The sequence below is a fragment of the Ochotona princeps genome, chromosome 1 (genome assembly GCF_030435755.1).
Source record: "Ochotona princeps isolate mOchPri1 chromosome 1, mOchPri1.hap1, whole genome shotgun sequence".
Classification (NCBI taxonomy): Eukaryota; Metazoa; Chordata; class Mammalia; order Lagomorpha; family Ochotonidae; genus Ochotona; species Ochotona princeps.
The window spans coordinates 117832392-117942191 of NC_080832.1; the positions used below are offsets into that span (position 1 = coordinate 117832392).

Below are 109800 nucleotides of genomic sequence, written 5' to 3' on the forward strand. Positions count from 1 at the left end.
TCCTCAGATCGTCTTCTGTCATTTTTTTTTACTCAGAAATATTCTTTTAAGTACATGTTAAGTGCAGGTTAACTGGTTTTTCTTTTTCTGACACACTCTGCCCATGTTACTAAACTAGGGGCATTTAAAGGACTTCTGAGTTTCAGGCATTGTATCCAAGTTCATGACTGACACACAGCTACATGTAACCATCTCCCTCTTCTGTACTTCAAAATATGGCATAACTTCTCTTTCATTTGAATATGATTTCAAACATCAAAATTTTAATCTATTTATTATCTGTCATAGTGCCTTTTGGTTTTGCACTTAGAAGTCAGTCTTGGTAATATTTTGTTTTTCACTTCTAAGTTAGTCCATCCCAACTGGAATACTGTCACCAGGATAACCAACGATGAAAACAGTATCTTGTAGCATACTGGATTTCACTGTTAACTCCTTGTTTACATTGTTTATTATAAAAGCATATAGAAACAACTCAGGGTGATGAACGATACATTTCTCAGCAAGTTCACACACTGCCTTTCCACTAACATCTCTCAGGTGACTTCTCCGATACCATATAATGCGTTATGTGTAATACTGCTGAATTACAGCCTAGATTGCATTAACCGAAACTATTTCTAATGTATATTAATTTTGATTGATTTGGTTATTGCAATGCATTTTCCAGCCTGCTTAGCCTGTTATTAAATCTCAGGATAGAGAGTTGCATCTTTATTTGGGTTGTATCTATGATGATTAACAGTGTAAGCTCACAGTTAAACTGCTGTAGTAAGAAGCATTGCTCCATTCATTAACAGCTTAATTTGTCACCAGTGAAATCAATTTGTATTTCAATCAGTTGAACAACTGCTAGTTAGATGTTGGATGAATTCTACAGAATTTGGCCAAGTTTCACTTACCAGAGTTGATTCAAGTTAGTAGAAACAAAACTCAGTTGATTCCGAGATGAAGGATCTTTGCTCTAGAACCAGCTGGAAGCTCAGTCTAAAATTTTCACTTAAGGAACGGACAGAGGTTTTTCACATAAGATTGAGCAAGAGCATTGAGCCAGAAACGTTTTAATTTCCCCAAAAGCCCATGATAGCTAACGTTAAGCTAGTGCTGTCCAAGCTCTAGGGAACAAAGTTGTTCCGTAAGGTGTGTAACTGAAGTAAACACGAAGTGTGAACAATTGGACTTTATGGAACTCTCCCTCAAGGAATTGTCTCTGTGGAAAATAATTAATTATCACGTTGCTTGCACTGACTTACTATCTGTGCACTAAGATAGGGAAAAATGAATATTGGTCAAACTTGTTTCCTGCAGTGTAAGCTCACAGTTACGTTTCTATAGTAAGAAATAGTTTTCTAGAAATAATTTCAATTTTTCTTGAATAAAATAAATTATAATTGCATAGTTCTCATGATTTCTTCTCTGTTTCTCCTCCTCTCTGTATATCTGCCTTTTCAGTAAAAAAAACAGTCGAAAAAATATCGTGGGACTGGCATGAAAATTGGCATATACATTAAACATAATAGAAAGCCCAAAAATTAACTCATTAACATCAAATCAATGTCAACTTACTCTTTTTCTTTTAAATATCTATTTATTTTTATTGGAAAGTAAACACAGACAGAAGGGGAGGGGAGAGAGAAAAGGAAGGTCTTTTGTCCAATGATTCACTTCCCAGTGGCAGCAAAGGCCAGAGCTGATCCTATCTGAAGCCAGGAGCCAGGAACTTCTTCTGGGTCTCCCACACGGGGGCAGGGTCCCAAAGCCTCGGGCTGCCCTTAACTGCTTTCCCAGGCCACAAGCAGAGAGTTAGATGGGAAGCTGGGTGGCCAGGATTAGAATCGGTGCCCAGATGGGATCCCTGTACGTATAAGGTGAGGACTTTAGCCACTAGGCGACTGTGCCAGGCCCTCAACTTATTCCTGATGACTCAAGTGCTAAGAACACACTCTAGAGGATGGATAGTCTTTTTTATGAGTGCTGCTGACAAAACTGGATGTGGGAGAATGAAATGAGATCCATCACCAAATACCACTAACCACATACGAAATCAACTGAAGATGAATCAAAGACTTGGATACAGCACTGCAAACTACGAAGATGTTAGAATAAAACATAGGGGAAACAGAGTCATTGCTGTAGGTATAACTTTTTGAATACGATCTCAAAAGCAAAGCTAGGCAATTGGGATTGTCTAAAACTCAGAGGGTTCAATACAGCACAAAAACAATCAAACACCTATTTGAAAGGGAGAAAATATCATCAAGTTGCATATCTAACAAAAGATGGTTAATATCCGGAATATATCAACAATCAAACATATTAACAAAAACACCACTCCCGTTATGAAATTGGCAAAGGAGTTGAATAGACAACTCTCACGAAAGAAAAGCAAAATGCTCAATATCACTAGCCATCAAAGAAGTGCAAATTAAAACCACCAAGAGATAATAACTCACTCCTGTCTGAATGGCTGTTATCATAACACAGAAAGTAACAAACTGGCAAAGTTGTGGAGGTGAGTGAGTTCTTACACATTCTTGGTAGCGATATGAATTACTATGGTGATTATGGAAGACAACATGATTTAAAACCTGGAAACAGACTTGCCCTATAATCCACACAAACCCATTGTTGGGTATATACTCCAGTGTTGTAAACTCATTGTATTAAAGATCATGATTATAGCAACAGTTTCTGACAGCGGAAATATGGAGACAACCAAAGTGTCAATTATCAAATCAATAGATAAAGAGAAAGTGTTTTGGAATAGCTTTCTCTTTTATTGCCTATGGAATAATAATGAGCTATCAAGTGCAACATTTTGTCATTTGTAGCAAAATGAATGAAACTGTAGGGCATCACCTTGAGTGAGATAAACCACCAACAGAAAAATAAATACCATATATGTGGGAGCTAATACGAAATAAACAAAGCTCAAACTGGGGCCTGTGTTGTAAAGTTGCTGTGTGGAATGTCAACATCCAACACAGGAGCCAGTTTGTGTCCCAGCTGCTCTGCTTCCTTTTGGCGCCCCCTAATGTCCTCCGACAAGCAGTTGAAGATGGCCCAGGTGTTTGAGCTCCTGACACCCAAGCAGGAGACTTGAAGAAGCTCCTGCCTTCTTCTTTTTAAACTTTTAGTAGTAAAATATTTTTATTAGCAAACAAAAAGGTAAACCCATCTAAACATTCACCCAAAGAGTTCAGAAAAAGAACAAAACAAAGCCAAAGCAAACAGAAGGAAGGAAACAATAAGAAACAGAAATAAATGAATTTCAAAACAGAATACCAGACCCGGCACAGTGGGCTAGCGGCTAAAGTCCCCACCTTGAATGCCCCGGGATCCCATATGGGCGCCGGTTCTAATCCCGGCAGCTTCACTTCCCATCCAGCTCTCTGCCTGTGGCCTGGGAAAGCAGTCGAGGATGGCCCAAAGCTTTGGGACCCTGCACCCGTGTGGGAGACCCGGAAGAGGTTCCTGGTTCCTGCTTCGAATCAGCACAGCACCAGCCATTGCAGCTCACTTGGGGAGTGAATCATTGGACGGAAGATCTTCCTCTCTGTCTCTCCTCCTCTCTGTATATCTGACTTTGTAATAAAAAAAAAAATAAATCTTTTTAAAAAAAGACAGAATACCAATAAAGAAAATCAATGATGCAGAGCTGATTCTTTAAGCAGTTTGATAAAAGTGACAAAAAGATAAAAAAACAAACTACCGTATTTGAAATTCAAACATCACTACTAATGTCCCTGAATACATCCAAAGAAATACTGAATATAGACTTACACAAGTAAATTTAACAATTCATACAAACTACTTTCCTTAAAAGCTTCGCTAAGTATTTTCATTAAAAATGAGAGTACAATCTATAATACTGATCCAATATAATTTGAATGGTCTTTTAATTTAAGAAAATTCTATTCAGAACTTTAAAACTCTCATAAATGAAATTGCCCTGCCCAGATGATTTTACTGGAGAATTCTATCAAGTCATTAAAGAGAGTGGGCACGGCACAGTAGCCTAGTGGCTACAGTCCTCCCCTTGCACGTGCTAGGACCGCATATGAGCGCTGGTTCCAATCTCAGTGGCCCTGTTTCCCACCAAGCTCTCTGCTAGTGGTATGGGAAAGCAGTCGAAGATGGCCCAAAGCCTTGGGACCCTGCACCTGTGCGGGAAACCCGTAAGAGGCTCTTGACTCCTGGCTTCGGATTGGCTCAGCTCTGGTCATTGCAGAGGCTCCTGCCTTCTAGCGTAGAGTTACATTCTCTTTATCTCTCTCTCACTTTGTAATTAAAAATAATCAATGTTTTATGTTCAGGTTGGACTACTGTTTTAAAGGTATGTTTACTTATTTTTAAATCAAAGTTACAGATAAATTTAATAAAAAAAAATAAAAAATGCATTCAAGTTCACTACACAACAGATCTGTTAGACTCAATATAAACAGTAATTTTGTTTTTCAGTTATTTTGAATTTTATCTGAACTGCTAGGTGAAACTGCAAGCTCAGAATATAGTCTTAGTTGAATGATCTCAAATACCCCATAAGACACAACCTCTAAGAAATACATGAATAATATGCTGAATAAATTAGCATATTTCACATTTAGAATATATTTTATTTTATAAACAAGAAATGAATTGTGAGAAACACTGTAAGAAAAAATTGGGGGCTGGCAAGTAAAACCCCTTAACTGAGATGCCAGTATCCTTAGGGGTGCTTGTTGGAGTCCTGGCTACTCCACTTTCGATCCAGCTCCCTGCTGAGCCATCCGGGAAAGCAGCAGAGGATGACTCAGGAGCTTGGGCTCCTGCACCCATGTGGGAGGCTCAGATGAAGCCCAGCCTGTGGTGGGTACTGAGACAGTGAGTCAGAAGATGGAAGTTGTCTTCCTGTCTTCCCTTTCCCTCCCCATAAATTCTTTCTTTCAAATAAACAAATCTTTCAAAAAGTTTTGTAATATGTTGTATCTTTTTCTATATGAAAACTGAGGAAATTGAGTCTTCTCTTATATAACCAAGAACCTTCAAAAATGTATGCAAAAACCTCTTCCTAGCACTTGCTTCATCTGCCTCACCCTTGGGAGTGCAGGAAGTAGATGCATTCACTGTATTTACAACATGAAATTGAGATTTGCTCTTTTTAGGAGAATGAAGGTCCATAGCAGTCCATGTAAATCAGAGGCAGTTCTGGACTCAGGTGTGTTGAGAATGTTTCCTGATCACTTAACATGTCCAAAGCCTAGCGTTGAGAATATGGATGATGCAAACCATAACACTATGTGGGCTTGAGACACATTTACGTTGAGAGGCAATATTTCCTGGAGTATTCAAATGGACACAGTAAAGGAAAGGGCACAGCATGTGCTTGGAGATAACCAGTGATACAGAAAGAAGCAATAAGATGCAGATGAATAAGTTAACTGGTAAAAGACGGAGTCATGCTGATATGTGTAGAAGACGGGAAGTTCATTTGAAGTGCCCCACAGCATGGAATAATCTAAATTTCTGATGGTGTTCTCTCTTCGTGAGATAATTTTACATATGCTTTGTCTGAAATCCAATTTCTAATAATTATAACCACAAGGTCTTATTTTTTTTAGCGAAGTGTTGGACTCATCATTGACATTTCCTATTAACACAGCAATTTAATTAAATTTAATTTACATCTCATAAGTCACACCATCTGTACATTTATTCCACCAAATTAATGAATAAAATACACAGAAGGATTTTCATAAGATTGCTCATGTTTATCAGTGATCTTCTTTTTGTTTTTTGCAAGTAGACAATTGAAATAAATAAAAATAGTTAAGTGTACTAATGGATAGATTTTACTTCAGAAAGAATAGTGTTAGAAAGCCTGGGAACATGTTTCAGAGAGGAGAGAATGTGAATATGTTACTGGCAAGGTGCAGCAGCAGATTAAGTCCCTATTTCTGATGGTGGCATCTCAGAGTACCAGTCAGGTCCTAACTACCTGCCAACGCACTTGGGAAAGCATCAAGTGATGACTCAGTATTTGAGTCCCTGCCTTCACCTTGGAAGACATTGAGTGAGTGATCCAGTGGGTGGAAGATTGATTCCTTCCTTCCTTCCTTCCTTCCTTCCTTCCTTCCTTCCTTCCTTCCTTCCTTCTTTTCTTCTTTCTTTTTTTTCATATATGGTGAGCCTCATGACACATTAATTCTTGAAGATTCAATTTTGTTAACTTAGAATATTTCCATGTTATGTTTCTCAATCACTGTTTAGTATCCAAAGAGTAACACTATTTCTTCTCCTGCGGTATATTCTATTTGTATTGACCTTGACTCATTGATTTGTACAATGTGTTGCATATGTGAGCAGAAGATTGACTAATATGTTTTGCAAAATGATTAATAAATGAATTCATCACTTTTCAGTATTAATTTCTCTTCTCACATTCCTATGATATGCTGTTGAGTTAGTTGTATCTTGATATCACTTGCCTCCCAGGCCATAAGAAAGTCTTTGAGAATAATGAGACATTGAATGTTGAGAAATGGCTAATGGATGTCAATATCTACTGACATGTTTTCTGAAAAGAAGCATTTCCAATATCACTTGAATTCAGTTATTAAAAAAATTATGGTAAGTTTCATAAAATTTCTGATTTTTTTTACATGTGCTTTTTTTTCTCCTGAAAGTAGATTGATTGTTTGGGTTAAAGAGAAGATACACTGACTGATTAGATTCCATTTTTAAAAGCGGTTATAGGGGTCTTCTGTCAAACAGATTAATGGCCATACTAAAGTGAGAGCATGAAATATTGAATGTAATCTTGTTGTGCCTATAATTGTAAACTAATGACAAAGAAATGTGAATTACATATAGATTGCTTATGTTATATACCTATATCAGAATGTCATACTGTATTTTATAAATTCATGATATTATTATTATGTTAAACATTTTAATGTTTTCCAAAACCATGGTTATAAATTTTGGAAAAATATTACAGGGAGAATGTCACAAAACACAAAAGATAAGTTTAAGATTACTTGCCGTATAAAATTTCATTACATCATGAAATCTTTTACAGATCTGCTCTGTCATTTTGCAGTAATCATTCATCCCTCTGTCCAATCTCCATACTATAGAGAGAAGCTTTCCTGCTAGTCAGTTAGGAGCTGCATTGACTACTGGATTAGTTGTCGTAGTATCATAGTACTTATGTCCAAATGACCCTTAGTTTACCTAGTAATGGCTCCAAAATGATAGGGCAGGCATGCTGGCACTTTGGATATCTCAAAGAGAAGCCATAAAGAACTTCCTTTAAATGAAAGGCTAAAGATGTTCAACTTTAAAACAAAAAGAACAACGATTTGATAGAGTTGCTAAGGTCTATGGTAAGAATTAATTTTCTGTCTGTGTAAGTGTGAAGAACAAAAGAGAAATTCATAGTAGTTTTCGTGGTTAAACCTCATACTGTAAAAAGCATGCCCACAGTTTTGCTAAAATGGTAAAGATATTAAATGATAAGATTTTAGTATTACTTGAAATTTTACGCATGTATATAAGTCTTGGAACGTACCACCTACAGATAAAAGTAGTTTTTCCTGTATGTGATAAGTGTGAGGTGAATTTTCACTAAGCCTTGATTGTTTCATTTGTGAACATTTTCATTTTCAGTTGCTCTACTATTTGATCATTAATTGCATGTTCAAAACACATCCTTCATGACTGCTTGGGTCTTAGTTTCAGAGATCATCTTGCCTTGATCCAAAACTCCTTAGTCAGGGCCCTTCTGAGAGCAGCTTTCACATCCTTATTTCTCAGGGTGTAGATAAATGGGTTGAGTGTTGGTGTGACGATGCCATAGAAGACAGCCATGATCTTCCCCCTGTCTCGAGAATAGCTAGAGGGTGGCTGAACATACATGCTGATGGCTGTGAAATAGAAGAGGCTGACCACCAGCAAATGTGAGGCACAGGTGTTAAAAGCTTTCCAGCGACTCTCAGCAGATCGGATTTTCATTACTGCCCGTCCAATGAACATGTAGGTGCCCATGATCAAGCTAAGAGGCACCAAGAGTAACAAGGCCCCCAACACATTGAGCTCAGCTTCATTCAGACGTGTATCAGTGCAGGCCAGTTTCAAAAGAGCAGGAACTTCACAGAAGAAGTGATCTATCACCCTGTGTCCACATCTTGGAGCCATCACAGTGAGGGTGGACTGGACAAGGGAGTTAGCAAAACCGCTAATCCAGGTGCCAACAGCCATGTGGATGCAACGTCTCTGATTCATGATGATTGGGTAGTGAAGAGGCTTGCAAATGGCAGCATAACGGTCGAAGGCCATGATGGCCAGAAGTATGCATTCAGTGGAGCCCAAGGCTAAAAATATGTAGAGCTGAGCAACACAACCTCCATAGCTAATTGTCTTTTGGGGTCCTCTGAGGTTGACTAACATCTGTGGGACGGTGCTGGTGGTATAGCAGAGATCCAGAAGGGACAGGTTTGAGACAAAAAAGTACATGGGACTGTCAAGCTGAGGATCCAGGCGGGAAACGAGGATGATGGAGATATTTCCAAAGAGGGCAAAGATATAGGCCACCAGGAAGATGACAAAGAGTGGCGTCTCTAACCATGGACGGTCAGAAAAGCCCAATAAGATAAAATCATCTGATGAGCTCGGAGTGTTGTTCCACATGTTAGCATTGGCAGGTGAAATTCCCTGGAAAGCCTCAGAATGCCCCCTGTTGGGGAAGGCATCAATAGCATGAGGAAGCCATTGAGAGTTAAGGTCTGAGATGCTGGAATGCATTTGTCATTTTTGTTCTACTCTGCTTCTCTATTCCAATGAATGTAACATGATGCCATTTGCCTCTGTCTTGATTCTGATAAACTGTTTAGTCAGCCTCATCAATACAATCTTGAAAGAGTGCTGAAAAAATAAAAAAGGCCACTCATAAGGTCGCTGCAATTTTGCCTATTGAATGGATCCTCAAGTAAGCCATTCACCCCCTTTGGAATTTGATGTTGTTTCTTTCTTTTCTTTCTTTCTTTGTTTCCTTTTTAAAGATTCAGCAGTAATCTCGTCACCTCTATACAACTTGGGTATTTAGGGGTGACAGCAGAGAATAAATTAAAACAATGGGAAACAATAATTTCCCCCAAATAGGTCAAACCAGGTTTAGCAGGAAGAAAGCAGTTGGATCTGCAGCTAAGGCAGAGCCAAGGCACCTTATGTACACATCATCTTCACGCTCAGCCTGATGACAGACAGCACAGAAACTGGGGCGCTTTCACACACCTGCACATCCCAAGGATGAAATATCAGGTCCTTTTCATCCCTTCCAAACTTTAATGCTGGGTCTGCTGAAAATAATGTAAAAATAGGAACATAACGACAAATGTAAGCAAGAGAACACAATATAATCAGACCTCAGAAATATGCTTGCTGTGAAGATGTTACTTTAAAAATAACTTGCTAAATGTGATGATTTTTAGTGTCTTTGAGAAATCATCAAAAGAGGCCCAGATGTTTGTGTCCCAAAATTTGAGGCTGAATTTATAAACTCTCAAGATTTTCTACAGTGCATATAAACATAATCATCTTCCTTCTCTCTCTTTATTCTCATGTCTCCTACCCAAGTTGCCTCTTTCTACTCTTCCTCCTCCTGAATAACATAAACATTTTATGATATAGTTTCTGAAAAATGATTTCAGCAATGAATATTTCCTTTCTCTTCCTGACTGTTGTATTTTAATAAATTTGAATTATGATTTTCTGTTTTGTAAAAGACGTTTTCCTTTTTCCTTCAAATTCCAGTTATTGGACCAACATTGTAGTGCCATGGGTTGCAGTACTGCTTGGAACATAAACATCCTATATGGGTCCTGTTTTGAATTCTGGCTGCTCCACTTCTGATGCAGATCCCCTCAAACATGCCTAGGCAATCAGTGGAAGACGGCTCAATTACTTGTTCTGCCACTCAAGTGGAATACCTGGATGGAATTCCAGGATCCTAGCTTTGGCCTGACCCAATTCTGGCTGCTGCATCCATTTGCTATGTGAACCAGTAGATATGTAATATCTCTCCCTTTCTGTTTCTCCCTCTCTCTGTAACTCTGCCTTTGAGATAAATCAATTTGAAAAACATCTCATAGTTTTCACTTGCTATCTGTATCACACTACCTGTTAATAGTATTTATTTATCTAATTTCTAATTCTTAAACATATTGTACTTATCTTGTGTGTGTTAATATATATTGTAGCTGATGGTATTTATAATAAATAATTTATAAAAAATACTAGGCACAGTAAACATTATTATATCACTGCTAGGAAATTAGCTCAAAATTCCCTGAGTATTTGTTTCTCTAATATTCTTAGCTGATCCTATGTCATCTTTGAGATCTAGCAAAGCAGAGTTCGTGGATTCAGCTGTAATATGTTTTTTTTTTACAGTTATCAACACCTGATTTATGGAAACAGATAAAACAAGATGAGCAACAATGACAAAGTATAGGGAGAAATACATGCCTCACAGCTAACCCCAGAATCACTAAATCCAAACTTTAATTAATTTAAACTATAGAATCACAGTTCTTTTGATACCTAGAAAACAGTAATTCTACTTGAGTTGCAACTGCACAACCTCATTGTCAACTGTTGCAATCCTTCTTTAACATTTCTCATACTATCCCCAAACCTAGAAGCGGAAACATGGAAAATAGTTCAATGGCTCATAATCTCCGGCTTTCAAACAGATGTCTCTTAAAACGATTCTCTCATCTTTATAGTATTCTAGTTTGTTAGAGAAGTCTTTCATTCATTTTCATTTGATCATTTATTTCTCAGCTCAGAATTCTTCATTATTCTCCATAATCTGCCACAACTGGACTCGCATAACAATGGCTTGCACTACACAGCAGCATACACGGATCTAGCCAAACTTCTTTACCTCCCTCTTGTGTTTAGGCTGCAGTGAAATTTCATTCAGGGTATTCATCCTGTAAGGAGCATCTCAAGTAAAAAAATACTCTTAAACTTCTTTAACATTACACTTCATTTCACAGTGGTCTTACCCAATTCCCTTCTTTGATTTTTCAACTTGTGATACTGAATCGTTAATATGAGAACTGCAAAAATATGTTTATATTTTACGTTGTGCTTCCCCCAAATGGGACAGATACCATTGTAGCATAACAATAAATGTATTTTGATTTAATGCTAAGCAAAAATTTTATCTTCAATATACTGTGGGCCAAATTTCATCTTACATGCTGTGGCCAATGACAGGTACCTATGTTGTAGGATTACTTATAGAAGGATATCGCTGAACCTGGCATGATGGCTCAGTGGTTAAATCTCACCTTGCATGTGCTGACATCTCATAGAGGCACAAGTTCATGCCCCAGCTGCTCCACTTCCATCCGGTCCCTGCTTGTTGCCTGGAAAAGCGGTAGAAGGTACCAAAACCTTGGGACCCTGCACTCATATGTGAGACCAGGAAGACGCTCCTAACTCAGCTCAATTCTGACCATTGTGGCCAGTTTAAAAGTGACTGATTGGATGGAAGATCTTTGTCTTAGTATGTCCTTTTCTCTGTAAATATGCCTTTCCAATGAAAATAATTTTAATAATCTTTGTATTTTTTCTGTTCTCTCTTTCCAAAAAGGAAAGCTATCTTTCTGTTAGTGTCATTTAGCTTTATTGGAAAAGGTTGGATTATTATGATTAAAACTACATCATACACTTTACCTCAGGGGAAGAATAAAATAATGAAGAATATATACAGGGTTTGTTTTCTGAACACATTTTGCATGCCTAAATACATAGGATTTAAAGGAACATAGAGGTGAAATTAATAATAAGATATGGGAAATTTACAGTAGCATGGAGCTGAATTTAATAACAAAAGAATAACAAAGATAAGCTCTTCTAGTCGAGAGTGGTGAAGAATGGAGAAAAAGAAGAATGAGAAAGGAAAATCTAGCACATAGTCATGTTTTAATAAATAGCTAATGCTTTATTGTATGGAAAGCTGTTGTACACATGAATATAGGAAGAAGTTTAAGGAAAATGGGAAATAAAGTTTAAAGGTGCTAGAGTCACTTAAGTAACACTTTATTTCAATGGAACGAAATGTTAGGAATTTGTGTCTGTGTGAGAAATTATGGGTATTAATAAAACTTAACTTACTTAAATAGCAGTATAAAACATGTCAGTGTTTCCCCATGATGTTGATAAATTGGAGTTGAGCAATAGAAGGATATACATGGATCTCAAGCAAATGTCGTGTATAAGGGGCTGGCTGAGGGGTGACTATGGCTTAAGAAAACATGCAGCCCATTTGTTGTTAATGTGTGCATCTTAATATGTTTTTCACTCATTTTCTAAGCATATTTCCAAGGAAAATATCAGTAAGACAAACTAGGAAGAGCATCTGTAGATTTATTTTGCCTGATTCACATTACCTATTTTGTCTTTAAGGCATTATTTGATATGGTTTTAATGTCATGTTCTTGGCATATCAGAGTTCATTATTCTAAGTTGTGATAGATTTAAACAACCTAGGAATTAGCTGAATTGTAAGCCTTTCAAAGATAACTTAGGATTTATACAAAATTAACATTAATGTCTACAAACTTTGTAAAACCAGTTTCAATCTAAAAATGAGCTTTAAAGGCTTGTCTAAAAATAATTAAATGAAAAATGAAAGTTTCAATATAAGTAGTTACTCTTCTATTTTCCCATAGTTCTTTTCATAGTCAAACAGTATATAATAAGGTATACCGGGTTTTGCAAAAAATCAAATTTCCTATGAATAATTGTTTTCATATATGTCTATGCAGTACACTCATATATGTATATTTGTTTATTTTGTTCCCATAATAAACCTTGGAAGTAAGAATGATCTATTTAATAACAGTATAGAGGACACGCAGACACCTAGCAGTTCTAAAACTTGCCCAGGTTTATAGATTTAGTAAACTCAGCGATAGAAATTTGAATAATGTAACACTTGGAATCCGGTGTATTTTCTGCAATCCTATTGTTTATTTCTCAAACAAAAATATTCATGGCTTGAGGAATTAGTTATTTAAAATGTTTTTAAATTTTACTCTATAGTTCTTGCCCTGTGTACTCTCCTAGAGCAATTACGAAGCCCGATGAAGGATTTTTGACTAGTGCTCCCACCCTAAAATCCCCCCTTCATTTACCTGATCCTGGGTTGCAATCCATCCGTTTGCAACACGACACAGAGACGGGGAGCTGAATGTGATAATCAGGTGGCTTACTGATTGACTATCTTCTCAGTCTTCTGCCGTGGAAAGCACTCTCTGGCCTATGGAAGGGTCGACTCTCAGCAGCCAATTCCAATTTATGACCATTCATAGATGCCACAAATCCAGAGGGAACTTTCCCATGAGTTTCCATGCCATTACTATCAGAGTCTCTTTTTCTATTTAAACCTCTGAGATTCAGTATAATTGCAACTGTTGCCAACTTGTCCAGGAGAAAAAAAAAAAAACAACAGAGTGACTGAAAAATTAGAGAAGTTTCAAACAATCAAGAAAAATTTTAATAAGAGGCTGAAATTTTTTTTTTTTTTGTGGCACCGCATGCTAAGCCCCCAAATGCAACCAGTCTCCCATGTGAGCGCAGGTTCTAGTCCCAGCTGCCTCTGCCCATCCTGGTCCCTGCTGGTGTACCTGCAGGTACAGCTGGGGATAGCTGGAGGACTTGAGCCTGTGCCACCCAAGCGGGAGACCAAGATAGAGTTCCAGGCTCTTGTCTTTGGCCTGGCTGAGCCCCAGGTGTTGTGACCGCTTGAGGAGTGAACCAGAGTTAGGTCTCTTTTGTTCTCTCTCTCTCTGTCTTTACATCTCTCCTCTTCTTTCTCTCCGCTTTCTCCCTATTTCTCTCTCTTCCTCTCTCCCCATATCTCTGTAACTTGTTTCTAATATCAAGCAAACAAATAGATGTGGAAAAAATGTATAACAACACGCCAACTTTAGGGATGTAAATTTGGAAAGTCACTTGAGGAGAAACCAGACCAATTCCAGTGACTTGATCTCATGTCTGGTCAAGACGATTTTTACCATAGATTTTGAAACAGGTAAAATTATCTTTACAAATGCTTACTGTTGTGAGAAAATAGGACGAACTCACGTAGTTGAGAAAATCTTTGTAGAATGTGATTGTTTCTTGTTTCTTTCCACAATAGTTCATTCCTCAATGTCATTCTCCGCTTGTGTTTATATTTTATAAGACATGTAACAATTCATCTAGCAGATAAAACTGGATAAGAAAAACATTCTTATTATTCATATTTAGCGGAGGACAATTCTGGAACTCAAGAAAATCAGATTTGTTGCCAACAGTACAGACAGGAAAGAACACAGTTTCTCCTCTTTCATGTTTTTGAGCATTAATGAATGTGGACTTCTCCGCTTGGAGTAAAAATTAAAATTCAAAATATTTTGTCCAATATAGCCACTATATTAGTCTTTCTTTTTTCTTTCACAAATCTCGATAGTAGTAGAAAATGAATAGAAAATAGTTAATATTATTTATAAATATCAACTCTGCTTTTGGATATATATGTAACCCTAAATATCAGATTTTGTATTTATCATGAAAAATTCTGAATTAATTTATTAGAGTATCATATGAATGGAGCTTTTGAAAAAAGTTTAAATCATCTTTTAGAAATAAATCTACAGGGCCCGGCGGGGTGGCCTAACGGCTAAAGTCCTCACCTTGAACGCCCCGGGATCCCATATGGGCGCCGGTTCTAATCCCAGCAGCTCCACTTCCCATCCAGCTCCCTGCTTGTGGCCTGGGGAAGCGGTCGAGGACGGCCCAAAGCTTTGGGACCCTGCACCCGCATGGGAGACCCGGAAGAGGTTCTTGGTTCCTGGCATTGGATCGGCGCGCACCGGCCTGTTGCGGCTCACTTGGGGAGTGAATCATCGGACGGAAGATCTTCCTCTCTGTCTCTCCTCCTCTCTGTATATCCGGCTTTCCAATAATAATAATAATAAAAAAAGAAATAAATCTACATATTCCTGCAGGTTTGCTTTATCATGCAAGTGGGATTTCATGTTGCTCGATAAGAGGATGACTTTTCAATGGGAGATGGTTGGGTCAACTGACTCGATTCTGTAAAAATCTACACAGATTGAATTCCTACCTTCAATTTAATTTTGAAACAGTGAAATTCAGTGTAGAAATAAGATGCTATAAGATAGAAAAATCTATAATGCCTCAAAACATCTAAGAGTACTAAAGACTGGATGCTTGAAATTATTGATGCCTTTAATATATAAATACAACATTTCTGAAGAACAAATATTATAAGCAAAGTGAAAATAGAAAGCAAATGACAATATCCAAAAGAATATCTGTGAAGTGTATGAAAGCCCAAAGTTTCAGCTCCTCAATATAAACCTGCATGTTCATTGTAAAATATCAGACATCCTTTGTGAAATGTCTGCCCATTTCCCGTGCCCATTTCTTGAGTGGCTTGTTTGTTTTGACATTTTGGTTGTTTTGTAGCTCTTTGTATATTCTGGAGATTAGCCCTCTATCACCTACGTAGTGTGGGAAGAGCTTCTCCCATTCTGTGGGTTGCTTTTTTACTTTGTTGATTATTTCCCTTGCTGTACAGAAGCTTCTAAGTTTGATGAGGTCCCATTTGTTTATTCTGGTCTTGATTGCTATTGCCTTTGGTGTCTTTTTTAGGAAGTTGGGACCTACCCCTAGATCTTGCAGAGTATTTCCAACATTTTCTTCCAAAAGTTAGAAGGTTTCTGGATATAGGTTTAGATCTGTTATCCATTTAGACCTGATCTTAGTGTATGGTGAGAGATGTGGGTATATCTTTTGGTTTCTACAGGCTATTAACCAGTTGTCCCAACAGCATTTATTGAACAGACCTTCCCATTTGCCTGGATTGTCGTTTGTCTTTTTGTCAAATATTATTTGGGTGTATCTGTGTGGGTTCCCTTCTGGTGTTTCTATTCTCCATTGATCTTCCTCTCTATCTTTGTGCCAGTGCCAGGCTGTTTTGATAACCACTGCCCTATAGTATGTCCAGAGGTCCGGAACTGTGATTCCCCCTGCTAACTTCCTGTTCTTCAGGATGGTTCTAGCTATTCGTGGTTTTTTGTGTTTCCAGATGAACCTTTGAATCATTGTTTCCAGTTCCATGAAGAATGTTTTGGGCAATTTGATTGGGATTGCGTTGAATGTATATATTGCTTTTGGCAGTATAGACATTTTAATGATATTGATTTTACCTATCCAGGAGCATGAGATGTTACTCCATCTTTTGAGGTCTTGTTCAATTTCTTTTTTAAGTAGTTTGTAGTTTTCTTCAAATAGGTCTCCTACATTTTCAGTTAGATTTATTCCCAGATACTTCATACTTTTCTCTGTTATTTTGAATGGTATCTTGCTGGTTAAATCTTTTTCCATCTTGGGGCTGTTTGCATACACTATGGCTGTTGATTTTTGTTCATTAATTTTGTACCCTGCCACTCTACCAAACTCTCGTATAAGTTCTAGCAGTCTCTATTGAGTCTCTTGGCTGTTCTACATAAACAATCATGTCATCTGCGTATAGTGAAAGCTTGACTTCTTTGTTTCCCATCTGAATTCCTCTGATTTCTTTTTCTTGTCTTATGGCCTCAGCGAGTACCTCTAGGACAATGTTGAATAGTAGTGGAGAAAGTGGACATCCCTGTCTTGTTCCAGATCTCAGTGGGAAGGGTTCCAGTTTGGCAAATAAACATATGAAAAAATGCTCAAGTTCCCTGGCAATAAGGGAAATCCAAATTAAAACATCAATGAGGTACCACCTAACGCCAATAAGACTGGCCCACATGAATAAAAGCACCAACCACACTTGCTGGCGAGGTTTCGGGGAAAAGGGAACCCTACTCCACTGCTGGTGGGGCTGCAGGCTGGTACAGCCTCTATGGAAATCAGTATGGAGAACATTCAAACAACTCAAAATCAACATCCCGTATGATCCAGCAATAGCACTCCTAGGAATATATCCAGAACACTTGTTTTATGAGAAACTAACATGTACTCCTATGTTCATAGCAGCACAATCAGTAACTGCAAAAACATGGAAGCAGCCAAAATGCCCATCAGCAGAGGATTGGACAAGAAAGCTATGGTTCATCTACTCCATGGAATACTACTCAGCTATTAAAAAAAACAAAATGCAGTTATTTGTGGCCAAATGGGCCAAACTGGAAACCATAATGCTAAGGGAAATGAGCCAATCCCAAAAGGTTAAATACCACATGTTTGCCTTAATTTAAGAGGATGTGATGTTATGTATAACATGTTATGTTATGTATGTTATATGTTGTGTAGAAACTAAAATTGTAATGTAAGTGAGGTGGTCACAGAAGGTGGCTAAGAACTCTCATTTATTTTTAACATATTGGTTACTCATTACTATGTCAATTAATTCCATAATGATGTAAATTTTTGCTGATGGTATGTTGGAGCTTTCAATTGACTGGGATGATACTCTGCTGGCTCTGTCTTCAGACCAGAGAGGGTATACCTAAGAAGCCGTTGAACTTGACTGGACAATAAGATGCTGGACTCTATGTTTGGTATATGCTTGCAGTGAGGGAATCTCAACTGAACTTGAACTGTGGTTATGCAACAAGGTGGAGGAATCCACCATGGTGGGAGGGTTTGGGGAGGGGTGGGGAGAATCCCAGTACCTATGTAACTGTGTCACATAATACAATGTAATTAATGAATGAAAATAATATCAGACATCCAACTGAAATAACAGCATGGGACCAGATAGAGGTTATTAAATGACTTTCAAATTTATAATGAAAAAGTAATCCTTTTGTATTCAAGACATACAGATTAAAGTCAAAATAACATGGTTTTTCTGAAGAATCTGACAAATCATAAAAAGTTTCATTTTATGTCATGCTCAACATCCCCTTTAATTTAGCTTTATTGCAAAGCAGTTTAAATTATGTATCACATGCTAAAATGAACATATCTGTTGGCACAGCAATTGAAACTTTAGTCATTCACCTGGCAGAGATTCTTACACAAGTTTTCATGGATGAGCAAAAAGCTTCCTTACATTGTCGCTTGCTCTGGCAAGGAATTAAATTTATCAGTAATGAGTACTAATACTGAAGATGTTAGCTACAGCTTTATAATGTGACTTCATAATTCATAAAAATTTTGAGGCAAATCCACAGTTACAGAATTAGAATTATCTCAAATATGAATAAGCAGAAAAGGTTGTTTCAAAGGTATATTTATCTTGTTGTAAAGTATGTATAAGGAGGAGTAGACAGAAAGGGAGATATTCCGTCCTATGGTTCACTCCCCAATGACCATAACGGCCAGAGCTGCACCGATCTCAAACCAGGAACCAGGAATCTCTTCCGGGTCTCCCACATGAGTGCAGGATCCCAAGCTTTTGGGCCATCCTTGACTGCTTTCCCAGGCCAGAAGCAGGGAGCTGGTTAGGAAGTGGGGCTGCCGGGATACAAACTGGTGTTCATATGGGATTCTGGGGTGTTCAAGGTGAGGACCAGAGAAAAATCTTTTTTAAGATTTATTCATTTCTATTTATTGGAAGAGAGATTTCCTTCTACTGGGTTCACTCCCTAGATGGGCACATTGGCAGGAGCTGAGGTGATACAAAGCCAGGAGCCAGGAGCTTCTTCCAGGTCTTTCACATGGATGCAGGTGTGCAAGGACTTGGGCCACCTTTTGCCGCTTTCCCATGTTACCTGTTGGGAATTGGATTGCAGGTGAAGCAGCTGGGGCTCAAAATAAAACCCACATGGGATGCCAGCACTAGCAGTTAGAGGATTAGACTGCTATGCTACTGCACTGGCCCCACAATTAGGTTTTACACATATAAATCTTGAGAGGATATGAACATTAATTCTCTAACAGTGAGGTAGGATGAGTGAGAGGGTCTTGGCAAGAAAAATGATAAAATTCTGGATGCATTTTGAGGGTAGAATTTCCTGAGGGATTAGATGTTGGCCTCTATTTCTTCATTTCTTTTCCCCATTCTGGGTTTATCTATTAGTTTCTGGATGTGAGAGATACAAATATTTTGTCTTTTACCATATTGCACTTTGCCAATATGCGCACATATCGCAACACACAAACACAGACAGACACACATATCTCTGATCCTCAAGTCCCAGTATAATTTATACTTACATTCTCATTTTCAGTAATTTTGTGTTTATATTACGCTGCTGCTAATGTTTTTTTTTTCATAGCTAAACTATGTGGGGGCAACGTGATAAAATTTCTTTCCTGTTTTTGGATTTTAAAAATGATGTGTGTATATATAAAACTGTGTTTGTGTTTTTTCTCTGTCCTCATTAATAAGCCTCACGTTGTAAGGCTCATTTGAGGATGATCCAGCATATCAAGCAGTCTAGCCTTTGTGAGAGCTTGATTCCAAACTGAATAAATCCTGCACATGTCTTCTTTTCTAATCATTCAGAATCCTTCCTCTTTTTTGCTTTCCACCCCCACATTTTGGCTTCCTAGTGTTCTTCTAGTTTGGTGGAGCACAGATTCCAATGCCTTCCTGAGCACAATTACACACAAAGAAAAATGAGTCTCTGTATGTCAGAAATTGGTGTGTTCTCTCATAATAGCTACCTGATTTTTTTGGTTTTAGAATAGAATTAAAAGTAGGAAATAGATTTTACTTGAATTTTTGAAATTGCTCTTTTACTATGAACTAGTTTCCAATACTTTTGTTGAGAATTTCAGACACTTCAGAATTTAGCGAAGGTATGACTTTTCAACTCTCAAACCCTCACACCTGTTAGCATTCAGTTTAAATGTATTTAAATAAATGAATAATTCCTCTTAAAAAAATGTGTTGACTTTAATGTCAGCTGTTGCGGTCCAGAATGAAAAAATGACTCAGCTGTCATGTAGCTTATGGCTACCCCATACACATCTTCCACGTGTTACGTGGATTGTACACTTTCTTATGTAGCTGGTGCAGTAGGATGGGGGATCAGTGCTGGTAACTGGCATTAGTTACAGGAGCCATAGTAGCCCTACAGTCCCCAGATAGTTTGTGCTTGCACAGCTTGGTAGCCATAGGGCTGTTTCTGTCCAGCAAGACCTTGGCTTCTGCCAGGCTGTTTACCCGGAAGGTGCTGTGAGCTCTTTGTTTCTAATGTATTGCTAAAGTGATGAAATGCATATTACCACAAGAACTGAGATTGCAGTTGATATCTAAAGCTACTTACACAATCCTATTAGAAAGTTAATCCTTACTGCGTTTCTCTTAGAAGTTGAGCATGTAGCTTTCAGTTCCCTAAGTCAACTTCCTTGCAGAATGTTAGGCATGAAGATAAGCAATGGGTTTTCCTAAAGGAGGCTCGGAGAAAGATGGCAGAGTGAGATCAGCCTTTATATTGTCTCTGCTTAGAAGCATCAATTTATATGTCTATCATTATGCAATAGCACCCCACATCCAGCTGCAAGTGGAATAGATTAGATAGAGTAGAGTAGATTAGATAGAATAGAGTAGATTCTACTTACGTGGAGTAAAGGGAGGGAACTGAAGGGAAGCACAATTTATACTTAGAACCCAGGTCCAGGCCTACCATGGTGAACCCCAGTATTGGGAAGAGCCGTAGAGTTCCTGTCCCCAGGCCAGTGTCTGCAAATAGAGCTTCTAGACCCGTTTAAGAGCCAGGAGGAAAAACACATCCTCTGCAGGAAGGATCCATGTGCCAGACTACACCCCTGTTGGCTGCAACATTGGAGTACCAAGGCTTTGACAAAAACATGTAACTCAGCTTAACGCTAGTTTTGGTAGCCTAACTGCTACCTCCACCTCAGTAGCCTACCCTGGCTAACGTCCCCTTCCCTTGAAAGAAAAAGATGCTCCCAGATAGGACAGTGAGTGCATGAGAAGACAGTTCTGACCAGCCATCATGTGAAAATACTGGGAAAACCCAATGCCCTTTGTCTCTTAGTTAGTACTCATGGGCATAGCAAGGAGACCTGTATTGATGCCAAGCAGCAAACAATGGCTGAACAGACCTGTGTTCTAACCAGAAGCCTTTCTAGTTGGCTGCAGCAATTTCAAGCCCCAAATAAAGCACAGCAGTTCATCAGTCACAGTGTTGTGGGTTTTGATCCTTCTGTATACGAGACTGATCTTGTTATGCTGTAGACTCTGTGTCCATTCCAGCATCATAATCCCTGTGACTGCTCACTCATTTCTTGTTTCATCTTCAGACAGTGGGAAAGGAAGGCAGATACAAGAGGTAGCTTTGGAGACCAGGCTTTCTGTATCTGCTGCACAGTGAGACACAGCAGTGGGAAGGATCTAATCAGTGCTGGTAACTGGTATTAGTATGGCATTTTTAATTCAGTGTGAAATTTGTGACTTTTATAAAAGGATGGTAATAAATATTTTTGTACATTTAATAAATATTTTTGTACATTTAATAAATATTTTTGTACATTATTTTTTTTAAAAAATAATTACTTTTATTGGAAAGTCAGATTTACACAGAGAAGGAGATATTGAGAAAAAGTTCCTCCGTCTGCTGGTGTACTCTCCCAGTGGTTGCAATGCTGGAGCTGAGCTGATCCAAAGGCAGGAATCGGGAACTTCTTCCAGGTCTTCTGAATGGGTGCAGGGTCCCAAGGCTTTGGTCATTCTCTACTACTTTCCCAGGCCACAAGCAGGGAGCTGGAACAGAAGTGGAGCAGCTAGGATTCAAACTGGTGTCCGTATGTGAATCTGTTGTGTGTAAGGCCAAGATAGTCATCATGCTAGTCCCCCGACTATTTTTATACAAATATTTACGTTGATGATTTTAAGGATTAAAAAACAGAAAAATTTCATAAAGTTCCTGATACGTGTCCTTGGAAGACAATAACTGACTTCTATCTTTTGGAGATGCTGTACGTTCAGCTCATTGTGCCCTGAAATGTAATTTTTAGCTTATGTATATTGATAGATTCATTTTTTCCTTCATGATAATACACATTATTCAGAAAAGGGCCTGTCTTTTACTAAAATTTCTCAGACATGTAGACATTGAATATACTTGCAGCTAGCATAACCTTAAATTGCCTTTTAATTGCTTTAAACAGCATCAATATGTTGTAGGTGTATTATGTATTATTTGTGAACAGAGGTAGAAACTTATCTTCCCTCATAGTGATAAGCACAGAAGGATGCATCGTTACTACTGATTGTATGAGTAACCAAAATTTTGCTATTATGTTGATGTATGACCTCACCCATCAGCTATTAGAAGCATTTTGATCTAAAATGTATTTGTAAATGGAAGAGATAGCAGTTTTATTTTCTTTGATACAATCTTATTGTTGATTACAAATTTTGAGAAATAACATTGGGTCCCAGAAATACATAGTATTTCATGGTAATAAAAGTTTTCCTTAAAATGTTTAAGAAGGTGGAAAAAAGTCTATTTATAAAATGATACTGATGATGGTGGTGCTTTCATTGGGAGAATCTTGGCTGGAGAATTTGCTCTTTCTAAGAATACTGAGAATGAAACACACATGAGAGCCTGACAACCAAAAGGTAGTGCAGACCTTTGTGAAGTGAATGCGTATTTCCCAAAGATCTGAGAAGCTTCATTTTGCTCATGAGGTATTTTCACCTGGCATCTGGGGTTGCTTTTTGAAAGCTGCCTTAAGCATGCATATTCATACTAGTTCATAAGAAATCATCAGCAGGCTCTTTAGAAATATGCACCCCTCCACCTTGTATAAGGAGAAGTTTGCCTCCCTCTGCTTTGAGTTAATTTCACCTCAGACTCTTACCCTATGAGTTTTGGGCTTCTGCATTCTGTTTTTATCTCGTATCATGACTGGCAGAAGCTTATCCGTATAGAAAGTGCAAATTTCACCTCAATAAAACTGTTAAATATAAACATTATTAATTGAATTTTGGAAGAAAAAATATATCATGAAAATAAAAAGAACAATTCTGAGTATAATAGCTGGAATGAAATGACTTTTAACATAAGCACTAAATACAAGAAAAAACTAAATGCAGATAACAGATCATAACAATCTAGCTTTTCAGAACTGTCAGTTAGGACTATATCTCATGTAGCTACAGGAGTTGAATTCAACTTGTAGATAAGAAGATAAATTCAATCAACTAAATATGAGATGTGCTGTATTTTTGGATATGCACATCTTTGTCTAGATTCACATTTTTGGGTTATAGGAGGAATGCATTTTCCACATACTTTGGGATTTAGAAGCTATAAAAATCAAATATCTCAGCTGACTGATGATCATTATTTCACAATTGAGTCAAAAATGTTACATCAGAACAAATGAAGCACTTCTGACTTGTCTATCAAAATGTGCATGTTGACAGAAAACAACTGACATGTTGGTCACACATCAAAGTCGTACCCACTTGCTTATTGAAAATAAACTTCTAAATTGTTGTTAGTTGCCAGACACTATACAACCTATGCTGGAGAATATATGTATATTTGCAATTAGATCTATCCAATGTGTCATAATGACTATTATTCAGAAAATCAACAGTTTATTAACACTAAATAACATGTTGCAGATCCTTACTATATATCTTCCAACCCAACTATCTACTGAAAAACAATAACCTCTGTGTTGGCCTTATGTTAAATATAAAATAAAGCAAATAATTCACTTAGGATTATACAGCTGGAAAACAAATAGTGTAGAGATGATGCACGCTACGGTATCTGTCCTTTTATAGGTAAGATTTTCAACTTTGCCATAGTCATTAAAAATATTTTTTTAACAATAGTAAAGAAAATAATTTCTTCCATGTAACAATAACATAAGTTAAGCTGTTTTCTCATATTTTCATGTTAATCTTTTCCTATTGACAAAATCATAAATTATTAAAAAGACAAAATTTTATTAGGTGTACTTGAAAATAATAATATAAGGGGAACACTATGACCAGAAAAGTGGAAGAAATAATATCTGTTTATTAGTATTTCTTGATAATTGATTACAGAATATTTTATATGTATAACCTTTCAATCAGCATAATTGGGACACTCATACTTTTTTATATGTAGACTAGAATACAAAGATTTCAATAAATTTTGCACATGTTTAAGAAACTTACAAAGGTAAAATCCAAATAGCCTAGTCTAATCTCTAGTTTTCCCACCAAAAAAAAAAAAAAAAAAACCCAGAGGCTTTTTGTAGTGACAAAGAGTTATGTAGATTTGAAATTTCCAGTAATTGTTGGAATAATCATGGGAAGAAATACAGTGTAGAATCATCAGAAAATGGTTAAAAGTACATTATAAAAATAAAAAAAGAAAACAAAAATAATTTGTAAAAGGAAAGATGAAAGAAAGAAAGAAAGAAAGGAGAAAGAAAGAAAGAAACAAAGAAAGAAAGGAAATATGAAGGAAGAAGGGAAGGAAGGAAGGCAGAATTCACCACTGCTTGCCTTGGCTTCGCTTCATTGCTTATGTGTTTGGGTCTCTGTGAAATAGTCTCCCCAAGGCTCCCTTCACATCTTTATTCCTCAGCGTGTAGATGAGGGGATTGAGCGTTGGGGTCATGATTGTGTAGAAGAGAGAGATGAATCTGCCATGAGTACGGGAGTAAGAGCTGTTGGGCTGGATGTAGACAGCAGTGATGCTCCCGTAGAAGAGGGACACAACCATCAGGTGGGAACCACATGTCCCCAGGGCCTTGCGCCAGGCCTGCGCGGACTGAATCCTACTAACGGCCCTGGCTATAAGCCCATAGGATGTCAGGATCAGGGACAAAGGCAAGAGGAGCAAGACCAAGGAAGCAAAAAAGAGCTGGACCTCATTGGCATGGATGTCCACACAGGCAAGTTTAATCATGGAGGGCACCTCACAGAAGAAGTGATGGATCAAACGGTGTCCACAGCGAGGCAGCCGGAGGGTGATGGTGCCCTGGATGAGAGCATTTCCTGTTCCACTCAGCCATGCGACTGCTGCGAGAGTCTGGCACAGCTGTGGGTTCATCACAGTCGAATAGTGGAGAGGTTTGCAGACGGCAGCATAGCGATCAAAAGCCATGACAGCCAGGAGAACACACTCAGTGGATCCTGTTGCCAGGGAGACGTAGAGCTGAATGGCGCATCCCAGGGCTGTGATGGTTTTGGCTGGTCCTTTTAGGTTCCAGAGGAGCTGGGAGCCAATACTGGTGGTAACACACATATCAACTAGGGAGAGTTGCGTAAGAAAAAAGTACATGGGTGTTTTAAGTTTAGGGTCTACAGAGGAGATCAGAATAATGGTTGTATTTCCCACAAGGTTAAGAAGAAAACAGAATAATACAATTGCAAAGAGAGTCTTTTCCAGCTGGGGCTGATCAGAGAAGCCCACCAGTATGAAATCTCTCTCGATACTGTTATTGGTCATGCCAATAACCATGTTCCTTAAAGGACAAAAACATAAGAAGAAAGCAGTGAGTAAATAATGTGTTGACTACAAATCATGCTATCAATCTTTGAAACACCGAGAGAAAATTCAGGATCTATTGAGCAAATCATGATGCAATATCCTCCAGACGCCAAATCAGGTGTCATTAAAGATGACACTCTGAAGGTGGCACATTCAGGCTATTGGGAAAGCAAAGCATTTAGCTCTGAAGACAATTATAAATGAAAAGGAATGTTCATGGAAGAATGTATATTATTTAATTTATAATTTATGGTAAACATTAAAATTAAATGAAAAAATTCACTAATATGGCTTTTTAATTAAGCAAATGATGAGCAGTTATTTTATGAGGTTTTTGGGAAAATGACCAGAAGACTAAAATATCAAGATGTCTAATGGAGACTAAAAATTCTAAATGGTTATAAATGCAAAAGTTAGCATATGACTGTGCAAAGTATGTACAGAGAGCTTGTACTCATGCTTCCAATTTAACCCAAGCGCTGTCTACATGAGAACAGCACAAAACACTTAGATCTTAAAATTCTCCGTGAATAATAATTGTACATGCCAATTTTGTCTTACTACTTGGAGTGAAAATTATTCACAGAAATAAGTATATAAAGCAGTTATTATATATATTATGAAACTTCACTAGGTTAAAAATAATATTCAGTAGAGCTCAGTGGAAATGAAGTCAAAATCAGGTAGGTGAGAGATGTGGTAACTGCAGGAAGTCTCCAAGTGATCAGCAATGGAGAATAGAAAAATACAAAAAATAGTAACATGAAGGAATTTGCCAGGAGTGAACCAAGGAGATAGTTAGCTTGTGTGTGTGTGTGTGTGTGTGAAATACATAAAATAAATAACATATACAATTACATAAATGTATTATTATTTCTAGTTTCTTGATAGTGGTTAATTCTCATCCACTTACTCACGCTACCAAGTACTCATTTTATGTTTTAAAAAGAAAAAATAAAATCAGACAAATCACTCTTATTCCAATCTGTTCAATACAGCTTGCTTGGTACCACCATACTTCCTCTGTCAAAATGTGCACATATTTTATGTAATAAATGCATATCTACATACAAGTGTCAGAGAAGGTAGTGAGATCATGATTGAGTTTTACTTTAAAAACAAATTCATTTTAGGTTTGTACAAAATGTTGTTTCACTGTTTGTTAAGGTTATGAGCACATATGTACCACATTGTTTTATTTGATGCAAATGAACATCACTTTAATCTAGAATCTCAATTTGTATCTATACATTAACAATCATGGAACAAAAAAGGCATGAATCAAAGTGAATGAACTAATACAAGGGCATTTTCTACATTTTTTCACATCAATAATCACATTTCAATATAGAAAGGAAATTGTGACATAGGATTCAAAGTGTTGTTACCTTGAAGTGACGGATCAGTACCTAACACCGAGGTATTGGAGCAGAGATGTTATGTGAGTTTGAAAATCCCCGAAGACCAGCAAATTGGGAATGCTTGAGAGAGAATCTAGGCCACTGGATCAAAAACTGGGTCCCAGGACACAGTTGTCCCCACGTGGTAATTAATGCCAGACTCTGTATTAACCAGATATACTTCCCAGGTGATTGTACTAAAATACATTTCGCTCCCTGATCTTTCAGTAAGTTCTGGGAGAAAAACACAATAATGTTTAACTTCTGTCCCAAAGTTTCTCAGTGCTGAGTTTTCCACTATATTCATGTTAGATTTTCACCAATGATGTTATATGTGCTCTAACCTTGATTTCCATTCATTTCTGCCAGATAGCACTTCTACACAGGGGTGTAAAACATCTGACTGGCTGAGAACTTTCAATTTTTTATTATAACTTTACATTTCTATGACATTACTCTACAACTAACACCTGTGAGTTAGATACTGATTTGTCCGAATTCTTGGGTCCCTGAATGTGCATGGGAGACCCAGAAGAAGCTCCTGGTTCCTGATTTTGGATTGCCTCTGCTACGACTACAATGGCCACTTGCAGCATAACCAGAAGACAGAAGACCTCTCTTTCTGTCTCCCCTCCCCTCTGCAACGCTAACTTTTGAATAAAAATAAAGAAATTTGAAGAGGTTGATTATATTAAGATTATTGGGAAGTCTTACAAAACTTTGTAGCTTGATTTCCCAAAATTCCTCTTTTCCCTCACAGTATTCTCTTCTTAAGAAGTTGTCCAACCATAAAAACATGTCCTCCAATTCTAATTTGCACATAGTTTCTTTCTTCTAACTTCCTCTCCTAATTTGTTCTATGCCTGATATTTCACACTCTCTTGAGTTTGCACCAACTCTAGCTGAACCCACCTTTCCCAGGCTAAATGCTTTGCTGCCCTCAAGTCTGTCTCATTGTTCTTAAATTCCCATTGTTGTTTCAAGTGTGCAGTTACGCATAATAACTTCTTATTACCTTCTTATGCTCTTTGAGATTTATAGTTGTATTTCATTTTTATTATTCATAGTAATTTTTAAAGATTTATTTAATTTCATTGGAAAGGCGGATATTTGGAGAAGAGGAGAGCCAGAGAGGAAGATCTTCCATCTGATGATTCACTCCCCAAGTAACCTCAACGGTGGAACTGAGCTAATCAGAAGCCAAGAGGCCGAATCCTCTTCCAAGTCTCCCATGTGGGTGCAGGGTCCCAAGGCTTTGGGCTGTCCTTGACTGCTTTCCCAGGCCACAAGCGGGGAGCTGGATGGGAAGCAGGGCTGCCGGAATTAGAACCAGTGCCCTTATGGGACCCAGACCTGTGCAAGGCAAGGACTTCAGCTGTTAGGCTACCACGCTGGGCCTGTGATTTTTCTTAATCCAATTTGTCAACAGTTCAACAGTGTTGCTTCTTACCAAAGTTATTAATCCTTTCAATTGTATGCTGTTTTCCATTTACATTCCATTTTCATATGTATTATAAATTTATCATTTATATTGTAATATTCATTGATTTTTCTGCCTTTCTTTTATTTGTATATTTAAAGTTACATGTTTCTCTCTGCATATTATGATAACTAATGAGCATTTTATCATTCTAATTTTTTGATAATTTTTATAAAGATTCATTCATTTTTATTGGAAAGGTACAACAGAATTACAGAGAAAAGGAGAGAGAGAGATAAACATCATCTGTCTAGGGCCCAGTGTGGTATCCTGGTGGCTAAAGTCCTCCCATTTCATGGGAGGGGCACAGGTTCCTGTCCTTGCATTCCTGCTTCCCGTTCAGCTCCCTGGTTGTGTTCTGGGAAAGCAGTCAAGGACGGCCCAGAGGCTTGGGACTTTGCACCCATGTGGGAAACCTGGAAGAAGCTCTTGGTTCCTGACTTTGGATCCAGTAAGCTCTGGCCATTTTGGCCATTTGGAGAGCAAATCAGAGGACAGAAGATCTTCCTCTGTCTTTCCTCCTTTCTGTATATCTAACTTTCTAATAAAAATAAAAGAATAAATAAAAATGATACTATTTTTGCTGGTTCACTCCCCAATGGCTGCTATGACCTGAACTGAGCCAATGTGAAACCAGGAGCCAGGAGCCAGGAGCCTCTTTTGGGTCTCCCATGTGGGTGCAGGGTCCCATGGTTTTGAACTGTCTTCTATTGCTTTCTAAGGCCATAATAAAGGAGCTAGGTGGGAAGTGGAAATCTTGACCCAAACTGGCGCCTGTATGTGATGCTGTTGCTTACAAGGTGAGGACTTAGCCACTGAGCCATCATGCCAGGCCTGATTTTTATTATAATTTTAATGCATAATTTTATTCATGGAAACACATGTATTACTTTCCAAATACTTTCCATTTCAAATTATACAAGTTTGATGTATTTAAAATTATTTACAGAGCACTTAAATTTTGCAGTTGAAAATGTGTTTCATATAAAATAATATTCTTTTAGGGAAAAATTCTTATTCAGGAATGCCCTGTAATCCAGTGAAAGGGAACAGTGGATGTGACACAGTGATTGGCAGGATGAATAGCAAAGAGGAAGTAACATCAGAATGAAAATGAACTGAAGGGGAAGAGTATAATGAGGGGTGATGGTCAGTTTTGCCTTATGAAACAAGGAACATGACTTAGAATTTGAATGTAGCTTTTAGCAAATATTTATTTTTGTTTGAAAGGCAGATTTACAAAGAGAAGGAGACAGAGCTCAACATTTTCTTGTTTTTATTATTTTATTCTGACAATCTTTACATAGTTTATTAAGGCATAAAGAATCAAGGGCATCAAGAAAGTGGGTAAGACCATTGTTTCCACATTATTATTATTATTTTTCTAGATTTGGGATAAGGGGAGAATAAAGGGAGAAATCCTACCCAGCCTCCTATCTATCCCAGGTTCCCAACATGGGGTATGCTTTGAGGGTTCTGCTTAGTGTAGCTTGACAGAATTAGCCCCCAGTGCCAGCATCTCCCAGCTGATGCTGTGGCAAAGTCCAACCAACCCTCACCCACTCTGAACTATGATTGCACCAGTAGGAGCTGTCAGTCCAGCTGCGCTTTACCCTGATCTAGCTCACCTGAGGTCCACAGGTGTTGTGAGCTCAAAATTTTCTATCTGCTGGCAGACTCCTTAAACTGTAAAATGGCCAGAGTTGAGCCAATCCAAACCCAGGAGCTAGTAGCTTTTTCTGGGTCTCCCATGTAGGCTCAGGAATTTGTCCATCCTCTGCTGCCTTCCCAGGCAAGAAGCAGGGAGCTGGATTGCAAGTGGAGCAGCTGGGACTAGAACTGGTGCTAATCTAGGATGCTGATGCTGCAGGTGGAGGATTAGTCTGGTGAATTACCACAATGAATCTTAATGTAACTTTTAATTCTATGCAAAGCCAATTTTACTGTTCCCACAAGAGGATGAAAAAAGAGGAAAAGAGAAGAATAACAGAAAACAGAATTAAAAATTCATTTTTCCTGTAAAATATTTTAAAATTGATGCATTTTTCTTTGACATGCATTTCTGTTAACTTTCTGAAGATCCCTTATACACAGTTGTAATAGCATAATTTTTGACTGTCAGTTGTAGCTCAGTTAATAAGGGTTCATCTCCCTTGTCCATCTGCAGAGTTTTACCTCGGCAAGGTTGCAAGTCACATTTGTCAGGCTAGAGAAACATGTACAAAGTGTAGACCTTGAGAAGTTCAAGACACTTAGACTCTCTGCTGGCTTTCAGACAGGCTCACACTGGAGGTTGGGAATTCAAAGGCTTTAATTCTAACCAATGGTGGCGGAAGGCAGGTACCTGCTTTAACAATGTATGTGTTACTGAAAGTGAACCTTTCACTGCTTGAAACTTATGAGAAAAAATAATGAGCAATTATAAACATGCCATTCAGGACTATGAAAAAAGCAATGACTGGGCTATGGGAAGCAGAGACAAAAAAATAAAGTAATTTTTCTTCTGTGTAGTATGCACAGTGAATAATTTCACTGTTAACATATTTTGGTAGCCAGAAAGTCAGATAGGTAGAGAGCCAAATAACTCCCTTCAGCAGATTCACTACCCATTTGTGTGTTTTTTGCTGGGCCTGGGAGGTAGTCAGAGCCAGGGAGTAAGGACTCAATCCAGGTTACGAATGTAGTGGGAATCCAGTTACTTGAGCCAGCACTACTGCTTCTCACAGTAGCTCTATCATGAAATTGGAGAAAGGAGAAGGATCTGACACTCCAAAGTGAAGATGGGCATTGTAACCTAAATGCCCATTCCCAAATATATATGGTAAGACAGTGTGAAAAACGTGGTTGCATAAACCATAGACATTGAATCTAAATGTTCTCTTTCTAGACAGATTAACTATACTGTCATAAGCACAACAAAAGAGGTAAGTACCATATACACAAATCATGTGGGGTTAGTTTTTTAAAATTACATGTCTTAAATAAATTTCCAACAACAGTCACTGCTTCCTTATTTCTGATTAGAAATTTTTCTCTTTCCTCAGTAGTCTCTTCAGTGCTCCTTTCACTTCTTTGTTCCTCAGGGCGTATATGAGGGGGTTCAGGGTGGGAGTCACAACAGTGTAGAAGAGTGTGAGGAACTTGCCTTGGCTGTGGCCATAGGATCTCTTTGGTTGAATGTATATGACTGAGCTGGTACCAAAGTAAAGGGACACGACCAGCAGATGTGAACCACAAGTCTCTAGGGCCTTGCGCCAAGCTTGAGATGACTTAATCTTTATCACGGCTTGAGCAATGAGTTCATAGGAGATCACTATCAATGTCATGGGAAGAAGGAGGAGAACTAACGTAGCCACGAAAAGCTGTACTTCATTCGCATGGACGTCAACACAAGCCAAATTAATCATGGCGGGCACCTCACACAAGAAGTGATGGAGCTGCTGATGGCCACACCGAGGAAGCTGAAGTGTGATGGTGCTTTGGATGAGGGTGTTTCCTACTCCACTCAGCCATGATATTACTGCCAAGGCCTTGCAAAATGATGGGTGCATGATGGTAGTGTAATTGAGAGGTCTGCAGACAGCTACATAGCGGTCAAATGCCATGATAGTCAGGAGGACGCATTCAGTGGAACCCAAGGAGAGGGACACATAGAGTTGTACGGCACAGCCCATGGGGGAGATGGTTTTGGCTGGCCCCTTCAGGTTCCACAGCAACTGGGGAACTATGGTGGTGGTTAAGCAAAGATCAAGAAAGGAAAGGTTTGTGAGAAAGTAGTACATAGGTGTGTGCAGCTGGGAGTCCAGGCAGCAGACCACGATAATGGCTGTGTTGCCCACAAGTGTCAGAAGATAGGATATCAACACTACCACAAAAAGGATGGCTTCCACTTGGGGCTGGTCTGAGAATCCAAGCAAAATGAAGTCTCCCCAAGAAGTTTCATTGTTTTGTTCCATGAGTCTTCTAGGGCAAAAGGTAAAAACAGACATTGATAATTGAATCTAGGGAAATGGATTACTATTTTCGGGTATTTGACACAGACTCTTAGGGAAGATTTTCACTAGGCTTCACTCAGACAGGAAAAAAGTTCATTATGAAATCTAGTACAGGAATTATCACAGTGATTGACACCAGCCGAGACACTCATGTTCCATATCAGAATGGAAATTTGAATCCCACATCCACATGTGATCCATTTCCTCTCCATGGGCTTGTTGGGCAAAAAAGGCTCAGGCATTTGAGTAACCAAGGTGGACAACTTGAACTCAGTTCTGGCTCCTGGATTTCATCTGATTCACTCCCAACTGTGTGGGAAATTGGGAGTGAACCAGTAGAAGAAAAGCTATTCTGCCTGTCTATCTACTTTCAAAGCAAATAAAAATAATAAAAATTAAAAGGATTAATAACAGATGAGGTATCTGCTGTCATTGCTTTTCATTTCAATAAGCATTTGGCTCATCTTTCTTTTTCATGTGATCTCCTCTTTCCCCCTTTTGCTAATTATTATTATTTTAAAAGATTTATTTATTTTATCGGAAAGGCAGATGTACAAAGAAGAGGAGAGACAGAAAGGAATATCTTCTGTCCAATGAGTCCCTCCCCAAGTGGCCACAATAGCTGGTGCTGTGCCGATCGGAAGCCAGGAGCCAGGAGCTTCCTCCAGGCCTCCCACGTGGGTGCAGGGTCCCAAGGCATTGGGCTGTCCTCAACTGCTTTCCCAGGCCACAGCAGGGAGCTGGATGGTGTGGGGAGTGGCCGACCCCACATAGATGAGGGGCTTCAAGATGGCACTCGGCTAGCCGCCATCTTGAAGCCCCTCATCCATGTGGGGTCGGCCACTCCCCACAGGATGGGAAGCAGGACAGCCAGGATTAGAACTGGCACCCATATGGAATCCCGGTGCATTCAAGGAGAGACCCTTAATCATTACACTATCACGCAGGTCCTTGCTAATTATTATTAAGGAAAAGCTACTGAAATCTGAGAGTGGGAGTTTCCAATGTAGGTGCTTAACAGTCATTCAGAAGTGGAAGGAAAAAACACACTCTAATACTATACATTTCAAAAGTGGAGCTAAAACAAAGGCTTTGAAATGCCTACGTGGTTGTTACATAATACACACATTCCATGAACTTCTTAAAGATTCCTTACGATAAATTCTGTGATCAATTTTAATATCCAGCATTGAATGGATTTTGAGTGCTCACTGTCCATTCTGACAGAAATCTTAATGGATATTTCTGAGGTGTCTGGGAAGCAAATTAATAAAATTTATTCTGTGTCTTTTTTTTCAACGTATAAAGTGAGTTATTTTGTTTCTACATTTAGCTATCTGATTTGACTGATGGAGGGACAAGCATTGGTGAGTTTTACCATAGACGGAAGCTAAGTGATTTTACAATTGCTTTAATGATGGACTTAAGCTTATCTAACACAAACTATGATGTCCCTTAAAGCTGATGGTAAATAATTAGTGACATGTGGAAATAAAAGCTCAGGGGTACAAAATCTCAAACAGGCATGCATTTGTTGAGATAAATAACCACAAAACGTTATTGATAAATATGAAAAAATCATCTATATAAAATCACTTAAGAATGAGATAATAACATTTGATGAAATCATGGAAGAAGAAAATAGATTCTTGATGGCTCGTTGTAAAATGACTTTTACCGTGGCACTGCATTATAAAGTCTATATTGCTATTAACATTCCACCAGAAATCTGCATTTACAATTTTTTTATGATACTATCATCTTTACTTTCAAGTTGGCAGTACATTGTTGACTAATTTACTCTTTAGAAAAATGGTGATTTGTCATTTTACTCAGATATGACAATATTTCAAAGATTAAAATTATGTTCTAAAAGTGATGAATGAAACTTAAAAACTTTAAAATCTGGAGATGAGTGCTTAGCTGTTTCTCTACCTTATAATGAATTCTGATTAGGGTTAGGATGTTCTAGCAGTTCAGATGTCTGATCAGCTGCATCCCACAGCCCAGTGCCTGGATTCAGTGACCATTCTGGCTCCTTGGTCCCTGGGAGGCAGCACCCATGGCTCAAGCAATCAGATTCCAGCTCTGGGCACGAGACAGCTGCATCGAGGATCTTGTCAGTGTGCTTCCTGAGATGATAATAGAGAATCAAAAGTGATTTTGAGACTCACTGAATTGACAACTTGTTAGACAATTCACTGATTAGTTTCAAGCTCATTTTTGGTCTCTGTAACTTCATATCATGTACCACTTATTTTGGTATTTTTTTCTTTTTCAGCTTCACTGAGATTTAAGTGATAAACAAATAAAAAAGAATATATTTACTCTATAACATGATGTTTTGATACATCTAACTGGTTAGATGACTGCAAAGCAACATATTGATTTTATATAGGAGGATAATGCTTTATAGATTCTTGGGGTGTATAAGAATTGTAAAGGCGAACCCTCTCCTCCCACCCACTACTTACTTTGTTTTTTGTTCTGATTGTTTTGAGGAGTCACTCTCTAGTTTCCAGAGAGCCAAATTTAGATCTTGGTGATGTATGTGCAACCTTTGCCTTCATGGTTCAAGTTTGACTTGCTTGAAGGGGTCTCTGGACAGTATCTGACACTCCAGTAGAACAGAAGTCTGTAAGGAAACATGTGTGAGTACACATACTTTTATAGAGAAATAGAGTTGTGAAGTGCTATCTTTCCAAAATTGAAGCATGAACAAGGTGAAAGACCTTTCTTGCTCTGCGCCCTTTTCTGGTTTTCCTCCTTATATGAACAGCGATTATTTCCAGCGATGCTGTGTAATTGTCAGGTCACCAGAATAGACTTCTGAATGAAACTCTGTTAGAGAGATAAGGTACATCAGGAGAAGAACCAGTTTTGCGTAATGTGATTGGAGAAATTCAAGAAAGAGCAAGATGCGATGCTGTGAGACTTTGAGAAGCCACTGACCTCCTTCAGGTCCTCTTCTTTGTATGTCTGTTACTGCGGCGACTCTTGCTGTTGACCTAACTTCAGTACAGTAGAGTTTCTCACCCGGAGTAAATAGCACTGTCCAAGATCCATAAGCTGTTGAAAATAAACATTTATTGTGCTTTAGTTCCCTAGAGAAAATAAAATTAGAAACAAAATATACATAAGACATAGTCTTTCTCTACACCTTGGGGAAATTAATTAACATGGAGTTATTTGGTGTCCAGCACAATGTTTCTCAAGGGAAAAGCACACACACAAAAATATCTCCCCACTGGGCCTTGCTGGTTATTCAGTCAGACAATATTGTAGTAACTCAGACCCTTGAAGTGCGTATGTTCTTAGTTCCATTGACGTGATGTACAGTATCACCTCTCCCTTCTCCTTCATTGAACTCCTGGTTTTATGCACCTCATGCCTCTTACAGTTTCTTGCTTTTATTTTTTGATAGAGCTTAGTCTGAAGTAATATTATTGGTTAATATTTTTCTGAGCACATAATTATTTTAGAAAATAAGATCAATTTTAATAATATAAATGACTGTTTCATGATGATCTTATTTTCAATATACCTGCTGAAAATGAAGATGTCATATTTATCTATCAGCCTTCATATTATATATGCTATTTAAGCCCTCATTGCACTCCATGATGATTTTTATCTTTTACTTGAGTGCTGATGATTTCAGTCTAACTAAATCTTTCTTTTTTTCTTTCATTTTGCTATGCAGTCATTGTCACTTTGAGTTTTTTTTTTAACATTTCCTGTATATTATAAAACTGTTTCTTGATAATAATTATGAAATAAAATAATTATTCATGATTATGGTCAGAAAAGAAATGCAGTAATAAAAATTTTCCTTTAATTGAACTTTGGACATGTAATAATATTACCAGAAAAACTAGAACATAAATAAATAAGCAAAAACTGTAAAACCCTCTGCAAAATGTACAACTGTATAATTATTGTAGCATTTTCTTTTCTTAATTCATTTGTAAGTATTAGAAGCAGCAAAGAATGACTAAAAAGAAGAAAATGCCTCAATTTTCAGTGTAGCAGCTAAATACAGTTAAGTGTTCTAGGTTAGAACCATAGTTTGGATTTGCAAAACAGAAATGCTATACCTTCAGTCCTCACATTATTTAGCTCTTTAATTTATTTACTTTGTTTCAAAGATCTATTAACCTATGTATTTCAAAGGCAGAATAAGAGAGAGGGAGGGAAAGATCGACTTTCGATTTGTATGTTCATCCTCCGAATGGTGCAATGACTAGAGGTGATCCAAGAGGGAGGCCAGGAATCTGGAATTTCATCTGGCTTCCGCATGGAGACGGCAGGACCTGAGCTCTGAGGCCACTTCTGCTATCTTCCTGGGGCATTGGCAGGGAGCTGAATGAGCAACGGAGGAGTTGGGACACGAACCAACACTCCTACTGGATGCCAGTATTGCAGTCAGTGGCTCTATCCATTGTGCCACAATGCTGGCTCCTGCTTAACGCCTCTAAATTTTATACAGAAAAACTCAAAATGATTGTATCAAAAAGCAAAACCAAAATAACTCAAATTTTTATGCTTGTGGTACTGCTGTCTACTTTTCTTTGTTAGTATTAAAATATTTGTTTTTGGGCCCGGTGCGATAGCATAGTGGTTAAGGTCCTCGCCTTGCACGCACGGGATCCCTTAGGGGCACCGGTTCTAATCCCGACAGCCCTGTTTCCCATCAAGCTCCCTGATTGTGGCCTGGGAAAGCAGTCAAGGACGGCCCAAAGCCTTGGGATCCTGCACCCATGTGGGAGATCCGGAAAAGCTCCTGGCTTCTGGCTTCGGATTGGCTCAGCTCCAGCCATTGCAGCCGCTTGGGGAATGAACCATTGGACGGAAGATCTTCCTCTCTGTCTCTCTTTCTGTATTTTTGCCTTTCCAATAAAAATAAATAAATCTTAAATTTTTTTTCCCTGAAAGCTGTCACAGATGTTGGGTAGAACATCAATTAATCTACATCAAGCTTTTACCTACTTACATAAACTATTGGAAGTGACTGGCATGCTTCCTAAGAAAGGATGTAAGCAAATGAAATAACAGCCATTCCTTTGGGATGTTTGAGAAAAAGCCAAAGTGAACTACAAGGAAATGTCATAAAGCAGTCATGCAGTATGGAAATTCATATGATCTGATGCAGAAGGGAACCAAGAACACAGCATCCAATATCCCATGTAGCTTGGCACCCACATGGCTGTCTGATAGTTGTAGGCATTCTGGCTTCTTCATTAGGTAAATATGCCAAACAGAGCAGCCCCACCTCTGCTCAGACTCAGTAACTGATGGATGCACAATGCCAACAGATGCTTGAGTGAACCTAAGTGACTCTGTCCTCATGCTGAAACTGCTGTGTATCCACCTTGCACTGCTGAGTATGACACTCCCACAGACACCTGCAAATCTGCCCCTGCTAAGACAGCTGCATTCTGGCAGATGGAGCAATCCTTAAAACCACTGCAGCTCACACCACCGAGGTGCCTACAGACATAAATAATGTTGATTACGGTTGAAAAAAAGCTACACATGTCATACTATAGGCTACCTGGAACCAGAACAACCATCACTCATTGATACACTAGGAAAAAGCTCCAGCAGAAAATCTTACTGCGAAAGTCATCCTACGAAATTGGTAGAGGCAAATGACCCAAGAGATGCACAAACATGAACAGAGGGATATTGTCATGAATAAAATTAACAAAATGTCTCTAAAGAAATGAAGTAACTATCTTGCAACAGAGCTTGAAGAAAAGGAAATAGATGAATAAATGTATTATTCATTGAATTTTAGCATGATAAAGTAAGCAGGTGTGTTGTGCCAATGAAAAATGCTAACATTGTAATGAGAAACAGATGACTGTTACAATAATTAAAGAAAAATAGGCGTAGTTGTGTAAGTGGCTAATGGATCTCATTAAGACACTTTTTTAGGAAAACTTTATCAATGAGAAACTGACGTGGTATATACATTGTAGGAGAATCTAATTTGTAGTTGAGTAGATAAGTTAAATGACTTATTGGGAGATGTGCTGTGAAATGTTTTCATCAGAATATCTTTATTTAGAAGTTGAGTTTTATATTAGTGTGAGGAATTTGTTTTTCCTCACACTGAGACTTAAAGATCATAGAAATCAATGCAAAGTATTATATTCTAGTATAATCCTGAGTCAATCCTAATGCATCAAAGTGAATTTATTACTCTTATGTTGTTTATTAAAGAGTGGCATATTTTTATAAGCAACTAAAAAACATATTGGTCCCATGTCCAAAGCTGTTTGACAATTGAAAGAAAATTTATCCTGGGAAATATTTGTATATTTGCCATTGAATCTTCTCAATCCAATACTGTGATGATCACTAAGAAAATCATTAATCTGTTAATCATAACTGTAACATGTTACATATTCCCATCAAATGTCCACTAACTACTTAAATACAACAAACCTTTGGGATTGTTCCCAATTAGAGATGGAATGAGTGAGCCCTGGGGTCAATGTCAGTGTCAGTGTCAATGAACAGATTGAAACGATTTACTTAGAATCATGTGGCTGGTGAGAGGACAGAAGCAACAGGATATAGATTATGTTCTCTTCAAGTTCAAACATTGTCTTTTATTACCACACTATATGATTTGTTATTATAAAAATTACACTTTCAACTCACCGTTAATACAAACAGGCTATGCTTTCTACAACAGTAAAGTAACTAGTGTATAACTTTTCATGTTATAAAGATAGAATAAGGATTTCTTATATTTCCTCATAGTTTAAGACAATTGCGTTCCCATTTGTGTATAGAAAGGAAATGTTACAGATTGGTAGGACTTTTTATTAGATTCAATGAAAAGTAATATATAGCTATTAAATAATGATGGGAAGAATGCTATAACCAGGAAAGAAGATGAAAATGTGCTAATTGGTATTCATTGATTATTTATCACCACATTTTTTACACATGCGGCATTTTAAATATTTTGTTCAATATAAAAACAATAACGCCAACTCCTTTTTTACAGGTGTAAACCTTCACATGAGAATGTTCAATAGAAATTGTAGAAACTCTAAAATAATTTGTAGTATTAAAATAAAAATATTTGGGCAAGCCATGATAGCTTAGCGGCTAAATCCTCTCCTTGCATGCATTGGGATTCTATATATGTGCCTGTTAGTGTTTGAGCTGTTCTACTTCCCACCCAGCTCTCTGCTTGTGGCCTGGGAGAGCAGTAGAGGATGGCCCAAAGCCTTGAGACCATGCACCTGCATAGGAGACCTAAAAGACGCTCCTGCTTCCTTGCTTTGGATCAGCTCAACTTCAGCCATTGTAGCCATTTTTCTGTGGATCCGTAGACAGAAGATAAGGTATTTTTCTCTGTCTCTCCTTTTGTAAATCTGCCTTTCCAAGAAAAATGAAACGAATTTTAAAAAATTCAAAATATTCTGGTCTAATCTCTAGACTGTTCTGCATAAGGTAAATGAAAGCTTGTTGTGACAAATGGCAAAACTAAAGGTAGTCATTTTCAGGAATTACTAGAATATTAATGAAAAAGAATATAACATAGAAATATTACAGAAAATGATCACAGATCTTAATACAAATTGGAAGAAAGAAAGGAATAGAAAGTGTAAGCAGAAGATCTGGAAGAGAAGGAAGAGAAATAGAAGGAGGCAGGCTGAAATGAAAGACATGAGGAGAGGGAGGGTGAGAAAGCAAAGCCATATGAACAACAGGCACTTGAAACTTTGTCTTACATGTGGTCCAGAACAAAGCTTAGCAAGTAATTAGAGAGGATAGGTGGCTCTGAGGTTAAGTTCATGGGATGGCATTTCTTGTCAAGTTTGTGTTTCTTCCTTTTCAACTGGGGGAGATGGCTGTCAGCAGTGCCTTTGTCACAAATAATGGACCACTATTTACTGTGTTTCATTTCTTAGTGCTTAGGTCTCTGTGAAATAGTCTCCCCAAGGCTCCCTTCACATCTTTATTCCTCAGTGTGTAGATGAGGGGATTGAGCGTTGGGATCACGACTGTGTAGAAGAGAGAGATGAATCTGCCATGAGTACGGGAGTAAGAGCTGTTGGGCTGGATGTAGACAGCAGTGATGCTCCCGTAGAAGAGGGACACAACCATCAGGTGGGAACCACATGTCCCCAGGGCCTTGCGCCAGGCCTGCGCAGACTGAATCCTACTAACGGCCCTGGCTATAAGCCCATAGGATGTCAGGATCAGGGACAAAGGCAAGAGGAGCAAGACCAAGGAAGCAAAAAAGAGCTGGACCTCATTGGCATGGATGTCCACACAGGCAAGTTTAATCATGGAGGGCACCTCACAGAAGAAGTGATGGATCAAACGGTGTCCACAGCGAGGCAGCCGGAGGGTGATGGTGCCCTGGATGAGAGCATTTCCTGTTCCACTCAGCCATGCGACTGCTGCGAGAGTCTGGCACAGCTGTGGGTTCATCACAGTCGAATAGTGGAGGGGTTTGCAGACGGCAGCATAGCGATCAAAAGCCATGACAGCCAGGAGAACACACTCAGTGGATCCTGTTGCCAGGGAGACGTAGAGCTGAATGGCGCATCCCAGGGCTGTGATGGTTTTGGCTGGTCCTTTTAGGTTCCAGAGGAGCTGGGGGACAATACTGGTGGTAAAACAGATGTCAACTAGGGAGAGTTGCGTAAGAAAAAAGTACATGGGTGTTTTAAGCTTAGGGTCTTCGGAGGAAATCAGAATAATGGTTGTGTTCCCCAACAATGTAAGAATATATGACATTAAGACAAGCACAAAGAGTATCTTTTCCAGCTGTAGTTTTTCAGAGAAGCCCACCAGTATGAAATCTCTCTCGACACTTATGTTGGTCATGCTCGTAATGTTGCTACAAAAAAGGAGGAAAATAGTAAAACTATCCAAAAACATTGATTTTAAAATAGAACAGAAAGGCACATGAAGTTTATTTTGAAAGTGAATTTATTTGCTGAGAAATACCTACTAGAAATCACGATAAAATTTATGAAAGAAAAAAATAAAGAGAATAAGAAAAAGAGTGTTAAAAGCATATGGTATATGGTATAATCACACCTTTTATAGCTTGCAATTCATAATTTATGTGAAATTGAAAAAACAGTATTATTAATATGCAGTATAAGCAGATTGCTCTCATGGTTTTATTCTGTGAAAGCAAATTTTGAGTTATAAGTTTTTTTCCTTTTTAAGTGTATTTAAATAAATGACAGTTTTTAAAAATATTTTCATCTAGAAATGCCAGCATTTGGGTACTGAAATTAATAATACTAACAATTATATCTAAATGTTTAATCATAGGGGACCATAATTTCAAAAATATATTTCCTACTCTACCAGCATACTAATGATATAAACTTATGTAGTACAGTCTGAAGATTTCTGCTTCTGTCTTTTGATCTGTGGTGTTGAGGAAGGTTGTCAGTTTTCTAATGTGTTAAATGAAAGGCAAGTGATTCTGAACGCAGAAATGTCTATCAGCATAAGGAGCAGGTTCTGCACAAGGAAGAAAGGGGTTACCTTGGTTTGTGCCAAAACTATGTAGAATTGTTACCTTCTATAGAGGGACAAGTTGTTTAATGAGATTTTACAAAATCCAAGGTGTTGTAAAGAAAAAAGTTTAAACTATATTTACTTAAATATGTATTCAGAGATCATAATCATACTTCAGGTTTAGGAAAAATAGATGCTTTTAACCAAGCACCAGTAAAAATCAGGCCCTAAAAATTTTCCCAATCAATAATTGTATATCCTGGAATTGTTTTATGCTTATTTTGGAAATTCATTAGGGGAGTAAAATCTATTAAGTAATGCTCAGTGATGAGCATTTTGTAGTAATTTTGTTAATCATATAGAAATGAAACTAGCAGGACTCAATGAAAACAAAGTAGAGTCAAGGGAAGGGGCAGGTAAATGATCCGTAGGAAGTCACTGAGGGTGTCCTCAATATGAGGATATAATAGCAGTGAAAGAAGAGAAAGCCCCTTCCAAATCAGGCTAGCTTATGTCACTATGTTTCATAAGTATTTATAATTTTAAAAAGTGCACACATAGTTATGCATATCGTTGCAAGCAAATACATGAACACAACTCTTCCCATTCTTTCATTCATTATATTCTATCATGACTAATTCTTACCCTTAAAAAGTGTTCTTTTTACTTCTATCAATAAATAAAATGAAACCAGACATCTCATACTTGTTCTAGTCTTTTGACTACATCCTGCTTCCTGTCATACCATTCCATTGAAATAACATGTTATACAATTTTTTAAAGCAATAACAGCTTCTAACAAAATACCTCAAAAGATATGATGAGAAACCCATTAATTAATATTTCATTTGCTTATTTTAGGCATTCAGAAGAACCGTGTTTTTCTTTGATGCTAAATATAGCACCAAATATGCACCATATTTTGTTACTTCATCCAAATAAACACATTAAAACAGAATCTCAATTTATCACTAGCTGTCAATCATACTGGGACTAATGTATACATGAAATCAAGGCATAAATAGAAGTGGACAAATAAAAAGAAGAAATTTTCTCTATCATTTTCATTCAAATAAAAAATGCATTACAAATAATTCTAAAAAGACATTTATGTCACAGAATGCAAACCCTTTTTACCTTGGAGCCACAAATCTGTGTCTGTTGCCCTTGTATTGGCTGTGATGGTAGTTATTTGAAATTTAACATCCCCAAAGGCCAGAAAATCAGGAGAGAACAAGAAGATCCAGTCCACTGCAGCCTAAAAGGTCCCAGGACACACCTCTCTCAATGTGGTAATTATTAGCAGTCTTGGCAGTATCCAAAGACACACTGCCCAGGAGATGATTGTGAAATACATTTGGAGGAGAGCATCAACAGTGTAAAGTTGGACTGGGGACAAGGTTTAGCAAGAAGACCATGTTTTCATATGAAACTGGGTTACTTGAATGTTTAAATTGCATTAAATTATTCAACAAATATTTTAAAATGATAAGCAATTATTATAATACATATTTTTCAGTAGTATGTCAATAGTATGTCAAGTAGATTTGCTGATCTAGAACTTCACTACATGAAAAAAATTGCACATTTTTGCTTTTGTGTGTTGTGTTTGTTTCCCCAAAGAACTGGCACATCAACAAAATGTTTCAAATAATATTAATATTATACCAGGGCTTTTTTTTTTTTACAAAAGAGATATGATGAAAGCTTCCTCATGTCAATTTAGACTTTTCAATTTCTACTTAAATAAGAAGCATTAGTTTAATGCTCTAATCATAAACACAGTTGTATATGAGAAAGTCCCAAATTTCCCAGTTTTAGTGCATGCATTAAATACATTTACTGCAAAGAGTGAGAAATACTTGTAATACATGCAAATGAGGTTCACTCTAAATATTCTAGCTTTTCCCCCTCATTTTTATTTATTTATTTTTATTGGAGAGATAGATCAGATTTATGGAGAGAAGGAGAGACAGAGAGAAAGATCTGTCTACTGGTTCACTTCCCAAATGAGTGCAATGGCTGAAGCTGAGTCGATCCAAAGCCAGGAGCTTGGAGCTTCTTCTAGGTCTTCCATGCAGGTTCAGGGTCCCCAGGCTTTGGGCCATCCTTTATTGCTTTCCTAGGCCACAAGCAGGGAGCTGGATGGGAAGTGGAGCAGCTGGTACACAAATTGGCACCCATATGAGATCCCAGTGGATGCAAGGCAAAGATTTAGCCACTAGACGATTATGTCAGGCTCATGTTCTTGCTTTTTCAGCAAGGCTGAGCATAGTGCCTAAAAATGCAGCCAAATATGCTCACTTGTAATTATTTCACAGTACAGCTCTTGAAAAAAAGATTTGCATATTTGTTTCTGAATGTCAGAATTACAAAGAGAGATGGAGAGATAGGGGAGATCTTTTGTTCAATGACTTACTACCCAGATGGCCCAATGACCCAGGACAGGCAAGGCAGAAACCAAGAATCAGAAGCTTTACCCAGTATCCCTCATGAGGAAAAGGGGTCCAAGCACTTGGGATGTTCTGCTGTTTTCTCCAGCTATTAACAGGGAGGTGGATTGGAAGTGGAACAGTCATGAAGCTTCTGGCACTGCAGGTGGCAGCTGCAGAGAGACATGGAAGGAATTCTCAGCCAGATCAGATTTATTATCATAGAGGAAAATAAATTTACCGAGGATGGCCAGTTGTCTCTGTGGATGGAGTTGAACATGTGGCAGGGACCCAGTCTTTGAGCAGGCTGGCCTTTTTATACTTTGGGTTATTAGGGATGTTTCTAGGGGTTGAGGGATTCCAAGTAAATGGAGGAATGGGTGGGACCCAGTAAGCTTCTTCTTCTTCTTCTTTTTTTTTTTTAGGGTAATGAAAAGTTTAATAGTATTAAAGGTTATTCGGTGTGAGTTTGATAGTCTTATTTGTTTTTTTTTTCAGTAATTACATTGTATTACATGACACAATTACATAAGTACTGGGATTCTCGCCCCTTCACCCCAAACCCTCCCCCCATGGTGGATTCCTTCATCTTGATGCATAATCACAGCTCAAGTTCCATTGGGATTCCCTCATTGCAAGCATATACCATACATAGAGTCTAGCATCCTATTGTCCAGTCAAGTTCAATGGCCTCTTAGGGAGGACCTCTCAGGTTTGAAGGCAGAGCCAGCAGAGTGTCATCCCGATCAATTAGAAGCTCCAACATATCATCAGCAACAATCCAGGTACGATGAGGCTGGTGCAGAGTCCACTGATTGACATAGTCCATCATAGAGTTTCCCCTTGTCCAGTATTTCCCTACCAACATATAGCTGAGGTAGTTAATTGATCTACTCCATCTTCCATCTTTTCTTGGTTAATGTTTTGATTCCTCCATTTTGATCAAGGGAATCCCCAAAGAAGCTTTGAGGTGTTCCCAGTCCAAGCTCCTACATGTACTACTAGTAAGCACAGTGCCCGCCACCGTCCATCACTCCGATCAGCTGGTGGTTTTACCCCCTGGGTTGGTTCTATTCTCAGCCCCGACCTCCATTTTAACCAATGAGTATTGCAGCCCTTCCCGGCTCTGCCCATCACACACTCGTCCTTCACTTAAACCAGTGGGAGGTGTGCTGGTTGGGTGCTGCGTTCCTAACTGGCACAGGCCACTTTGCCTTGGCATTTTATGTTGTGTACTGTTTTTATCTCGACCGAACCTGGCCAGACCCCCACCCAGTTCCAGTGCTTGGACTTGCCAGTGGATGACGTGAACTGACTCAATCTGGTCCGCCCCCAACCCGAGCCAAATGTATGCTAGTGGGTCACTTTCCATAGCCTCTTCTGGGTTGTTTACCTCCATGCTTCTAGCACTTGTTTGTAGGGTCAGTGTCCTGTCAGAGGAACTGTTCAGATTCCTCCATCAGACCCCTTCCTGGTGGCAGGCTTCACACATACCAGCAGGTCCTTGGGCCAGCACTGCTCTTCAACCCATTCTGGTTCCTGCTGTTGGAAGTTTCAGCCCAGCCACGGCTCGTCCATACCCACATATGGCTCATATATGGTTCAGTTGGGGTTGAAACCTAGCCGAGCCCGTCCCACATCTACTCTGGTCCTCCGGAGCACCATACTGTACTGTGGTCTAACCTGGCATGGTGCGTCAAGTCCCAATCCATATTTGTGCCAAGGGACTACAACTGTGACCTGACCAGAACTCAGCCCCCTTCCAGTTCCTTAGTGGTAAGCTCCACCCAGCTAAGGCCTCCCCTAAGCTCCCCAACCAGGCCTGTTCCCAGCCAGTGTTAAGTATGCCAGAGGTTGCTCTGGGTCAGCCCAGCACGCCCCATAGACTGTCATGTCTCCTGCATAGTCTCCACCGGCCCTCCTAAACCATCCAGTGGGGTCAGAGTTTCCACGAGGATTGGTCCACACATGCCTGACACATTCTAGCCCCGGGTATAGTTCTCGAATGCCAGTTAATGTCATGGTCTTGCCTACTCTGACCCCTCTGCTGATCCCTCATCCTATCAGGCAATGGGGACATCCTGCTGGACAAGCCTGGAATTTTGCCTTTTGAATGAACTGGTGTTTGGCAATGTGCATTATAAAGTGACTACAGGTTCTTCAGAGGAAGATTTACTGCCATTGAGAATCTTTAGGACTAATACACGTTCCCAGAGCACTGTGAGTTCAGCATGGAGCTACTCATACAACATATCAAAGAACCCAAATTCCAGAACTTCCTGGCCGGGGGCCAGCAAGCGCAGCCTGGTGCCAAATGGCGCACTGGTTGCCTGGGAGCCGCTTACCCCATGTACGTACGTACATGGTGGCAAGCTTGGCTGTGCCAGGCTGGAAACCTGGGCCCGTCGGGCAACATGGCTTCCCCGGAGGTAGAGACGCTCAGGTTTCAGCCCTGCCCCTCCTGGCTCCTCCTCCACTCCAGCCGCGTGGCGCGCTGGGGAGGTCCAGGTGTGCTTCTCAGAGTCCTGGGACCACCCTCCCACCCCAAAAGAGGGCCATCAACCAGGACTCTGGCAAATCTGGAAGCCGCCCGGGAGCCGCTCACCCCATGTACGTACTTTCGTGGTGGCAAGCTTGGATGTGCCAGGCTGGAAACCTGGGCCCGCCGGGCAGCATGGCTGCCTGGAAGTTGAGACGCTCTGACCCAGCAAGCTTCTTATGGGTATTTCCGATCTCGGTGGGTTTTGCTTCCTGGGACCTAGGAAAGGCAGACTGTGCAGTCCCTGGTGGGAGATTCTCTATTTATTGTTCCAAGGGTAGTGAGCACAAACTTGTTTCTCGCTGTCTTCACTACATCCCATAGTTTCCTCCTCATGTTCCAGAAAAGCCAGGAGAAAGTATCATTCTGTCTTTCGAATGAATGAGTGAATGAATCAAACATTCAATCTATCTTTTTTTTTTTTAAACAAATGGAGTAAGTTCTGTGTCTGTCTCATAGATATGGTGGGTTATGGCAATGTATTATGTAACTTAATTGTTTGAGTAAAGTGATTGGAGCCGAAATCGGGTAAGTTTCAATATAGAGAAGCTAAAATATTTTTTAACTTCTTAACAGCTGACTTATGATCATTGACCAGAAAAATCTCACATACCTTTAAAAAATATCCCATGTATCTTAATATTGATAGACGAAAGTTCAAGATGTAAAAATGTGAAAACATTTGAACATACAAATGCAGATGTGCACATATTTTTTTTAAATCCACAAGCAATTTTTAATAGTAATAAAATAAAGCAACACCTACACAACCTTACCTAAAGACTAGGTATTTACACTTGACAAAATCATAAATGCAAAATATGTCATTGTTTGCTCTCTAGACAACACATCATCAGCTTATTTTGCATTGTTCTATACAAACACAATAATCTAGATTTTTAGTCTATTTTACTTTGTCTTTTCAATTTCTGCTTTTTTATTAGGGATAATCATTTGTTCTAAACATTTTAGACTTTAAAGATGGTAATTTATTGAATCATTTATTTTTAGGAACAATAGTTATCATTTTGTTTAGATATGTTGAATTTCAAAATGCAAAATTGTATCTGAATGGGGTGAATAATATATTCCATATCTAATTCTGGAGCTAAATGCTGGTATATATTCAGCTAATGAAGAATTCTACATAGAGGCAGATAATCAGTATAGCAGAAAAAGGGCCATGACCCATATTAGAAGCCTGAATGTGAGTCCCAGCTCCCACTCTTGCCTCCAGAACTCTGTGACTGTACACCTGGAAAGGAGATGTTTCTGTTCAGGTCACTGGATTCCTTTCATCCACGTTAGAGACCTGGGCTGAGTTGCCTTCTCCCAGCTTCAGTCCCACTCCTGGCAGGTGTGGACATGCAGGAGCTAACCCATGGAAAGGAGCTTTCTCTCTTTGTTTTTCTGCCTCTCAAATAAACAAATGAAATTGTAAAAAGAATTCTCAGCAAAGCTATCATGCTATATAGATATTTACATTCTCTGCCTTCTTAAGGCTGTTTTAACAAAAATGTTAACTATGCCATCATGCTATGTGTTAATTATATTCAGGAAAAACAATAGTTTGGATTTTTAATCAAACGCTAAGATAGAATTCAAGCATTAAGAATTTATTCTTATTTCCAGAAACTAGCACAATTATATGTCTATATATATGTAAAGTGAATATGGCAAAATTTTAACACTCTAGAGGTGACAGTGTTAAGAGAAGAATTTTGGCCCTCTACTCATGTGTCAAAATCCTGACTCCCAGTGTATTTGGATACAACACAGTTAAAGAATTAAGGGGGTCCAACACTGCGATCGGAAAGAAGCTGGTGTGATCACTTGGGGAGTGCATCAGCAGTTGAAAGATCTTTCTCTGTTTTCTCCTCTCTCTCTCTTTGTAACGTTACATTTTTCAAATAAATAAAATAAATAACAGGAAAAGAAGTTTTAAAGGTTAAATGGTTAATGAGGACACAAGAGTAAGATCTGGATTTACTGTGACTATTGCTTTTATGATAAGCCGGAGAGCCACCAGGGACATACACCTACGAAGAAAAAAAATCACATGGGTGTCCAGAAACAAGGCAGTTATTTGTAAACCAGGAAGAAAAGGTTTGGACTTTAAGACTGTGAAATTTCTGTTGTTTACTGCTCATATTTGATTATCATAAGGAACATTTTAAGATGTTACATGTGTGAATGAAGGAAGTTTAGTGTGGGTAGAATGACTAGAAATTTATCTTTCTGGCTTATAACCTTCTCAGATGTTGCTTGGCTTTGGGCAAACAAACTGTCTCACATATTGTCTATATCTGTAAACAAATGATAGTAAAATAATCGTTGCATATCCATAAATAAATTTCAAAGAAAAGCAAGGTAGACATTAGTATAACTTATTTTTGTAATTTTTTGTTGTTGTCGAATGCAAATAATTAAAAGGAAATATACTTAACAGAATGACACTTTTGAAGTGAACTGTACAGATGTACTTTTTAAAAGATGAAATAGTACGTATTTGAATGATGATCTGATTCTTTAGAGAAAACTGTTTAGAAAGCTACTGCTAAATAAACACTGCTAAATTATTCTCAGCTTAAAAGGAAAAATCAGCTTCAGTCAATCATTTTCTAAACACATTTGTGGAGTAGACATTAGGTTATAGATAATGAATGTCTCAGAGTAATCTACAAATCAGTAAGTATCAACCTTGATTTTTTTAAAAGAAGAGTTAATGTTTTCAAAATCAAGAGTGTTTCTCAAGCAACAAATCAAGGAAGAGAGAAAAACTTGCTGGTCTAAATATCCTCCAATTAATTTAGTATTATCTGAGTCCAATTTAAAAAATTTACTAAATTGGAGCAAGGCTTCACCTTCTGTAGAAACTTGTAGAATATTATATGGAAAATAGGTATTATGAACACATCATTATTAGAGTGTGATTACATATTTCATAAGAAATATGTTTCATAGAAGGAAAGAACACAGAAAGTTCATGGCAAAGGGCCATCTTAAACTATATTAACTTCTTAAGTACTTATAACATGGGGAACTTAATATATTCATTAACTACATTAGTTATAGGAGAGTTGAGAAACTAAGCAATAGAATGTGAGATAACCCTGAGACTGGAAACCACTATAAGCCACGACCACTGCTGGACTGGAGAAGCAAAGGTGGATGAAGACCAGGGTTACATCGTGGAAGCAGGGTTGATGCTATCCTGAGATGTCAGCATTGCTAGAAAAACCTCCCGAAGCAAAGTAGAAGGCAGAAATGTCGTCTGCCTCTTTGTTTTCTTTCTAATCCATTATCAGATTCTCCCCCTTAGAACCCAATTGCTTTGGGTGCCTGGGCAAAGCATCCTTCAAGGGTCAGTTTGTCTGTAAACAGAACAGAGCTGAGGAAGAACAATGAATGGATACGAAGGCAAACAAACACGGGGCCAGCACTCCTGACAAATACGTCCCCTCCCCATTTGGCAATGTTACGGGAAGAGGCATCTCAAAGAGTCTGTACATCAGATATTGGTGATGCTCAGGTTTACTATCATGCACCCCATCAGAAATGTTTTTGGACAAAGGACCCAAATGTGTGTAGATGTTTATTTTTGAATCGTATGTATGAGTATTAATCTGTACATGTACTATATCAGTTTTGAAGTATAAATTACACTCCAGTGAATCATTTCACTCAAAGATAGGATACACACTGTCTATTTTTTGAGATAGCTGTAGAAAAATGTCGCCTAGTTTTTAGGAAGTAAAGATGAGTAGACTGTCTAGAGTTCCAATGTGTTGTCCCTTCCTGTTAAAGATGTCCTTGTAACAAAATGAAGGGGTCTGTGCATGTGGATGTGTAGGCTGTGATGTGCAATTGATTGTCTCCTTGTGGATATAGAGGTACAAGTCCCTGTGGCTTTTTTCTCTACAGAGACTTGTTTCCCTCTTGAAAATAGTGATTACTGGAAGTTGTCTGTGAAGAGTTCCCAAGATGTGTCCTGAATGAATAATCTGAATATCATCTATGTGGCAACTGTGTGAGCCAAAGATACAAAAGAGATGACTTCCGCCAAGAAGTCACCCACCCATGATTTCTCTGCTGGCAGTCTTGGGACTGTGTTAGGGATTAACCTTCTCATAAATCCACTTACAGCCTCGACACGTTAGTCTCTTTGGAAGTTGAGATTTACTCTTTTACATCGTGGAAGACATGAAAGGATGTTCATTTTTAAAAATGTCCCAGAACTGGTTCTCTTTAATTCAACAGAAGAAAAATTTCACCTATTACTAACCATTACAATATTCTTAGATATGGCAAATTGGCAATCTTATCTTTTGCAGACAAAAGACATCTCATTTTGGTTAAGAATGTGAAAATAGGAGCTGTTGTGTTCGGGCAGATTAATCCTTCACCTGCAGCTCCAGCAGCCCATATGGACACCGGTTGTAGTCCTGGCTGCTGCAGTCCAGCTCTATGATATTGATATGATATTGACCTGGGAAAGCAGCAGGGTACAGCTCAAGGCTTTGGGTCCCTACACTGATGTGGGAGACCCAGAAGTTGTTCCTGGCTCCCTGTTTTGGCCCATCCAGTTCTGGGCATTGCAGCCATCTGGGGAGTAAACCACCAAGTGGAAACTCTCTTTCTTTCTGTCTCTTATTATCCTTCTGTAACTCTCTCAAGTGAAAGTAAAGAAATAATAAGAAAATCATGTGAAAGTCGGGAGAAGGAATGTGATTGTAGTGCCTCCCTAGAAAATATGTTATTTATTAACACATCAATTCCTATGAAGAAATTGGGACAATATAGAATTATGCCAAGTGAGGTTGCTTACTATTGTTTTTCTTCCAGTAAGTATCAATCCTTCAACAACAGTGCTTTCATTTTCTCATCAACAACAGAGGAAATCATGCCACAAAATTATGTCAGTTCTTTGGTATCAGAACATTCAAAATACTTGGGCAGATGGACAAATGTTAAACCATGTGAGTATACGTGAGTTTTTTTTAATTGTTGTTGTACTTCTAGGGATATTATCCTTTATTTAGGACCTGTAATAGTTTTACCTTTGCAAAGTTTCAGCATACAATTTATTATTACTTTAAATATCAAAGTAAGGCACATACTCTCACAAAACAAAATTAGGTAATAATAGCTTGAGTCTGGAAATGAGGTCCACAGTTCCTAGAGTTTCTTTTAGTCTTTTTCTTAGTAAGGCTATTTGGGAAAGTCCAAGATTTTCATTGGAAAGATTTTCTTATTTCATTTCAAGGAAGCTTTTAAAAATATTTCAATCTCATAGTGGTTTCTTTGTTGCAGTCATTTTGGAGATGTAAAATTGGCAGATCAGATGTATACAGTTTCATTACAACGTTTCTTAATATTTCCAGGTTAATATCTTGACTTAATATTACACATTCTATGCAACTGACTTTATAAAAGATTAATGGGTTACATTTGGTGACTAAATTCATATGCTCTTGTAATAAAAGTATCTTAGGGTAAGGCATTTGGTGCGGCCATTACAATGCTGGGGATGCCTGTATCCTAAATGGGAATGCCTAGTTCAAGTGTTAGCTCCTGTGCTTCTAATCCAGCTTCATGTCAATGCACATCCCACAAGGCAGCAGGTTACTATCAGAACTTGGATCCCTGTCACCCACGTGGGAGACTCACCTGGGCTTCCAGACTTCTGCCTTCAGCCTGGCTCAGCCCTGGCTGCTGTGAGCATTTGTGGAATAAACTGCCAGATGAAGCTCTGTCTCTGTCATTTTTTTTTTTGGTCATTCAAATAAAATGAAAATAGATACATAAAAGAGATTAAAAACGTTTTAAGGCATACTATTGAGAATAATGAGTTGAATTCTTCCAGAGGATAACATTTATAAAGACAGCAGACCAATGATTGACAGAACTCTTTCTGAACCCTGTTACCTGTTCTACCTTCAAGAGTTAATCACATCATTGGAAAACAATGAATATTGATGGTAGTCGTGTCTAGGTGTTCCTGCTTAATATTATAACCTTACTTGATTTCATTTTTATAAACTTCTCTGCTAGTCCTGCCTAATTTATGAATTTTTAAATTTATGTGCCATAATATTTATTGTCTATCTCTTAGGTAACTATATAGGTCATAATCATTTCATTTTTCAATTTCTTTCCCTTTTCACAATATGAACATAAATGACCTATGTATTTTGTTTTCAGGTAAATTGCTTTATGTCTCAAATCTGGGTTTATATAGATGACAATGTCTCTGCATACTTTTTTCAATATAGTTGACATTTTCATGACATGGACTTTTCTTTTTTCTGTGTAACAGGTCATGTCAACCTATCATTTTCTAGGTTGCATTATTTTACTTCCATATTTTCTCTCTGTGTAATAACAGTATATTAATACTTGAGTTTTACTTGGTTTGTTCTTCTTCCACTTGTTATAGTATTTTATTTTTCTTCCCATAGGAATAAAACAGGAATGGTCAAAAAGGGTGATTCATAATTAAGAAACAATGAATGGGGTCAATTTAAGCACCCCAGCAGGTTTTACCTTACTGGGCTTTTCTGACCAGCCCCAACTTGAGATGATTCTCCTTCCAGTTATTTGCATTATATATGTTCTGACACTGATTGGAAACACAGCTATCATACTGATCTCCTATCTGAGCCCCAAACTCCACACCCCCATGTACTTCTTCCTCTCAAACCTCTCCTTCCTGGACCTCTGTTTCACAACCAGTGTTGTTCCACAAATGCTCTGGAATCTCAAGGGCCCCAAGAAGACTATTACTTACACTGGCTGTGCGATCCAATTCTATGTGGCTTTGGGCTTGGGTTCCACAGAGTGTATTCTTCTAACAGTTATGGCCTATGATCGTTTCAACGCTATCTGCCGACCCCTCCACTACGCTGTTATCATGCACCCAAAGCTTCTCAAGCAGCTAGCAGCCATAGCATGGATCAGTGGTTTTGTGGAGTCCACAGTTCAGACAAGTCTCATTTTCCAGTTGTCATTCTGCAGTCACCACCGGATAGATGACTTCATGTGTGAGGAACCTGCCCTGGTTAAAATTGCCTCTGTAGATACAAGGTTTTTGGAAAATGAACTCTCCATTGCTACTGTGCTCTTTGTGGTTATACCTCTTGGACTGATTCTGCTCTCCTATGGCTGCATTGCTAGGAGTGTGCTGAGGATAAAATCTGCTGAAGGCAGGAGAAAAGCCTTTGGGACCTGTGGGTCCCATCTTATTGTTGTGGTTTTGTTCTTTGGGACCGTAATGGCTGTCTATATCCAACCTAAAAGCAAGTACACACAAAATCACAGCAAATTTCTCACCCTCTTCTATACTGTAGTGACACCATCGCTTAACCCTTTGATCTACACCTTGAGAAACAAGGAAGTTAAATGGGCAATCAAAAAGTTGCTGACAACAGACCCAAGTTAGAAAGGATGTGAAGCATACTCATGGAATCCCTCAGAAATTGAAGCTTTGAGGCATGGTCTAGTTATCCTTTCTCTTTTCATACGTAAGGGGCAATGACTAAATTCACTAAATAAGACTGAATGGGCAATTTAATAGCATTCTGAAGATACCTACTCAACCTTTATTATCCTCTTTTCTGGAACTATTGTGTACTTCTCACGTGCCTTTTATAGACTCTTTGAAGAGGTAAACATTTGTATGTGTGTGTATGTGTCTATCATTATACTTTCATTAATATTAGATTTACTATTCTACTACCTAAGGACATGTTGACATCGTTATGAAAAATTCATTTCTTACTATGGGAATACATTTTTTTCTAACAATTTGCATTATTACCATGGAAATGATTGGTTTCCAGATCTCATGGTCAATACTGCTCCTGGGAATAGGTATTCTGTCATAGTTTACATGAAAGAGTGAAGATTTCCTGGAAAGCCGTAATTTTCCAGCTATTTTCCTTCTTCAGGGGATGTTGATTCTTGCTCGTTCAGAAGGAGCAGCAGGGATTATGTGCACCCAGAATTTTTTTCTGATGTCTCACATCCGCAGAAGAAGCTATTATGGGGAATGGGGTATGAGATTGAATATTGATTGAATATCAGTGAAAGCACTGATAAAATAACTTGCGTAACTCTCTTACGCACTTCTTTTTTTTTTAAGATTTATTTTTATTACAAAGTCAGATATACAGAGAGGAGTAGAGACAGAGAGGAAAATCTTCCGTCTGATGATTCACTCCCCAAGTGAGCCGCAATGGTCCGGTGCGCGCTGATCCGATGCTGGGAACCAGGAACCTCTTCCAGGTCTCCCACGCGGGTGCAGGGTCCCAATAAATTGGGCCGTCCTCAACTGCTTTCCCAGGCCACAAGCAGGGAGCTGGATAGGAAGTGGAGCTGCTGGGATTAGAACCGGCGCCCATATGGGATCCCGGGGCTTTCAAGGCGAGGACTTTAGCCGCTAGGCCACGCCGCCGGGCCCTGTTACGCACTTCTTATCAGCCCAAAATAGCTCTCAATTACTTTTAACACAATTACTATTAACTCTAAGTGTGGGATCTCAGACAAATACACAAACGTGATTTTAATTCTGAGTTTTTACATTCCACAAATGAACATATAGTTTTATGTTTTTAGGAATACTTATTTACTTATTCGAAAAGCAGAATGACAGAAAGAGAAAGACCCTTCACCTGCTGTTTCATTGTCCAAATGCCTTCAACATGTAGGACAGAAGAGGAACTCTTCCAGGTTCCCACTTGGGTAGCAGGGACCCACGTATTTGTGTCATGACTCATTGCCTTCTCTGGCATATTAGTTGAGTGTTGGATCAGATGCAGAGTAGCTGACCCTTAAGGTGGGACTCTGATAAGAGATGTAGACATCTTAAGTGGCAGCTGAACCCCGGTACCACAATGCTCGCTTCTGAGCATAGGCTTAAAATAATAAGTTTGTGTCTGTCACGTCCATGGCATTTGTTTTATTGACGTTATAGTTTTATAAAATTTATGAATTTTTTATTCATGTCAAGCATTTTTTTAAACATAAGTACACATAACATTCAACATTCTTGGCAAACTGTAAGAGTTTTTTGTTTTTTTGTTTTTTTTGGCTTATTTATCAGAGAGACACAGAGAGCCAGACAGAGACACAAGGAACTCAGTGTCTGAATTTTTACTCTCCAAGCACCAACCATGTCTTGGCTTGGTCGAATAGAAGCTGGAGTGTGGGAGCTCTCTGGTAACCCATTAGGCAGAAACCAGGCTGAGTATTCACTGCTGTCCCCAGATCAGCCAAAGTTTTAGAGCTAGATGTCAAACCCAGACTCTACAAGAAGCAGGTGTCTGAACCTGTACCCTAATTGCTATTTGAAATGCTCACTATTTGATAATTTTTTAAATTTAAAAAATTGTTTCCTGTATTTTTACAATAGTGACTTGTAAAACATATCCTGATGACTTTAACCTTTAAGATTCCAGCCTGCTTGGGAATACTAGTGACAGGTTATTATTTTGTAAATGCTAATTAGTAGAAAATAAATGGCTCCAGTGGAGATGAGCCGTGAGAAAGCTTTTGGATACAGCAACTCTAACTGAACATAGTGAGAAGACACATACGGAGGAAGAATGTACATTCATATACACACACACCCCATACTGGAGAGGAGAAAGTAGATACAGTCAGCACACATTTACAAGATGACTTGCTGTGTTTGTAAGACATTGTTGTATTCCTAGTTGTAGGATGAAAAACATTTAAAGAAGAATGAAATGAAAAGATAAATTTATTTTGTTGAAAAATTGAAATTATATGAGAAATCTTTTAAAATAATGGAAGACTAGAAACTATATATGTAATTTAAAAACAATTGCAAAATGAATTTATTCTTCAATTATATTTTAACTAATTTTAAAAACAGCATCATGCTTGTTTATTAAATTCAGTTTCATTTTCAAATTACAGTTTCATTGATGGAGGAGAGCCAATTGGCTAACAAGCAATGTGATTATTCAAATAAATTAAAATCTTATGATTTCAAGCATACAATGAATGAAGAAACTACTAAATGATATTATAAACCCCACATAATCAAGTACTTTCCATATATTCTTTATATTTTTAACAAGCGATTTTTCTTTTAAAAAGGAATTAGAAAGTTAGTAGATCCTTCTTTCTTAACCTCTGTCCTCTTCTTCTTGAGCTCATGATGGCATGGTGTTAACACTTTGCTGATTCCTTCAAACTGGAACAACTAATAAAACGTCAGCACATTCCAAGAATCTATTTGTTTGAGAATTCTGTTTTAGGACAGAACACGCTGGAGTTTAATGAGAACAGAAGGCAGAGGTGGGGCTGCTGGCTGTCCACCTCTGCTCTGCAGGACTGGCTCCTTGGTCCACGGTAAGCCAGACCTGACAAGCAGAGAGACAAAGAGTGCTGCACCTACTTGGCGCAGACCGGCTGGGAAGGGCACAAAAAACCACGCGGAATGACTGGCTTGCCAAATTCGCTCCGAAGTCTCAGGTCAGGTGGCTGGTCACAGCTGCACGAGTCCAGTTCTGAGAATATGGCCAACAGTGACAAAGTGCGCAGTGAAGAGGAGATGAAAAGTCACTTTCTCCCCAAGGTGATAAAAAGGGAAAGGAAAAAGATCTCGCTCAGTGCTCCCCCAAAGCCCTCTTCCTGTTTGGCTTCTTCCCATGGCTGCGAACATGGCTGCAGAAATCACAAGTCAAGCTCATCCCTTACTAAGCCCTGAAGTGAGAAGAAGTCTGAAGAGTCAGCCAAAGAGAAACAGCTAAGCCGAGAAGGATGGAAAGGAAACCGTAGGATACCCAACCAAAGGGCAAAAACGAAGCGTGAAAGAGGGGCCTGGAGGGCTCCAGGCTGGAGGAAGGGGACACTGAAGGAGATGGAGATGACAGTGAAGACTAAAAGGCTACCCTCTAAGCAGTCCTGAGGAGTGCGCAGGCAGTTGTCTGGCTGAGACTGAATTCACCAGAGACTCAGTGCTGGCTTCAGCATACAAAGCTACAGATTGTTGTGTTGCTGATAAGATTCCAAGAGGAGATCTTTTAGAGAAATACAAGTTGCAGCCTTTGCAGGACTCCCACATACAGCCAAATTTTGGTTTCTGATATGGAATGCTCGTATATATTTAATAACTTCTTTTCATTCCTACCCTTATCTAAGGCAGCACAGCAAGCTTGTAGGAATTACTAGCAATAATAAATTTTGGATTTTTTTAGGATGTTATGCTTTCTGCTTTAAAAAAAACTTTTGTTCCAATGAAATTATGTATGTAAAAAAAGAAAAATTTTCAACGTGTCTATTTCAAAGATAGTTTCCTTAAGTTCATAAGTTTTTGATGATTATTGTTAAATATGAATCAAAAGTATTCTTTACTTAGCTTTCCTGATTAAAATTGAACAGACTTTGGAGACAATGTAGTAAGCCCTCCAACACAAGTGAGAAAGAAACCTACATATCAGGGCCAGAACTTCCTTCCAGAAATGAATCTAGATATATGTGGTGCTCCCATTTTATTTATCTCAGGTAAAGAAGAACACAGGGAATTAGGGGATGAGGGGGTGGGGAAAGAATGGAACAAATGATGGACATTGTGAAATGAAGGGAGGTTCATTCCTCTATTTGTGTGGGGAATGTTATTGTGGCCTTTTGTTCCTTTGTTTACTCATCTGTAGGGGGAGGACAACAGCAGAACAGGGCTGGATTTTAGGGTTAAACCAGGCAATGCATATCCTAAGTTTGAGCTATCTCATTCAAGCCTGTACTCAGAATTCAGTGAATATTTTGTTGGTATCATAACTGGTACTCATAAAAATTTATATCAAAGATCTTGGAGATCAAACTTCCCAGAATCTGAGCACCAAAAATAGTAAGAAATTTCTATCCATTCAGAAATACTGGTGAAAATATTGAGGGTAAATTAATTAATGATAAAATATTGAAAAATGTTAAGCATTTTAATATTCTAGAATATGCATTCCTGATGTTTTTCTTATTTGCTTTCAAAGCAGCATGTTGATGACACAATCCATCATAGAAACAATTTCTGGTAGTGTTTGGTTAGCAAATATAAAAAGCCTAAAACTAATAAAATATTTGTATTGATTATTGCTGGGTTGTAAGAATGCAACAGAATGTCTCAGAAATTTAAATAATTGCCTTTTTTGGTTAAGATTCATTCATTTTTATTGCAAAGTCAGATTTATGGATAAAAGCAGAGAGAAAGAGGGAGAGACAGATCTCCCATCTGCTGATTCTCTCTCCAAATGGACACAGTGGCTAAAGCTGAGCCAATCCAAAGCCAGGAGCCTGGAGCTTCTTCCAAGTCTCCCAGTGGATGCAGGGTCCCAAGGCTTTGGGCCATCCTTTACTGCTTTCCCAGACCACAAGCAGGGAGTTGGAAGGGCAGTAGAGCATATTGACAGGCACCCACATGGGATGCTCACACATGCAGAGTGAGGACCTTGGCCACTAGTCTGTCTCACTTGGCCCCTAGTAAGTCTTACCAAAACAAACAAACAAACAAACACAAAACCCCCCAAAACACACATCTTCACTCTGGGAACTCTTGAAAAACATTTTCCCATATTTTTCCTTTAGTATTCTGTCACAAATATTTCTGAAATCTAGACATTAGGACTCTGCTAATATTCATCTATTTTAATGGTGCGCACAACTAGCAAAATTTCCCTGTCGATTACAGTGTGGTATGAGAAAACAGCATATTTTCTGGAGTTACTAGGAAATTAGGAGTAAGATGGAACAGACGGCTGTGGAAACACACACTCTTGTGACCAGGACAGAAGACAGATAAGCAATACCCTAGAGTGACAATTCTTCAGCCTTACATACCTAGTAACTTGTGCTGTAGGCCTAGACTAACATAGTCGGACGATGGTTTACAAATCCCACTGATTTAATAAAAACCTTTAGTAGGCAACTTCTTTTTGGAATTCAAACTAATTTTAGCTCTTTATGTTATGATGACCCCAAAATTAAACAAAAAATTCATTATAAGATAGGTGGTGGGATGTGCAGCCTTTTTATCTGTTGATTCTAAGGCCATGTTTCTATCTTTTCTCAGCAGCAGATCTGAACTGTCCTCTGGTCTCTATCCATGGGTTAAAACATTCCTCTTGCTCAAGGTTCTCCGGAGAGCTGCTTTGACTTCTTTGTTCCGTAAGCTGTAGATGATGGGATTGAATGTGGAGGTCACCACTGTGTAGAAAAGGGCTAGGAGTTTATCAACTCCTGGTGAATGGCTGGCCTTGGGCCTCAGGTAGGTGACAGAGCCTGATCCATAGAAAAGTGTTACTACAAGTAAGTGGGAAGAACAGGTGGAAAGAGCTTTGTGGCGGCCCTCTGGGGATGGCATGACAAGGACTGAAGCTAAAATTCTCCCATAGGAAGTAATGATTAGTAAAAATGGGCTGGAAATGCAGACAACTGCTACAACAAAGACTGCAGCCTCGTTATGGGACGTATCCCCACAGGCCAGTGCCAGGATAGGAGGGAGATCACAGAAAAAATGATCTATTTCACAAGGGCCACAGAAATTCAAGGAGAAAATGTAATTGGTCTGACCCAAGCCGACCAGGCATCCCACTCCCCAAGAAACCATTGCCAAGTGGGCACACACCCCACGGCTCATCCGTGTTGCGTAGTGTAATGGGGAGCATATGGCCATATAGCGGTCATAAGCCATGGCTGCCAAAAGACAGCACTCACTAATACCAAATAAGCTGAAGAAAAACATCTGTGTGGCACAGCCCTCACGCGTGATTCCTCGAGCCTCTGTCACAAGGCTCTGCAGCATCTTGGGTATGACAGAGCACGTGTAACCAATCTCTAGGAGAGAGAGATTAGCCAGGAAGAAATACATGGGGGTGTGCAGGACGGAGTTGGTCCAGATAGCAAGGGCTATAAGAGCATTGCCCATCAAGGACACCAAGAACATGAGTAGGATTAGAGTAAACAGAAGGAAACACTGTGCAGGGACCTCAGAGAATTTGGCAAAAGCAAAGCGTTTGATGGACATGCTGTTGTCCTGCCACATGGAGCAGTTGAGGCTCATGACCTAGAAAAGAGAATTGGGAGACATCAGAAAACTTTACTTTAAGTGAGGGAAATGCATTATTATAATACCTGTAAAGAGGTTTATAAAGAGACAAACTTCTTATCTGAGATTCTGAAATTTAGAAAGTTCAGGAGTAACACTCATGCTCCTAACTTTTCAAATACTTATATTCCATGTTTACTGTTTAGCTGATTTTTATAAATGTCAACAAGTCTGGGGGTCAGTGCCTTGGCATAGCAGGTTAATCCTTTGCCTGTGGGCAGACACTCCATTTGAGCACTGGTTCAAATCCTGGCTGCTCCATTTTCTATCTGTGTTTCTGCTTATGACCTGGGAAATCAGTGGGCAATGGCCCAAAGCTTTGAGCCTGTGCACCGCTGTGGCAGTTCTACGAGAAGCTCCTGGCTCCTGGCTTTGAATCATCCCAGTTCCTGCCATAGCAGTAATTTGGGGAGTGAATCAGAAAATGGAAGATCTCCCCCTTTTCGTTTCTCCATCTCTCTTTGTAACTCTGTTCTCAAATAAAAATAAGTGTATATTTTTGAAAGTTACAAAATCATCAAGCATGACACGGAAAAATGATAACTGTGGCTCAATTCTAATGTTCAGTTAAGAATTGGCCGTTGAATACTTCCACCTAAATGTTTTACATGTATACCAATTTCTCTCCACTTCTCTTGACAGTGATTCATTTTCTTCACCCATTGATTCTCTGAGTGTTATTCCCAGACTTTGCCCATACTCTTATAGGTCTTGGGATTCAGTAATAAACAACACAAAATCTATGTGATTTAAATGTTAACAATGGAAAACATATATTTTTAAATTAATCATTAAATAAATCCTGCAATGCACAAAATAAATCCAAGCTATATGCTGGTGACTGATAAGTTCCAAATAGGTGGTCAGCAGCTTAAAGACTGGTGGCTCTTTAAAAAGTAGCAACAGGATAGGGACCTGTGGCATACGAATTGAGCCTTTGCCTGTGATGCTGGCATCCCATATGAGCACTGGATCATAGCCTGGCTGCTTCACTTCCCACCCAGCTTTCAGCTAATGACCTGGAAAAGAAGCAGAGAATGGCCCAAGTCCTTGGGCCCCTGTATCCGAGTAGGAGACTCTGAAGAATCTCCTGAATTTGGATTGGCTGAACTCCAGCCATTGCAGCCTTTTAGGGAGTGAGCCAGCAGATGGAAGATCTCTGTCTCTCCTTCTCTCTGTAACTCTGCTTTTCATATAAAAATAAATATTTTTAAAAGGAGCAACAGTAGTTGAGATATGACAGACAAGAGGAGACAGCCACACAGAGACTGTGCTGCAACCATTCTTAGCTGAGATGATTTCATCATCACAAGTATTTCAGCAGCTGGATATCATCTGCCATCTTTTCTCCACCAAAGAATTCCTTAACAAAAGAAGATGATCAATGCTGCCATAGGAAAGTCAGGATCCTGACAACAGATGAAAAGTTCTCCATTACCTCTTATCCATGTGGATCACACATTACAGATACATTAAATTACTTCCGTTGTTAAATACAGGCTTACTTGCAAATAGTTACATATTTATACGAATAGAATTTTCAAAAAGTGAGTCAAAATAAACTTTTAATCTCATTTTATGCTTTTAGGTTTTATTTACCTTTTAAAATTTTAGCTCCCAAACATAAGGGGAAATATGTGGTACTTGTATTTCTGTGTTTGGTTTATTTTATTAAGTTTTTGAAAGATTTTTTTTTTACTAGTACTCAGTTTTCCACAGGGGCTTGCTTTTTGCTTCCCTGATTGTTCACTGAATGAATTGCCTTATGTAAGTTCAAGATTTTTTAAAATTATTTTTTTATTATTGTTTTATGATAGAGTTTCATAGGATCTGGGATTTCCTGTCCACCCATTGATTTTCCCTCTAGTATTACAATGGGTTATCCAAGTTCTAAGTTCAAGTTGAAGTTCCAGCACAGCTTTGTCTGTTCTCTGGAACTCTTCTTGACCTCCATTGTCCTCATACTGTTTAGTTACATCCCTCCATCCACACTACACCTGCTGTGATAGCAATCATACCTTGTCCATAAGGATTGCTTACTAATTTCTTTGAGAATAGATTCAGACACGAGCACACATACAGGGTGTGGAATTGTCCTCAATTATTTAATTTTTGCTTACTATTATGTTGATTCACCATCCTTTTATAAAAATCATTTTAGGTGTAGGGATGTGTCTCCTTGCCCTCCTCTTTCTCCCTCTTCCTTCCTCTCCACTTTCCTCTCCCTCTATTTTCCTCCCTATTATTACAATACTATATTCCTTGAGTACATCACAAGTTTAACATTCTGCTATTTAAGTACATCATGGAATTGCAGACATAGACAAAGATAGAAAATCTAGTATCATATTGTCAAAGTCTGTTTACAGTTTCACTAATAGTCCACCCTTTATTAGGGAGTAGAGATGACTACTACAAGATATCATTACTTCCCAGTATGCTAGTCTCCACTATACATTTTATCTATGAGACTATATGTATGTACATATTTAACAATGAATATATGTTCATGCAACACAAAAGTTTAATGATAAGATTTATACTGGCTGCCTAAAAGTCTCAAATCAGTTCTTCACTGTTTTCCACCACCCTCTAATTGTAAGACATCAGCTGTGTCACATACCTTTAATCATATTTGAGAAGAAACAGCAGATGGCCATTGCTTCTCATAGTCCACTCCCTGATTTTCTCCACAGTGTTTCTTCTAACTATCAAAATCTAGAGGTTGTAAATCTGCCCCATCCTCACCTCTAACATTGTGCATTGAGAAGCCTTTGTTGCACTCAGAGACCATGTCTGATTTGAGGAAGGTTGTTTGTCCTAGAAGAGAATATCACTTTTCTTCTAGCCATGCCCTCAGCGACACACACTGTGTGTGTACACAGGCATAGAAGGTGTTCTGGTTGCATGATGATTATATTGAATCTTCTTATTGCATGTAAAATGATAGATTAGAAACATTTCAATTCTCTATATTCTGCCTCCTTATTCTGCCCCTCTCCCTAAGGGATGTATGTTTTCTTCTCACTAGAGAGTTTCAGGAAAGAATTATATCTCTCTAGAGTCATCTTGGACAGATCTGCCTGATTTGCAGGCAATTGTTGTTGCTAACATTTTGGAAGTAAAAGAAGTTGATGTAAAAGACAGATGAATCAACAGTTTTATGTATGACAACTTGTAGCATCAGTAACCACTCTCATTGGTTGTATATATAATATAGTATAAACTAAAGTGAAATGTATTTTGTAAACAATTATATGAAGACCTTAAGCTATTATTAAAAGCATTCGTGCTTTAATTATTGCCTAAATTAAGCATTGTTATCCTCAAAAAAGCTATTAAAACTAAACAACCTTTACCTCATATTATGTTGAGGCTAATGTTTATTCTAGTTATTATTAAACATACACATTAATAACTGTAAGACTTTGTCACATATAAGAACTAGCTAAGATATTAATGCCCACTGTTATTTTTTAAAAATGTTGATGTGGTTTGACTTAACAGAGGAATGAGTTGTTAAGAATCAAAGCTTCCCATATGGATTGTCCCTTCCACAAGCACCTGCCCGCCCTTTGACCTTGTACCATGAAATGAAACAGTGCCAGGATCCTCGTGAGAAGCTGAACAGGTGTTGGTGCCATGCTCCTTTAGTTCCTAGATTCCAGAATTGTGAAACTAGTAGATTTTTTTATTAATTTTATTTTATCTTAAAGGCAGATTTACAAAGACAAGCAAAGACAGAGAGATCTTCCATTTACTGGATTACTTTTCAAATGGACACACCAGCTGAAGTTGAGCTGATCTGGGAACCAGGAGCTTCTTTTGGGTCTCTCATGTGGTGACATGGGCCCCAGAGACTTGAACCATTCTCCACCACCTTCTCAGGCCACAAGCAGAGTGTTGAATCAAACGTTGAGTAGCTGGGATTTGAACCTGTGTCTATATGGGATGCAAGTAGCGCAGATGGAGAATTAGCTGACTATAGCACTAAGCCAGTTCTGACCAGAGTGGATGCTCACTCTGGATAAGGGATTGAATATGAGCTAATATTATGTTGTTTAGCTGCTATGAAGGCAAAGGGGGAATGGTAGGAAGAGGAACATGTCATTTGTATAGAAAAAAAAAACCTTAACAAAGTTTCCTTAAATGAAAAACACCCCTTGACACAGTTCCCTAAAATGTAAAAACACAATGATTTTCTTATAATTCCATGTAAAGCCCTGACCAAATCTCCACCAGTTCAATGAAGTCATGAACGCAATGTTACCTGAGGTGCTTAGTATGATTGTATCAGGAAGAGTGACACCATCAAGATGGCAAATAAACATGTTCCACCTCTCATCCTCCAACAACAATATTGATCTGAGTACTTGTTGAGAGCCTCAGGATCTAGTTGAGGTTCTGAAATACAGATGAAGCAAATGGCCTGATACTAGATGTATTGAAGAGGGTGAGAAGTGTTCCATTTGATGTGCACTGCTTCTCCACTAGCCAAGATGGTGGTGACAAGCCAGCCCCTCTACCCCTGACGTCAGAGTTCTTCCAATAGTGTTAACAACAATAATAAGATGTTTGACTTCCCCATCATCGGGAAGTGATGCTCAGAGTCCTATTCGTGTTTCCTTTCACCTAGAATGCTGAAGATTGTGGCTGAGTCCTCTGAAATCAGAACAGAAATACAGAGCAACTGGTGTGTTGTTTTTGATAATCAACCACAGGTCCTGCTAACCAGCTTCTGGACTTCACTGTCATGGAGTATCTATGTTCAAGGTTTTGTCTCTGATGCAAGAAGGAATTTGAGGCTGAGTTGCACATACAGGTTAGCAGAGAAGTAAGATTTTTCTGCATGCAAAGCAAAAGATACTCTTGATAGAGTGTGTGGGCATGCTTACTGGAGCTACACGAGAGGTTCAGGGCATCCCTTTGTATAAAGTGGAGAGTCTGGGGGTGTGCTTTAATTGTGCTTGGGGTGCAGCTTTAGTACCACAAATTCACCCCCTCTCTTTTTTTAGATCTAGGAAAGGGTCATGGAATTAGGTGTATGATAGGAGTGGGAGTGTTGGTCATGGGAATTTTATTATATGATATTATAATTATCTAATATCACAGGAATGTAGCCAGCAACCATGTTTGGCAATATTTAACGGCATGAGAGAGTGGAAACTGAAGACTGTGCTTTTTCACTACACAAAAAAGGAAAAGGTGGGGCGGTTCAAAGAGGGTTTCACAGAGGGGCTGGCAACCTCCCTTCCTGCTTAATATCTACCTCTCTGCCTGTAACATCACCATGAGGCCGACCAAGATTCTCTGCTAGGATTTGCTTGATGACTCCCTGAACTGGCTGATGTGCTCTACCTGCACCAAGTACTTTGTAGAGTGCCCAGTAAATCCCTAAAAAATTGTGTTTATCTTTTCAAACAGCCAGCATTTTGTTTCAACAATATTCTCTATTTTGGTGCACACTGAAACTGCTGGTTCTTCAATCTTGGACATCCCAGATTGAAAAGTTTCTGTTGTTGGTTACCTAGCCTGTGCTGTATCATTGTAGTAGCCCAAATAGAGCAACATCATGTTATTACTAAACATTTTTCATTTTCCAGATATTTCTGTTTTCTTTTTGAAAGTTACTAATAAAGGAGTATCAAAATCCTCAAATATAATTCAAAATTTTACTTATTTTCATTGTCATTGTTTTAATTGTGTATTTTCCAAGGTGCATGTATTAATAGCATACACAATTGAGATGATTATCCTTTAATATTCAGATATTTGAAAGGTAAGAGAGCAAAAAGAGAGGGAGAGGAAATCTTTCATCCATTGATTGGTTCTTCACATGGACACAACAGCTGAGGCTGAGATATGCAAACACATGAGCAAGGACCCCATTTGTGTCTCACACATGAATGGCAGGGACTCAAGCACTTGAGCCATCATCTGCTGCATCCAAGCTGCATTACCTGGAGACCAGATAAGAAGCAGAGCACTCAGAACATGAAGTAATACTCCTTCTGGGATGTGAGTGTGTGAAGGTTTCTCGCAGCTTAACATGCTGTGCCACATCATCCACAACAGTTTGTGTACTTTAACTACTTACAGTTTGCTTCTAGATAACACATAATCAACTAAGTCTAGTTTTACTATCTTCTCCAAGTTACATGAGAAATCCATCTCTCATGTAAGTTGGAGAAGACAGTATTTTGTAAGTCTGAATCCTTTTTCACGTAATTGGTAGCTACACTGGATTAAATCGAATACTTTGTGGGTTTACAACTAACGATTAACAAATAAAGTCTTTAGGGGCCAGTGCAGTGGATCAGCAAACCAATCCTTTGCTTACAGTACCAGCATCCCATGTGGGCATCGGTTCCAGTCCTGGCTGTTCTGCTTCTCATCGAGCTCCCTGCTAACGGGCCTGGAAAAAAGTGGAGGTGGTCCAACAAGATAGTAGCTATAAACAAGCCTTAAATATCTATGTGGGCCCTGTACCCAGATGGGAGACCTGAAAGAAGCTCCTGGCTCCTGGATTCAGATTGGCTCAGCTCTGGCCATTGTGGCCAATTTTAAACCAGCACATGGAGAATCTCTCTCTGTCTTTCCTTCTCTTTGTGAGTCTACCTTTTAAATAAAAATAAATATTTTTGAAACAAATTATATCATTATAAGATACATAAATATATGACAAATGTGGATGTTTATCTGACCTAATAATTTCACATATTTCTGAAGTCTATTGTGATGCTTCAATACTTATATAAACTTTTATGATTAGAGCAGGGTAATTGCATATCAATCAGCTCAGACATTGAATATTTCCTTTTGCTGGGGACATTCAAATTACTTGGCATTAGCCATTTTTTTTTTGAGACGCACAATCCATGGATCTTAACCTTAGTCACCTTTTTGTGCTACAGAACATTGGAAGTTATCGCTTCTACCCTACAGCACTTCTGCAACCATTAATCATCCTCTCCATCCCCACCTCCCCTTCTCTTCCAAGATTCTGTCTGATAACCACTATCTTCTACAAGATAACATTTTCACTTCCACATAGGTAAGAACATATGGAATCTGTCTTTGCCTTAGGCTGCATAATATAATGTCTGTAAATTCCATTCATGTTCTTGCAGTTGGCAGCATCTCATTCTCTCCTGTTGCTGAACAGTATTCCATTGTAGACATAGGCTATACTTCCTTTATGTCTTCAGCAAATTATGGAAACATAGATTGGTTCTATATCTTAACTACTTTGTGAAGAGTGGTATTTAGAATAGCTGGTTTTTTTTGTTTTGTTTTGTTTTAATGAGTGAAAGAAAGAGAGAAAGAAAGCAAGCAAGAAAGCAAGCAAGCAAGAAAGCAAGAAAGAAGAAAGAAAGAAAGAAAGGTAGGTTCCCCGATGTACCGATTCTCTCTTCCCAATGTCTGAAACAGCCAGGGCTGTGTCAGGCTGAAGTGAGAAGTCTGAAACTCACTCATGTGAGCGATGGGGACTCAACCACTTGAGCCATCACCTGCCACTTGCAAGCACGCACATGGGCAAGAAGCTAAAACTGGGTATAGAGCTGAGACTACAACCAAAACACTCCAGTGGGGGCTGCACGTGTCCTAAGAGGTGTCCTAACTGCTTTACCAAATGCCCACTCCATACATCTCTGGTATTAAAGGCTTGTTTCTGACATGATCTCATAAATCTCACCCTTTTATCCTGTTTAGCAACAATTCTAACAATTGTTAGTCAATAAGCTATGTTGTATCCAACTGGTTTGAGGACATTTTGGAATACATCTAAGAGTTTTTATTAGACTGAAACACTCTGCAAGTTTCTCGCAAGTGTATATTCCAAGTATCTCACTTACACAACCAGAGAACATTTTGAACAACCCTGGCTAAATGTTTATTGCCAAATCTTCTGCTGCAAGCCCATATTTGAAAATCTGTTTTAGTGCCATGCTTTGGTTTGGGATAAACATCTTTTGTTTAGAGGATCTTTATAATCATCCTTAAATATTTCTATTGGGTATTTTAAAATAAAAATAACAGTGATAATTCCACGTCAACCATGCCTTTACTTTGCTCAGGGTAGGATCTTTAGTTTTACTGCATTAAGGGTTTATTTCAGTATGTGAGTTGAGGGATTGACAATCTTTTAGATTAAATAATTTTTTGATGATTTTCCCCACAAATTTCCCTGGGAGCCCATTACTCTTGGTCACTTATGTATCTGCTGCTAATTGCTCTATGAGGAATAGCAAGTTCCCAAAGTACTTGTTTGGGTCCGTTATCACTTCTCAAGAAAGTAGCAATAATTTCAGACTTCAGGCTCTAGAACTAGGTGCAGGTGTCTGGGACTTGCCTTGGAATCACATAGTCATTTCTAGAAACTTGAGGTGTGGGAAAGCTTATTCATAAGCAGCCTTATTCTGGCTTATAAAATCAGAAGAGTAAAAGGACAAAATATCCAGAGGTGAGAACTGAACCTTTTCTCTTTCCTATCTACCCTATTACACTTTGTTTTCCTTCAAGGAAAACATAAATTATTTACTTCAGTTGCTTGAGTCAGCCTTCTTCAAATTCACTCCAGCCAATAACTCGCCTAGCTTTCTTGCCTACTTTTCCTAACAGCTTTTATTTCCGAATGATGTAAAAGATTTACTCTTATTGTTTTAGAAGTCTTATTTGAGATCGATAATATTTTTGTAACTCCCTGAATAATGTGCATTCAGGAAGATAGAAATTAAAATAAATTTTTAAAGGGGTATTTTCCTGACAGTGGAGTATCATTTTCATTCTTAATTTACAAAATTCTGACATACTTTATAAATATGTAAAACCTATAAAGTTTTAATATTATTTTACAAATTCTAAAATTATACAGTTTACTTACAATTATACACATTAATGTACCAAAGATAAGAATTCATTCTCATGAAACAATAGTTCTAGTTAAACGCATTACTGAGCCAGACTATTTATGTTTGTATATGTATAGGGAACTTTAAAATGTTTGCGGAAAATGGATTTTAAATGAGTTTATTTTGGTGCAGTTTTTGGAGAATCCAGTTTTCTCATAATATGGATTTTCATGAACTTTTGAAGATGTCTCACTTGAATATATGTCTATATACATATATGGCATGTATTATTTTTCCCGTGACTCTGTCATGATTCAATTTCCCTCAAAGCGATTTGAATTAAAAATAACCTATTTGTGTTGCTTAAAATATAAGAAGCAGTAAGTTATTATGCTTACAGATTCTGTTTGCCTGAGAGTAAATCATTTAATGGAACTCTGCTGAATTTAATAGATATGGGCTTAATGAGTGTGTTTGATGAAAAATTTGGAGACACATAGCTGTCACTTTGAAAACAAATCCCTAATGTTTCTGGGATGTGTACATTTTCAAAAGCAAGTCACTATAATTTTTAAAGATATCGGAATTTTTTTGATGGAGTAGTGAGAAAAAGATACAGAGAAGGAGCAGTGTGTGTCTTTTAGAGCAACAATCTGTATGTTAATGAATATAACACACATGTCAGATTGCTGGTTGTTTAATATATCTTGCAAAGACATTTTTGTTAATTAAAGCAGATATACAAGGAACAAAGCAATTTAATACAATGAACAAAGGCTCAAAGTTGCTTGAAATGCATTTATTTATTGTCTACTTTGTTCAGAAAGAGGCTTGTGTGTCAAGTATAACAAATATAAGAGAAATATTTGCAACTTGTAAAAGATTTCTTTCCACTTTAGCACACTGGCATGCTCAGTGGAACAGGCCCCTATGTAAATTGCCACACTCTTGCAAATAAAGTAATTTAGGCCTTCAGAAGAGGATTGTTTAGCAGGGAGAAGCTGAGCTCTTGTAAAATGTTGACCCAAAGATAAATTTCACTGGGGCAGCAGAATTTGATGATAGCAGAGGAAACTTTAGTCATAGAGAATGAGACAGGATTGGCCAAAGGATTTCACCAAGAAGTTGAAACTTTGAACAAAGTAGTAAAGGGACTTTCAAGCAACTTCTGTTGGAAGATAATTCTGAATGTAGAAAAGGGAGCTAAAATTGTGAAGAACTTTGAGTAGTAAGATTTGTGAATTTTATGCCACAGTAAAATGGAAAAAGATAATGAAAATATACCATAGATTTCTCTACTAAAAATTAGAAGATAGGATTTTGGATTCTTTCATCATGAAGAAATGTTACATACTTGAACATGTAGATATACTTACCCTGATTGGATATTTTATATATATATATATATATATATATATATATATATATATATATATATATTTACATTTATTTATTTATCAATAAAACCATCACACTATAACTAACAAATATATACACAAATTCTGTCCGTTTTTGAAAAGTGTATGCTTTTAAAATTTATTTTTTATTTTTTATTTGAAGGCAGATACAGAAATAAGGAGAGATAGAGAGGAAGTTCTTCCATCTGCCGATTCACTCCATAAGTGGCCACAGTGGTCAGAGCTGAGCTGATCTGATGTCAGGAGCCAGGAACTTCTTCATGGTTTCCCATGTGAATGCAGGGTCCCAGGGATTTGGCCCATACTCTATTGCAACCCAGGCCAAAAGCAAGGGGCTGGAAGGGATGAAGAAGAGGATGTATTTTAGGAAAAAATGAAATGATTTAGAAAAAGGAGATATCATACATTACTGATCACTTCTGGTATCGCCTGTTTGATGTTACCACATCTTTTAGCAGGCTTTTGCAAGTTTTATATACTTTCACTTTCCCTTAGGAGACAAATAGAATTGCTCTTTCTTTCTTTCCTTCCCATCATCCCTCATTCCAAATTCTCTTTCCTTGTATCTTGTCCATCACACACCCTTTCCTCATTTTGAACATCAGTTTCTCTTAAGTGTACTTCTGACTCTCATCGCATCCCACTAACGCCTGTGTATTTTTTTTTCTCCATCTTCTTCATGAGTAGTAAGGTAATGAAGATAGTTAATCACAGCTTGGGAGATGATTTCATACTGGTCGGCTTCTCTGGTCAGCCAAAGCTTGAGAAGATTCTCTTTGTGGTTGTACTCATCTCTTACCTTCTGACACTGGTAGGCAACACGGCCATTATCCTGGTGTCCTGTCTGGATTCCATGCTCCACACCCCCATGGATTACTTTCTTACCAACCTCTCCTTTGTTCAACCCTGTGGAAATACAAGTTCCCCTGGTTAGCTCGCAAGCTGGGGTTGGGATGAACTAAGCTAGATGTGACCATGCCACCTGCCATCACACACGGGTGCAGGAACCCAAAACAGTCAGGGCAGGTCAATGCAGCAGCACCTGAAAGTGCATCCTTTAACAGAATGTGGGGTGGGCCGTGCTGGCACTGGAAGGGGACAGAATGGGCAGGGCTGAGCTAACCTTAACTCACAAGAAACAACAGAAATCAGGTTGGAGCACAGGTCATGCCAAGTAGGTTCTTGCACCTACTGATCTGCGTAAGACAGGGATGCTAAGCCACAGCATCTAAGGGGACAGGACAAGAGAGGGGCTCTACCAAGTTGAATCAGAGCAGCCACTGGCCTTCACGAGACCTAAGGCTGGGAATAGGCCCAGTTGGGTAGCTAAGGGGATACTCTAGCTGGGTTGAGTTTCCCATCAATAAGCTCATGGGCTGTAAATGGGGCTGTGTTCCGATCAGGATACGAGTGTAATCCCACTTGGCACAAGTGTGGACTGGGAATGGAAGCACCAAGCCGGGTCAGACTCCAACACCATCTGGTGCTCTGCAGGGCCAGGGGAGATGTGTGACAGACTAGGCTAGGTCTCAGCTCTTACTGAGCCATGTGTAAGCTGTATGGGGGTATGGAAGAGCCATGACTGGGTTGAAACATCCAACAATAAGAACCAGATTGGGTTGAAGAACAGTCAGGAAACACCACTGTTCCTGCTAGGACAGGAGGTGAACTGAACAGGGCTGGCTCATGGACCCACTGGTATGCGCGAAACCTGGCACTGGGAGAGTTTCTGATGGAGGAATCTGGGCAACTCCTCTGGCAGGACACAGTCCCTGCAGGTAAGCACAAGAAGCACAATAGGAAACAGCCCAGAACACGCTATGGAAATTATCCCACTGGTATACACATGGCATGGATTGGGGGCAGACCAGGCTGAACCTGTTCACATCACCCGTTGGTGAGTCCGAGCGCCAGAACAGAGTGTGGGTCGACCCAGGTTCGGTTGCGACACATACTAGTACACAATAAGGAATGCCAAGGTGAGATGAGCCGTACCAGATGTGGTTGCAGCGCTCAAACGGCACATGTGCTAATCAGGGGGAGGAGGCAAAGCTGACAGGGGAACTTTGGCTTCCCTGCTGGACAACTACTTCCATTGGAAAGCGTGAGTTGGGATGGGGGCAGATCAGAATAGGCAGGGCTGTTTAACACCTGTGGGCCTCATGTGGACTAGATAAGGAAACGGCCACGGTGGGCTGACTGTTCCGACTGGTGCAAGCAAAAACTAGAGTGGGTGAGGGTTGGTTGGGTTAGCCGCAGTACTAGCTGGCAGAGGCTGGCACTGGGAGCTAATTCTGTCAACTCAAATGCCAGAACTACCTGGAGAGTGCATAATCTGGGAGTGAGTGTGGCCTAGAAGGGAAATAGTGGGCACCTCCCTCGGGGCTACCACTCTCATTGGACAGCACGAACACCAGGACAGGGGCAGGGGTGGCTGTACAGAAGGGCTCCTGCCAGTAGGTATGTGGGCTGGATAGTAGGTTGGTTGGGTTGAGCTGGGCTTCAATGCCCATCGACATTTGAGAGAGCTAAACAGGATGTAGGACAGACTTGACAAGCCTGCGGTGCATACTGGCAAGCATGGGAACCAGGGTAGGGGGCAGAACTGGTGGGCGTTATGGGGAGTCACCCCAACTAGGCTGCAGCTCCAACCGGTTTGCGTGAGGACCGAGTATGAAGTGGGCAGGATTGAACTGGACTACAACACCCGCTGGTTCACGAGGAAGACAGGGCTGGAAACAGAACGAACCCAGCAATCCCAACGACCAGCATGAGCATAAGTTGATTGGTGTGACAGTCAGTGTCGGACTCTGTACTAGTAAACTCGCGCAAGAATCAGGCCTGGGATCATCTCAGATGAAGTTTCTTTGGAGATCCCTCCAACTGAACTGCTGATCTTAGAACCCCAACCATGAAGAGACTGTCAGCCAGTGGATTCTGAATAGGGTTCATTGCGATTGGAACTGCGAGATTGGCAGCAATCCAGAACTGATGAACTATCAAAACTGTATGAGCAGGACCCTCAGAGCGCGCCTCCTATTGGGGATCTGGGATGGGTGGGAGGTTGGGTGGGGCTTTTCCCTTTGTTTTTTTCCCTGACCCCAGATACAGGGTAAAATGATATTGGTGTGGAAACAATGGTATTATCCACTTTCAAAAAAAAAAGGCAGATAAAAAAAAAATCCAGGGACCAGTATTGAGGTGCAGTGGCTTAATTCCATATCGGAGTACTGGTTTGAGTATGGGCTGCTCTACTTCGCAGAAGATCTGGAGGCGGTGCCTGGCTCTTGACTTCAGTCGGGCCCCGCCCTGGGCTATCAAGGACAGCTGGGCAGCTGCCAGCAGATGTAAGATCATTGTCTCTCCCTCTGTTTCTATCACTCTGCCTTTCAAATAAGTAAATCCTTAAAAAAAAAAAAAAAAAAAAAAAACCCTCCTTTGTTGACCTCTGCTTTACCACCAGCATCGTTCCCCAGTTGTTGTGGAACCTCCAAGGCCCAGCCAAGACCATTACACCCATAGGCTGTGCCATTCAGCTCTATGTGCCCCTGCACTGGGATCCACTGAATGCGTTCTCCTAGCAGTGATGGCATTTGATCGTTATGCTGCCGTTTGCCGCCCACTCCATTATGCCACAGTCATGCACCCACGACTTTGTCAGTTGCTCGCAGGAATGGTGTGGCTGAGTGGAGTAGGCAACACACTGATTCAGGGAACTATCACCCTTCGACTCCCTCGCTGTGGAAACAACAGGATCTACCACTTTATTTGTGAAGTGCCTGCCATGATTAAGTTGGCGTGTGTAGATATTCATGCCAATGAGGTCCAGCTCTTCGTGGCATCCTTGGTATTGCTCCTCCTCCCCCTGGCACTCATCTTGGTCTCATATGGGCACATTGTTCAAGCAGTGCTGAGGATCCGGTCTGCTCAAGCCTGGCGGAAAGCCCTTGGAACCTGTGGGTCCCACCTGCTGGTAGTAACACTTTTCTATGGGACCATTACAGCTGTCTATATCCAGCCCAACAGCTCCTACGCCCACAATCAAGGAAAGTTCATCACCCTTCTCTACACTGTGGTCACACCTACTCTCAACCCTCTCATTTACACCTTGAGAAACAAAGATGTGAAGGGAGCTTTGAAAAGGCTGGTGAGAAGAGAGAGAATAGCACGGGAGCTGGTTCAGCTGTCAGGAGGTAGAGGGACAAACTGGCCTAAACTGGATGGGAAATCTTTCTCTGCTTTCTCCTCCCTCTCTCTATTTGTAATGCTGCATTTTTCAAATAAATGAAATGAATCATAGGAAAAGAAGTTTTTAAGATTAAATGGGTTTGGGCCCGGCGGCGTGGCCTAGCGGCTAAAGTCCTCGCCTTGAAAGCCCCGGGATCCCATATGCGTGCCGGTTCTAATCCCGGCAGCTCCACTTCCCATCCAGCTCCCTGCTTGTGGCCTGGGAGAGCAGGAGAGGACGGCCCAAAGCTTTGGGACCCTGCACCCGCGTGGGAGACCCGGAAGAGATTCCTGGTCCCAGCATCGGATTGGCGCGTACCAGCCCGTTGCGGCTCACTTAGGGATGAAACATCGGATGGAAGATCTTCCTCTCTGTCTCTCCTCCTCTCTGTATATCCGGCTTTCCAATAACAATAAAAAAAATCTTTAAAAAAAAAAAGATCAAATGGGTAATGAGGACGTAAGAGTGAGATCTGGATTTACTATGACTATTGCTTTTATGATAAGCCGGAGAGCCACCAGGGACATACACCTACAAAGAAAAAAGCCACATGGGTATCCAAACACAAGGCAACTATTTGCAAGCCAGAAAGAAAAGATCTGGACTTAAAGACTATGAAATTTCTGTTGCTTAGGTCATCTAGTTTGAAGCACTCAGTGGTGACCATTTCTGCTCATATTTGACTATCATAAGAACCATTTTAAGATGTCACATGTGTGGATGAAGGAAGTTTAGTGTAGTGTGGGTAGAACAACTAGGAATTTATCTTTCTGGCTTATAACCTTCTCGGATGTTGCTTGGCTGTGGACAAACTGTCTCACATATTGTCTATATCTGTAAACAAATGATAGTAAAATAATCGCTGCATGTCTACAAATAGATTCCAAAGAAAAGCAAGATAAACATTAACAAAGCTTATTTTTGTGATTTTTTTCTTGTTGTCAAATGTAAACAGTGAAAGGAAATACACTTAATGGAATGACAGTTTTGAAGTGAACTGTACAGATGTACTTTTTAAAAGATGAAATAGTACATATTTGAATGATGATCTGATTCTTTAGACAAAACAATTTAGAAAGCTACTGCTAAATAAACACTGCTAAATTATTCTCAGCATAAAAGGAAACATCAGCTTCAGTCAATCATTTTCCAAACACATTTGTGGAGTAGACATTAGGTTATAGATAATGAATGTCTCAGAGTAATCTACAAATCAGTAAGTATCAACCTTGATTTTTTTAAAAAGTTAATATTTTCAAAATCAAGAGTGTTTCTCAAGTAACAAATCAAGGAAGAGAGAAAAATTTGCTAGTCTAAATATATTCCAATTAATTTAGTACTATCTGAGTCCAATGAAAAATTTACTTAATTAGAGCAAGGCTTCACCTTCTGTAGAAACTTGTAGAATATTATATGGAAAATAGGTATTAGGAACACATCATTATTAGAGTGTGATTACATATTTCATAAGAAATATGTTTCATAGAAGGAAAGAACACAGAAAGTCCATGGCAAAGAATCATCTTAAACTATATCAGCTTCTTAAGTATTTGTAATGGGGGAATTTAATATATTCATTAACTACATTAGTTATAGGAGAGTAGAAAGATTAAGCAGTAGAATGTCCCTTCCTGCTAAAGATGTTCTTGTAACAAAATGAAGGAGTATGTGCATGTGGATGTGTAGGCTGTGATGTGCAATTGATTGTCTCCTTGTGGATATAGAGGTGCAAGTCCCTGTGGTTTTTTTCTCTCCTGAGACTTGTTTCTCTCTTGAAAGTGGTCATTATTGAAAGTTACCTGGGAAAGAGCTCCCAAGATGTGTCCTGAATAAATAATGTGGATATCATCTACGTGAAAATAGTGTGAGCTAAAAATAAAAGAAATGGTTGTGCCAACAAGTCACCCATCCATGATTTCTCCACTGGCACTCCTGGGACTGTGCTAGGGACTGAAATTCTCATCAAATCCACTAACAGCCTGGACATGTTAGTCTCTCAAAAAGGTGAGGATTACTCTTTTGTGTTGTGAAAGTGATGAAAGAATGTTCATTTTTAAAGATAACCTAGATCTGGTTCCCTTTATTTTAACAGAAGAACATTTTCACATATCATTCAACATCATATTCTTAGAAACGGTAAATTGGCAGACAAGACATTTTGGTGCCCTCTTCAACTATGTAAACATTACCAAAATAAAAGAATTAAAAAAAAAGAATGTGAAAGTAGGGGCCATTATGGAAGTGTAGCATACAAACCCTCTACCTGCAGCATCAGCATCAGCATCCATATGGCGCCAGTTGTAGTCCTGGCTGCTGCAATCCAGCTCTGTGATATTGGTATGGGAAAGCAGCAGGGGCTGACTCGAGGCTTTGGATCGCTATAGTCTTGTGGGAGACCCAGAAGTTGTTTCGGACTCTGTTTTGGACCAGCCCGGCTGTGAGCACTGCAACCATCTGCAGAGTAATCCCATGGATGGAAAGTCTCTTTCTGACTCTCATTCTCTGTAACTCTTCAAAGTAAAAGTAAACAAATAACGAAAAATAATGTGAAAGTGAGGAGAAGGAATGTCATTGTGTTCCTCGGTGGAAAACATCAGTTATTTATCGATATATCAATTCCTATGAAGAAATTGGGACAACATAAGATTATGCCAAGTGAGGTTGCTTACTATTGCCTTTCTTCCAGTAAGCACCAAATCCTTCAACAACAGTGCTTTCATTTTCTCATCAATAACAGAGGAAATAATGCCACAAAAATTAATGTCAATTCTTTGGTATCAGAACATTCAAAATACTTGCCAGGTGGACAAATGCTAAGCCATGTGAGTATGTGTGATAGTTTCTGTTTAGTTGTTATTGTAGTTCTAGGAATATTATCCTCTATTTAAGACCTGTAATAGATTTACCTTTGAAAGTTTCAGCATACAATTTATTATTACCTTGAATATCAAAGTAAGGCACATATTCTCACAAAACGGGACTATATAATAATCACCTGGGTCTGGAAATGATGTCCACCGTTACTAGAATTTCACTTTTAGTTTTTTTAGTAAAAATATTTAGGAAAGTCCAAGATTTTCATTGGAAAGATTTTTAAAATTTCACTTCAAGGAAGCTTTTAAAAAATATTCCAATCTCATAGTTATCCATCTGTTGCAATCATTTTAGAGACGTAAAATTGGCAGATCAGAAGTATTCAGTTTCATTACAGCATTTCTTAATATTTGCATGTTAATAGCTTGACTTAACATTACATACTCTATGCAACTGACATTATATTACCAGATTAAGTTTGGTGGCTAAATTCATGTACTCTGGTAATAAATACATCTTAGGGTGGGGCATTTGGTGTGACAGTTGCAATGCTGCTGGAGAAGCCTGCATCCTAAATGGGAATGCCTAGTTCAAGTGTTAGCCCCTGTGCTTCTAATCCAGCTTCATGTCAAAGCACATCCCACAAAGCAGCAGGTTACTATCAGAACTTGGATCCCTGTCACCCACGTGGGAGACTCAGCTGAGCTTCCAGGCTTCTGCCTTCAGCCTGGCTCAGCCCTGGCTGCTGTGAGCATTTGTGGAATAAACTGCAAGATGAAGACTTATCGTTTTTCTTTTTGTTGTTGTTGATTGTTTTTTTTTTACTTTTAAATAAAATGAAAATAGATTAATAAATAAATGAATTTTAAAATGTTTAAAGGCGTATGTATTGTGTCATCAGGGTAGAGATCTTGCTGTTGAGTATAATGAATTGAATTCTTCCAGAGAATAACATTTATGAAGATAGCAGACCAATGATTGACAGAACTCTTTCTTTACTCTCTTACGTGTTCTACCTTCAAGAGTTAATTACATCATTGGAAAACATGAATATTGGTGGTAGTCATATCTAGGTGTGCTTGCTTAAATATTATAACCTTACTTCACTTATGTATTTTCTCTGCTAGTCTTGCCTAGTTTATGTGTTTTTCAGTTTATAAGCTATAATAGTTATTGTCTATCTCCTAGGTATCTATATAGCTCATAATAATTTCATTTTCAGTTTCTTTCCTCTTTCACAACATGAACATGAATTGCCAAAGTATTTTGTTTTCAGGTAAATTGCTTTATGTCTCAAATCTGTGCATATGTAGATTATGATGTCTCTTTTTTGCATACTTTTTAACTATAGTTGGTGCTTTCCTGACATGCATTTTTTTCTGTGTAACAAGTCAAGTCAACCTATCATGTTTTAGGTTGCATTATTTTGCTGCAGTCTTTTCTCTATATATAATACCAGTAAATTAATGCTTGAGTTTTACTTGGTTTGTTCTTCTTCCACTTGTTATAGTATTTTATTTTTCTTCCCATAGGAATAAAACAGGTGATTCACATTAAGAATCAATGAATGGGATCAATTTAAGCACCCCAGCAGGTTTTATCTTACTGGGCTTTTCTGACCAGCCCCAACTTGAGATGATTCTCCTTCCAGTTATTTGCATTATATATGTTCTGACACTGATTGGAAACACAGCTATCATACTGATCTCCTATCTGAGCCCCAAACTCCACACCCCCATGTACTTCTTCCTCTCAAACCTCTCCTTCCTGGACCTCTGTTTCACAACCAGTGTTGTTCCACAAATGCTCTGGAATCTCAAGGGCCCCAAGAAGACTATTACTTACACTGGCTGTGCGATCCAATTCTATGTGGCTTTGGGCTTGGGTTCCACAGAGTGTATTCTTCTAACAGTTATGGCCTATGATCGTTTCAACGCTATCTGCCGACCCCTCCACTACGCTGTTGTCATGCACCCAAAGCTTCTCAAGCAACTAGCAGCCATAGCATGGATCAGTGGTTTTGTGGAGTCCACAGTTCAGACAATTCTCATTTTCCAGTTGTCATTCTGCAGTCACCACCAGGTGGATGACTTCACGTGTGAGGAACCTGCCCTGGTTAAAATTGCCTCTGTAGATACAAGGTTTTTGGAAAACGAACTCTCCATTGCTACTGTGCTCTTTGTGGTTATACCTCTTGGACTGATTCTGCTCTCCTATGGCTGCATTGCTAGGAGTGTGCTGAGGATAAAATCTGCTGAAGGCAGGAGAAAAGCCTTTGGGACCTGTGGGTCCCATCTTATTGTTGTGGTTTTGTTCTTTGGGACCATAATGGCTGTCTATATCCAACCTAAAAGCAAGTACACACAAAATCACAGCAAATTTCTCACCCTCTTCTATACTGTAGTGACACCATCACTTAACCCTTTGATCTACACCTTGAGAAACAAGGAAGTTAAGTGGGCAATCAAAAAGTTGCTGACAACAGACCCAAGTTAGAAAGGATGTGAAGCATACTCATGGAATTCCTCAGAAATTGAAGCTTGGAGACATGATCTTGTTTCAAGAGACATGATCTCTTTTCATACGTAAGGAGCAATGACTAAATTCACTAAATAAGACTGAATGGGCAATTTAATAGCATTCTGAAGATACCTACTCAACCTTTATTATCCTCTTTTCTGGAACTATTGTGTACTTCTCACGTGCCTTTTATAGACTCTTTGAAGAGGTAAACATTTGTATGTGTGTGTATGTGTCTATCATTATACTTTCATTAATATTAGATTTTCTATTCTACTACATAAGGACATGTAGACATCGTTATGAAAAATTCATTTCTTACTATGGGAATACATTTTTTCTAAAATTTGCATTATTATCATGGAAATGATTGGTTTCCAGATCTCATGGTCAATACTGCTCCTGGGAATAGGTGTTCTGTCATAGTTTACATGAAAGAGTGAAGATTTCCTGGAAAGCTGTAATTTTCCAGCTATTTTCCTTCTTCAGGGGATGTTGATTCTTGCTCGTTCAGAAGGAGCAGCAGGGATTATGTGCACCCAGAATTTTTTTCTGATGTCTCCCATCCGCAGAAGAAGCTATTATGGGAAATGGGGTATGAGATTGAATATTGATTGAATATCAGTGAAAGCACTGATAAAATAACTTATGTAACTCTCTTATGCATTTCTTATCAGCCCAAAATAGCTCTCAATACTTTTAACACAATTACTATTAACTCTAAGTGTGGAATCTCAGACAAAATGCACAAACATGATTTTAATTCTGAGTTTTTACATTCCACAAATGAACATATAGTTTTATGTTTTTAGGAATACTTATTTACTTATTCGAAAAGGAGAGTGACAGAAAGAGAAAGACCCTTCAGCTGCTGTTTCATTGTCCAAATGCCTTCAACATGTAGGACAGGTTCCCACTTGGGTAGCAGGGACCCACGTACTTGTGTCATGACTCATTGCCTTCTCGGGCATATTAGTTGAGTGTTGGATCAGATGCAGAGTAGCTGACCCTTAAGGTGGGACTCTGATAAGAGATGTAGACATCTTAAGTGGCAGCTGAACCCCGGTACCACAATGCTCGCTTCTGCGCATAGGCTTAAAATAATAAATTTGTGTCTGTCACGTCTATGGCATTTGTTTTATTGACGTCATAGTTTTATAAAATTTATGAATTTTTTATTCATGTCAAGCATTTTTTTAAACGTAAGTCAGCATAACATTCAACATTCTTGGCAAACTGTAGGAGGGTTTTTTTTTGGGGGGGGGGGCTTATTTATCAGAGAGACACAGAGAGCCAGACAGAGACACAAGGAACTCAGTGTCTGAATTTTTACTCTCCAAGCACTTACCACGTCTTGGCTTGGTCGAATAGAAGCTGGAGTGTGGGAGCTCTCTGGTAACCCATTAGGCAGAAACCAGGCTGAGTATTCACTGCTGTCCCCAGATCAGCCAAAGTTTTAGAGCTAGAAATTAAACCCAGACTCTACAAGAAGCAGGTGTCTGAACCTGTACCCTAATTGCTATTGAAATGCTCACTATTTGATAATTTTTTAAATTTAAAAAATTGTTTCCTGTATTTTTACAATAGTGACTTGTAAAACATATCCTGATGACTTTAACCTTTAAGATTCCAGCCTGCTTGGGAATACTAGTGACAGGTTATTATTTTGTAAATGCTAATTAGTAGAAAATAAATGGCTCCAGTGGAGATGAGCCATGAGAAAGCTTTTGGATACAGCAACTCTAACTGAACATAGTGAGAAGACACATACGGAGGAAGAATGTACACTCATATACACACACACCCCATACTGGAGAGGAGAAAGTAGATACAGTCAGCACACATTTACAAGATGACTTGCTGTGTTTGTAAGACATTGTTGTATTCCTAGTTGTAGGATGAAAAACATTTAAAGAACAATGAAATGAAAAGATAAATTTATTTTGTTGAAAAATTGAAATTATATGAGAAATCTTAAAATAATGGAAGACTAGAAACTATATATGTAATTTAAAAACAATTGCAAAATGAATTTATTCTTCAATTATATTTTAACTAATTTTAAAAACAGCATCATGCTTGCTTATTAAATTCAGTTTCATTTTCAAATTACAGTTTCATTGATGGAGGAGAGCCAATTGGCTAACAAGCAATGTGATTATTCAAATAAATTAAAATCTTATGATTTCAAGCGTACAATGAATGAAGAAACTACTAAATGATATTATAAACCCCACATAATCAAGTACTTTCCATATATTCTTTATATTTTTTTATAGAAATAATATTTTTTCTAATTATTTATTATTTAACTTCATTAATTACATTGTATTTTGTGACACAATTACATAGATACTTGGGTTCTCCCCACCCCTCCCCAAACCCTCCCACCATGGTGGATTCCTCCACCTTGTTGCATAACCACAGCTCAAGTTCAGTTGAGATTCCCCCATTGCAAGCGTATACCAAACATAGAGTCCAGCATCTTATTGTCCAGTCAAGTTCAACGGCTTCTTAGGTATACCCTCTCTGGTCTGAAGACAGAGCCAGCAGAGTATCATCCCAGTCAATTGAAAGCTCCAACATACCATCAGCAAAAATTTACATCATTATGGAATTAATTGACATAGTAATGAGTAACCAATATGTTAAAGATAAATGCTAGTTCCCAGCCACCTTCTGTGACCACCTCACCTATACTTCAATTTTAGTTTATACACAACATATAACATTCAAAACATAACATGTTATACATAACATCATATCATCTTAAATTAAGGCAAACATGTGGTATTTAACCTTTTGTGATTGGCTCATTTCCCTTAGCATTATGGTTTCCAGTTTGGCCCATTTGGCCACAAAGAACTGCATTTTGTTTTTTTTAATAGCTGAGTAGTATTCCATGGAGTAGATGAACCATAGCTTTCTTATCCAATCCTCTGTTGATGGGCATTTTGGTTGCTTAACAAGCGATTTTTCTTTCAAAAAAGAGTTATAAAATTAATAGATCCTTCTGTTATGCTTTCTTAACCTCTGTCCTCTTCTTCTTGAGCTCATGATGGCATGGTGTTAACACTCTGCTGATTGCTTCAAACTGGAACAACTAATAAAACGTCAGCACATTCCAAGAATCTATTTGTTTGAGAATTCTGTTTTAGGACAGAACACGTTGGAGTTTAATGAGAACAGAAGGCAGAGGTGGGGCTGCTGGCTGTCCACCTCTGCTCTGCAGGACTGGCTCCTTGGTCCAGGTAAGCCAGACCTGACAAGCAGAGAGACAAAGAGTGCTGCACCTACTTGGCGCAGACCGGCTGGGAAGGGCACAAAAAACCACGCGGAATGACTGGCTTGCCAAATTCGCTCCGAAGTCTCAGGTTAGGTGGCTGGTCACAGCTGCACGAGTCCAGTTTTGAGAATATGGCCAACAGTGACAAAGTGCGCAGTGAAGAGGAGATGAAAAGTCACTTTCTCCCCAAGGTGATAAAAAGGGAAAGGAAAAAGATCTCGCTCAGTGCTCCCCCAAAGCCCTCTTCCTGTTTGGCTTCTTCCCATGGCTGCGAACATGGCTGCAGAAATCACAAGTCAAGCTCGTCCCTTACTAAGCCCTGAAGTGAGAAGAAGTCTGAAGAGTCAGCCAAAGAGAAACAGCTAAGCCAAGAAGGATGGAAAGGAAACCGTAGGATACCCAGCCAAAGGGCAAAAACGAAGCGTGAAAGAGGGGCCTGGAGGGCTCCAGGCTGGAGGAAGGGGACACTGAAGGAGATGGAGATGACAGTGAGGACTAAAAGGCTACCCTCTAAGCAGTCCTGAGGAGTGCGCAGGCAGTTGTCTGGCTGAGACTGAATTCACCAGAGACTCAGTGCTGGCTTCAGCATACAAAGCTACAGATTGTTGTGTTGCTGATAAGATTCCAAGAGGAGATCTTTTAGAGAAATACAAGTTGCAGCTTTTGCAGGACTCCCACATACAGCCAAATTTTGGTTTCTGATATGGAGTGCTCGTATATATTTAATAACTTCTTTTCATTCCTACCCTTATCTAAGGCAGCACAGCAAGCTTGTAGGAATTACTAACAATAATAAATTTTGGATTTTTTTAGGATGTTATGCTTTCTGCTTTAAAAAAAACTTTTGTTCCAATGAAATTATGTATGTAAAAAAAATTTTCAACGTGTCTATTTCAAAGATAGTTTCCTTAAGTTCATAGGTTTTTGATGATTATTGTTAAATATGAATCAAAAGTATTCTTTACTTAGCTGTCCTGATTAAAATTGAACAGACTTTGGAGACAATGTAATGAGCCCTCCAACACAAGTGAGAAAGAAACCTACATATCAGGGCCAGAACTTCCTTCCAGAAATGAATCTAGATATATGTGGTGCTCCCATTTTATTTATCTCAGGTAAAGACGAACGTAGGAAATTAGGAGATAAAGGGGTAGCGAAAAGAATGGAACAAATGGTGGATATTGTGAAATGAAGGGACGTTCATTCCTCTATTTGTGTGGGGAATGTTATTGTGGCCTTTTGTTCCTTTGTTTACTCATCTGTAGGGGGAGGACAACAGCAGAACAGGGCTGGATTTTAGGGTTAAACCAGGCAATGCATATCCTAAGTTTGAGCTATCTCATTCAAGCCTGTACTCAGAATTCAGTGAATATTTTGTTGGTATCATAACTGGTACTCATAAAAGTTTATATCAAAGATCTTGGAGATCAAACTTCCCAGAATCTGAGCACCAAAAATAGTAAGAAATGTCTATCCATTCAGAAATATTGGTGAAAATATTGAGGGTAAATTAATTAATGATAAAATATTGAAAACTGTTAAGCATTTTAATATTCTAGAATATGCATTCCTGATGTTTTTCTTATTTGCTTTCAAGGCAGCATGTTGATGACACAATCCATCATAGAAACAACTTCTGGTAGTGTTTGGTTAGCAAATATAAAAAACCTAAAACTAATAAAATATTTGTATTGATTTTTGCTGGGTTGTAAGAATGCAACAGAATGTCTCAGAAATTTAAATAATTGCCTTTTTTGGTTAAGATTCATTCATTTTTATTGCAAAGTCAGATTTATGGATAAAAGCAGAGAGAAAGAGGGAGAGACAGATCTCCCATCTGCTGATTCCCTCTCCAAATGGACACAGTGGCTAAAGCTGAGCCAATCCAAAGCCAGGAGCCTGGAGCTTCTTCCAAGTCTCCCAGTGGATGCAGGGTCCCAAGGCTTTGGGCCATCCTTTACTGCTTTCCCAGACCACAAGCAGGGAGCTGGAAGGGAAGTAGAGCAGAAGGGACAGGCACCCATATGGGATGCTCACACATGCAGAGTGAGGACTTTGGCCACTAGTCTGTCTCACCTGGCCCCTAAATAAGTCTTACCAAAACAAACAAACAAACAAACAAAAAAACCCCCAAAACACACATCTTCACTCTGGGAACTCTTGAAAAACATTTTCCCATATTTTTCCTTTAGTATTCTGTCACAAATACTTCTGAAACCTAGCTGTTAGCATTCTGCTAATGTTCATGTATTTTACTGGTGCACACAACTAGCAAAAGATCCTTGAGAATAACGTTGTGATGGAAAAAACAGCATATTTTCTGGAGTTATTAGGAAATTAGGAGTAAGATGGAACAGACAGCCGTGGAAGCATACACTCTTGTGACCAGGACAGAAGACAGATAAGTAAATAAGTAAATAAGTCAGAAAATACCCTAGAGTGACAATTCTTCAGCCTTACATACCTAGTAACTTGTGCTGTAGGCCTAGACTAACATAGTCAGAAGATGGTTTACAAATCCCACTGATTTAATAAAAACCTTTAGTAGGCAACTTCTTTTTGGAATTCAAACTAATTTTAGCTCCTTATGTTACAATGACTCCAAAATTAAGCAAAGTTCATTATAAGATAGGTGGTGGGATGTGCAGCCTTTTTATCTGTTGATTCTAAGGCCATGTTTCCATCTTTTCTCAGCAGCAGATCTGAACTGTCCTCTGGTCTCTATCCATGGGTTAAAACATTCCTCTTGCTCAAGGTTCTCCGGAGAGCTGCTTTGACTTCTTTGTTCCGTAAGCTGTAGATGATGGGATTGAATGTGGAGGTCACCACTGTGTAGAAAAGGGCTAGGAGTTTATCAACTCCTGGTGAATGGCTGGCCTTGGGCCTCAGGTAGGTGACAGAGCTTGAACCATAGAAGAGTGTTACTACAAGCAAGTGGGAAGAACAGGTGGAAAGAGCTTTGTGGCGGCCCTCTGGGGATGGCATGACAAGGACTGAAGCTAAAATTCTCCCATAGGAAGTAATGATTAGTAAAAATGGGCTGGAAATGCAGACAACTGCTACAACAAAGACTGCAGCCTCGTTATGGGACGTATCCCCACAGGCCAGTGCCAGGATAGGAGGGAGATCACAGAAAAAATGATCTATTTCACAAGGGCCACAGAAATTCAAGGAGAAAATGTAATTGGTCTGACCCAAGCCGACCAGGCATCCCACTCCCCAAGAAACCATTGCCAAGTGGGCACACACCCCACGGCTCATCCGTGTTGCGTAGTGTAATGGGGAGCATATGGCCATATAGCGGTCATAAGCCATGGCTGCCAAAAGACAGCACTCACTAATACCAAATAAGCTGAAGAAAAACATCTGTGTGGCACAGCCCTCGCGCGTGATTCCTCGAGCCTCTGTCACAAGGCTCTGCAGCATCTTGGGTATGACAGAGCACGTGTAACCAATCTCTAGGAGAGAGAGATTAGCCAGGAAGAAATACATGGGGGTGTGGAGGACGGAGTTGGTCCAGATGGCAAGGGCTATGAGAGCATTGCCCATCAAGGACACCAAGAACATGAGCAGGATGAGAGTAAACAGAAGGAAACACTGTGCAGGGACCTCAGAGAATTTGGCAAAAGCAAAGCGTTTGACGGACATGCTGTTGTCCTGCCACATGGAGCAGTTGAGGCTCATGACCTAGAAAAGAGAATTGGGAGACATCAGAAAACTTTACTTTAAGTGAGGGAAATGCATTATTATAATACCTGTAAAGAGCTTTATAAAGAGACAAACTTCTTATCTGAGATTCTAAAATTTAGAAAGTTCAGGAGTAACACTCATGCTCCTAACTTTTCAAATACTTATATTCCATGTTTACTATTTAGTTGATTTTTATAAATGTCAATAAGTCTGGGGGTCAGTGCCTTGGCATAGCAGGTTAATCCTTTGCCTGTGGGCAGACACTCCATATGAGCACTGGTTCAAATCCTGGCTGCTCCATTTTCTATCTGTGTTTCTGCTTATGACCTGGGAAATCAGTGGGCAATGGCCCAAAGCTTTGAGCCTGTGCACCGCTGTGGCAGATCTACGAGACGTTCCTGGCTCCTGGCTTTGAATCATCCCAGTTCCTGCCATGGCAGTAATTTGGGGAGCGAATCAGAAAATGGAAGATCCCCCCCCCTTTTGGTTTCTCCATCTCTCTTTGTAACTCTGTTCTCAAATAAAAATAAGTGTATATTTTTGAAAGTTACAAAATCATCAAGCATGACACGGAAAAATGATAACTGTGGCTCAATTCTAATGTTCAGTTAAGAATTGGCCGTTGAATACTTCCACCTAAATGTTTTACATGTATACCAATTTCTCTCCACTTCTCTTGACAGTGATTCATTTTCTTCACCCATTGATTCTCTGAGTGTTATTCCCAGACTTTGCCCATACTCTTATAGGTCTTGGGATTCAGTAATAAACAACACAAAATCTATGTGATTTAAATGTTAACAATGGAAAACATATATTTTTAAATTAATCATTAAATAAATCCTGCAATGCACAAAATAAATCCAAGCTATATGCTGGTGACTGATAAGTTCCAAATAGGTGGTCAGCAGCTTAAAGACTGGTGGCTCTTTAAAAAGTAGCAACAGGATAGGGACCTGTGGCATATGAATTGAGCCTTTGCCTGTGATGCTGGCATCCCATATGAGCACTGGATCATAGCCTGGCTGCTTCACTTCCCACCCAGCTTTCAGCTAATGACCTGGAAAAGAAGCAGAGAATGGCCCAAGTCCTTGGGCCCCTGTATCCGAGTAGGAGACTCTGAAGAATCTCCTGATTTTGGATTGGCTGAACTCCAGCCATTGCAGCCTTTTAGGGAGTGAGCCAGCAGATGGAAGATCTCTGTCTCTCCTTCTCTCTGTAACTCTGCTTTTCATATAAAAATAAATATTTTTAAAAGGAGCAACAGTAGTTGAGATATGACAGACAAGAGGAGACAGCCACACAGAGACTGTGCTGCAACCATTCTTAGCTGAGATGATTTCATCATCACAAGTATTTCAGCAGCTGGATATCATCTGCCATCTTTTCTCCACCAAAGAATTCCTTAACAAAAGAAGATGATCAATGCTGCCATAGGAAAGTCAGGATCCTGACAACAGATGAAATGTTCTCCATTACCTCTTATCCATGTGGATCACACATTACAGATACATTAAATTACTTCCATTGTTAAATACAGGCTTACTTGCAAATAGTTACATATTTATATGAATAGAATTTTCAAAAAGTGAGTCAAAATAAACTTTAATTTCATTTTATGCTTTTAGGTTTTATTTACCTTTTAAAATTTTAGCTCCCAAACATAAGGGGAAATATGTGGTACTTGTATTTCTGTGTTTGGTTTATTTTATTAAGTTTTTGAAAGATTTTTTTTTTACTAGTACTCAGTTTTCCACAGGGGCTTGCTTTTTGCTTCCCTGATTGTTCACTGAATGAATTGCCTTATGTAAGTTCAAGATTTTTTTAAATTATCTTTTTATTATTGTTTTATGATAGAGTTTCATAGGATCTGGGATTTCCTGTCCACCCATTGATTTTCCCTCTAGTATTACAATGGGTTATCCAAGTTCTAAGTTCAAGTTGAAGTTCCAGCACAGCTTTGTCTGTTCTCTGGAACTCTTCTTGACCTCCATTGTCCTCATACTGTTTAGTTACATCCCTCCATCCACACTACACCTGCTGTGATAGCAATCATACCTTGTCCATAAGGATTGCTTACTAATTTCTTTGAGAATAGATTCAGACACGAGCACACATACAGGGTGTGGAATTGTCCTCAATTATTTAATTTTTGCTTACTATTATGTTGATTTACCATCCTTTTATAAAAATCATTTTAGGTGTAGGGATGTGTCTCCTTGCCCTCCTCTTTCTCCCTCTTCCTTCCTCTCCACTTTCCTCTCCCTCTATTTCCCTCCCTATTATTACAATACTATATTCCTTGAGTACATCACAAGTTTAACATTCTGCTATTTAAGTACATCATGGAATTGCAGACATAGACAAAGATAGAAAATCTAGTATCATATTGTCAAAGTCTGTTTACAGTTTCACTAATAGTCCACCCTTTATTAGGGAGTAGAGATGACTACTACAAGATATCATCACTTCCCAGTATGCTAGTCTCCACTATACATTTTATCTATGAGACTACATGTATGTACATATTTAACAATGAATATATGTTCATGCAACACATAAGTTTAATGATAAGCTTTATACTGGCTGCCTAAAAGTCTCAAATCAGTTGTTCATTTTCACACTTTAATTCACTGTCTTCCACCACCCTCTAATTGTAAGACATCAGCTGTGTCACATACCTTTAATCATATTTGAGAAGAAACAGCAGATGGCCATTGCTTCTCATAGTCCACTCCCTGATCTTCTCCACAGTGTTTCTTCTAACTACCAAATTCTAGAGGTTGTAAATCTGCCCCATCCTCACCTCTAACATTGTGCATTGAGAAGCCTTTGTTGCACTCAGAGACCATGTCTGATTTGAGGAAGGTTGTTTGTCCTAGAAGAGAATATCACTTTTCTTCTAGCCATGCCCTCAGCGACACACACTGTGTGTGTACACAGGCATAGAAGGTGTTCTGGTTGCATGATGATTATATTGAATCTTCTTATTGCATGTAAAATGATGGATTAGAAATATATTTCAATTCTCTATGTTCTGCCTCCTTATTCTGCCCCTCTCCCTAAGGGATGTATGTTTTCTTCTCACTAGAGAGTTTCAGGAAGGAATTATATCTCTCTAGAGTCATCTTGGACAGATCTGCCTGATTTGCAGGCAATTGTTGTTGCTAACATTTTGGAAGTAAAAGAAGTTGATGTAAAAGACAGATGAATCAACAGTTTTATGTATGACAACCTGTAGCATCAGTCACCACTGTCATTGGTTGTATATATAATATAGTATAAACTAAAGTGAAATGTATTTTGTAAACAATTATATGAAGACCTTAAGCTATTATTAAAAGCATTCGTACTTTAATTATTGCCTAAATTAAACATTGTTATCCTCAAAAAAGTTATTAAAACTAAACAACCATTACCTCATATTATGTTGAGGCTAATGTTTATTCTAGTTATTATAAAACATACACATTAATAACTGTAAGACTTTGTCACATATAAGAACTAGCTAAGATACTAATGCCCACTGTTATTTTTTAAAAATGTTGATGCGGTTTGACTTAACAGAGGAATGAGTTGTTAAGAATCAAAGCTTCCCATATGGATTGTCCCTTCCATATGCACCTGCCTGCCCTTTGACCTTGCACCATGAAATGAAACAGTGTCAGGATCCTCGTGAGAAGCTGATCAGGTGTTGGTGCCATGCTCCTTTAGTTCCTAGATTCCAGAATTGTGAAACCAGTAGATTTTTTTATTAAAATATTTTTTATCTTAAAGGCAGATTTACAAAGACAAGCAAAGACAGAGAGATCTTCCATTTACTGGATTACTTTTCGAATGGACACACCAGCTGAAGTTGAGCTGATCTGGGAACCAAGAGTTTGTTCTGGGTCTCTCATGTGGTGACATGGGCCCCAGAGACTTGAATCATTCTCCACCACCTTCCCTGGCCACAAGCAGAGTGTTGAATCAAACGTTGAGTAGCTGGGATTTGAACCTGTGTCTATATGGGATGCAAGTAGCACAGATGAAGAATTAGCTGACTATAACACCAAGCCAGTTCTGACCAGAGTGGATGCTCACTCTGGATAAGGGATTGAATATGAGCTAATATTATGTTGTTTAGCTGCTATGAAGGCAAAGGGGGAATGGTAGGGAAGAGGAACATGTCATTTATATAGAAAAAAAAAAAACCTTAACAAAGTTTCCTTAAATGAAAAACACCCCTTGACACAGTTCCCTAAAATGTAAAAACACAATGATTTTCTTATAATTCCGTGTAAAACCCTTACCAAATCTTCACCAGTTCAATGAAGTCATACATGCAATGTTACCTGAGGTGCTTAGTATGATTGTATCAGAAAGAGTGACATCATCAAGATGGCAGATAAACATGTTCCAACTCTTATCCTCCAACAACAATATTGATCTGAGTACTTGTTGAGAGCCTCAGGATCTAGTTGAGGTTCTGAAATACAGATGAAGCAAATGGCCTGATAGTAGATGTATTGAAGAGGGTGAGAAGTGTTCCATTTGATGTGCACTGCTTCTCCACTAGCCAAGATGGTGGTGACAAGCCAGCCCCTCTACCCCTGACGTCAGAGTTCTTTCAATAGTGTTAACAACAATAAAATGATGTTTGGCTTCCCCAGCAGCAGGAAGTGATGCTCAGAGTCCTACTCATGTTTCCTTTCACCTAGAATGCTGAAGATTGTGGCTGAGTCCTCTGAAATCAGAACAGAAATACAGAGCAACTGGTGTGTTGTTTTTGATAATCAACCACAGGTCCTGCTAACCAGCTTCTGGACTTCACTGTCATGGAGTATCTATGTTCAAGGTTTTGTCTCTGATGCAAGAAGGAATTTGAGGCTGAGTTGCACATACAGGTTAGCAGAGAAGTAAGATTTTTCTGCATGCAAAGCAAAAGATACTCTTGATAGAATGTGTGGGCATGCTTACTGGAGCTACACGAGAGGTTCAGGGCATCCCTTTGTATAAAGTGGAGAGTCTGGGGGTGTGCTTTAATTGTGCTTGGGGTGCAGCTTTAGTACCACAAATTCACCCCCCCCTCTTTTTTTAGATCTAGGAAAGGGTCATGGAATTAGGTGTATGATAGGAGTGGGAGTGTTGGTCATGGGAATTTTATTATATGATATGATAATTATCTAATAGCACAGGAATATAGCCAGCAACCATGTTTGGCAATATTTAACGGCATGAGAGAGTGGGAAACTGAAGACTGTGCTTTTTCACTACACAAAAAAGGAAAAGGTGGGGCGGTTCAAAGAGGGTTTCACAGAGGGGCTGGCAACCTCCCTTCCTGCTTAATATCTACCTCTCTGCCTGTAACGTCACCATGAGGCCGGCCAAGATTCTCTGCTAGGATTTGCTTGATGACTCCCTGAACTGGCTGATGTGCTCTACCTGCACCAAGTACTTTGTAAAGAGTGCCCAGTAAATCCCTAAAAAATTGTGTTTATCTTTTCAAACAGCCAGCATTTTGTTTCAACAATATTCTCTATTTTGGTGCACACTGAAACTGCTGGTTCTTCAATCTTGGACATCCCAGATTGAAAAGTTTCTGTTGTTGGTTACCTAGCCTGTGCTGTATCATTGTAGTAGCCCAAATAGAGTAACATCATGATATTACTAAACATCTTTCATTTTCCAGATATTTCTGTCAAAGGTGCATGTGTTAATAGCATACACAATTGAGATGATTATCTTTTAATATTCAGATATTTGGAAGGCAAGAGAGCAAAAAGAGAGGGAGAGGAAATCTTTCATCCATTGATTGGTTCTTCACATGGACACAACAGCTGAGGCTGAGATATGCAAACACATGAGCAAGGACTCCATTTGTGTCTCACACATGGATGGCAGGGACTCAAGCACTTGAGCCATCATCTGCTGCATCCAAGCTGCATTACCTGGGGACCAGAGAAGAAGCAGAGCACTCAGAACATGAAGTAACACTCCTTCTGGGATGTGAGTGTGTGAAGCAGCAGCTTAACACGCTGTGCCACACCATCCACAATGTTTTAACTACTTTCAGTTTGCTTCTAGATAACACATAATCAACTAAGTCTAGTTTTACTATCTTCTCCAACTTACATGAGAAATCCTTCTCTCATGTAAGTTGGAGAAGACAGTATTTTGTAAGTCTGAATCCTTTTTCACGTAATTGGTAGCTACACTCCATTAAATCGAATACTTTGTGGGTTTACAACTAACGATTAACAAATAAAGTCTTTAGGGGCCAGTGCAGTGGCACAGTGAACCAATCCTTTGCTTACAGCACCAGCATCCCATGTGGGCATCGGTTCCAGTCCTGGCTGTTCTGCTTCTCATCGAGCTCCCTGCTAACAGGCCTGGAAAAAAGTGGAGGTGGTCCAACAAGATAGTAGCTATAAACAAGCCTTAAATAACTATGTGGGCCCTGTACCCAGATGGGAGACCTGAAAGAAGCTCCTGGCTCCTGGATTCAGATTGGCTCAGCTCTAGCCATTGTGGTCAATTTTAAACCAGCACATGGAGAATCTCTCTCTGTCTTTCCTTCTCTTTGTGAGTCTGCCTTTTAAATAAAAATATTTTTAAAGTAAATTATATCATTATAAGATACATAAATATATGACAAATGTGGATGTTTATCTGACCTAATAATTTCACATATTTCTGAAGTCTATTGTGATGCTTCAATACTTATATAAACTTTTATGATTAGAGCAGGGTAATTGCATATCAATCAGCTCAGACATTGAATATTTCCTTTTGCTGGGGACATTCAAATTACTTGGCATTAGCCATTTTTTTTTTGAGACGCACAATCCATGGATCTTAACCTTAGTCACCTTTTTGTGCTACAGAACATTGGAAGTTATCGCTTCTACCCTACAGCACTTCTGCAACCATTAATCATCCTCTCCATCCCCACCTCCCCTTCTCTTCCAAGATTCTGTCTGATAACCACTATCTTCTACAAGATAACATTTTCACTTCCACATAGGTAAGAACATATGGAATCTGTCTTTGCCTTAGGCTGCATAATATAATGTCTGTAAATTCCATTCATGTTCTTGCAATTGGCAGCATCTCATTCTCTCCTGTTGCTGAACAGTATTCCATTGTAGACATAGGCTATACTTCCTTTATGTCTTCAGCAAATTATGGGAACATAGATTGGTTCTATATCTTAACTACTTTGTGAAGAGTGGTATTTAGAATAGCTGGTTTTGTTTGTTTTAATGAGAGAAGGAGAAAGAAAGAAAGAAAAAGCAAGCAAGAAAGCAAGAAAGAAAAAAGAAAGAAAGGAAGAAAGCAAGCAAGCAAGAAAGCAAGAAAGCAAGAAAGAAGAAAGAAAGAAAGAAAGGTAGGTTCCCCGATGTACCGTTTCTTTCTTCCCAATGTCTGAAACAGCCAGGGCTGTGTCAGGCTGAAGTGAGAAGTCTGAAACTCACTCATGTGAGTGATGGGGACTCAACCACTTGAGCCATCACCTGCCACTTGCAAGCACGCACATGGGCAAGAAGCTAAAACTGGGTGTAGAGCTGAGACTACAACCAAGACACTCCAGTGGGGGCTGCACGTGTCCTAAGAGGTGTCCTAACTGCTTTACCAAATGTCCACTCCATACATCTCTGGTATTAAAGGCTTGTTTCTGACATGATCTCATAAATCTCACCCTTTTGTCCTGTTTAGCAACAATTCTAACAATTGTTAGTCAATAAGCTATTTTGTATCCAAATGGCTTGAGGACATTTTGGAATACATCTAAGAGTTTTTATTAGACTGAAACACTCTGCAAGTTTCTCGCAAGTGTATATTCCAAGTATCTCACTTACACAACCAGAGAACATTTTGAACAACCCTGGCTAAATGTTTATTGCCAAATCTTCTGCTGCAAGCCCATATTTGAAAATCTGTTTTAGTGCCATGCTTTGGTTTGGGATAAACATCTTTTGTTTAGAGGATCTTTATAATCATCCTTAAATATTTCTATTGGGTATTTTAAAATAAAAATAACAGTGATAATTCCACGTCAACCATGCCTTTACTTTGCTCAGGGTAGGATCTTTAGTTTTACTGCATTAAGGGTTTATTTCAGTATGTGAGTTGAGGGATTGACAATCTTTTAGATTAAATAATTTTTTGGTGATTTTCCCCACAAATTTCCCTGGGAGCCCATTACTCTTGGTCACTTTTGTACCTGCTGCTAATTGCTCTATGAGGAATAGCAAGTTCCCAAAGTACTTGTTTGGGTCCGTTATCACTTCTCAAGAAAGTAGCAATAATTTCAGACTTCAGGCTCTAGAACTAGGTGCAGGTGTCTGGGACTTGCCTTGGAATCACATAGTCATTTCTAGAAACTTGAGGTGTGGGAAAGCTTATTCATAAGCAGCCTCATTCTGGCTTATAAAATCAGAAGAGTAAAAGGACAAAATATCCAGAGGTGAGAACTGAACCTTTTCTTTTTCCTATCTACCCTATTACACTTTTTTTCCCTTCAAGGAAAACATAAATTATTATTCACTTCAGTTGCTTGAGTCAGCCTTCTTCAAATTCACTCCAGCCAATAACTCGCCTAGCTTTCTTGCCTACTTTTCCTAACAGCTTTTATTTCCGAATGATGTAAAAGATTTACTCTTACTGTTTTAGAAGTCTTATTTGAGATCGATAATATTTTTGTAACTCCCTGAATAATGTGCATTCAGGAAGATAGAAATTAAAGAAATTTTTAAAGGGGTATTTTCCTGACAGTGGAGTATCATTTTCATTCTTAATTTACAAAATTCTGACATACTTTATAAATATGTAAAACCTATAAAGTTTTAATATTATTTTACAAATTCTAAAATTATACAATTCACTTACAATTATACACATTAATGTACCAAAGATAAGAATTCATTCTCATGAAACAATAGTTTTAGTTAAACGCATTACTGAGCCAGACTATTAATGTTTGTATATGTATAGGGAACTTTAAAATATTTGTGGAAAATGGATTTTAAATGAGTTTATTTTGGTGCAGTTTTTGGAGAATCCAGTTTTCTCATAATATGGATTTTCATGAACTTTTGAAGATGTCTCACTTGAATATATGTCTATATACTTATATGGCATGTATTATTTTTCCTATGACTGTCATGATTCAATTTCCCTCAAAGTGATTTGAATTAAAAATAACCTATTTGTGTTGCTTAAAATATAAGAAGCAGTAAGTTATTATGCTTACAGATTCTGTTTGCCTGAGAGCAAATCATTTAATGGAACTCTGCTGAATTTAATAGATATGGACTTGATAAGTGTGTTTGATGAAAAATTTGGAGACACATAGCTGTCACTTTGAAAACAAATCCCTATTGTTTCTGGGACGTGTACATTTTCAAAAGCAAGCCACCATAATTTTAAAGATATTAGAATTTTTTGATGAAGTAGTGAGAAAAAGATACAGAGAAGGAGCAGTGTGTGTCTTTTAGAGCAACAATCTGTATGTTAATGAATATAACACACATGTCAGATTGCTGGTTGTTTAATATATCTTGCAAAGACATTTTTGTTAATTAAAGCAGATATACAAGGAACAAAGCAATTTAATACAATGAACAAAGGCTCAAAGTTGCTTGAAATGCATTTATTTATTGTCTACTTTGTTCAGAAAGAGGCTTGTGTGTCAAGTATAACAAATATAAGAGAAATATTTGCAACTTGTAAAAGATTTCTTTCCACTTTAGCACACTGGCATGCTCAGTGGAACAGGCCCCTATGTAAATTGCCACACTCTTGCAAATAAAGTAATTCAGGCCTTCAGAAGAGGATTGTTTAGCAGGGAGAAGCTGAGCTCTTGTAAAATGTTGACCCAAAGATAAATTTCACTGGGGCAGCAGAATTTGATGATAGTAGAGGAAACTTTAGTCATAGAGAATGAGACAGGATTGGCCAAAGGATTTCGCCAAGAAGTTGAAACTTTGAACAAAGTAGTAAAGGGACTTTCAAGCAACTTCTGTTGGAAGAAAATTTGGAATGTAGAAAACGGAGCTAAAATTGTGAAGAACTTTGAGTAGTAAGATTTGTGAATTTTATACCACAGTAAGATGGAAAAAGATAATGAAAATATACCATAGATTTCTCTACTAAAAATTAGAAGATAGGATTTTGGATTCTTTCACCATGAAGAAATGTTACATACTTGAACAGGTAGATATACTTACCCTGATTGGATATGATATATATATGTATAGAAATAAAACCATCACACTATAACTAACAAATATATACACAAATTCTGTCCATTTTTATAAGCATATGTTTTTTAAAAGATATTTTTTATTTTTTATTGGAAAGGCAGATATACAGAAATAAGGAGAGACAGAAAGATCTTCTATCTGCTGATTCACTTCCTAAGTGGCCGTAGTGTCAGAGCTGAGCTGATCTGATGTCAGGAGCCAGGAGCTTCTTCATGGTTTCCCACGTGAATGCAGGGTCCCAGGGATTTGGCCCATACTCTATTGCAACCCAGGCCAAAAGCAAGGGGCTGGAAGGGAAGTGGAGCTGCTGGGATACAAACCGGTGCCTGTAAGGTATCCAAGCACATGCAAGATGCGGATTTAATCACTGGGCTATTGTGCTTGTCTGGTCAAATATTTTTAAATGAAAAAATTCAAGACATACAAGGAAAATAAAAATAAAGCTGTGACATTAAATCAAAACACAAATAGTTGGTCATTTCACATTTTAAGAAAAATGTTGAGAGGCTTATGTTGTGGTGCAGCAGGTAGAGCCACTGCCTGCAAGGTCAATGTGTGCAGTCCATTTGGGTACTGGTTCCAGTCATGGCTGTCTCACTTCTGTTTCAGCTTCCTGCTAATAGTTTGGAAAAGCACCTGAAGTGGCCCAAGTGCTTGGGCCCATATGGGAGACCTGGATAAAATTCTTGATTCCTGGCTTCAGCTCCTGGCTGTAGCAGCCTTTTGGGGAAAGAATAGGCAGGTGGAAGATTTCTGTGTGTCTCTTGCTGTCTGTAACTCTTTCACGTAAATCAATGAATCTTTAAAAAAAACAACTAATATATATGTATAAATTGATTAAATTATCTTTGTACTTCTATATTAATCTCATGAGACATGCACACATCAAGATAAAATATTGAAATAATCATGTAAAATATCTTTTTAAAAACGTATCTGACCTTCATGAGGTAATTTATTGTAACAGACAAAATAACTGTAAAAGCGTCTGTCAATTCGACATACCTCCTCAAAGAAGTGCTGCTGATGAAGAAGAGGATCTATTTCAGGAAAAAATGAAATGATTTAGAAAAAGGAGATATCATACATTACTGATCACTTCTGGTATCGTCTGTTTGAGGTTACCACATCTTTTAGCAGGCTTTGCAATTTTTATATACTTTCACTTTCCCCGAGGAGACAAATAGAATTGCTCTCTTTCTCTCCTTCCCATCATCCCTCATTCCAAATTCTCTTCCCTTGTACCTTGTCCATCACACACCCTTTCCTCATTTTGAACATCAGTTTCTCTTAAGTGTACTTCTGACTCTCATCACATCCCACTAACGCATGTGTATTTTTTTTTCTCCATCTTCTTCATGAGTAGTAAGGTAATGAAGATAGTTAATCACAGCTTGGGAGATGATTTCATACTGGTCGGCTTCTCTGGTCAGCCAGAGCTTGAGAAGATTCTCTTTGTGGTTGTACTCATCTCTTACCTTCTGACACTGGTAGGCAACACGGCCATTATCCTGGTGTCCTGTCTGGATTCCATGCTCCACACCCCCATGTATTACTTTCTTACCAACCTCTCCTTTGTTGACCTCTGCTTTACCACCAGCATCGTTCCCCAGTTGTTGTGGAACCTCCGAGGCCCAGCCAAGACCATTACACCCATAGGCTGTGCCATTCAGCTCTATGTGTCCCTGGCACTGGGATCCACTGAATGCGTTCTCCTAGCAGTGATGGCGTTTGATCGTTATGCTGCCGTTTGCCGCCCACTCCATTATGCCACAGTCATGCACCCACGACTTTGTCAGTCGCTCGCAGGAATGGCGTGGCTGAGTGGAGTAGGCAACACACTGATTCAGGGAACTATCACCCTTCGACTCCCTCGCTGTGGAAACAACAGGATCTACCACTTTATTTGTGAAGTGCCTGCCATGATTAAGTTGGCGTGTGTAGATATTCATGCCAATGAGGTCCAGCTCTTCGTGGCATCCTTGGTATTGCTCCTCCTCCCCCTGGCACTCATCTTGGTCTCATATGGGCACATTGTTCAAGCAGTGCTGAGGATCCGGTCTGCTCAAGCCTGGCAGAAAGCCCTTGGAACCTGTGGGTCCCACCTGCTGGTAGTAACACTTTTCTATGGGACCATTACAGCTGTCTATATCCAGCCCAACAGCTCCTACGCCCACAATCAAGGAAAGTTCATCACCCTTCTCTACACTGTGGTCACACCTACTCTCAACCCTCTCATTTACACCTTGAGAAACAAAGATGTGAAGGGAGCTTTGAAAAGGCTGGTGAGAAGAGAGAAGAGCATGGGAGCTGGTTCAGCTGTCAGGAGGTAGAGGGACAAACTGGCCTAAACTGGTGGTCCTGATGGAAACATAGCAGAAGTCATTACTCAAAGGCAGCCTGACGGGCCCAGTGCAGTGGCCTAGTGGCTAGAATCCTCGCCTTGAGTGTGCTGGGATCCCATATTGGTGCTGGTTCTGGTTCCGGTGGCCCCCCGCTTCCCATCCAAGCATCTCCCTGCTTGTGGCCTGGAAGGTAGCTGAGGAAAGCCCAAGGCCTTGGGATCCTGCACCCATGTGAGAGACCTGGAAGAGGTTCCTGGATCCTGGCTTCAGATCAGCGCAGCACTGACATCGGACAGAAGATCTCCCTGTCTGTCTCTCCTCCTCTCTGTATTTCTGACTTAAAAAACAGCAACAATAAAAACAACAAAAGGCAGCCTCGCATAAGTTCTGCACAACGAAACTCAGAAGACACTCTGGAACATCCATAAGCACCTGAAACTGTTCTCCTTCACCTCTGAGATACCCTTATAGACTGGCACCTTTGTGGTCTGCCAGAACAGCAGGTGGTGCATGAAAATGCCAACAAGACATCTTGTGCTCAAAATATTTATAATTGCCTTTTGTCTTTTTCTGCAATTTCTATTTATCGTGATTCTGTGGTATTAGATGAACGAAGTCTGTTGATCAGTCTTGTCTTGCATACAAATACACACAGGCTATAACTATACGGATGTCTTTGAGTTATTCTTTACCAGTTTATTCCTTAAGGTTCTTCAGGATGGATGTTGCCCATCTAGATTTTTTTTCCAAAAGAGCATAAATACACAGCCTCACAGCATGCCATCTGTGATGGATTCCTCCACTACAGCCACATAGTTTTTCTATATTTGACTATTGCCAAATTGCCCTTTCATTGAGATTTTGATCATCAATGGAGAATTATATCCATTCTGAAGGTGGGTTTTTAAGTTCTGATTTGTACATTTAGTTCATTAAGTGATTTTTTCCAGATGACAGATTATAGAAATTCAGATTTGGCCAGGTGAAAAGCGAAAAGAGAACTGACTCAAATCCACTTTGTGTGCGTGAACACCTGCATATACGTTAACATGCTTTTATTTGTTTGAAATGTCTAATATACCTAGTAACTATGCTTCCCATTACAGAAAATAAAAAAGGTGTGAGGTTCAGTGTTTGGCCTTGCTGACTTTGATACACTCTTCTCTGTGTATTTTTCATTTGCCCCAGTATAAACGTTTCATTTCATCCTATTTGCTTTTCTGATTTGACATGAGAGCTAAAAACAATCCAGTGAAAGAATCTGGGTCAACTGGATAGCAGCCTGCAGAAGTAAGAAGCAAGAGTTAAACATTTTTGAATATTCCCTCAAATCGTTAGTATCTACTAAAAAGGAATCCTTGAACTACACATTATCTCAATATGTGATAGTCTTCTACAGATATTCTTGGCTTTAATAAAATTGTTTCATGAAGAAAGACCTAAAATTAAATCCAATCTCTATATTCTCACATTTAGTCTTCTTTGATTGGTTAACTAAAATTTAAATGATTGCATATTGTTTTTGAACTGACTGCAACCAGGGCAGCATGAACAGGACAGGAGAGGGAGGCAGTGTGCAGCTGAGCAAATAGGAAACAAACACACGATGAAGCCCCCTCCTCCGAGGAAGGTGGTGTACCTAGAATGCTTCCTGCCTCAATTTTCTATTTCATTACTTGGGGAGTCAAATTATAGGCATTAACATGGCACAAATCTTTACAGCTGTGCCTAATATTGATGTTTACCAGTCAATGCTTGATGATCAAGAAGCAGCAGTGTGACCCAAGTACAGAAGATAGTACGTGACTGTCTCAGGTAAATCTTAACTGCGCACAGTTCAGTGGTCTTGGACACTTGTTACCACATTGTGGACTCTCACACACAGGCCTTGACCTTGGTCTTGGATTTTTTGCTCACACATGGACTGTTGCCCTCAGCATTTTATCTCAGTCTCTGGCACTAGCAGTGTGTGAACTCAAGATTCCAGGCACAGTTTGTCCTGCTATTATCAAGTTACCTCCTTCCCTATCAGTTACCATCAATTGATGCTGTTATTTATTTATTTTACAAACTGCCTGTGGCAGGACTTTTTAAACATTCTAAGGAAGAAGAAAAAAAACCTCATGCTCCTGAAAATTAGACAAGATAAATCAGAAAGATTAATGTTTCCTATAATTACATAAGCTAGATTTTTTTTATTTCCCAAACGTTAAGGAAGATAATCAGTTAATAAAAAACTGATCAAAGTTATTTTTAATTTTCTTCTCTTTTCAGATGAAGAGAGAATACTCAATCAGTTTCAAAGGAGAATCACAATAATGCTAACAGCTGTCATCAGTGAGGCTTCCAAGGGCTTCCAAGGGGAACAAATCATGCTGTTATCGTTGTCTTTTTTTTTTTTTTAAATATTTTTTATTATTATTGGAAAGCCGGATATAAGAGAGGAGGAGAGACAGAGAGGAAGATCTTCCATCTGATGATTCACTCCCCATGTGAGCCACAACGGGCCGGTACGCGCCAATCCGATGCTGGGACCAGGAACCTCTTCCGGGTCTCCCACACGGGTGCAGGGTCCCAAAGCTTTGGGCCGTCCTCGACTGCTTTCCCAGGCCACAAGCAGGGAGCTGGATGGGAAGTGGAGCTGCCAGGATTAGAACCGGCGCCCATATGGGATCCCGGGGCTTTCAAGGCGAGGACTTTAGCCGCTAGGCCACGCCTCCGGGCCCTATCGTTGTCTTTTTACACACATAAGTGCTTTTGTTTCTATTTTACATTATATACTGTCACATTTATTTCTCTAGGTTGTACAAGAGTTGAAATATTCAGTTTTAATAAATATAAATCTTATAAGATCAATATTCACAGAGAGGGAGTTAATGCACATAATTTCTTCAGAAAATGTAATGGAACTTTGATTTAAAAGACTAAGTGCTAGGGTCCGATGTGGTGGTCTGATGGCTAAATCCTTGCTTTGCAACCTCTGGGACCCCATATGAGCACCAATTTCTGTTCCAGCTGCTCTACTTCCCAGCCAGCTCATTGATTGTGGCCAGAAGTCAGTAGAGGATGGCCCAAAGCCTTTGGACTCTGTACCCGTGTGGGAGACACATAAAAGGTTCCTGGCTCCTGGCATCAGATTGGCTCAGCTCTTACCATTGGGGCCACTTTGGGAGTGAACCAGCAGACAGGAAATCTTCCTCTTTGTTTTTCTTTCTCTTGTAAATCTGCCTTTCCAATAAAAAAAATCTTGAAAAAAAGACTACGTGCTTATAAGAAATTGAAATAAAGAAATAAATTTCCAGTAATGTATGCATCCATGTTTTACATAATGTGTTTGTTCTTGGTGATTTTACTTACTGCTCAAACTGAAACTGATTAGAAGGAAATATTCTGGATTTAATGACTTTGGTCATTTTATTATTAGATAAGAACAAATGTATCAAATCATCATTTTAATTGAATTTTTCATTTATGAATTGATACATAATAAATGGATACATTTATGGAACACAATATGATGCTTTAATGCATTTATTTACCATGTAATAATCATATCACAGTAATTAGATTTTCCATATTACCATCATTACTTTCTGTTTGTTGTCTTCAAACTCTACTAGTTCATCATAAAACAGTTTGTTATAAGGTATAGTCACACCGGTAAGTTATTGAACATGAGAACTTATTTATTACTTAGCTCTGTTTTGGTGCCTGTTATCCAACTGTTGTCTTCCTTCCACTTCACTGAGACTCTAGTAACCACTATTCCCTTCTCTTCTTCAAAAATCAACCACTCCAGGTTCTGTACGAAGCAAGGACACGTGGTACTTGGCTTTCTGTCTCTGATTTATTTCATTTAATATAATCTCCAATTATGTCCCCTTAAAATTGTATCATTTTAAAACATGTTGACTTTACATATAAAACACAATTCTATAGATACAAATGTATATTATGTAAAATGATTCCTTAGAAATATTAGACTATTTAATGATCTTGAGATTAAAGCTGCCTTATATGATTTATTTTAAAAACATTAGCATATTAGTACAAAATATAAAATTAGCATAAAATATTGGTATATAATTCAGTATATTAGTATAACTGCTTCTAATGTTTGCATAAAATATTAACATGTCTAAATAATTTGAATTTTAATATAACCTACTGTTTTTACTTAGTTTAATGTAATATTATTTTATGTACATTATGAAATCATAGTTCATTAACAAATTAGCATAAGCAACTTTAAAAAATCAAATCAATTAGTGTTTTCAATGTTAAGGATTCAGTATCTGTGTAATTGATAATTTGAAGCTCTTTACTTAGCTTTAAACTATTAGCAAGTTATATAGCTTTTGAACTCCTGTTGATACATTTCTGCATCACTGAACAATCTCTAAATAGAGAACACAGGGACCAGCATTGTGGCACAGCAGGTTAAACTGTTGCCCATGATGGTGACATCCCATACAGGCACTGGTTGGACTCCCAGCTGCTTTACTTCCAATCCAATTCCTTGCTAAGGTTTCTAGGAAAGGACAGGATGATGGCCAAAGTACTTGAGTCCCTGATACCCATGTGGAAGATCCGGATGAAGCTCCTGGATTCTAGTTTTAGTCTAGTCCAGTCCTAGACTTTTTAGCCAATCGGCGAATGAACCAGTAAATGGAAGATTCTGCCTCTTTCTCTCTCTTTAACTCTGCCTTTAAAATAAAAGAAAAAAAAGGAAGAAGAAAAAGTGAAAACAAAATCCTTGCAGCTAAATATAATTTACTATTATATGCATCATTGATAGAATTGCTATTGGTTAGCAGAATAAATGAACATTTTTGGATAATGTTACTTTGTAAGATTTCTTTTTCTCACTTGAAATAGATACAATGCTTTCTTTGGAGCAGAATTAGATTGTTTTTGGTCTTCCACCTTCTTTCGGATTTCTTTACACCTGTTATAGAACAAAAGTGAATTGCTTTGATTAAAACTTTCATTTTATATAAATCATTGGCATGTGTGGGAAACATTCAGTCTGTGAGGCACATAAGACCACAAAACATTTGTTCTGTCCCTGCTGAGGCACTTGAAATTCAATAAATCTATATATGGGTATAATTTGTAAATTGATACTTTTGTATGATTATAAATATCCAGATGGTCCTTGGCAGAAATAGAGCCCCAACCCCTGGTTGGGTTTAATGGGCATCTAAAACATGAAATAGAATTTGAGGTTTTGCTTAAAATTTTAAACTGAATTGCAGATGTTTTGTAGCAGGTAAAACTGGGACATGCTGCTTCTGTATTTTTATCTAATTCCATGTTGATGTGTCCAGGAGGCAGTGTGTGATAACTCAAGTCTTTGAGGTTCTGTCACCCCTGTGTGGGAGATCCAAATGGAGCTGCTGGCTCCTGGGCACAGCCTAGACAAGGCCCAGGTTACTGACAAAGAGATAACATGCCCTGCCCCAAATCCCTTTATTACACGTGGGGCTTAGGGTAGCTTAAATGCACCGTGCTAAATAAGCAAGTCATCTTTATAGTTTAATTTCAAAGCACAAAAATTTATTCAAACACATTTGGTCTATGACGCACAGAATGCTATCTCAAAGTAGATGCATACATCATAGAGGAATTCAAAAGCCATATATAGCCATTTTATTCATGAAGCAACATAGTCCTAATCACAATTTCAGTTCAGATTTGTTCAAAGTTTACAAAAACATTGCTGAGATTTTGTTTTATTTATTCATCAATGACTTATGAAATTCTCTTTATCTGATATTATCATATGATAAGAAATTGAAGAATTAATTGAAAGTTCAAAATGTCACCCCCAATTACCATTCAACCATGTAAAATAGGGCCCGGCTGCGTGGCCTAGCGGCTAAAGTCCTCGCCTTGAAAGCCCCGGGATCCCATATGGGCGCCGGTTCTAATCCCGGCAGCTCCACTTCCCATCCAGCTCCCTGCTTGTGGCCTGGGAAAGCAGTCGAGGATGGCTCAATGCCTTGGGACACTGCACCCGTGTGGGAGACCCAGAAGAGATTCCAGGTTCCCGGCATCGGATCGGCGCGCACCGACCCGTTGAGGTTCACTTGGGGAGTGAATCATCGGACGGAAGATCTTCTTATCTGTCTCTCCTCCTCTGTGTACATCTGGCTGTAATAAATGAATAAATCTTTAAAAAAACATGTAAAATAATATTCACTTAATTTCTAAAGTTTGTGGAGTTTCAAGGAAAGTTTTCAATATTTTCATGAAATAAAAACATGTCCTTCTGTTTCCGCGGACCGTCCAGGGATCCTGGCTGTCGCACCGATGTCCCTGAATCCTGCAAGGCAGGAATTGGGCTTCTTCCATCCCATATTGTAGGTCCAAATGGGGGTGGGCGACCTCAGAGTTCCTGGCCTCCGAAGGCACTCCTTTTCTCCCGTGGTCTCCTTGGCAGTAGGGATGTAGTCCTCGGTGGTCGTACTGATAGTCCTTGGTGAGGCTCCGGGAGTCTTCAGGGTTGGGACACAAGCCTCCTCCTGTCCCCCTGCTCCGCTCTAGGGTCTGCCACCGACTCTATGCGTATGACCTCCTGTTAAGAGGTTGTTAGGATTGCTCCTGATTCCCTCCACATGTCTTTGTAGTTTTGCTATTGTCTAATGCTGACTGCTTTCTATGAGTTACCAGTTATGATCCTGATGGGTTATATTTCCCCCGTCTTCCTCACACCTACTGGGGTGATGTAAGATTTCTCTGCCCTCCTTCCCCATTTCCAAGTGTCATAGGGCTTTACAAGTTTGTTAGGTTTTACAATTCTTGATGTAGATCATAAGCAATCTGACAGTAAGCTTCCTTCAGAACTAGGGAGGGGAGTTTCCTCTGGCCCTTGCCTGCTTCCAACTTTGGGTCCCCACTCTCTTTTGTAAGGACCATCAGGATTGCTCCAGAAACCTCTCATAACAAACACGAACAAACAAGTTAGAATAGACAGACAGAGAACAGATGGGAAGGCTTGGAAGCAGACAGGAAGTGGCCAGCCGGGATGCACTTGTGACTCACTGGGTGGGACACAAAGATCAGATACTCCTCTCTGGGGTGTTGAGGATTTCTCTGCACACCCCTCCCAAAAATATTCACCTGAACTGTTGACATTTGTCCTGTTAAAGTTATAGAGTTGGACTACCCGAAAAACAGCCAGGTTCAGCAAAATCACGCTTCAATGCTATAAAATGCTAAATACTAACATTGAAAAAGACAAGAGACAGCTGAATAGCAATCTATAGCCATTTTAAGGTATATAGACCATGGTTGAATGTAAACCAAAGTTGAAATGTCTATGGGGAAGTCACAGGTTGTGGTCGAGAATATGCATTTTCCTAGTAACATATTGGTTAATCAATACCATGTCAATTAATGCCATAATGCTGTAAATGGTTGTAAATATTGGGTTGAGTTTTTTACTTGATTGGGATGATACTCTGCTGGTTCTGCCTTTGGACCAGAGATGGTCTCACCAGGAAGCCGTTGAATTTGCCAGGACAATTAGATGCTGGACTTTACGATTGGTCAAAACCTCCAATGAAAGAATCTCAACTGAGTTTGAACTATGGAAATACAGCGGGGTGGAGCAATCCACCGTGGGAGGGGGAGGGTTTGGGGAGGGGCGGGGGGAATTCCAGTGCAAAAAAAAATAAAAAATGTGTGTCACATAATGCAATGAAATTAATAATAATAAAAAACAATAAAAAAACATGTCTAAATAAAATAAATATACTAAAAGAGTACTTTCATGAAAGGAAATATGTAGCAAGGTTTTATGAGGTTGAAATGCAATCACCAGGACTTAAAATCAAAACTGGTCAGCTTTTCTAGAGATATTAATCTTCTTTGTCTTCCAGTTTTCTCCCAGGCTGAAAGATTATGACATTTGCATTTGAATTCTCATAAACTCTCCGCATGTGAGACTGTTATTGAAAAATTAATTTTTTGTTTTGTTTTATAAATCATTGTTTTTCAGCATCTTCCTTTTTTTAAAAATTTTTTTCCTTCTATTTTAATTTTATTATACAATTCCATAGGCTCTAGGATTTCCCTTGCCCATTCCCCAGATTTCTACCCCCCCAGCTGTTATCCCCCATTTTGTTATAATAGTATAGTCCTTATGAAGGAGCAGTAACAAGTCCATCATTCTGCTATTTAAGTGCATCCTGACATTGTGGGTGCAGACAATGGCAGACAGTCCAACATTCTATTGTCAAGATATATTTAACAGTTTCATTGGGAGTCCATCTTTGATTTGGAAGTAGAGATGCATACCACCTTGTATCTTCACATCTGCATATGATAGTCTCTATTACACAGTTACCATACATTCCCTTAAATAAAAAGCCATCAAACAAAATCTACAAAAGAAATAAAGTTAAAAAATTGTAACACCATGGAGTTAAATAACACGCTAATGAATAACCAATGTGTTGATGGAGTAAAGAAAAAGAAAACAAAAACTTTCCTCCAATTCCAACCACCATGCAGTCTTATCAGATACCAAGTACATACAAATAACAAACACAGTAGATTTAAGTATTTTTAAAGGACATTACACAATATAACTGATGTGAAACTGAAAGGTGACATGTTAAAATACTGAACAACAAAAGCCTGACCTGAAAGTAGACACACAGAGAAGGATCATTTCTGGTCCTGTTCCTCATAAACATGGCTCTTAAATTTCAAGACACATGAATCCTGACTATTAGTATAACTGCATTTATTGTCTTACAACTTGGATCTCTGACCCCAAAGGAAATGTGACCTTGAAACTGAAAGATTTTTCACTTCACAAATCACTCTTTTGCTGAAAGGTGGCTCTTTCCACATTTCTCTTCATTATAATTTAAAAGATTTATTTATTTATTATGACGCAAAGTATCAGAGAGAGGAGAAAGATGGAAAAACAAATCTGCTATCCCTCATTTACAGCCCAAATGGTTACAACAATTAGGAATATTTGGAAACAGTTTGGAAATCTGAGTCTCTGACATGGAAGGAAAGAGCCCAAGTGGTTTGGCCATTATCTGCTGACTCCCCAGGGATGTTAGCAGGAGGCTGGCCTGGAAACAGAGTAGTTGGGACTCAGGCACTTTGATACACAATGTCAACATTGCAAGAAACAGCTTAATCTAATACCACCAGTCCTTTTCATTACCATCCTTTAAAAAAACCTATTGTGCTTCCAGATTCATGTGGCTCTTTCTGCACATTCTGTGTGTTTTATGTGTGAATGAAGCAGACATTTTATTATGTCTCCAAGCAGCTCATTTTCCACACTCTTTGGAGGAAATAAACTACACATATTAGCTGACAAAATGTATTTGGAAGGGGCAAAAGTATGTCACCATGAACAGAATGACCTATTCTAGTGTACCCTTTGAGGATGAATGCTTG

The 109800-nt window shown here is 38.9% G+C and overlaps 9 protein-coding genes and 1 pseudogene across 9 annotated transcripts; 4 read left to right on the forward strand and 6 right to left on the reverse strand.

The window, feature by feature from the left end:
- Positions 1-7725: 7725 nt before the first annotated feature.
- LOC101527855 (olfactory receptor 2B2) lies at positions 7726-8670 on the reverse strand. The gene has a single exon (XM_004598377.2). It carries the CDS (start codon positions 8668-8670, stop codon positions 7726-7728), a length of 945 nt encoding a protein of 314 aa, XP_004598434.2.
- Positions 8671-24509: 15839 nt separating this feature from the next.
- LOC101528105 (olfactory receptor 2G3-like) lies at positions 24510-25439 on the reverse strand. The gene has a single exon (XM_004598378.2). It carries the CDS (start codon positions 25437-25439, stop codon positions 24510-24512), a length of 930 nt encoding a protein of 309 aa, XP_004598435.2.
- A 5942-nt stretch (positions 25440-31381) lies between these two features.
- LOC101521194 (olfactory receptor 2G3-like) lies at positions 31382-32548 on the reverse strand. Its single transcript, XM_004598426.3, has 2 exons — positions 32541-32548; positions 31382-32324 (listed from the first exon to the last, which is right to left on the reverse strand). The coding sequence occupies exons 1-2, from the start codon at positions 32546-32548 to the stop codon at positions 31382-31384; spliced, it is 951 nt and encodes a 316-aa protein (XP_004598483.3).
- Positions 32549-40282: 7734 nt separating this feature from the next.
- LOC101521437 (olfactory receptor 2G3-like) lies at positions 40283-41218 on the reverse strand. Its single transcript, XM_004598427.2, has one exon. The coding sequence runs from the start codon at positions 41216-41218 to the stop codon at positions 40283-40285; it is 936 nt and encodes a 311-aa protein (XP_004598484.2).
- Positions 41219-53348: 12130 nt separating this feature from the next.
- LOC101521669 (olfactory receptor 2H1-like) lies at positions 53349-54281 on the forward strand. The gene has a single exon (XM_004598428.2). The coding sequence runs from the start codon at positions 53349-53351 to the stop codon at positions 54279-54281; it is 933 nt and encodes a 310-aa protein (XP_004598485.2).
- A 5679-nt stretch (positions 54282-59960) lies between these two features.
- LOC131481390 (olfactory receptor 10A2-like) lies at positions 59961-60923 on the reverse strand. Its single transcript, XM_058670058.1, has 2 exons — positions 60584-60923; positions 59961-60163 (listed from the first exon to the last, which is right to left on the reverse strand). The coding sequence occupies exons 1-2, from the start codon at positions 60921-60923 to the stop codon at positions 59961-59963; spliced, it is 543 nt and encodes a 180-aa protein (XP_058526041.1).
- Positions 60924-71932: 11009 nt separating this feature from the next.
- Positions 71933-79353, forward strand: LOC101521916 (olfactory receptor 2G3-like; annotated as a pseudogene).
- Positions 79354-79843: 490 nt separating this feature from the next.
- Positions 79844-80776, forward strand: LOC131481392 (olfactory receptor 2H1-like). Its single transcript, XM_058670077.1, has one exon. The coding sequence runs from the start codon at positions 79844-79846 to the stop codon at positions 80774-80776; it is 933 nt and encodes a 310-aa protein (XP_058526060.1).
- Positions 80777-86807: 6031 nt separating this feature from the next.
- LOC131481394 (olfactory receptor 10A2-like) lies at positions 86808-87770 on the reverse strand. Its single transcript, XM_058670089.1, has 2 exons — positions 87431-87770; positions 86808-87010 (listed from the first exon to the last, which is right to left on the reverse strand). The coding sequence occupies exons 1-2, from the start codon at positions 87768-87770 to the stop codon at positions 86808-86810; spliced, it is 543 nt and encodes a 180-aa protein (XP_058526072.1).
- A 6643-nt stretch (positions 87771-94413) lies between these two features.
- On the forward strand, positions 94414-100356 carry LOC101522172 (olfactory receptor 2G3-like). The gene is made up of 2 exons (XM_058670096.1): positions 94414-94421; positions 99390-100356. Exons 1-2 carry the CDS (start codon positions 94414-94416, stop codon positions 100354-100356), a joined length of 975 nt encoding a protein of 324 aa, XP_058526079.1.
- The last annotated feature ends 9444 nt before the right edge of the window (positions 100357-109800 follow it).

Coding starts and splice junctions, on each gene's coding strand:
- LOC131481392 (XM_058670077.1), top strand. CDS start 79,844: ATGAATGGGATCAATTTAAGCACCCCAGCAGGTTTTATCTTACTGGGC.
- LOC131481390 (XM_058670058.1), bottom strand. CDS start 60,923: ATGAGCCTCAACTGCTCCATGTGGCAGGACAACAGCATGTCCATCAAA. Junction 60,164..60,583: donor GTTTTTCTTCAGCTTATTTG/GTATTAGTGAGT, acceptor ACTTACTTGTAG/TAACACTTTTCTATGGATCA.
- LOC101527855 (XM_004598377.2), bottom strand. CDS start 8,670: ATGTGGAACAACACTCCGAGCTCATCAGATGATTTTATCTTATTGGGC.
- LOC101521669 (XM_004598428.2), top strand. CDS start 53,349: ATGAATGGGGTCAATTTAAGCACCCCAGCAGGTTTTACCTTACTGGGC.
- LOC101521437 (XM_004598427.2), bottom strand. CDS start 41,218: ATGACCAACATAAGTGTCGAGAGAGATTTCATACTGGTGGGCTTCTCT.
- LOC131481394 (XM_058670089.1), bottom strand. CDS start 87,770: ATGAGCCTCAACTGCTCCATGTGGCAGGACAACAGCATGTCCGTCAAA. Junction 87,011..87,430: donor GTTTTTCTTCAGCTTATTTG/GTATTAGTGAGT, acceptor ACTTGCTTGTAG/TAACACTCTTCTATGGTTCA.
- LOC101528105 (XM_004598378.2), bottom strand. CDS start 25,439: ATGACCAATAACAGTATCGAGAGAGATTTCATACTGGTGGGCTTCTCT.